Raw genomic sequence first — 121,704 nt, forward strand, 5'->3', positions numbered from 1 at the left:
CAGAGGGGGCGGGTCAGTGAATGATCGTGACTGCTGAGGGGCGGGGCAGTGAACGCGCTTTGAGGATAAAGGGGGAGGAGGGAGCCTCCATTGGGTGACTGTCCCCCCACTGAATTTTGAGGTGCTGTACTTGAATTAGATTGCTTTTTAGAAATTTAGAGTTCCCAATGCTTTTTTTCCAATTAAAGAGCAATTTAGCGTGGCCAATCCACCTGCACTGCGCATCTTTTGGGCTGTGGGGGTGAGACCCACACAGACACAGGGAGAATGTGAAAACTCCACACAGACTATAATTCAGGACGCACTTGAGACCTCAGCGCCCTGAGGCAGCAGTGCTAACCACCTTCAAAACCCAAAATCACTTCTTAATTGCTGATGTACCATCAATTGGACGCGAGGCACGATGAAGGTCCAAACTTAGGCTTTAATTAGCTAGTTGTTAGCCTAGGGAAAGGCCGACCGCCGGGAACTCTGGGTACTTTAGAACAGTACAGCACAGAACAGGCCCTTCGGCCCTCGATGCTGTGCCGAGCAATGATCACCCTAATCAAACTCACATATCCACCATATACCCGTAACCCAACAATTCCCCCTTAACCTTACTTTTTAGGACACTACGGGCAATTTAGCATGGCCAATCCACTTAACCCGCACATCTTTGGACTGTGGGAGGAAACCGGAGCACCCGGAGGAAACCCACGCACACACGGGGAGGACGTGCAGACTCCGCACAGTCAGTGACCCAGCCGGGAACCGAACCTGGGACCCTGAGGCGGGGTCTACTTGCTTCTCGACCAATTGGTGAGCAGTCACATGACTAGTCCCAGCCAATCAGATGAGAGGCACATGACCAGCCAGAGCCAATAGGAAACCAATGCTCTGCACCAATGGCAGTGCTCCCATTCATACCACCACATTCACATTCACCCCTTGTGGAGAAAGAAGGCGGGCGGGAGGGGGGTGTTGTAAGGGGAAGATAGGGGGGGGGAAGAGGACTGGTGGTATGAGTAGAGACAATCGAAAGATGGGGGCTGCCCACTGGCTCGTGGCAAAATGAACAAAACTAAATACAGTAAGATGCAAAAAAATTACAATGGAGTCCAATAAAGTCCATGGTTGCATCAGATGGACACGATGAGCCTGTCTGGTGCCCGTGGTGTTCTGGTGGACCGTCACAGTGGAGCCGGTGACGTCAGGCCGATGGTTGTCCTTGCCTCCGGGAGCGTTGGTCGTAGATGTGTCTCCGTACCCTGGGTGGAGATGCTGTAATCGGGGAAGAGGGGGTCTGTGCGCTGGGTCTTGGGGGCGCAGGGGGCGCTGGGGGGAAATTGGGGTTGGGGGGGAGGTGTTGATGTAAGGGGAGAAGGCCGCACGCCGGCGGGTGCCAGGTCCCGAAGCGAGACCGTATCCTGCCGACCGTCGGGATACTCTACGTACGCATACTGCGGGTTGGCGTGGAGTAACTGGACTCGCTCAACCAACGGGTCGGACTTGTGCACCCGCACATGCTTCCGGAGCAAGATGGGCCCGGGGGGTGGCCAGCCAGGTCGGGAGAGGGGATCATGAGGACGACTTCCTAGGGAAAACAAGAAGACGTTCATGAGGTGTTTGATTAGTGGTAGTACAGAGGAGAGACCGGATTGAATGGAGGGCGTCGGGGATGACCTCTTGCCAACGGGGGATAGGGAGATCTCTGGACCATAGGGCCAGCAGGATGGTCTTCCAGATGGTGCCATTCTCCCGCTCGACCTGACCATTATCCCAGGGTTATAACTGGTCATCCTGCTAGAGGCTATGCCCCTGCTGAGCAGGAATTGACGCAGTTCGTTACTCATAAAGGAGGACCCCCGGTCGCTGTGGATGTACGCGGGGTAACCGAACAGGGAGAAGATGGATAGGAGGGCCTTTATGATGGCTGTTGTGGTCATGTTGGGACAGGGGATGGTGAAAGGGAAGCGGGAATACTCATCAATAACACTCAAGAAATATGTGTTGCGGTTGTTGGAGGGGAGGGGACCCTTGAAGTCTATACTGAGATGTCCGAAGGGGCGGGACGCCTTGATCAGATGCGCTCGTTCGGGGCAGTAGAAGTGCGGTTTGCACTCGGCGCAGACATGGCAGTCCCTGATGACGGTCCTGACTTCCTCAATGGAGTAGGGCAGGTTGCACGTCTTGATAAAGTGGTAAAAACGGGTGACCCTTGGATGGCAGAGGTCCGTGTGGAGGGAGCGGAGGAGGTCAATCTGCGCGCTGGCGCAAGTACCGCGGGATAGGGCATCGGGAGGCTCGTTGAGCTTCCCAGGACGATACAAGATATCGTAGTTGTATGTGGACAACTCGATCCGCCACCGCAAGAGCTTGTCGTTCTTGATCTTGCCCCTCTGTGCATTGTCGAACATGAAAGCTACTGACCGTTGGTCTGTGAGGAGGGTAAACATCCTGCCGGCCAGATAGTGCCTCCAATAACGCACAGCTTCAACTATGGCCTGTGCCTCCTTTTCCACCGAGGAGTGGCGGATTTCGGAAGCGTGGAGAGTCCGGGAGAAGAAGGCCACGGGTCTGCCCGCTTGGTTCAGTGTGGCCGCCAGAGTTACGTCAGACGCGTCGCTCTTGACCTGGAATGGGAGGGACTCGTCGATAGCATGCATCGTGGCCGTTGCGATATCCGCTTTGATGCGGCTAAAGGCCTGGCTGGCCTCCATCGACAGGGGAAAGGAGGTGGACTGGATGAGGGGGCGGGCTTTGTCGGTGTAGTTGGGGACCCACTGGGCATAATAGGAGAAGAAGCCCAGGCAGCGTTTGAGGGATTTGAGGGAGTTGCGGAGAGGGAGTTCCATCAGGGGGCGCATACGTTCGGGATCGGGGCCTATCACTCCGTTACGCACTACGTAGCCAAGGATGGCTAGGCGGTCGGTGCTAAAACATGCACTTATCCTTATTGTAGGTTAAATTAAGGAGTTTTGCGGTTCGGAGGAATTTTTGAAGGTTGATGTCATGGTCCTGCTGGTCGTGGCCGCAGATGGTGACGTTATCGAGATACGGGAAGGTAGCCCGTAAACCGTGCTTGTCGACCATTCAGTCCATCTCCCGTTGGGAGACTGAGACACCAAATGTGACACCGAATGGAACCCTGAGGAAGTGGTAGAGGCGCCCATCTGCCTCAAATGCAGTGTACTTGCGGTCACTCGCGCGGATGGGGAGCTGGTGGTAGGCAGACTTAAGATCCACCATGAAAAAGACTTTGTACTTCGCGATCCTGTTAACCAGGTCGGAAATACGGGGGAGAGGATACGTGTCCAGTTGAGTAAACCTGTTGATGGTCTGACTGTAATCAATGACCATCCGGTTTTTCTCCCCATTCCGAACTACCAGCACTTGGGCTCGCCAGGGACTGTTGCTGGCCTCGATGACTCCTTCCTTAATGAGCCTCTGAACCTCGGACCCGATGAAGGTCCGGTCCTGGACACTGTATCGTCTGCTCCTAGTGGCGACAGGTTTGCAATCTGGGGTGAGATTAGCAAACAAGGAAGGGGGGTCCACTTTGAGGGATGCAAGGCTGCAGATAGTAAGGGGGGGAATAGGGCCGCCGAATTGGAAGGTCAAGCTCTGCAGGTTGCACTGGAAATCCAGGCCCAAGAGTGCCGGAGCGCATAGACGGGGGAGAATGAGGAGTTTGTAGTTTTTGAAGACCCTCCCCTGGACCGTGAGGTCCGCTATGCAGCACACGGTGATCAGGATGGAGTGCGAACCCGAGGCCAATTTGATCTTATGCTTGACTGGGTGGATGGGGAGCGCGCAGCGTCTTACCTTGTCGGGGTGGACGAAACTTTCCGTGCTCCCGGAGTCCAGTAGGCATTTTGTCTCATGTCCGTTGAGCTGGATCGTTGTCGTTGTCCTGGCGAGCGTGCATGGTCGCGACTGGTTGATCGTGATGGAAGCAAGTCATGGCAACAGTTCCAGATCATCCTCGGTGGCAGAGTAATCGCTGGCAGGGCCTTCCGTGTTGGCCCAAGATGGCGGCGCCGAGGGCCCGCACATGGAATCGGGGTCCCAAGATGGCGGCGTCCATGACCCGCACGTGGCGTCCGGGACCCAAGATGGCGGCGCCCGTGGGAACCTCGTGGCGGCTGGGGGCAGTGTCAGCGGCGTCTGCGGGCTGGTCAGGGCAGCCGGGAGCGGGGGTAGGGAGGACCGTGGGCCTGTTGAGGAGGCCGGGAGGTGGGCCGGAGGGGTCGGTGCGCGGTGCTGGGCCCTGGGAGGGCCCGGGGGGGGGGGGCGATCCGCGGTCGCTGCGCGGAAGAGCAGCGACCGACTTGGTCTGGCAGACCACAGCGTAATGGCCCTTCTTCCCGCAGCTCTTAGAGTGGGGCGGGCTGGGCAGCGCGGGTGGGGGTGTTTGGAGAGGCCTCAAAAATAGCAACGGGGCCCTGTTAGCTTGTCAGAGCGTCCCGCAGTGCAGGCCTGGGGGGGTTGGGGTCAGCGGAGGACGGAGGTGGAGCGTGCCATGAAGTCCAAGGGGTTGCCGTGCGGCCGGGGTCGTATGCGCGGGCGTTCAGGTCGGCGACCTCCAGGGAGGTCGCATGGGTCCGTGCCTCAGCTAGGCTGAGGACATTCTTCTCCAGCAATCGTTGGCGGATAGAGGAGGATTGCATGCCAGCAACATAAGCGTCTCTAATTAAAAGTTCCATGTGCTCTGTCGCAGAAACTTGGGGACAGGCGCACATTCTCCCTAGAGCCGTGAGGGCCTGGTAAAACACGTCGAGTGACTCACTAGGGAACTGTTGTCTAGTACTCAGGAGATGCCGTGCATATACTTCGTTGACCGGCCGGAGAAAGTGTCCTCTCAGAATATCCATGGCCGCATCATAATCATTTTTGTCCTCAATCATTGAGTATACCGCCGTGCCCACGCACGAGTGGAGGATGTGGAGTTTCTGCTCCTTGGTGGGCTTGCTGGCTGCAGTTGTCAGGTAACTGTTGAAACACGCCTGCCAATGTTTAAGGATTGCAGGCGCATTTGAAGCATGCGGGCTGATGCGGAGGCAGTCAGGCCTGATGCGTAGCTCCATTTCAAAATTCTAGCTGATTAAATTGATGTACCATCAATTGGACGCGAGGCATGATGAAGGTCCAAACTTAGGCTTTAATCAGCTAGTTGTTAGCCCGGTGGTCGACTACAGAGAAAGGCCGACCGCCAGGAACTCTGGGTACTTATACCTCACCTCGGAGGCGGGGTCTACTTGCCTCTCGACCAATTGGTGAGCAGTCACATGACTAGTCCCAGCCAATCAGACGAGAGGCACATGACCAGCCAGAGCCAATAGGAAACCAATGCTCTGCACCAATGGCAGTGCTCCCATTCATACCACCACAATTGCTGCAGTGCTCTTTAACTTATGACCAGAAAAGCGCCTGTACTATCATTGATAAATTGCCGCACAAAGGTGGCACAGTGGCTAGCACTGCTGCCTCACAGCTCCAGGGACCCGGGTTCAATTCCGGCCTCGGCTGACTGTCTTTGTGAGTTTGCACTTTCTCCCTGTGTCTTTCTTCCGGGCTCTCCGGTTTCCATCCACCAGACAAAGATGTGCAGGTTAAGTGGATTCGCAATGCTAAATTGTCCCTTAGTGTCCAAAAGGCTATGTGGGGCTACTGGGTTACAGGGATGGGGTGGAGGCATGGGCTTAAGTGGGGTGCTCTTTCTAAGGGCTGATGCAGACTCGGTGGGTGAATGGCCTCCTGCACTAAATTCTATGAAATCCAAGACTACTTGTTGTCAGCAATGGTGGAGATGGTAAATATTGTGATCTGCATGATTTGAGGTGGGCAAACATGAACTAGCTGATGAGCAACGGGATGGAGAAATCAGCTAACGATATGACTGCAGTGCAGGACAGAATGAACTAGAAAAAGTCCAGTGCAGGAGCAAATACTCAAATAAAGTGGGAGTGTCCAGTCCAAGTCTAGTATTAGGGGCTTTGCTGGCAACTGTCTGGAAGCATTGCGTTCTTCGTTCAGGAGAGCAGAGACTTTCTGAAGGCCGGTATTGAGAGTGATGGGGGGAGGAGGGGGGTGGGGGGGGGGGGGGGGGGTTCCATCCATCGAATATACAGTGAATTCAACATGCAAAAACAAGTGAAGATGTTGATAGTTCCACACCAGCATTGCAAAGGGCTCTGTAAAGGTATGCCAAGTATAGGTTTCAAGAGACAGTCCAGCAAAAACGAGCAAACTACACATAGAACATACAGTGCAGAAGGAGGCCATTCAGCCCATCGAGTGCACTGACCCACTTATCCCCTTCCACCCTATCCCCCTAACCCAAATAACCCCTCCTAACCTTTTTGGTCACTAAGGGCAATTTATCATGGCCAATTCACCTAACCTGCACTTAGAACATAGAACAGTACAGCACAGAACAGGCCCTTCGGCCCTCAATGTTGTGCCGAGCCATGATCACCCTACTCAAACCCACGTATCCACCCTATACCCGTAACCCAACAACCCCCCCTTAACCTTACTTTTATTAGGACACTACGGGCAATTTAGCATGGCCAATCCACCTAACCCGCACATCTTTGGACTGTGGGAGGAAACCGGAGCACCCGGAGGAAACCCACGCACACAGGGGGAGGACGTGCAGACTCCACACAGACAGTGACCCAGCCGGGAATCGAACCTGGGACCCTGGAGCTGTGAAGCATTTATGCTAACCACCATGCTACCCTGCTGCCCCAACTTCTTTGGGAGGAAACCGGAGAACCCGGAGGAAACCCACGCAGACACAGAGAAACGTGCAGACTCTGCATAGACAGTGCCCCAGCGGGGAATCGAACCTGGGACCCAGGAGCTGTGAAGCCACAGTGCTATCCACTTGTGCTACCATGCTTCCCCTATGTCCAGAACTCCAACAGAGCTGCAGAAGAAGAACTTGGCTCCATAATAAGCACAGCAGAAGCATCAACAAATTCAGTCAGGATTCAAAACGCCAAGACAAAAATACACCTCCACTGTGTCATCGTGCAAGCGACTGTGCATTCAAATCCAAATGGTGCCCAACAATTCAAATCTTGTGAAACAAATCTTCCAGTTGAAACTTTTGAATGGATTGTGCTGCCTATTATTGACTCTCAAGCCGGGCCACAACATCATTTGGTGAGTGCTGAAGTAATGGAGAACCTAGCGGAAACAAAACCATGGGAATCCCCATCCAACTTCAAATTTGAGGAATGTCAAAAGCCCAAGAGAATGGATTGTTTGTTGAGGCAGAACCAGGGACTGAAACAATACTGGAATTTCCTGTTGACTGTCTGGTTGTAGAATCTGGCTTTAACTCTCAAATGGCAACATTCTCCCATGTGGGGTGAGACCCATGTCTGCATGGGTCTCACCCCACAACCCAAAGATGTGCAGGTTAGGTGGATTAGCCATGTTAAATTGCCATTTAATTGGAAAGAAATAATTGGATACTCTAAATTTATTTTTAAAATCTCCCAAATGGCAGAATTCTCAGGCAAGCCCCCAGAAGTAAAAATTCTCCTTGCTTTTGAAACAGTGGAATCTCTGGACAAAAGCTAGCAGATGAAATCCTCTATTGGACTGCAAGGAACAGAGAACCATTTGAAAATCGGCGGTTCAACAATCTCAGTGTGAATTCAAAGCAATACAATCATCGCTGAAAGATCGAATGGCCAACAGTAAACAGACCGGATCAGGGATGGTATTTCCTGAATGGTTTCAAAAGTTCGATCCTCCAGCTCGTCTCAGGATAGCTAAACCGGCTCTAAAGCCTGGAGTAGTTAACTCCCAGCAGATGGAACTGTAGATCGACTCCTCGGAGAAATCATCATGCCTTGTCACAAAACTGGAAGGTCTTTATCAACGTGTTTTGGTAAAATGCCCCATTAAATATTTCCCTGCCGAATTCCAAATAGGAGAATTCACAGATTTGGATCACATCACGGATGGCACTGTTGCTCTGTGCACAATAGCAACTGGACCTTCTGTTGAATTAAGAATAACTGCTCCAAGTCGATATTCCAAAGCACAATTGGTTGCTGTCCCGCCCTCTCCTTCTCAGCCCTTGCACCTGGAAGAGCAGCTCCCAAACAAATCATGATGCTGGCGCCTGCTTGGCTGTTCTACCTCGCGACCGCTCACACCTTTCACTCAGGTGGCCAAACCTCAACAAGTGCATGCGCCCCTGGCTGGCTGCTGCTGCTGGCTATCTGGCTTGGCCTCGGCTCTCTCGCCCTCACTGCCCAGTCCGGTTGCCACCCAGCCCTCTTACTCTCAGCTCTGGCACTGGTTGAGTCACCCCGCTGGCTGCTGTTCCCCAAAAACCACCATGCCAGTGCTTGCCTGACCGTTACATCTCCTAACTAATCACATCTTGGCTCTCGCTTGGGTGGCTGAGCCTCGTGCCTCGACAACTATGCGGGCTGGGTGCTGGCTTTAGCTGGCCTGACCTCTGTTCTTTGTTTGGTTTGGTTTGTTTGGTTGCCTGCCTGCCCTCCTCAGCCCTGTCCTCGATGGCCTTTGGCCAGCGCTGCCTCCTCGCCTCGCTGAAGGTTTCGCAGGCTCGCACCCTGAAGTTAGGTCGATGACTTCACTTTTGCCTCAGGCTGCCCACTGGGCCGAATGTGAGAATCCTGACTGCTGTTTCACTCAATGAAAGTTCATGAACCTCACACTATTTCACAGAGGTAGACTTACAAAGAAAAACAGTGCTGCAGTGCGGGGTCCTGGCCAATGGGAGGGCCCCATACTGAGAAGTGATCGTGGTGTGGGAGCACTGCATTTGCTGATAGGCTCAAGAACCTATCAGCGGAATCTTGATTGGTGGACTCCACTTTAGTGTGGGAAAATTGTTTGCCAGACACTAAGAGGTGGTGGGGACTTAGAGCGGTTCTGACGGATCTTCTAACTACACTGCCCTGACCTACACACTTAGTCGCCTCCTCAAAGAATTCAATCAAGTTTGTTAGACAGAATATCCCCCTGACAAAGCCATGCTGACTATTCTTGATTATTCCTTGACTCTCCAAGTGGAGATTAATTCTGTGCCTCAGAACTTTTTCCAATAATTTCCTTACCACTGATGTTAGGCTCACTGGTTTGTAATTACCTGTTTCCTTAATTCCCTTCTTGAATTATAGTACCACATTGTCTGTCCTCCAGTCCGCTGGCTCCTCTCCCGTGGTCAAAGACGATTTGAAAATTAGCGTCAAGCGCCTCTTGCCTCGCACAGCAGCTTAGAATACATCTCATCTGGGCCTGGGAATTTACCCAATTTTAAGCCTGCTAAAACCGCAAACCCCTTCTCTCTGCTGATCTGTTTAATTATGTCACAGTCACCCTTTCTGGTTTCTATACCTACACCGTCCTTCTCCATAGTAAACACAGGTGCAAAATACTCATTTAATACTTCACCCAGGTCTTTCGGCTCCACACACACATTTGCCACTTTGGTCCCTGATGGGCCTCACATTTTCCTTGGTTACCCTCTTGCCCTTTAAATAATTATAAAACACCTTGGGATGTTCCTTTATTTTGCCAGCCAGTGTTTTGTCATGACCCCTCTTTGCTACCCTAATTTATTTTTTATGTACTCCTTGGCATCCACTGTTTTGTGCCCCCTTATTCTGCTATAAGCCTCCCTTTTTTTCCTTATCCAAAGCTGTACATCGCTTGACATCCAGGATTCAGTGGACTTGTTGGTCCCAGTCTTTACCTTTACAGGAATATGTTGCCATTGTACTTTCTCTATTTCCTTTTTGAATGGGTCCCTCTGCTCTGATGTGGATCTTCCTACAAGTAGCTGCTCCCAGTGCATGTTGGCCAGATCCTGTATTATCCTATTAAATTCAGCCTTCCCCTAATTCAGAAACCTTATTTCCAGTCCATCTTTGTCCTTTGCCATAACTCTTAAATCTTACCGAATTATGATCACTATCACCGAAATGCTCCCCCACTGAACCTCTACCTCTTGCCCAGCTTCATTCCCTAAAATTAGGTCAAGTATTGCCCCCTCTCTTGTACGATTTTCTACATAATGGCCCAAAAACCTCTCCTGATGCACTTTGAGAATTCTGCCCCCTCTAAGCCTCTCACACTTTGCCTATTCCAATTAATATTGGGGGAACTGAAATCCTTACTGTTATTACCCTATTATTTTTACAATTTTCTGAGATTTGTCTGCATATCTGCTCTTCTATCTCTCCCTGACTGATTGGGGGCCAATAGTATGGGCCCTCCCAGCAATGTGATTGCACCCTTTTCGTTTATAAGTTCCATCCATATGGGCTCAATCGAGGAGCCTACTAAGATATTTGTAGTAATTTGAGTCCTTGATCAATATTGCAATACCGCAAGGTACTGCATAGAGCCCACATGACGGGGACAAGGATGAGTCGGTTTTTCGGGGGTGAAGACAGGTGTATTAGATGTTCGGGAAGCCCTGCGAATCATGCACATATGTTTTGGGCATGTCCGGCACTGGAGGAGTTCTGGAAGGGGGTGGCAGGGACGGTGTCGAGAGTGGTGGGGTCCAGGGTCAAGCCAGGATGGGGACTTGCGATCTTCGGGGTTGGGGTGGAACCGGGGGTACAGGAGGCGAGGGAGGCTGGAATATTAGCCTTTGCGTCCTTGGTGGCTCGGAGGAGGATCCTGATTCAGTGGAGGGACGAAAGGCCTCCGAGTGTTAACACCTGGTTAAACGACATGGCAAACTTCATCCAATTGGAAAGGATCAAATTCGCCCTGAGAGGGTCGGTGCAGGGGTTTTCCAGGCGATGGCAACCCTTCCTAGACCTCTTGGATCAGAGATAGAAACTGAGGCCATGACAGCAGCAACCCGGGAGGGGAGGGGAGGGCGGGAGGGGGGGAGGGGGGACAACGACGAAGGAAGTACGGTAGCGGCGGTGGCACGGGCAAGGCCTGCCCGAGGACGCTGCTAGAAATGATAAGTTGGTCTGACTGTCGGTTCGCCGGCGGGGGGGGGGGGGGGGGGGGGACGCGCGGGTAGGGGGGGGATTTTTTTTTTTTTTTTTTTTTTCTTTTTCTTGTTAAGTAGGGGGGTTTGACTTTGTTTTGTTATAATTTAAATGTAAATGTAGGGGGGGTTAAAATGTTTGTATTTTGAAAAATTCAATAAAAATTATTTAAAAAAAAAAAAAAAATATTGCAATACCGCCTCCTCTTTTACACTGCCCCCCCCCCCCCCCCCCCCCCCCCCCCCCCCCCCCCCGAAGATTTTAGGATTCTCTACCCCGGAATATTGAGAAGCCAGTCCTGTCCATCCCTCAACCATGTCTCTGTGATAGCAATAATATCATACTCTGAGTTAATCAACGCCCTCAATTCATCAGCCTTAAAATAAATGCCATCAAGCCTTGCCATATTCCATTGTGCCTTAACATATCTAGCTTTGCACTGCCCTCCAGACTGACTTTTTCTTCTGTATTTAGCTGTGCATCACCCCCACTGTACCTCCATGCTGTGACCCATGCCCTGCCAAATTAGTTTAAACCCCTCAACAGCAGTAGCAAACCTCTCTGCCAGGATGTTGGTCCCATTTGGTTCGGGTGCAAACCGTCTGACTTGAACAGGTCCCACCTTCCCCAGAAATGGATCCAGTGATCCAGGAAACCTTCCTGCCTGCACCATCTTGTCAGCCATGCACATTCATCTGCTCTATCCTCCTATTTCTATACTCACTTGCATGTGGTACTGGTAGTAATTCAGGACCTTTGAGGTCCTGCTTTTCAATCTGCTATCTAGCTAGCTCCCTAAGTTCTTGCTGGAGGACCCTCATTCTACCTATGTGTCAGTACCAGTGTGAACCATGACTTTTGACTGTTCACCGTCTTCCTTCAGAATGTCCTGTAGCTCAATCTGCATTGCATGAAGTCTTCTTTCACATGGTTTCAAGTTTGGGCTGAGCAGAGCACTGTCAGTAGGAATTATGGTTTGGAATGCCTGCGCAAGAGTTGTTGTGCTCACAAAAAATAATTGGGTACTTTAAATTTTAAAACATAAATCAATTTTCAATATTACTAAAGTAACCCCAACACAAACCATCCCAACCCAGGTTACACTAAGACCATACCCCCCAGATCCCACCCCAGATAAAGAAAACCCGAATAGACTGACCCCCCCCCCCCCCCCCCCCCCCCCCCCCCCCCGACAACAGCTGACGGTAACCAGCTCCCTTGAAAGGTTGGCACATTGAGTAAAACCCGACCAATAACCCCCTTCATTGCATTTTATAAAAAAAATTGTTTTAAGGGGCAATTTAGAGTGGCCAATTCACCTAACCTGCGCATCATTTTTGGATTGTGAGGGTGAAACCGACACAGACATGGAGAAAATGTGCAAACTCCACACGGACAGTGACCCGGGGCTGGGATTGAACCTGGGGCCTCGGCACTGTGAGGCAGCGTTCCAACCACTGTGTCACCGTGCTACCCCCCTCCCCCACTTCATCACATACTTGATCTTCTCAGGGCACAAATTTTCCATTAGGTCCCCCCGTCTGAAGTCTTGGGTGGGTCCGGAGACCTTCTCCCAAGCAAGACTCACCTCCGGGCCATTAGTGAGGCGAAGGCCAAGACATCTGCCTTTGCCATTGCCTGCAGCACCGGCGAGTCCAACACTCCAAAAAGTGGCCACAGAAATGGCCACCAACAGTCACAACTCCAGCTTAACACCCAGAATCCCTGGCATTGTTTCAAAAATGGAGACCCAAAAATTAATAAGCTTGGGGAAGGACTAGAACATGTACGTGTGGTTCACCGGCCCCCTAGAGCACCGCTCACATCTGTCCTCCACCCCCGAGAAGAACTCACTCATACGCACCCTGGTCGGGTACACCCTGTGCACCACCTTGATTTACTACCCTCTGAGAAAATAAATTCCTCTTCATCTCTGTCTTAAATGGGCGACCTAATATTCTGAGATTATGTCCCTGGCCCTAGACTCTCCCACAAGAGGAAGGAACCTCTCAGTATCTACTCTGTCAAGCCCCCTGAATCCTGGATGTTTCAATAAGATCGCCTCTCATTCTTCTAAACTCCAATGAATACATGGTAACGTACTCAACCTCTCCTCATAAGAAAATTCAACCTAGTGACCCTTCTCTGCACTGCTTGCAATGCTAGTATATCTTTCCTTAGATAAGGGGACCAACAGTATTCCAGATGTGGTCTAACTAATGCCTTATATAGCAAGATTTTCCTATTTTTATCCTATTCTGTTTGAAATAAAGGCCTATATTCCATTTGCCTTCCCAATTACCTTCTGAACTTGCCAGCTTTTCGTTACCCCTTTGTTCTGCAGTTTTCTGCAGTCTTTCTCCATTTAAGTAATATTCAGCTCCTTTATATTTCCTACCAAAGTGCATAATTTCACATTTTCCGACATTATCTTCCATCTGCCAAGTTTCTGCACACTCACCTAACCTGTCTATATCCCTCTGTAAACTCTTTGTCTACAATGAAACCAATGAAAAGTGCAGGAGGGCCTGCCTGGAGGTGTGAACCTAGTGAAGCTGGAGTGCATGACTACTTGCATAAAAAAACAGCAAAAGCAGCACGCAATGTACAGAGCTAAGCGATCCCATAACCAACAGATCAGATTTAAGCACTGCAGTCCTGCCACATCCAGATGTGAATGGCAGTGGATTGTTAAACAACCAACAGGAGGAGGCAGTACCATAAATATCCACATCCTCAATGATTGGGAAGCCTGGCACATCAGATGAGACTGTTGGCAACAATCCTCAGCCAGAAGTGCAGAGTGAATGATCCACCTTGGTCTCCTAAGATTCCATAACGTCACAGTTTTTTTTAGAACATAGAGTGCAGAAGGAGGTCATTTGGCCCATGGTGTCTGCACTGACCCACTTAAGCCCCCACCTCTACCCTATCCCCGTTACCGAATAACCCCTCCTAACCTTTTTTGTCACTAAGGGCAATTTATCATGGCCAATCCTCCTAACCTGCATGTTTTTGGACTGTGGGAGGAAACCGGAGCACCCGGAGGAAACCCACGCAGACACTGGGAGAACGTGCAGACTGCACATAGACAGTGACCCAGCAGGGAATCGAACCTGGGACCCTGGCGCTGTGAAGCCACAGTTCTAATCACTTGTGCTACCGTGCTGCCCTGTTCAGCCAAGTTGATTCCATGTGAAATCAAGAAACAGCTGAAGGTACTGGATGCAGCAAAGGCTATGGACTCTGACAATTTTCCAGCAATAGCATTGAAGACTTGTGCTCCAGAACTAGCTTCAACCTACAAGCCTAGCATTTACCTGGCAATGTAGAAAACTGCCGAGGTGTGCCCTGTCCACAAGCAGGACAAATATAACCTGGTCAATTACTGCTCTATCAGTCTACGCTCGATGATCAGCAGTACGATGGATAGTCAACAGTGCTATCAAGCAGCACTTATTCAGTAACCTGCTTACTGACACTCAGTTTGGGTTCTGCCAGGTCCACTCAGCTCCTGGCCTCATTACAGCCTTAGTCTAAAAATGGACAAAAGAACTGAACTTGAGGTGAGGTGCCCTTGACATCAAGGCATATGGCATCAAGGAACCCAGGCAAAACTGGAGTCAATGGGAATCGGGGAAAATTGATGAACAGGCTTTGGGGAATCAGGTGAGTTACTCTTGTAGCCAAATTATTTATATGGTCAGCTCAGTTTCTGGTCAATGGTAACCTTCGGGATCATTGAATGCCAAGGGACGAAATGGATGACATGAATTACAAGTTTAGTCCATGTGGAGTTTGCACATTCTGCCCATGTCTGCGTGGGTTTACCCCCTTACAACCCAAAGGCCCCAAGATGTCCAGGGTAGGTGGATTGGACAGGTTAAATTGCCCCTTAATTGGAAAAAAAATTAATTGGGCACTCTAAATTTATGAAAAAAAAATGACAAGTTCAGTGAGTTTAAGGTGAGTTACTCTGCTTGCAGTTGAAATATTATTGAGCGTGAGCATTCCCCTTGGCGCGCGCGCGCGCTCTTCTGCCACAAGAAGCTCCTGATCAGCTGAGCTGTACGAACTGTGTGATGTCATCGCGGACCAATCAGAAAAGCAGAGTGGGCCCCCGTCACGTGACGGCCGCCAGCCCCTCCTCCTCCCCAGCAGGCGCGCGTTTTGTTGACGCGATGGCGTCACAGCCCGGTTACTCGGGGTGACGTCAGTTCCAAAACACCAAGGTCGGCGCTCGCCATTTGTCCGTCCCCCGAGCCGGGGCGGCGGCCAATCAGCGGAGCCGGCGGGCGCGAGGTGCGGTGTGACGTCGGAAATATCCCAGCAAACTTTGTCTGATGTTGTCTTTGCCGTCGCCATTAGAGTCGAACGGAGGAGCCTGAGGAAAGAAAGAGGGAGCGAGAAAGAGAGAGAGGGAAAATGTCATAAAATAAAGGAGGCGGTTTTGGGGGGGTGGGTGGGGGGGAGGGAGGAAGGAGGAGAGAAAGAGGGGAGGAGGCGGGGGAGGGAGAGAGAGGGGTGGAAGCTGGAGGTCGCCAGTCGGACGGGGTGAGGTGCGGCAGGAGGGAGGGAGGGATTGTGCGAGCGGGGGATTTTTTAATTAGACCCGGCCACCATGTAAGGGAAAGAGCGGCAGGGAGGGGGGGGGTGGGTGGGGGGTTAGTGGGGTCAAACCAGAGAAGCGAGATCGCCTGGAGCGGCGGAGCGGGGGAAGAAGGTCTGTTTGTTGTCTGCTGCCCCTCTGACACTAACGTAAACATAAGGTAAAGGATGGGGCGGCGGAGTGGAGGTGCAGCCCCAGTGCAGCTCAATGTGAGGCCGGTGCCCGAGATCTGGAATTGGGTAACTGCTGGTCATCAGTAAACGAGAAAGAGGCGAGCAAAAACCCTGCAGCTCAAACCGCGCTCCTGAATTATCCTGCGCGACGTGACAGAGAAACCTGATCGCAGCCCGGCTGGGATCTGTTCAGGTTCGCTTCTTTTTCAAAGCTTCAGTTGGTGTCTTTCTTTTAAAAAAAGAAGAAAAAATGCACATTGGTTCCTCGGAATAACTGCTTTGGGGAGAGGCGGGGGTAAGAGATGAAACTCTGTGACCCGCTGTTGGGTTCAATCTAAACAAAGCCTTTAGGTGTAGATAGGTGTCAGAAGCAGAGTTCTCAAAAGTTTGTCGCTAGCAGTCATGTCGATGCCTAGTCAGGGGGAAAGAAGTTCTGGGTTTGCTACTTTGTTGTTTGCACGGCTGTAATTCTGGTTCTTATTTTGCCGATCGTGGAATTTTTTTTTTTCGGAAGATGAAACGTGACGCTATTGTAGCAGACTCTGGATAATCATTCAAACTTATAGTGGCTTTAAAAGCAAAATACAGATGTTGCGGTACAAAAATAAACCTACCGAGCTTGGCATGGCTTTCCCTTCTCTGGAGTTCTGTTTCCAATTGCGTTTGATCCAGATCTAATGCCACGTTTGTGGTGATTTGCTTACCTCGAATGAACAATTCGAGTGTTTGCAAACAGACCAGCGCTGTTGTACGAGCAAACAATCGCCGCTCATTCCGCCATTCCTGTTACCGAGACCTTTATTTTTACGATGGCTGAATAGAAGGGATAGTAAAACTGTTGTATGATTTTTGTCGCAATTGATGAATCTTCTGCATTGTCACCAACATTCTACTTTAAGATCAGGTCTGCAAATGTTTATGAATTGCGTCTTTTTCGAGTTCTGGTTATTGCTGACTGCTTCAGTTGTAGCCTAATGGACGATGTTTGTCCAGAACTGCTAGGTTGTTAAAATAAATTTATGGTGTGTCTTTTGACACATTTGTTGAACCGTAATCCCTACCACCCTCTCCAAATCCAGAGTTGCAATTCAGTTTATCAAAATTAGCTGAAATCCAGAGTTGCAGTCGACTTTTAATTCTGATCTGTTTAATCCAAATGGCCTCATTTTGACACTCATTTCTCACTTTGCTTGTTGATTCAATATTTTAAAAGCAAAGTGCAATTCAGATCTCGGCTGATACAGTTTAATGGTAAATTAAACATTGTGTTCACTTCTTTTAGTAATCTTGATGTGATGGTGCCGAGGTAGTTAGCATTGCTCCCTCATAATGCCTAGAGACCCAGGTTTAATTCCAGCCTTGGGTGACTGGAGGTTGCATGTTCTCCTCGTATCGGCATAGGTTTCCTCCCACAGTCCAAAGATATGTAGCTTAGGTGGTTTGGCCATGCTAATGACCCTTAGTTTCCAAAGTTGAGTAGATTAGGTGGGGTTACTGGGGTGGGGTAGTGGGCCTAGGTAGGATGCTTTTTTGAAAGTTAGGCAGATTTGATGGGATGAATGGATTCTGGACCAAAGGGTTGCGTAGCTAGAAGATGTAATTTTATTCTTGGGTGAAGATTGTAGCTGTGTCCTCGCTTCCACTCTCATTAGACGTTTTGCAGTAAATAATATGTATTCAACTTGGTAATGATGTCAGTCGGTTGGTTCTGCTTTTTTAGAGCTCCGTTTGGATATCGGTGTGAAGCTTGTATTCCTCTCATAACATTAATTATTGAACCCTCTGCAGGTTGTGTAATAAACAAGGCGATGTAATATTTGCAAGCGATTAAGAATTTCAAAACTAGTATAAATGTTTGCATCGAATAGGGTAGTGCTGTTTTCAACTTTCCAATTAGGTCAAAACTCTTTTGTTTCAGATTTGTATGTAGTCTCCTATGGTTCCATGTAAAAGGGCTAATTTCATAATGGATTGTGTATGTAGCGTTTCTGTGTACAGTGACGGCTGGATTAAAAGTTCCTTTATGGGATTGAGCTATCTGGCCAAGCAGGCCCCAAGTTCAATTTTAACCTTTTGTTGAGTGAGCTGAATAGTGATGCTACAATTGTCTTCCATTGCTCTAGATCAGGGAATTATAAATGAACGGTTAGAATCCTGTTGATCAGTATTGTGACTTTTGTTGGAAATTACATGTGTGTGAATGAGGATGCAATTGACTTTTTGTATCTGCCCTTGCATGTTCCAAAATAACTATTCAACCTTTCTAATTGCTGTCATTCTCCCACTGTAGTCTTCTCTATTTCTCTCTGTGTTTATTTTCTTCAATGTAAATAAAGCATTCTAAAGTTTCCTGAAAATTAGGCATCTTACAAAATATAAGTCAAGATGTTGTAATACTATTGTCTAATGTATATGGAAGTTTTGTGTATGAGTTTTGATCATCATGAAACTTGAGACATTTTAAAAACAGACTACATGTAACAACTTGAATATAGTATTTCAAAACAGACTGGTTATTGAGTGAAACAATATTTCCCAGCATTAATTTGCTAACAATGTCAAAGATCAATGTGAAATGTTCAAACGCATTTTTGATCTGTTTGAGGTTTGTTTACAATTAAATTTCTTACTTTGTCCTGTAAAAAAAGACAAGGAATCAAACACACAGCAACAATTATCCTTTACCAACAATTATCCTTTACCAAAGAGAGTTTTTATATGCTTACAACCGGTGGCGGTGTAATTTTGGAGTCTGATTGGTTCAAAAGAAAAGTTACTGCATAATATTTTAACATGTGGCTTGAAATATGAAAATATGTATCAAAGAAAAAAATGTCAGTCAGATTTTAGTTTTATTTCTGCTCTCAAATACGAGTGCTATTTTTGTGTACTTGTTGTGGGTCAGTTTTCCACTGGTAATGCTGAATCTCTCAAATGATGCAGTAGTAATCAACTCAAAGTTGAACCTGCAAATTTATGTTCCTTACACTGCTTGCTAATTTTTTGAAGAATCTGTATATTAAATTTTTATTTTACTTGGATCAAAATGTATTCTCAAGCAGAAATCAGTTTTTAGGATATTTGGATGGTAATTTTTAGTTTTGCAATTATTTTGGGATTCAGAGTTTTTCTTCTAGGCTGAGGGTGCTAAGTTATCTACACTGGATATGTTTACCGTGGTTTCCGAATACTGCAAAGCGGAGCATCATTAATGCTGAGCAATTAGAGGAAAGTTGATCTTTAGGAATATTGTAAAAATGACAACAGTAATAGTGCTTGAAAAATAGTCAAATGTTGAAAATACACTGGGAGCACCCTATAAATTGATGCGCTGTAACATGGAAGTAGCTTGGCATAATACTTGTCCTTCAGGGCAGCATGGTAGCATAGTGGTTAGCACAGTTGCTTCACAACTCCAGGGACCCGGGTTCGATTCCCGGCTTGGGTCACTGTCTGTGCGGAGTCTGCACATTCTCCCCGTGTCTGTGTGGGTTTCCTCCGGGTGCTCCTGTTTCCTCCCACAGTCCAAAGATGTGCTAGTTAGGTGGATTGGCCATGCTAAATTGCCCTTGATATCCAAAAACCTTAAGTGGGGTTACTTGGTTACGGGGATAAGGTGGATGGATGTGTGGGCTTGATAGGGTGCCCTTTCCAAGGGCCGATGCAGACTTAATGGGCCGAATGGCCTCCTGCTGCACTGTAAATTCTATGATTCTTGGACCCTCAGATTTTTATTTCAGTGGGATTTGTCTAGTGTGGTACTAATTCATTATTAAATTTTGAAGACTTAGAATCTGGTCTTTATAGCAGCCTCAAAATATGAAACCCATGGGCCGTGTAGTAGGGTCCCAAATGTACAAAAGTAACAATGTTTCCTGAAATGGAAATGGAAATTTTCCAATTCCAAAGGAGATGTACAGCTGTAAAACTAGGCCACTTGTCTGATTTGTTGAATGATCTGCCTTGCAGTTTTGTTTCTACAATATGGAGCGCAGTTGACTTCCACCACTTTCTTGAATTATCGGTCTTTAGATTCACAATAAATGGAGAATGCCTGAGACACTTGTGCTTGGAATACAGGTATACTATATTGCAGCTAAGTTCTGAACTGAATTCCATTTACAGGCCTTTTGAAGGTCATAACTTATTACTTCAGCCATGTACTGCGAAGAAATGGAAGTAGGGCTGTTATTAACTTCCAAAATCGAATTGGATGATTATTCCAAAAGGGAAACACTTTGCACGGCTATAGGGAAAAGAGTAGGGAGGGGGAATAATTGGATGGCTCTTTCAAAGAGCTGGCACAGCCAGAATTGGCTGAATGGCCTCCTATGTTTGTATTATTTGATTATTTGTTTAGTTTTTGGCCCGAACGAAGAAGCAGTCCATAAATGAACACAACAGTTGATTCTGCTGTTAAAGTTAATCTCAGACTGATGGTCGTTGTTGGACATTCTTGGTCCTTCATTTTAATGGAAATTTTCAAGTGCTTTAAAAAAATATTGTTCATTCTCAGGATGTGGGCGTCAATGGAAATACTGCCATCTTCCCATCCCTAGTTGTCTTGAGAACATAGAACATAGAACATAGAACAGTACAGCACAGAACAGGCCCTTCGGCCCTCGATGTTGTGCCGAGCAATGATCACCCTACTTAAACCCACGTAACCCGTATACCCGTAACCAAACAATCCCCCCATTAACCTTACACTATGGGCAATTTAGCATGGCCAATCCACCTAACCCGCACATCTTTGGACTGAGGGTTGAGCCACCTTCTTGAACCGAGTGATGCTCTAGGCTATTTTAGCGGGCAATTAATAGTTGGTATGGAACTGGAGTCACGTGTAGACCAGACCAGGTAAGGAAGGCAGGTTTCCTTCCCCCAAAGAACATGGTTAACCAAATGGGTTTTTAATGGCAAGTCAATAGCTTAATGGTCACTTTTTGTTTTGCTGATGCCAGATTTTGAAAACTGATTTCAAATTCTCCAAACTGGCATGGTAATATAATGTAAGCTACATAACCAGTTATTTAATTATAGGATTTACGTAAATGGTAAAAAAAAAAGGATAAGCCACACCTCAGCTGAACACCAGTATCTATGAGCATATAGACTTGTCTAACAGCTTTTTGTATGCAAGGGAAGCTTATTTTAAACAATTTAATGGGGGAGTAAGAATAGATGTCCTGCCTAATTCTGAATAAATGGATTTTAGAATGGGTTCTGGGTTTCTTTTTTCCGAAGAAATGTTGAAGAATGGAACATGCTGGGTGTGATGGGACTTAACTTGTGCCAGAGTGCACGTTGAGTCTTGAAGTGTGTAGCAGTGAATATCTAGAACAACATAGTGGAGAGTATCACTTTTCTTGAGAGAACTTCACAAATAAGCACATTTACATTTCCCGGTAACCAAATTACGAGTTTGATATGCTGTGGTCACATTGATTGGCTTGATACCAATTAAGTTAATATTTTGGGATGAAAATTGAATGTATAGTTGCTTTGGTGCAGTTGCACAGAATTATACCGATGGCATTGTCCTAATCCATGTAATAATAGCAAAATAAAATCCCTTTCTTAACACCAGTTAGCTTCATCCTATTCCGTGTTTTTTCCGCACTACTGTATTGTAAGTAGATTTAACCCCTTGCACCTTTTGTGATATTGATTATTGCCAAGTCTTAGTTTTTAAATTTGTAAGTAATTTGTGGTTGGAAATATCAAAAGCCCTCTAGGTTTGAATGGTGCATCCAGAAGGTGTAAGTTTAATCCACCACATTTTAATTGAGCTACTTACGGCTGAAATGTTATAAATGGTGTACCTAGGGGCCGCACGGTGGCGCAGTGGTAGCATTGCAGTCTCACGGCGCCGAGGTTCCAGGTTCGATCCCGGTTTTGGGTCACCGTCCGTGTGGAGTTTGCACATTCTCCCCGTGTTTGTGTGGGTTTCGCCCGCACAACCCAAAGATGTGGATCAAAATTGTGGATTGAACATGCTAAATTGCCCCTTAATTGGAAAAACTTAATTGGATACTCTAAATTTATTTTAAAAATAAGTAAATGGTGTACCTGAAGAGAATTTTTTAAGCTAGCTCCACTATATTATAGACTTGGGTGAACTGAATTTGGTAGTTTTTGATCCATTTGAAAAAATTATTAATTAATGAATTGACTTGTTTCGATGTGGTGGGAACTGGACCTCAGTAGCATCCAGTATTCCCTGAGTAAATACAAGCGCCCTCTATTAAAATGCATTTCTCATTAGACCATTATATTAAATAATATAGTAATTTCTTATGCTTACATTCAGTATGTTCTGCAGCTAAAATGGCGGGATTTCGTGGACTTCACATTTTTTGATTTTTATTTTGCAGACTCCAGTCCAACATTGAAAACTGGTGCTGGGTGTGAGCAACGATGACTGAATATGGAATAAAGTGGGCCTGTGAATACTGCACATATGAGAACTGGCCCTCTGCAATCAAATGCACCATGTGTCGTGCACCAAGACCTAATGGCACTATAATTACTGAAGATCCAATCAGGGGAAGCTCAAGTGATTTGAATCAAGACTGGGATACCACAAGTATAGAGGGTGGCAGCAGCCCTCTGATTTGTCCAGACTCTAGTGCGAGACCAAGGATTAAATCATCCTACAATTCAGAAAGTGCAGGCAAGTGGTCATGCCACATGTGTACTTACCTGAATTGGCCAAGAGCAATAAGATGCACTCAGTGTTTGTCCCAACGTCGGACTAGAAGTCCTACGGAGTCCCCCCAGTCATCTGGTTGTATTTCAAGACCAGTTCAGGCTTCTCAGGACCCATGTGAAGAATATAATGACAGAAACAGACTGAACACAAAAGCATTGCATTGGACATGCACAGCTTGCACATATGAGAACTGTCCCAAGTCTCCAAAGTGTGTAGTTTGTGACTATCCTAAACCTAATAATTTGGAAGCAATTGAATTTGCAGAGCCAGAAGAAGCTTCATCATTGATAAATGAGCAGGACAGGGCTCGATGGAGGAGCAGTAGCAGTGGTGGCAATAGCCATAGGAGATCTCCTCCCATACCTAAACGTGAATCTGCAATGAAAATGGACTTTCAGAGAATTGAACTGGCACCTGGGGCTGTAGGCAGTAAAGAAGAGCTGGAAGTTGACTTCAAAAGACTCAAACAAATAAAGAACAGAATGAAAAGATCAGATTGGCTCTTTCTCAACGCTTGCATTGGTAGGCCTTTAAATAGTTTGTTTAAAATCTTGTCTAATTTTGTCAAACATGCACTATTTTCTATTCAGGGTATGTGCAGAATTCTTTGACATAAAATTGGGGGGAAATGAGATTGTAAAGATATTGCTTTTTAAGATCTGCTAGAAGTGTCAGTACTTAGATTATAAAATCTCTGGATATTATTGCTTATTGTGTGCTTGATTTCTGCTATCCAGTATGTCCTTTTGTATTCTGTAGCTTGTTAATGCAGCAGACTATTTACAGTTGGAACATCTTTAGCACCCATATTCCAAACAAGTGAGGGGGAAAAAAAAGTGTGAACCAGGCTGAATAAAAAGTTCAAATGGAAGTAAAAAAAGCAATAAGTGCATCAAAGAGAGCATATGGGAAGGGGCAGGCAGCCAAAATAGAAAGGAATCCAAAAGTTGTGCATAGGCATATAAATAGTAAAATGGTGGTAAAAGGAGCACAGCCACTTGTGGATCAAAATATAGTTTGGGTATGGAGAGAGAGGTCACTGGAGGAGGTAGTTGAGAGACTGGATGGTTAAATATTGATTGAGGCAGTAGTGGATAGACTGCCTCTACTTAAAAGTTGACAAGTCACCAGGACGAGACTGATCCATCAGTGGATGGACGCAAGGCTGGCAGTTGCGGAGGAATTGGCCATAATTTTTCAATTGTCCTTCAATACAGGGTGGTTCCAAAGGCCTGAAGAATTGTCCATATTACAGCATTGGTCAAAAAAGGGTTTGGGCATAAACCCATCATCTACAGGCCTACCAATTTAACCTCATATTTAAAAAAAATAAATATAGAGTAGCCAATTATTTCTCTTTTCCAATTAAGGGGCAATTTAGAGTGGCCAATCCACCTAACCAGCACATCTTTGGGTTGTGGGGGGGAAACCCATGCAGGATGTGCAAACTCCACAGGGACAGTGACGTAGGACTGGGATTCGAACCCGGGTCCTCAGCGCCACAGTCCCAGTGCTAACCACTGTGCCACATGCCGCCCTCTTGTGTTGAGAGAGGTTATGAAATTATAGCTTTGTCCCAAATGTGGATTAATTAAAGAAAGGCAGCATGGATTTGCTGAGGACCAATTGTGTTCATAACTAATACATTTTTTTTACATGCGTTGTTGAGGCTACTTCTGCTTTATGTGGTACATGTGGACGTTCAAGCCTATTGACACTTCACCAAAAATAAAGCCTATGGAATAAAAGGGACAGTGGCAGTATAGACTTGATTCAGTGACAGAAAACAGAGTGGTGATGAATGGTTGTTTTCAGATGGGAGGAATGTAAAAAGTGGGGTTCTCCAGGGGTCGGTATTAGGAACGCTGCTTTTCTTAATGTTTACATTTCTTAATGTAAACTTTGGTTTGGGTGTGCAGCACACCGTTTCAAAATTTGCAAATAGCACAAAACTTAGAAGTACTATGAACTGTGAGGAGGATAATGACGAACTTAAGAGGACACAGGCTGGTGGAATGACCAGACTTATAGCACATAAAATTTAATGGAAAGAGGAATGCATTTTGGTAGGAAGAGTGAGGAGAGGTGATCTAAAATAAAGATTGGCAATCAAAACAGGGTGCAGGGGCAGAGAGAGGGGTATCTGTGCACATTGTTGATTTTTTCATTACAAGTAGAAGTATAAAGTACAAAAGCAAGGACCTTGTGGTGAATCTTTATAGAACACTGGATGGGCCTCAATTGGATTACTGTGCCCATTTCTGTGTTTTCAGCTTTTTATGGTTCATCTCAGTTTTCAGTGATCTACAGCATGAAGTCTTGTACTAAGAATAATTCAATTTTCTTTATCCCAATTAAATATTATTTGGCGGCAGTGAAGGCTGGCTCTGTAGAAAATCTGGAAATTGTGTTTCTTGGTTGTGTTGGCAAAAGGAATTGCTATTTGCAAGAATAGTCCAGGAATCTAATGGAGATGGCCTAATATGTAGAATCACCTTGGCTAGCCTTTTTAATTTATTTGAAAATAGTCTTTAGCATAACTGGCTGAAGTCCTGTCTACCTCTGCCCATGTAAGAAGGTGCAACTAAAATTATTTAGCTACTTAACACATGCTGATTCTTTGATTGTGGTCTGAAAGAGCATTACATGCATCTGCAGGTTAACAGTCGCTGTAAATATCTATTTCTTTATAAAAGCTTGATACCAAGAAGTAAGAATTTTAAATCTTGATCAAACTTTTTAGTGTCTCGATCAAAATATTTGATTAATTTGTACTTCGCTATTGGAAGAAACTCTGAGCAAGACTAAACCTTTCTACTGATTTATGTAGTCTCGATTTTATGTTTATCTGTGCTCCCTGTGATGCTCTGAGCTTCTTGTTTTTATGCTATATATTTTTCATAAGTTTAGTATTGCTTATCATTCCCTCAATTGTGCTGTTCTGAACTCAAATATGCCCTCAACCTGCTAATGTAGGTGAATGTATTACATTTTGGGGTTGAACAGAGAGCACTTGTCACCTGACACGGGTTACTGAGTATTTCATATGCTGCCATGTGATCTAAACAATTTTGGTGGATGGGAGAATTGTGGAGGCGAAAGTAAATTCTTTCTCACCTAATGAGAGGATCTACCCTTGAACTCGTGTTGCTGGAAAATTGTGTTTGTGATGTAGAAGTGTGGTTGAAAGTACCTGTCTTGGGAATCTTTGCTGAACTGTGGTCCAGACTTCTATCTAAAACCTTGAAGTAAAAATTTTAATGAAGGTACCAAACACACAAATCTAATGGACAAATGTGTCACTAGGTATTTTTAATAATTTGCTACCTAATCTAATTTTAGATATCATAAATTTCAGCTATGGTGAAAAATTGACAGATTTGATTATTTCAACAAATGTGATGAAATATTAACAGTTACATGTTATACATGTTTGTAAACAGAATTTTGAGTCACAAACAGTAGTATTATGCATATAGAATCATAGAATCCCTACAGTGCAAAAGGAGGCCATTCGGCCCATCGAGTGTGCACCGACCCTCTGACAGAGTACTTTACCCAAGCTCATTTCCTCGCCCTATTCGAATAATATTTGGATTACGCTGAGCTGATTACTATTTTCACAACCCATTAAAATTATACAAATTGGACGCAGCAGAAAAGCTTTAAGCATATTTAAGTGTTTAATGGTATTGAATGGGTGGCATGGTGGCACACTGGTTAGCACTGCTGCCTCACAGCTCCAAGGACCCGAGTTCAATACCGACATTGGGTGGAGTTTGCATTTTTTCCTCGTGTCCGCATGGGTTTCCTCCCGCAGTCCAAAGCTGTGCAGGTTAGGTGGATTGGTTGTGCTAAATTGTCCCGTGGTGTCCAAAAAGGTTAGGTGGAGTTACTGGGTTACGATAATAGGGTGGAGGTGTTAGCTTAAATAGGGCTGGTGCAGATTCAGTGGACTGAATGGCCTCCTTCTGCACTATGATTCTATGATAACCCTGTACCCTAACCTACACGTCTTTTTGGATGCAAATTTAGTATAGCCAATCCACCTAACCTGCACATCTTTGGACTGGGAGAGGAAACTCATGCAGGAGTGGGGAGAGTGCAAACTCCACACACCATACCGCTGTTATACTTGTTGTTCAGAATCATTAGTTCCACGATGACATTAATTTTATGGGTTGAATAGGTCCCATTCAAGGTGCAACTGCACCGTGGTTAGCACTGCTGCCTCACAGCACCAGGGCCTGGGTTCAATTCTGGTCTTGGGCGACTGTCTGCGTGTAGTTAGTTCTTTCTCCCGATGTCTGCGTGGGTTTTCTCCGGGTGCTCCTGTTTTCTCCCAGTCTAAAGATGTGCTGGTTAGGTGGATTGGCCATGCTAAATTGCCTCTGAGAGTTCAAAAATGTGCAGGTTAGGGTGGGGTTACGGGGATAGGGTGGAGGAGTGGGCCTGGGTGGGGTGCTTTTTCAGAGGGTCAGTGCAGGCATGATGGGCCAAATCGCCTTCTGCACTGCAGGAAGTTTATGGATTCATTGATGTTCTTGAGAGACGTGACCAGGTCACCTCTACCTTGGTGTGACCAGGTCACCTCTACCTTGGTCTGACCTACACATTTATGTTGCACACAACAGAATTGGTGTCTAGTGCCCTCCGTAAAATATCAGTAAATGATCCCACCTCTATATAGATCTCAGATCTATTGCGATTAACATTCTCCCCTAATGCCACTCTCCTATTATTGAGTTGGGTGGGAAGGCACTCACCTGGTTCCACTTTTATTTCTGATTGCAGCCAGCATATCACTTGGGACGGCTTCTCTTCCCACTTTCGCGCCATTACCTCTGGTGTCCCCTCGGGTTCTGTCCTTGATCTCCTGTTTCTCATCCATATGCCGTTCGTGATATCGTCTTAAAAGCACTGCATCAGTTTCCATATGTACGCGGGTGGCAGCTCGCCAACATCTTTCCCGGTTTCTCCACCGTTGCTACATTAGATTGCTTTCCAATATCTAGCACTGAGCGAGCAGCAATTACCTCTAGTCGAATATAGGGGTGACTGAAACCCTTGTCTTCATATCCTACTTCAAGCTCCATGCCCTGGCTCCAGACTCCATCCCTCTCCCAGGCGACTATCTGAGACTACACCAGACTGTTCTCGCCCTCAGTGTAATATTTAACTGATTTAACCACATCACTAAGACTGCCTGTTTCCACCTCTAATTGCCCAACTTCACTGCTGCCTCAGCTCATCTGCTAAAATACTCATTCATGTCTTTATTACATGTTTACTTGGCTATTCAAAATCGCTCCTGACTTGACTACCATATTTTACCCTCTGTAAACTAGAGCAGCAGCGTTTTAAATTATTTTGTGTCCATGTGTGTACCAAGTCCTATTTGCCTATGACCCTTCTACTTGCTGACCTACATTTGCTCTTGGTCAAATAACACCTCGACTGTTCAAATTCTATCCTTGTTTTCAGATTGCTGACTCCCTCTCTCTCTCTAATATTCTTCAGCCCCTTATTGAAGCTTCTGCATTTCTAACACTGATCTCCTGTACATTCCTGCTATTAATTGCACCTTCATTGGTGGCCATATCCTTGGCCGTCAGGTCCTTAAGGTCTGAAAGGGGCTGTTTAGCACCGGGCTAAATCGCTGGCTTTGAAAGCAGGCCAGCAGCACGGTTCAATTCCCGTAACAGCCTCCCCGAACAGGCGCCGGAATGTGGCGACTAGGGGCTTTTCACAGTAACTTCATTTGAAGCCTACTTGTGACAAGTGATTTTTTTTTCAAACTCTGACCTGTATCTCTGCTATTTACGTCCTATCTCTTTGAGCAAGCTTTTGGTTATCAGCCCTCCTATCACCTTCTGTAACTGTATCCAATTGTACTTTATAATGCTCTTACGAGCTTTGGGACTTGTATCATGTTAAAGGTGCTCCATAAATGAATGTTTTTGTAAAATAAATTGCTGCAGGGGCTGGTTTAGCTCGCAAGGCTAAATCGCTGGCTTTTAAAGCAGACCAAGCAGCACGGTTCGATTCCCGTACCAGCCTCCCCGGACAGGCGCCGGAATGTGGCGACTAGGGGCTTTTCACAGTAACTTCATTGAAGCCTACTCGTGACAATAAGCGATTTTCATTTATTCATTTTCATTTACTTAAGACTGCCTGCATGCTACCTCGGTCTGCCTAGTGATGGACAGTGAATGTCTCTTTTTTAAATTTAGAGTTCTCAATTCATTTTTTCCAATTAAGGGGCAATTTAGTGTGGCCAATCCACCTACCCAGCACATCTTTGGGTTGTGGGGGTGAAACCCACGCAAACACGGGGAGAATGTGCAAACTTCACATGAACAATGACCCTGGGACAGGATTAAACCTGAGATCTTGGTGCCGTGAGGCAGCAATGTTAACTACCGTGCTGCCCCAGTGAATGTCTCTTTACCAGTGATACCCACATCCAGAAAAACAAAACCCTTCATGACCACCCTCCAAGCCATACACCACCCTGACTTGAAACTATATCGCTGTTCCTTCACTGTATCAAAAACCTGGAACTTCCTTCCCTCCAGCACTGTGGGTGTATCTGTACCAGGTTTAAGAAGGTAGCTCACCACCTCTTTCTCCAGGCCATTTTTATATTTTCATAGCACAGCATAATTAAGGTTTGTGGATGGACAGTGCATAACAGGCACAACATTTTTAAATAGCGGAAAGTGATACATTGGGGCATTCTAGATGGCTCAACTGGTTACACCAACAACACTTCAGCAATGCATACTATGCCTGGAAGAATAGTACCTGTACTACAATTGGCTACTGTTGAATTAAAAAAGGGGAAATCTTAACTAGGGCTGTACCTCTGATTATTTTCAAGCCGCCCACTCATTCCTTTGCATGCGGTTTGGATGCCAAAGACGGTACTGTGATCAGATGCCACTGCCTTGTGGTTGAGTAGACTGCCAATACTTGCTCAGTGCATTAGTGTACAAGAAATAACTATTTGGGTAAGTTGGCCCTTGGTGCCTGACCTGCATGAGAACGGATTCAATGCTTTCAGCAAAGGGGGACAAATATAAGTTTGGATAGGATAGAGATCATTTCCACTGTTTTCTGCAGTGAGAGGTATTGCCTGCTACTTCCATTACTTATAAGTCTTGAAAAACTTATCTCTTCTGCACCCTCCTTAATGTTTCTTGCTCAAGGTCAGTTATCCAAAACTGCATCAATATACAGTATTTCAAATATGGCTCATCAAGGAGTTGTTCTAGGTTAAAATTATTTAAGTTTCTTGTAATTTGATGTTCTCGAGATGCATCACAGTATTAAATAATGACAGCCTCACATTATTTGCATACATTGAGTGACTTAAATAATTGCACCCAAATTTACTTCACTTTCACCTTCGACAAAAGACTGATTTGTCTTCTGTGTTGATATACATTACATTGCGTGAAAAGTTACATTTCCCACATTAAAAATGAAATCTTTTTGTGTACATTCTCAAATTTCCTTTGCTATCTATCTGAGAGCGTTTAACATTGTACATGCAGAACGTCATATGTAGAATCTGTTCAATTTATATAAAATATATAGATGAGAATGCTGGGGGGATAATAAGTAAGTTTGTGGATAACACAAAGATTGGCAGGTAGTTAATAGTGCAAAAGAAGGTCTTGGGTTGCAGGAAGATATAGATGGTTTGGTCAGATGGGCAGTTCAGTGATAAATGGAGTTAACCCTGAAAAGTGTGGGGTGATGCACTTTGGAAGGAGTAACAAGGAAAGGGAATACTCAGTGAATGGCAGGGCAGGAAGCTCAGAGGAACAGAGGGATCTTGGGGTCCTTGTCTACCAATCCCTGAAGGACAGGCTAATAGGGTAGTTCAGAGGCCATATGGGACATTTACATTATCTATCAGTCATGGCATAGATTATAAGAGCAGGGAGGCTGTGTTGGAGCTGTACAAAACTTTGGTTAAACCACAGTTGCAGTACTGTGTGCATTTCTGGTCACCTCACCACTGGAAGGGTGTGATTGCACTGGAGAGGGTGCAGAGGAGATTTGCCAGGCGGTTGCCTGGCATGGAGCATTTGAGCTATGAAGAGAGGTTAAGCAGGCTTAGGTTGTTTTCTTTAGAGCAGAGAAGGCTGAGGGGAGACTTGATTGAGGTGTACAAGATTGAAGGGTACAGGCATGGTGGATAGGTAGTAGCTTTTCCCCTTAGTTGAAGGATCAACAATCAAGGAACGTAATTTTAAGGGGAGGAACAGGTGGTTTAGAGGGAATTTGAGGAAAATTCACCCAGAGAATGATGGGAAACTGGAATGCGCTACCTGGGAGAGTAATCGAGGCGGGAAACCTCAGTCGTTAAGAAGCACATGAATGAGCTCTTGAAATATTATTCAAGGCTATGGGCCAAATGCTGGAAAGTGGGATTAGTGCGGATTTATGTAGTTTTATTGGTGCAGGCTCAATGGGCTGAAGGGCTCCTCTGAACTGTATTTTTAAAAGTAATCTTTGGCACGTGATACAAAAATTAATTGCCTCCAAAGTTTACATTCCATTTGATATTGACATATTTAAGCTAGATGGCTTGGGGGGGGGAGATTGGTGCAAACAAGCATTTATAAATTGTACCCTTGGGATCACAATGTAATAAAATAATAATTTATGATTGGACATAGTGGCAGCCATTCTAATTCAATTGCTCACACAATATGGAGAGTAATGCTTCTGTTGGTTCTGCTTGCCTTCAGAAAGACTTTAAATCAGTTTGTGTGTTGTTGTAGTGAACGTGTTACGTGTCAATGATGCTTTTTGTGTCATGAAGTGTTGAAAATGTTAAGAGCATTTTCTTTTAGCCTAAATATGTTTGACCACTTTCAAATTTAAAATCTTGGATAAGAACTAGGTTTTATCTTTTGAATGAGTTCCTGTGACATTGCTTCATGGATATTTATGTCTTAACAATATTTTTTGGGCAGTACTTGGATCTAGGAGTACTGGTAATTTGCCTGGCAATATTAAAATTGAAAGGAAAGTGCTTTTCAATTATTTTGGAGTGGTGGTTGCTGGAATTGGGCTGTAATGCATGGAAGCATGGTTTTAGTAGAAATGAGGAGGGCAGAGTTGAATGGGGCCTAAAGATCTTGACCAGTATATTTCCGTTCATTAGCATCTTCCCCATATCTATCCACAACCCAACCTTTGTGCCTGGGACCCTACCATCACAGCTTTTCTTGTAGTCTATAGTTTTATATTCTTGCTATACAAGATAAGAATTAACTTTTTGCTCAAAATGAATGGACAGAAGATTACAGATCAGGGCTGTACAGTTTGTGCTTCTGGGCCAAAATTGAAAGATTTTTGGCTTCATAGATTGCAGGAAGAAATGTTTTTGAATAACTGCAATGTTTCTAAGGCTTACTTGTTTTTAAGAGGAAACTATTGCTTCACCTTTCCTCTCTTCCCTACCCCAGTTCTGTTTTGTAACCATTCCTGTTTTAGTTTGGCACTCCCAAGTTTCAGCTGTAACTATTTTTTAAACTTCCTCCTGAAGGTTTAATTTTGTCCTACATGTCCAAATTGGGTGATATAAAGATATTGTTAAATTGATAGGCCCAGAAACCTGAGGATATTACTGGACTGGAACAATATTTTACTGAATCTATTTTTTGAACTTTTAAAAAGGTTAGTTTAATCGGTGGCAATAGTTGCATATATGCTCTCCTTTCACTACTTTTGTTCTCTGCAAAATTTGTGTCTAACCCCCCAAAAAGCTCAGTAAAATATGCAGGGCGGCATGGCGACACAGTGGTTGGCACTGCTGCCTCGCAGCACCAGGGACCCATGTTCGATTCCGACCCTGAGTGACTGTGTGGAGTTTGCACGTTCTCCCTGTGTCTGCATGGGCTTCCTTTGGGTGCTCCGGTTTCCTACCACAGTCCAAAGATGTGCAGGTTAGCTGGATTGGCAATGCTAAATTGCCCCTTAGTGCCCAAGGATGGGCACGTTAGGTGGGGATGGCACAGGGGAGTGGGCCTAGGTTCTGTTTTAGAGGGTCGGGGCAGATTGGTGGACCAAATGAGCTCCTGCACTGTAGGGATCCTAGTATATAGATTAGGTAAATTCCATAACATTGGAACAAATAACAAAAATAAATTCAGCAGTCTTGTGCAATAATTTGCTGCAATTCAATACCGCTATTTATCATCATGCCTTTGTAATAGAAGGAAAAAGACTACAGGCCATTGCTGTTGTGCATCTGAGATTGAACACCTGACCTGGAGTAATAAAGTTGTGGTAAAAGGGCAATGCACATATTTTCTGTTTCCTGAAGAACTACCAGCAATTCTGGTAAATCTGTAGAGATTCAGGTGGCAATCTGGAAATTGCCACCTGAACAAAATGTGCAGCTTTTATTAATTTGCTGAAGATAAGCTGTTCAGCTGGGAAGGATAACCTGAGTATAACCCTCTAAACTATTTTGAGGGAACTGATGTCTAACTTTTTGAACAGCACTAAACATAGATGCAATGTCACTGATTTTTCTAAACAAACTTATTTTACTACAGTAATACTGTAGGACAAAATGTTCTGAACCTGCTGTCTCAAATGTTTGGAAATTTTCTATTCAGGTTCCGAGAGTATGAGAAGCGTTCTTATGATCAAGGGGCTGCAAATTTAGTGCAATGAAAAGAGAAAATGATGGAAATACTCCACATATCAGGCAACGTCTATGGCTATGCATTGCAATAGAGTTACGTTTTAGGGCAACAACCTCTCACTAACACTGATGAGATGCTATTCTTCCACTGATGAGATTCCATTGACCTTTCGAGTTAGATTGCAGTAGCCTCAGGACAAAGATCAACATCGGAGGATTGGATTGGATTTGTTTATTGTCATGTGTACCGAAGTATAATGAAAAGTATTTTTCTGCGAGCAGCTCAACAGATCATTAAGTACATGGGAAGAAAAGGGAATAAAAGAAAATACATAATAGAGCAACACAAGGTATACAATGTAACGACATAAGCACCGGCATCGGATGAAGCATACAGGGTGTAGTGTTAATGTGGTTAGTCCATAGGAGGGTCATTTAGGAGTCTGGTAACAGCGGGGAAGAAGCTGTTTTTGTGTCAGTTTGTGCGTGCTCTCGGACTCCTGTATCTCCTGCCCGATGGAAGAAGTTGGAAGAGTGAGTAAACCGGGTGGGAGGGGTCTTTGATTATGCTGCCCGCTTTCCCCAGGCAGCAGGAGGTGTAGATGGAGTCAATGGATGTGAGGCAGATTTGTGTGATGGACTGGGTTGTGTTCACGCCTTTCTGAAGTTTCTTGCGGTCTTGGGCCGAGCAGTTGAGATGCTTTCTATGGTACATCTGTAAAAGTTGGTAAGTGTTAATGTGGACATGCCAAATTTCCTTAGTTTCCTGAGGAAGTATTGGCGCTGTTGTGCTTTCTTGGTGGAATAAAAATGGTTGGCCACCAGTAGCTTGGGCTCATGTTTGCGGATTGAGCAGAGATGTTCTGCGGAGGAGCTTACGGGAAGACGGTGGTCCAGTGCAGTGTTTTCCAAACTTTTTGCCCAGGACCCTTTTTTACCAACCGCTGACCTTTGCGACCCGTGCTAGCTGACCTTCACGACCCACCATTTTCCCTTGTCTTTAATGTGACAGGTGAACCTACTTGGTCCTCATGATCTCACTCCAATCGGATTCACAGGAGGGCAATGCGCATACCAGGTGCAGAGTTCAACGGTTCCTTTGTGATGTCTTCATCTTGAGGGTGGAAAATCCAACCTGACACACCTAAGTCATTATGAAAGGCAACAAGAACAAATGCTTGTTTTACTCAGCAGCAGATACTCCTCAGAGATGCTTCAGAATGCTGACAGACTCATTGACTTGTGTGTTTTTAATCTTAACACAGGTGAGGCGCAGAAGTTCAGTTTCTTCATTTGGAGTCAGCTGCAAGCTAATAATTGACTCTGGGGTCTGGATTTTTCACTCACCTCTTCTCTCAAAATCTGAAACTTCTCTGGAAAGTAGCGACAAAAACTGTTGATCAGTACATCCAGATATTACTGGATAGGGCTTGCCAGTCTATTATGAAAGAGAAAATGCCGGAAAATCTCAGCAGGTCTGGCAGCATATATAGGGAGCTAACGTTTCGAGTCCAATGACTCTTTGTCACTTATTTCTTTATTTCTTGTCAGTCTATTAACAGTTCCCTTCCTAACATTGTTTTCTTTGACGCGTCGTAGCAGTGTGGGGAGCATGTAGTAGTTTTCGTTTTCCACTCCCACTTGCCGACCTTCCAATGACCGTTGGAAAGCATTGATTTCTTCAGTGCTGAAAGCAATCATCATCATCCTTCTCTTGCAATTTGAGGTTCAGTTCATTTACAATTGAAAGGATATCGCATGGTAAGACAAAGTTAGCATCCAAGTTTAATCAGCAAATGAATCAGCCAGAGGGGGCAATTTCTCAAGGAGGAAAGTGTGGATTTGATACCTCAGTTTGTAAACTCTGACTAGAACCCAACCCCTTGAAAACCAACATTTTTCTGTGTGAAACAATAGATGTGTGTGCTCGGCCCCCATATCAGAACACAAAAGTCTCAAAAGTCTGGTTTTGAGTACGCAGCGTTTAATGAAATTCACAACTTTCACAATTCCTTTCAACACCAAGATCGGATGGAATTCCTTTTGATGCAGATGCCTTGCGGTGAATAAAACAATAATTCCAAACATTGTCCTGACCAACTGCCTCCTTAATCCTTATTCTCACTTTGCACTGTTCTTCCCAGTCATGGTAGGTGTCCAATCGCTTGTGATTCCTCTGCAATGAACTTAGTCGAACCTGCACTTTCCAACCATGGAACTATTCAATGCTTCATAAATCTCTGCACCAGTCGTGTGGGTTGGTAATGTCAGGCAGCACAGCAAATCCTCAACAAATTAATTGTGCCAAACATACCTAATGTAAACTACCACGGTTTCACAATCTGAAACGTCTGTACTTTTATCCAGTTGTATTGCGAACTCCTACGCTGATTAAAAAAAATATATATAATTTTGAGTATACAATAATTTTTTTTCTAATTACAGGGCAATTTAGGGTCGCCAATCCACCTAACCTGCATGTCTTTGGGTTGTGGGGATAAAACTCACGCAGACACGGGGAGAATGTGTCCTGTGCTGATTTTAATCAAGAAATAAGCTGGGCGTCTAAATTGTCAGCAGTATCACAAATTCGACAAGTTTTCACTAACTGGGATGCATTTCACATATTCAGCTAACCTCTCATTCAGGACCTATTGCTGCAGGGAGAATTAATCTCTCTGCTCCTATGTGGGGCATTTTCTCTTTAGCTATACTAAGCTACCATGTAAGAGGCGAACTGCTGAGGATTTAAGTTGATTTTAGTTCTCGCTGCATCCTATCAAAAAAACAGGAGGTTTGTTCTTGAACGTGCTATGCTTAGTCTTCAAATGCCTTTGAAGTTTTGGAAGTTTTAAACTTTCATTTCCCAGTACTTCCCTGGATAAAATGCACATGGGCTTCGCATCCTGATTTGCATTGGCACAATTAATAAAGCCATACCTTTAAAAAAAAAAAAAAATCATCTTTATATGCTTTGTTCCTGATTTCAGCTTCTTAATGGGCAGTTCACCAGAGGCCCTGGAGCTCACACCAGCACTGCTTTGTCCTGCTGCGGATTCTCCTGAGTCGCACTCTCCAGCAGATTTAGTTGAGATCCTGGCCTGTTTGTGTCTCTGGCCCGCTCATCTTTATTATGAAACGATCCATTTTAAATTTGTCAGTCCTGTTACTTGCTTGCTGCTAACAAAATGGAGAAGTCTTTCTTCAGCTCAAAGATGTGACCTTCTCTCTGCCACTGGCCATTGAAGACTCCATTGATTTTGTGAAAAAAAAAGGTTCCGCTCCTGGTTCAGCAAACTGGCATCAAGAGGAGGTGGTCTGTCCCACAGGGCTCCAGGCCTGCACACTGTTAAGGAGGCACACATGCATGGGAGGGTCGGCATTCTGAAAGCTGGCTGCAGCCATTGAGCACTACCCATGATCAGGAATGGTGTTATGCATGGCCCCGCCCATGACCCTGGGTTTGTAAATGACTGGCCTCGAGGTATTGTCACTGGACTCCTAATCCAAGGACCTAGGTACGAATCCCACCATGGCAGATGGTGAAATTTGAATTCAATAAAAATCAGGAATTAAAAGTCCATTGATCATGAAACCATTGTTGTCATAAAAACCCATCTGGTTCACTAATGGGAAGATAATCTGCCGTCCTTACCTGGTCTGACCTACGTGTGCCTCCAGTTCCACAGCAATGTGGTTGACTCTTAAACACTATCTGAAATGGCCTGGAAAGCCACTTGACTAGGGAGCAATTAGTGATGGCTAATAAATGCTGCCCCAGCCAGTGACGTCCACATCCCATAAATAAATAAATGTGAAACAAGCCTGCAAATATAGCATCTGAATTAAACCAATGCTTCTAAATTGCTAGTTCACCTGGAAGGTGTATTTGGGGCTTTAAACAGTGAGGAGAGAGGAAGTAAAAGATTAGGTATTCCATACGATAGAATTTTTCAACAAGATGAAAAATGAAATGAAAATCGCTTATTGTCATGAGTAGGCTTCAAATGAAGTTACTGTGAAAAGCCCCTAGTCGCCACATTCCGGCGCCTGTTCGGGGAGGCTGTTATGGGAATCAAACCGTGCTGCTGGCCTGTTTGGTCTGCTTTCAAAGCCAGCGATTTAGCTGTGTGCTAAACAGCCCCTGGAGAGTGAAGTAGTTGGTTCTGGGGGCTAGTTTAGCTCAGTAGGCTAGACAGCTGGTTTGTGATGCAGAACAAGGCTAGCAGCACGGGTTTAATTCCTGTACCAGCTGAGAATTCTGAATTTTCCCTCTGTGTACCGAACAGGTACCGGAATGTGGCGACTAGGGGCTTTTCACAGTAACTTCATTGCAGTGTTAATGTAAGCCTACTTGTGACAATAAAAATTATGAGACTAGGGTCCTGAATCTTAAAGGAAACTACGATGATATAGGGGGTGAGTTGGCTATAATCGATTGGGGAATGTTACTTAAAGGGATTGCAGTGGCTGGGCATTGGCAAACATTCAAGAGCGCAGGGGAGAACTGCAACAACTGTTTCTTCCTGTCTGGTAGAAAGGTAAAACTGGAAAGATAGCCAATCCATGGCTTAGAAGGGAAATTGGAGATAGTATTCGATCCAAGGAAGAAGCATGGAAATTAGCCGAGAAAAACAACAGGTCTGAGGATTGGAAGCAGTTTAGAATTCATCAGAGTGACCAAGGGATTGATTAAGAAGGGGAAAATAGAGTACGAGAGTAAGCTTGCAGGGAACATATAAACTGACTGTAAAAATTCTATAGGTACGTGAAGAGAAAAATATTGGTGAAGACTAATGTAGGTCCCTTGCAGTCAGAGGCGGGGATAGCTGAGCAACTAAATACATACTTTGGTTCTGTCTTCACATATGAGACCAGAAATCAGATAAACAGAAATTTTGGGGAACACGGTTTGTTAAGAGGGAGGAACTGAAGGAGATCAATATTAGTAGAGGAATGATATTGGGGGAGATTGAAGGATGATAAATCCCCAGGGCCTGATGCCTGAGTATTTAAGGAAGTGGCTCTGGAAATAGTAGATGTGTTGGTGGTCATCTTCCAGGATTATATAGACTCTGGAACATTTCCTGCAGATTGAAGGGTAGCTAATGTAACTCCCTTGTTTAAAAAGGGAGGTGAAGATAAAACGGGGAATTACACGCCAGTAAGCCTGACGTCGGTAGTAGGGAAAATTCTACAATCCATTATCAAAGATTTTATAGCTGAGCACTTAGAAAACAGTGCAGGATCAGTCAGATTCAGTATGGGTTTATGAAGGGGAAATCATGCTTGACAAATCTACTGGAATTCTTCAAGGATATAACTAGTAGAGTTGATGAGAGGGAGCCAGTGGATGTGGTTTATTTATACTTTCAGAAGTCAAAAAAGTCCTGTGAATCCCACCACCTGGAGGTTCCCCTCCAAGTCACTCACCACCCTCACTTGGAAATATATTGCCCGTTCCTTCACTGTCGCTGGGTCAATATCCTGGAACTCCCTCCCGAATAGCACAGTAGGTATGCCTGCACATCAAGGACTGCAGCGGTTCAAAAAGGCAACTTGCCACCTTCTGAAGGGCAACTAGGGATGGGCAATAAATGTTGGCCTAACCAGCTTCACCCACATCCTGTAAATGAATAAAAAAAGAAGTCTTTGACAAAGTCACGCATAAGAGATTCGGGGGGGGGGGGATATATGTTTGTTGGGGCATCCAGCTAGAAATGGTGGAGGATGGTCTGTTGAATATGGAGGCTGGTGGGGTGGAATGTGAGGACAGCAATCCTATTGCCCCTCCGGGGAGGTGAGAGCCGAAGCATAGGAAATGGGTGGGATACATTTGAGGGCCCTATCAACCCAAGGTGGTATGAGCGGAGGGAGAATCCTCAGTTGAGGACAAAGGAGAATCTCAGAAGTGCTGGTATGGAAAATTGTAAAATCCGAACAGAAATGACGGAGGCGAGGAACTGGGAGAATGGGATGCAGTCCTTACAGGAAACCATGTGAGATGACGTGCAGTCAAGATAGCTGTGTACGTCAAAAGGGCTTTCAATAAATGTTGTTTGTTTCCATTTCTGGGTATAAATCGGCTGAGAAATCAAGGAAGCAAGGGGAAGAATCTGAGCTCAGCCATGTGAAGATGAGAGGAGGGTGGAAATTGGAAACCAAGTTAATAGTTTCTAGTTCAGGGCAACGGCAGAAAATAGCACCAATTTAAACACATCAATTTACTGGGAAAAGGAATATTCTACACAAGCCCACAAAAAGGTAGGCATGACGAGGACCCATAGCAAAAGCGTTTACTTGGAGAAAATGACATGAGTTAAAGGAGAAGATGTTCATTTTGAGTACCAATTCAGCCAAGTGGAGAGGAGTGGTGGTGGATGGAGACTGGGTTTCCATTTTAAGGAAGCAGTGGAGAGCCCCAAAACTATCCTGATGGGGACTAGATGTGGAGAAAGATTGGAACCCATGTTAAAGAGGAAATAGTTATGGGCAGGAAATTAGAAACTGTTAGTAATAGAGGGTATTAGACAGTTCATGGATGCTGATAGGGAGGGACACGACAATGGCGAAATATATTGAAATAGGAAGAAATCAGTTCAGTGGGTACAGACAGGCTGAGATAATGGGTCTACTGGGGCATCCCTGTTCGTTGATCTTGAAAGGATCTTGAAAAAGAGCTAGAAGCAAACTGTTCAGAGTTTGAGGGGCTGATATTGAAAGTTGTGGAGGAAAGCTCTCCAGAAGAGATGAGGTCAGTGGTAGCCCTGGAGGCTATGACTTGCTGTTTGCTGGTTGGGGGCATGTTCCAGGGGAAGGTAGGAAGGAAGTGTCAGAGTTGGTGTTTGGTCTCTCTGGTAGAGGTTTGTTCAGCAGAGAATAGTAGCAACACCCCTGTGAGCAGTTTTGATACCACAGGTGGACCTGAGAGAATGAATGCAGCAAGTTCAGAGGGAAACAGGTTTGAGTCAAATGAGGGGAGCTGAGAAAGTAAGACAGCCATTGTCATGCCAGTAGTTTGACCCGGGTCTTTTTGCACCTTGAATACTACTTGTAAGAAACTTGTAACAAATAACATATCCTTCCTAGATGGATTTTATTATTGATCAGTGGATATCCACTTGGTAACTAAACCATGGGAAATTCATGCTCTCTAGTTTGTATGGTAGTTAGCATTCGAGCATAAAATTAGGTCAGAAAAGGCCATTCAGTCCTTCAAGTCTACTGATTCCATAGTCCATGTCTATCAGTACTGGACTCAGATTCGAAGTTGTGAAGTTTCTGAAACAAGGAATTGAGCCAGAAATTGGCAATATGTTTTTCCGAAGAGAAAGGTGGTCCCATTGTAATTGCAAACCTTTGATCAATTAATAGGCACTGCTAGCATTTGGAATTCTGGAATACTAGATTTTATATCTTGAGTATTAACTCGCTATTGGAACTATGATTTTTATTGAAGTAAAATCCAGTGAACCTATAACAGGCTATATTTAACACCAGTAAGCCCAATTGATAAGTAGGCAATACTACTATAAAGTTACACAATGAAATATTTTGGCAATAAAATCTATTATTTGAAGATTCATTATCTTGCCATGTAGGGAACATCCTATTCCTTTCTGACAGCTATATTGATTTGTAACAGGTTTCACTGAGTCATTCTGTTTACTACAATGAAATATAGACTCAATGATGAGCACTTCTGAGGAGTGTAACTGCTGACAAACGTTCTCTGATGATGCCAGGTTTAAAGTTAATTTGTTAGGTTTCTAGGGCAATAATTATTAAGCCAGCTACCATATTTTGTTACTCTGCAGGTCAAGCATTCCCAGTAATGTACAATTTGTTTTCATTTCAATTGACTACAGCTGATGGGAGCAATAGATTTAAGCTGTGCCCTCAAAGAAACATTTCAAATGAACAAAATTGAGGTTTTTTATAAAAAAGTGATAGCTGGATTTCAGTGTGTGTGTGTGTGTGTCGTCTTGGTTGTGTTTGTCCATTCTCTCTTTTCAGAATGTTCTGTTTGCAACAATCTTTTCATTAACATTAATGCAGCATGTGATTTGCGTGACTGCACAAAGGAACTCTTCAGTCTGGATGCATCCATAATGAGTTGAATAAATTTGTATAGAATCTATTGTTTGTGGCATTCTGTGGAGCACTGTGTGTCTCTATGAACAATCTTATAACCATAGTATTTCTGATGATACAAAATACTCAAGTCATGACCGAGTGCCTGTTTTAATTCTAAAAAGCTGTCCCATACACTTGGGTTGGGTAAGATAAGTTGGCAAGTACACTTTGTTTTGTTCGCTTCACTCTTTGATAGTGCATTCTTCGATGGTTGCTCCTTTACTCGGAAGCAATAATCTTGTGTCAGTGAAACTGATGTTCTATGTTCAGCATTATACATAGAAGATTCAAAATTACATTCTGTTAACAGAATGCTCTTTTATAATTTCTTCTAAGGAAAGTGTAACATTTTTCCAAGGTTGTTTTAGGCAGTACATGGAGCAGAATACATTGAAGGTCATGTGATTTTACACTTACTGGGAACTATGTACTTTAGAATTAGGATAATTTAATGAGTACAAGCTTACTGAAGCTCGAGGATAAATAAGGTCACTGCCCTTGGTTACCAGTAGGAGGGAGCTGTCAGCTTCTGATTGTCTTTGGGTTTGTTGGAATTGTAGGATGCCAAGTGACTTTCTTTTAATAAAAATAGAAATATTTTTATTATAAAGCAGATAACCAGATAACCAATGCGTTTTTTAAAAAAAGCGTTGCAAGGAGGACGTATGCTCCAAGCCCTCCATCGATGCTGTTTTTAACCAAGCGGAAGATGTTAAACTGGACTAAAGAGGATGAGATAATGTTCCTGTGTGTCAGTTTTCACTGACTTGTGCAGAAGATGTGCATATGATGAGCAGTGAAGATATAGTTGATCATGAAGTAAGCAATTCAAGAACTCTGAAGTTGTGTTTAAGCTATTTTAGCTAAAATCAGAGTGGTAGAAAAAAGTTTCATGACAACAGTTCTTTGGCGATCGTACATATGCAGTAACAGAATTCTATGAAGAATGGTCTGGGTTTTATATTTAATGTATTCAGGTTCAGTGTTAATTTTATTTAAGCTATTAGTGCACTAAATAATTTATTTTTCTTGCAGTTGAAAGCAGGAATGTGTTCCAGGATTACAAGCAGATAATGTTTGGGTAGGGCCCCATGAATGTTGGCATGCCATGGCAAACATAGATGGTCAACATACTTGAGTTCTTAGACCTGAACAGAGTGGAACCTATTTCTTTGCATGGTAATGTGCGAGTGATATTAAGGAAAATTTAAGTTAACTTGACAACCAATAGGTAATATTTGAAAGGAAACAAAGGTGTGTGGGTGCGACCTGAGTGGGTGCGACTGTGTGGAGTGTGGTAAATAAGGTGGGTGGGCTGCAGGTACAGGTTGCAACAAGGAATGATGATATTGTGGTGATAATGGAGACCTGGCTCAGAAAAGAGCAGGACTAGGAATGAAACATCCCAGGATTCAAGGTTTTTAGGCAAAGAAAGAGGGGGGGCTTTTTCTTGGAACGAAGAAACAATGGGTGTATTCCAGAGACTACCAACCATTGGGAAAGATGAACGGAACAAATTTGCAAGGAAATAGCAGACAGATGCAAAAACTATAGATTATTCTATGGGCAACTTCAATTATCCTAATGTAGACCAGGTAGCAATAGTGTAAAGGTCAGAGAGATGCAAGAATTTGAGAGTATGTTCAGGATAATCTATATTGGTATGTTTCTTGTCCAATGATGGTGGTATTGTTGTGTTTAGCCCTGCTGAATGAGATTGATCAAGTGTCAGTAGGGGAATATTTAGTGGGCAGTGATCATGATATCAGAAGGTTTAAATTGGCCAAGGAAAAGAACAAGGATCAATTTGGAGTGAGAATTGTGGAGGGAAACCTAGTGGGGTGTTGTACCTGTAAAACCTCAGATACTTTCGACCAGTTTACTTAAAGGTTTTACCCATGTGTCCTTATTTGCGAGGTGAACAAAGGACAAAACAGGCTCATGGTTTAACACAATTATATTCACAATTCTCTTACTCAACAAAATATGACTCAGCCCCAGAGCTGAGCTTTGGGTTTTACCCGCAATTAGTGAAGGAGGCTTGCAGGCTACGATCACTCGATATGGAAGTCTTCTCTGGGTTCAAAACCCAGGGTCCTTTCTTCTTGTGATGGTTGTACTTGGGGGACTTCCAGATTATTGCTGAAGATCTGTCCGATGTTCCTTTCTTTATACTGATATGGTAGGATTGAGTCATAGGTTTACGCCCACAACTGGCCATTGTCCTATCCAGACCCCAACTTGTTAATGGGAAAGACAGGACACTCCACGATGATTCGATCAAGATCCATTGTCCTCTGAAACACCCTCGTCTGACCAGCCATCAGCTCATTATGGAGTCTGATGGCTTTTTTTCTATTCTTTGTCCTGTTGCAAAGTTGATCACCTGTGTCTGGATGTTTGTTACATTTCATAGCATGGTCTTGTTCGTTGGAGTGTGTAATCACAAAGTCAGTTTGGCGGTAACATATTATGTATTGACTTGAATGCTCTTGCATTCTAGTATCGATTCCAGCCAGGGTCTTGTGAGACTGTTCCTGCTCCTGGCCTATGTGTATCTTCTCAGCTTGTTTTCAGTACAGTAAGAAGTCTTACAACACCAGGTTAAAGTCCAACAGATTTGTTTGGAATCATTAGCTTCAGAACGCAGCTCCTTCAACAGCTGATGAAGGAGCTATGCTCCGAAAGCTAATGATTCCAAACAAACCTATTGGACTTTAACCTGGTGTTGTAAGACTTCTTGCTGTGCACACCCCAGCCCAATGCCGGCATCTCCACATCATGTTTTCTGTACCACAGGGGTGAGAGAAGACCTGCCCCAGCTAATCCAAGGTTGGCAAGCAAGACTGTAACTGAACATCTGCCTTTTAAGAGGAGATAATTGTGTACAGTCAGGGTGCATTCCCACAAGGGGAAGAGGGGGGAAAACAAATTTAAGGCCTGCTAGATGATGAAGAGATAGAGACTACGAAGAAGCAGAAAATGTGTCTTTGGAGAAGGGTAAGAAGGAATTTGATAGAAGTGTTCAAAATCAATGCTCCAACCTTCCTCCCATTCCTTCCCAATCTTTCCTGAATACTTTGTATCCTTGAATATGAAGTATCTAGACCACCCCTCCTTTTAGCCAGGTCTTCATTATTGCCGCAATATTGTGGTTCAATATGACTATCCTGCAGCTCACCCACCTTATTTAGCACACTCCACACAGTCTCACATGTGCATTGTAACAGATGTCAGGTGAATACTATTATTAAGAACTAGGCTCAATATAGAAAGTTGCAAGGAGAAAAGAAAGAGAAGCAAAGAGAGTAAGAGAGGAGGTTTGCAGCTAACATAAAAAGGAATCACAAAGTCTTCTATAGGCATATAAATTATAACAGAGTTGTAAAAGGAGTAAAGCCAATTAACAACTTAAAAATGAATTTATATTTGTCAGTAGCAAGTAGTTTTTAAGTAATTTGATTTGAGTTTTTTTGAGGATGCGGTTTTTGTGGACTTCCAAAAGTCATTTTATAACATATCACATAACCAGGCTGTCAGCAAGAGAATTAAAAGGATCTGTAGTAGCATGGATACAAAATTGACTGTGACAAGGAACAGAAGTGTGAACAGTTTTATATTGGACTGGAGGAAGGTATATAGTGAAATTTCCGAGGTTCACATTGCTGCTTTTCTTGTTGGATATTAATTCTTAAAACATTTATTTCAATTCAGGGGCAACCTAGCATGGTCAATCCCCTACACAGCTTTTTGGGGTGTGTGTGAGACCCACGCAGATGCGGGGAGAATGTGCAAACTCTATACTGACAGTGACCGGGGCCAGAATCGAACCTGGGTCCTCGGCATCATGAGGCAGCAGTGCTAACCTCTCTGCCACCGTGCCACCCTTTCTTGAAATATATTAATAACCTAGACTTAGACGTACAGGACATACTTTCAAAATTTGCAGATGACACAAAACGTACAAGTATCTTGAACCACGGGGGTAATGTTAATCTTCAAAAGGACATAGCTGGTGAAATGGATAGAGAAGGGCAGATGAAATTTAATGCAGAGCAGTGTGAAGTGATTTGTTTTGGTAGGAAGAAGAAGGAGATATAAAATAAATCTGCGTCTTAATATTGGATTTCGCTCTACATGTATGCAGAGTTTGAAGATTATCAGTTTTAAAGTAAAGTTTTCATCTGCGTGGTTCCAGCATGGTTTGCAGACTACTAATGAGTCAAGTGGATGTCATAAGGACTAGAACTCCACCTGAAGAATTAGCAAAATACACCATTTAACATATTTGGTAGATGGTCAGGATATCCTGCAGTATCAGCATGTAATTATCATAGAGTTCACTAAATCTTGCAGAATATGACTTATAAGGTGGGATGCACATGAGACAGTACAGAAGTGGACTAGGAAAGAATTGCATAATTGTTGCCCCTGTGCATTCATAGAATGGGACTTGTACAGAAGGAGGTCATTCAGGCTGTCATGGCTGTACCACCTAAGAGTAAATCACGTATTTCCATACTACCACCGTTCCCCCATAGCTGAAGTAGATGTCTTGTCCTGTCCACTGAAAATATCAAATGGTATTTTTTTGCTAATTGCTCTGGTGGTTTCTGGGCCTCATTATATTCCCTTGACTCCTTGGTAGTATGCAACCCATGTAGATAAAAAAAAATACTATAAAACTGATTTGTTCCTTCAATCTAGGATTTAAAGTTTCTTTATTTGATCTCTTGTCATCATTGTGTTTAATTGAAATAATCCAATTATTCTCTTTAACTAGTTAAAATAATGTCCTTTAACAAAGTTGGCAGTGAATTGCAGTGGTGATCCTTTTGTTTATCTTTTACCTTGTTACCTCTAGTACAGAAAAGTAGATGTCGTTGTGGCAACTCTATGTTAGAAATACCCGTACTAAATGCACTTCACCCTGTTTGAAGATACTGGGCTCCAGGAAATTTGGAAAAACAGTAAATCCATAACTAACAAGTGAAAATTAATTCTTCCAGTGGTAAACTTTTTATGTAAATTCAGGTATAAGCTACTAATTTTTAGTGGGCAGGAGAACTTGCAGCAAGAGTTGCAGTTGTATTGAGAGGCCACACAAATAAATATGATCAAACCAATGTATTAAAAATTTGAAACGCTATTGTGACAACTTTGCCAAAGATATAAGCTGCAAATGGCACTGTAAGCATAAAGTTGCATGAATAGCATTGCATGAAAGTGGAGAATATTTATATTTTGGTAAATGACTAAATAAGATCTGGGCCCAGCTGCTGCTGAACTTTGTTTCATTAACGATTGTGCTGTTATACTTTTGATGTAGCAAAGGGCAAGTCTACAATCTCTTAAATTGGAGTTCCACATTACCCTACAGACTTGATGGGGCGAATGGCGTCCTTCTGCACTGTAGGAATTCTATGGTTCTGTATACTTTTCATTGTGCTGAGTATGAAAGCTAGAAATGTAATTGTTGAGAGCAACTTTATGACACGCTATGCTAGAACTTGCATTAGGTTAATTGGTCCCATAAACACCTCTCACCTGCAGCACTGATAAATATTGTACATGCGTCATGGCATATTCCCCATTAAAGAAAAGTGTGTGTGCATGTAAAACTTTACATATTGGTTACGGAAGTAGCTGGAACAAGAACTGATATCTGATGCACTTAATACATCGACCACATGGAATGTCCTCAACAGGAATGGGAATTAGAAACTGGCCATGGCAGTCATTTGGGATTTTAAAAAAAAACGTTTGTATGGAGGACTAGTTCAGATGAAGCTTTAAAAAAATTGTAAGATGAGTTTTGCTTTGCCAAAGGTTGTTTTTTTTTGTCAGAAATTCTTTCTCTCGGAAATCACATGATAACTGCTTATGGTGCAACTAAAGTTCACGTGCCAATCTACCAAGTTCACTTGAGATGTTTTATACAGGACATTCAGTGGATTTGAAGTTGTTTGAATTGATTCCTGTGTATGAATTCTTTCAAGTGCAGATATTTGTGTATATATTATCCCGTACCAATTTTATGGAGTAAAGTTTTTTTTTCTCTTGGTACAGTTTTCTTTTGGAAAATAGTCCTTTTGGGTAATAATGAATATGTGGTGCCCTACAACATTCAAAATGATGGAATTAATGTATCAGAACCATTTGCAACAAAAGGTCAAACTGGAGACGAGGCAAAATAATAAAAAATTCTGAAAATGGTTAAGTTGTAATGAGCAGAATGAGTTTTCAAGAAAGGGTATTGGAGTGGCTCTACTTCCAGTGCTACCTGGGGAAATACAGAAGGCGGACTCATGGATATCAGCAACCAGTGTGTCACTCTGGCTAAAATATGGTTCAAATGGAGCAAAGACAATTAACTCTGGAGGCTCACTGAAAACTTTCAGGTTCATAAAATAAATGGCAAATTAATGGGATAGGTGAACCAGCTTAATGTGAACAGAGGAATTAATAAATCTTTTGTTAGAACAGGACGTAATGCTAAAGGGCTAGCTCATTTGAACACTCGGGTGCTAATTGACCTAAGTGTTTCCAGTATTTTCCATTTTTGTCTCTTAAAGATAAGTATATTTATTGGAAGTTTTACATTTTAACAAGTAATGCAACAAACCCACAGGGATGGTACAGCTCAGCCAAGAAAATAAATGTCTTGACATGCATGCATACAGAGGGGGACAGGGGAACAGCTGGCTCAATACAATTATTAGACTCGACTAGGTGCCTCTATACACACCAGAATAGAACAAGGGAGAGAAGGATAAGATTATGAAAACATGGTAAAATGGTGCACACCTTCCCACGCGGTGTGGATAAATTCTTCATACCATGTTCAGGTGCACACCAACACACATCCCTAAACTCCAGCAGCACCATAGGCATCAGTGACACGTCGTAACCACCTCCCCTCTGATACCAGACCGGTCAGTACCCCTGCAGGAACCAATCACTGGTCCTTTAACCTACCATAACAAAAAAAGGAAAAATTCAAAGAAAACACTCAAGAACCCATTTCTAAAAGGATGTTATACATCTACCTCACGATGCAACAGAACACCAACCTCGGGCACAGAATAGAAGGATCATAATTTCACATGATTATACATAGAAGACCAGTAGCTATAGACGCGGATTATGGTCAGTCACATCAGTGCCCCCCAACAACCTAATTGAAACAGGATTTTTTTTAAAAAGGGAGAACTACGAGGAGCAGAAAGTCACAGAATAAAAGAGGGCCAGAACCCAGCCAAGTGTCGTATTCCACTGGCGACTGCCCACCACCTACTAATGAAGAAGAGAAGAAAGCGCTCGTTCAGACAGGGGGATGTCCCAACAATAAGGGGGACAGCAGGATATAGTTCAGGACTCAGCTAACCCTAAGCCCTTGTGCGCAATGGAGTCCATTAACCAAGGGTATTCAAGCACATCAAAAGAAAAAGCCAGCCTCTCAGGATGTCCCTAATATATACTTTCAAGAAGGAACCAAGCGTAAGGGGGTAACAGGATACCAACCACAGCACCGGATCGTGCCTAGTCCAGCACATTGACACCCAGCACACACCAAGACCTACCACTCAGTCAGCCCTGCAGCTCACCGACCAACCCTGCTAACAGTGGAAAAATCACACTAGCCTCAACTGGGCAGACCCCACCACTGAAGAGAAGAATAGTCAAGATTGCAATAATTGCGTGTCTTGGGAGGGGACTGAAACCATGTCTTTATATCGGTACACTTCACACAGATTAAGAGAAAAATACCCCCCCCCCCAAAAAAAAGGAGGAATGCCTGATCTAGTCCAGGGATGTTGGCCACCGACCGTCTGCCATTGTAGAGACGATACTAGGGGACAAGGCAGCAGTGCGTCAATAGACAAAAACATGCTCCCCCCCCACCCCTCCCAAACGGAAGACCCGACCACAATGAGGAGACGTCTCATGAAACCACTAGGAGGCCACCTAACTCCATCGTCAAGTCTACCCTACCCAGGGCTCCAGAAAGTATAGGCACAGCATACAAACTCACTTCAACAATTGGAACAAGGATTAACCAACCCCACCCCGATGTGTGTTCCTATTCATTTCCCCCTACTGTATAAAAAGAAAAAGCCAGCCCCAGGGAAGAATCGGAAGCAACCCAGTCCTCCAGGATACATGATCTGCCCAGGGCTTTGAAGGAGATGAGCATGGATTCTCAACATTCTAAGTAATAGAACAAAGCAAAATAAAAATTGGATACAATTAGCTCTAACTGGGGACTATCCTCAATCCTATTGAGGACTTAGCTAACCCTATCATCCATCTTTACAGCTAACCCTACCACCCATCTCCACACCAGCCCCCGCAGTGGCTTCACTCATCAGCATTATAAACGAGAGGGGGAGGGATTCTCCGGTCCACCAGGCTTTAAGCATAAAGTAGAGTTGAAAGGTATTATGGTCAGTATTTCCCAGTGGATCTTTTAATATGACACTACTCATTAATCCTGCTTCATTGCACAATTCAAAATCTAAGTTCGCTCCACTACATTCTGCTCCAAGAAACTGTCATAAATAAATATATAAACTCATTCTAGACTATTCTAACCAAGTCTATATGAAGATTAAAGTTCCCCATAATTATTATATTGCTCTTGTTCCAGGCTCCAATAATTATTTGTTTAATGCTCTGTCTAGTGGTATAACTACAGTTAGAGTGAGTTTCCTCCAGGTGCTCTGGTTTTCTCCTACAGTCCAAGGATGTGCAAGTATTATGGGCCAGGGTTTAGACAACCCCAAAGTGTATCATGGAGTTCACCTGACTCTCAATTTTTAATAGATTGTGCTATGGGGAGCACACGGCCCCCTCTACAGGTGTGGCACAGCGGAAATGGAAAAGTAATTTTTAAAGCAAAACAATGTTTATTCTATGAACTCAAGTTAACCTTTTTGAAACATACAGTGCACAGCTTAGCAGCATCAATTCAAATACAACCCCCAAAGAATACAACACTAAGTAATCCTTAATAACTTCCCAAACAATATCCAGAAGACAAAAGAAACACATCAGGTTTACATTCACTACTGAAAGCATTTATAATTCCGAATTCACCAAATGATCAAGAGATAGTCTTTTCATGGCAGAGAAATCACCAGGTGCTTTGTCTGACTTCAGCTCCAACGCTCAAAACTAAAACACGCCCTGCAGCAAACAGCCTAAACCAAAAATAAAAAGCTGACAGACAGCCCAGCTTCATGCACACTCTGACATCACTGATAAACACCCATTTCTTAAAGGTACATTTCTTAAACACTCATCTCTTAAAGGTACTCCCACATGACACAGGTTAGGTGGATTGACCGTTCTAAATTGCCCTTAATTAGGTGGGGGTTACTGGGTTACAGGGATTGGATGGAGGTGTGGGCTTCAGTAGGGTGCTCTTTCCAAGGGCCGATGCAGACTCGATGGGCCGAATGGCAGCCTTCTGCACTGTAGATTATGATCTTCAGAGGCCAGATCCTTTCTCAGTAATATCCGTATGTTTGTCATCCTCCATCTCAAGGGCTACCCCACCACCATTGCAATTATCTCTCTTGAAATATTGTGTACCCCAATGGAGTATGATTGTCTTTCTATGTTAAAGTTGCAACTTTTTTTTCATCCCATTTGTCTGTTATCAAATATATTAGAAAACTATCACAGCTGAAACTATATTACAGATTTTGCTTGGATATTAGGTAATCAAAGCTTCACCATACCCATCCACGCCCTTTAATATTAGTAAATCTGTATATGCCCTGAGATTTCTTCTAATTTTGTGACGGTTAAAGCTGCAAACTTTTTCACTCGGTTTTATTTTTATTTCTCTCCTTCTAGAGCATTATTGTAACTCTCTCAGATTTTCTGTCTAATATCCCCCCTTGTGCTGTATCTTCTCATGAGGATTTCATATTTGAAAATTATCTTTTTAACTTTTAAAACAATTTTATTTAATGCAAAAAAAAAATTGAAGTTCCATGAAAGCAAGTACTAAGAAATTGCTGACTAAGTTTCTAGTCCTCACAGTATTCGCTCATGTCGTAAGTTTTAAGCCCTCTGATTATATGTAAACTGTTGTTCTGCATAGCAGCATTGAAGTGGGTAACTTGAATCAAGCATGCTTTTGTGTCCTGCAGGAGTAGTAGAAGGGGATCTGACTGCAGTAGAAGCTTACAAGTCATCTGGAAGTGACATTGCTCGGCAACTTGTATCAGATGAAGTGCGCCTGTTGAATCGTCCTTCAGCTTTTGATGTAGGTTACACCCTTGTACACCTTGCTATCCGTTTTCAGAGACAGGACATGTTGGCAATTTTGTTGACAGAGGTGAGTTAGCCTAATAGTTCTATTATTTTTTTTTCTTTTATTTCTGTTTAGGAAAGCTACGGGTTGATGTCAAATGAGTCCTTGCAGTTTGAGATTAAGCCTAATATAGTAAGTACAAAAGAGATTTTTGTAATTCAAAAATAGCGAGGGTACTAGTCAAAAGCCAAAGTGGCAGTCTACTTTTTAAAAAAAACTTGTTTTTATTCAAAATTTTACAGAATTTTTACAAAACCACTACTAAAAGAGGGCAACAAAAAAACAGGAATTAACAACTTAACAAAACAAGGTGGGATAACTATACCCGCCCCTGCTGACCTCACTTAACGTTCCACGAGAAAGTCAAGGAACGGCTGCCACCGCCTGGAGAACCCTAGCAAGGACCCTCTCAAGGCAAACTTTATCCTCTCCAAACCTAGAAACCCAGCCATGTCACTGACTCAAGTCTCCACACTTGGGGGTTTCGCATCCCTCCACATTAACAAGATCCGTCTCCGGGCTACCAAGGAGGCAAAGGCCAGGACCCCGGCCTCTTTCGGCTCCTGCACTCCCAAATCTTCTGACACCCCAAATATCGCTATCCCCAGACTCGGCTTTACCTGAGTGTCCAAGACCTTGGACATAGCCTTTGCAAAGCCTCGCCAGAATTCTTTAAGTGCCGGGCATGCCCAAAACATATGGACATGGTTTGCTGGGCTCCCTGAACACATCACACATCTGTCCTCCACCCCGAAGAACTTGCTCATTCTTGCCGCTGTCATGTGTACCACCTTAAACTGAATCAAGCTAAGCCTGGCACAAGATGAGGAATTGACCCTGCCAGGGCGTCCGCCCACAGGTCCTCACCCAGCTCCTCCTCCCACTTTCCCTTCAGCTCCTCCGCCGAGGCCTCCTCCGCCTCCTGCAGCTCCTGGTATATGTCTGATACCTTTCCGTCTCCTACCCACATGCCCGAGACCACCCTGTCCTGTATCCTGCGGGCAGGTAGCAGTGGAAAGTCCACCACCTACTTCTTCAAGAAAGCACGGACTTGCAGGTACCTAAAGGTAATCCCTGGGGGCAACCTGAATTTCGCCTCCAGCGCCCTCAGGCTAGCAAAAGTCCCATCTATAAACAAGTCCCCCATCCTTTTGATACGCGCTTTGTGCCAGCTTAGAAACCCTCTGTCCATTCTACCCGGGACGAACCTGTGGTTGTTTTGTCCCGGGGTCCAGACTGAGGCCCCTACCTCCCCCCTGTGCCTTCTCCACCTACCCCAGATCCTCAGTGCCACCATCGTCACCGGGCTCATGGTGTACCGTGCCGGCGGGAGCGGTGCCGTTATCAGTGCCCCCAAGCTAGTATCCCTGCAAGACGCCGCTTCCATGCCACCCCCTCCCCCTCTACTACCCATTTCTGAATCATGGATATGTTCGCTGCCCAATAATAGCTGCAGACGTTCGGCAGCGCCAGCCAGCCCCCCTCCCCCCCCGACTGCGCTCTAAGAACAGTCTTTTAACTCGCGGGGTCTTGTTTGCCCACACAAATCCCGTGATAATCCTGTTCACCCACTTGAAGAAGGACTTGGGGATGAGGATAGGAAGGCACTTGAAGACGAACAAGAACCTGGGGAGGACTGTCATCTTCACGGACTGCATACTGCTCACCAGGGAAAGCGGTAGCATGTCCCACCTCTTAAAGTCTCCCTCCATCTGATCCGCAAGCCACGTTAGGTTGAGCTTGTGCAGGGCATCCCAACTCTTAGCCACCTGTATGCCCAAGTAGCGAAAGCTCCTCTCTACCATCTTGAGCAGGAGCTCTTCCAGTCTTTTTTCCTGGCCCCTCGCATGGATCACAAAAAGCTCGCTTTTCCCGACATTCAACTTATACCCCGAGAAATCCCTGAAATCTTTTAGGATCTGCACGACCTCCCCCATCCCCTCCACCGGATCTGAAATATACAGGAGCAGGTCATCCGCGTACAGTGAAACACGATGTTCCTCCCCTCCCTGAACCAACCCCCTCCAGTTTCTAGACATCTCAACGCCATTGACAACGGCTCGATTGCCAGGGCAAACAGCAGGGGGGGACAGGGGGCACCCCTGCCTCGTTCCTTGATGCAGCCTAAAGTACTCCGACCGCAGCCAGTTCGTGGACACACATGTTACGGGGGCCTGATACAGTCATTTGACCCACCCTATGAATTCCTCGCCAAATCCAAATCTGCCTAACACGTCCCACAGGTACTCCACTCCGTAGATTGTAGACTTTTCCCGCATCCATTGCAGCCACCACTTCTGCATCCCCTCCTTCCGAAGGCATCATGATCAAGTTCAAGAGCCTCCGCACATTCGTGTTCAGCTGCCTGCCCTTAAACCCCGTCTGGTCTTCATTAATCACCCCCGGGACACAGTCTTCAATTCTAGTGGCCAGTTTGGTGTCTACATTAGGGAGCGATATCGGCCTGTAGGAGCCCCATTGCAACGGGTCCTTATCTCGCTTAAGGATGAGCGAGATCAAGGCCTGCGACATCATCGTTGAAGGTTTTCAGCAATAACGGGCTCAACAGCTCTGAGAATTTCCTATAGAATTCTACAGGATACCCATCTGGTCCTGGGGCCTTGCCCGACTGCATACCCTCCAAACTTTTAAAGGTGGAAGTCTACTTAGCATGCAGCGCTACAATTAAAATATATAGAATATATGGTGGTGTAGTGGTAATGTACTGGGCTGGTGATCCAGGCTAAACTCCTGGGTTCATATCCCAACACAACAGCTGGTGGAATGTAAATTAATTAAATCAAACTGATTTCCGTTACAGTGCCATGAAACTCAATTGGTGTTCCTCAAACAAAAAATCTGGTTCACTAATGTCCTTTAGGAAAGAAAATTTGCCGCACTTACATGGCCTAGTCTACAGAATCATAGAATTTACAGTGCAGAAGGAGGCCATTCGTCCCATCGAGTCACCACTGGCCCTTGGAAAGAGCACCCTACTCAAGCCCACGCCTCCAACCCATAACCCAGTAACCCTACTTAAGCTTTTTGGACACTAAGGGCAATTTATATGGCCAATCCACCTAACCCGTACATCTTTACACTGTGTGGGAGGAAACCGGAGCACCCGGAGGAAACCCATGCAGACACGGTGAAAACGTGCAGACTCCACACAGACAGTGACCCAAGCCGGGAATTGAACCTGGGACCCTGGAGTTGTGAAGCAATTGTACTAACCACTGTGCTACCGTGCTGCCCACTACATGAGACTTCAGACCCCCAGCAGTGTGGTTGACTCTTAACCAGCCTCTGAAAGGCCAAGTGAGCAACTCCTTTGTACAAAACGGCTACAAAAAGGAAAATCATCAGTGAACAATGTTCGGCACTATTTGTAATACCTCAGTTACTGAAGCAGTCCATGTCCAAATGCAGCAACACTTGAGCAACATTCGGGCAATGATCAGTCTAACGCCAGCATCTCAACGTTATAGGAGATGGTCATTGCCTGGTACTTATGTGGTGCGATTGAAACTTTGCCACTTCTCAGCCCAAGCCTGGATATTGTCCAGATTGGACATGCACTGCTTCTTAATCTGAGGAGTCATGAATGGTGCCAAAAATTGTGCAGTCATCCGCAAACACTTCTGAGCTTATGATGAAAGGGAAGTTGGGTCATCAGTTGAAGATGGTTGGGCTTAGGACACTACCCTGAGGAACTCCTGCAGTGATGTCCTGGAGCTGAGCTGACCTCCAAACCACCACAACCATCTTCCTATGTGCCAGGAATGACGCCAACCAGCGGAGTGTTTCCTCCCTGATTCCCATTGATTCCAGTTTAGTTAGGGCTCCTTGATGCCATACTCGATCAGATGTTACCTTGATGTCAAGGGCAGTTACTTTCACCTCACCTCTAGCATTCAGCTCTTTTGTCCATGTTTGAACCAAGGCTGTAATGAGGTCAGGAGCTGAGTGACCTTGCCGGAACCCAAACTGAGTGTCTGTGAGCAGGTTATTGCTGAATAAGTGCTGCTTGACTCCTTCCATCACTTTGCTGATGTGGAGAGTAGACTGATAGGGAAGTAGTTGACTGGGTTAGATTTATCCTGCTTCCTCTGTACAGGACATACCTGGGCAATTTCCCAGATTGCCGGGTAGATGCCAGTGTTGTAACTGTACTGGAACAGCTTGTTTTTTTTAGAGGTGCGGCAAGTTCTGGAGCACAGTTCTTCAGTAACATTGCCGGAATATTGTCAGGGCCCATAGCCTTTACAGTATCCAGTGCCTTCAGCCATTTCTTGATATCACGTGGAGTAAATAGTGTTGGCTGGAGACTGACATCTGTGATACTGAGGACCTCTGGAGGAGACAGATGGATCACCCACTCAGCACTTCTGGCTGAAAATTGTTGTGACTGCCTTAGCCTTATCTTTTGCACATATGTGCTGGGACCTCCATCATTGAGGATGGGGATATTTGTGGAGCCTCCTCCCCCAGTGAGTTGTTTAATTGTCCACCACCATTCATGGCTGGATGCGACAGGACTGCAGAGCATTAATCTGATGTGTTCGTTGTGGAATTGCTTAGCTGTGTCTATTACTTGCTGCTTATGCTGTTTTGCAACAAGTAGTCCTGTGTTGTAGCTTCACCAGGTTGACACCTCATTTATCAGTATGCCTGAGGCTCTGGGCATGCTCTCCTACACTCTTCTTTGAACCAGGGTTGATCCCCTGGCTTGATGGTAATGGTAAAGTGGGGATATGCCGGGCCATGAGGTTGCAAATTGTGGTAGAATACAATTCTGCTGCTGATTGCCCACAGCGCCTCATGGATGCCCAGTTTGAGTTTCTAGATCTGTTCGAAGTCTATACCGTTTAGCACGGTGGTAGTGCCACACAACACGATTCTTCAATGTGAAGACGGGGCTTTGTCTCCACAAGGACTGTGTGGTGGTCACTTCTACTGATACTGTCATGGACAGATGTACTTGCAGCAGGCAGATTGACGAGGATGACGTTAAGTATATTTTTCCCTCTTGTAGTGAGGGAACCAACAAGATATACTGCAGTAATTCCACAAAGCCACCTCCTGCAGCACCTTCCAACCGCTACCACCTAGAAGGACGAGGGCAAAATATACATGGGAACACCACCACCTGCAGGTTCCCTTCCAAGCCAAATGACATCCTGATTTGGAACTGTAATTGCTGTTCCTTTATTGTCGCTGGGTTAAAAGCCAGGAACTCACTCCCTTCAGGACTTTTGGTCTACCTTCACCAAATAGACAGCAACCGTTTTCAGAGGACAGCTCACAACCTTCTTCTCAAGGGGATAGGTAACCAATTTGGCCTTGCCAGCGACGTTCACATCTGATGGGACAGAATATTTTTTTTTTAAAGTGCCTCAGCACAGGAATCTTGAGTGCAGTGATTAATTAGGTCAGAATTGTATTAGCTGAACGAAGCATATTTCCATCCGTCTTCCACCAAAAGAAAATTATTCCACTGAATTTTATTTTCATTGTTCCTCATCTATACCCCTGGAATGTTTTCGTGCTAAGATAATGCAGTTTTCTCTCTTGAGCATTGAAAGTAATTCACAAAATAAGCACGCCCAGCAATAAAAATGGAATGTTTTTACCTCCCAAGAAAACCGTTAAATTTGTCTTCAGTAATATTGCCAGGAATATTGTCAGGTCCCATAGCCGTTGCAGTATCCAGTGCCTTCAGCCATTTCTTGATATCACATTGAGTGAATTGTGTTGGCTGAAGACTGACATCTGTGATACTGAGGACCTCTGGAGGAGACCGAGATGGATCATCCACTCGGCACTTCTGGCTGAAGATTGTTGCGAATGCCTCGGCCTTACCTGTTGCACTAGATTTGTAGCTCAAATGAGAACAAGGAAATGTTATTGGAAATTCTTGAATGTGTATATCATCGTTACATTCAGCTTCAATTCTTAGAATTCTTTTGTGAATATATAGTACCTTTATTTTGCCTCTTTCACTGTAGGTGTCTCAACAAGCTGCCAAGTGTATACCTGCAATGGTATGCCCAGAACTTACTGAACAGATACGTCGTGAGATAGGTGCATCCCTCCATCAACGCAAGGGAGACTTTGCCTGTTACTTCCTCACTGATCTGGTGACATTCACATTACCCGCAGGTACCTTGATTGTAATATGATGTGGATTTTGATGTAATAATAAAAAGAGCAAATTCGAATTGGAGAGTGGATATTCAGTGCGTAAGATATTTATTTATTTGATCAAAGAATTGAGTTTAGATAAGAGGTAAAATACAATATATTTATCATGAACAATGCCATATCGATTGTTAATGTGGGCAGGAGAATGTATTCCAAATACGTGAGACAGCTATCTGGCCAACTGTTTGTCTTGTCAGTTGTTGATACAGCAAGGAGGAAACTTTAACAGCGATTTTCTTTTTAATTTTAAATCTAGTATGTTCAGCAGCAATATGTACCTTTTTCATGTAAAGAACGTTGCAAGAAGCATAATCGGACACAAATTGGTCCAAGCTGTGGGAGAGATAAGTGTTGGATTTTGAAGAGGGACTTTTGGAGGACATGGGGAATTTAGAAGGGTTTATTCACTCCAGCTGGTGACATCACTACAAGGAATAATAAATTGCTTAACTTGCAGAACAGCATAAATCCATTACATTGAGAGCATTTCTATCGTGCTGTCAGCATCTGCAACAACCCTCCTTGTAGCAATAGCTGTGGTACTGGCGCATTTATATAATGTAGTGATCCAAGCAAAAAAAAAAGTCTTTTGAATAAAACATTAAACCTAGGCCCCATTTACCCTCTTGGGTGGGTGTCAAAGATGCCATGGCACTACTTTGATGAACATCTGGCTAGATCCCCCCAGTGTCCTGCGCATATTTATCCAACATCAGGGAACAGATTGAGGTAATTATCTAATTACTGCACATTGTGGTAATTATCATAATGGTATTTGTGGGACCTTGCTGTACACAAAATGGCTGCCATATTTACTGTTTTACTGCAATGCCTGCAATTTATATCTGGTCTTGAGACTGTGCCAGATTTTGAATGTTGCTAGATTTTAAGTTGAATGGTTTGGGTTGTGGCCAATTTGGGTCAGGTGCGACCAAGGGTCATTTGGATCATGGGACAGAGTAGTGTGCAAAGCAGCAAAACTGATAACTGGTCTGGACCACGTGGCACCAATGCGATGTCTAGTTGAATTTCCAGATAAGTTTTATAAAAGAATTACTCGCATTAAAATTGATGCATGGAACATAATAAAAGTGTCTTGTTTTTGAACAGCTCTGGTTTTTAGACAGCTGGATTTGAGACACTGTGCCTGTTCTTTACGTGCTTGGGACACTCTTCAGCCATGAAAAGCACGATATAAAACTGCACGTCTTTCAATTAATGTCAGTAACAGATTGTTAATTTACTTATGGTTTGCATGATGTTGCTGGTTTGATTTTTGTTGTTATGTTTGCTTCCATAGACACACCGCCCTCAAACCAGACATTATTGTCGATAGCCCTTGGAAATGTTTCTGTAATCAGTGCTCTTAAATATGCTAACATCTGGGGACTTGTGAAAAATTAAGGGAGCTTTCCCACAGACTAGTCAAGCAACAGCTTGACAGTCGTACTCTTGAAATCATACCTTTCATCCACTGTCCATCATCCTCGCCTGTGGTGGCAATACAGTAATATGTTATTGAGAGGGAGCGATTCTGGGACTCCTCAACAAGGTCTCTATGAAGTTTTATGGCATCAGGTCAGACATAGATGAAGAAATCTGCTGATCAGTACCTACCATGCTCTCTCAGATGATGATTCAGTATTCTTTCATGTTTAACACTACTGGAAGAAGCATAAAGGCACAATGTATTCTGGGTAGGGAGGCATCAGTTTCCAGAATGGCCCAGTAGCACCACTATTAGCCAGGTTGATTGAATCCTGAAGGATGTAGAATTCTGTTTGTGGAACATGGCGACAAAACCAACATAAGAAAAATATCTTTGACCTCGAGCTGTAGAAATTTGAAGTGAATAGGAATTGTGTTTTGTGTATGCAGTAATCACCATCCCAGGCAATCACCTCCACAGTAGCGAAATTCCCTCTGAGCCCCCTGCTGAAGGGGCAGTCTTTAATGAAGTCATTGATTGGGGTGCTCCACAGCTGCAGTCCAGGTTCCCATGTGCTAATTCGCTGCACAAAGGTCTTGGCCAGTGAGGAAAGGGTTGGCCAATGTTGGTGTGGCAGATTGAAGCCAAGTGGGCGTGCTTTGGGATCTGTGATGAGGAAGTGGTTTTAAATGGTGGTGTGCGGGTTCCATTCTTGCTGCCATAGGGTCTTTGCTGTTATTCTTTGGCATGGTTCTCTGAGTGTTGGTCACTTAACAGTGGCTGAGACAGTGCTGAAAGATCGATTAATTCAAGGAGTGATGATATAAGAAATGGGGCTTGGTTATTTTACAAACAAACAATGTTTAAACTTTTAAACTTCTACCGTAACAATAACCGATTACATGCAGTTTCTTAACCATAATGCACTAGTTCCCATTGAACAACACTGACAGAACATGCAGCTCTCATGCCACATTCACAGGCAGACAAAGGCAATACTTTCATTTATGAAGCAATTTTCCTTCTGGTAGGGACATTTGTTCTGAACCCTTTTTCCAAAGCCTGCCTCAGTGGTAACTTTCATGACCTTCTAGGTCACGTTCCAAAGCCTTCTCTTTGTATCTGTTCCATACAGCATTCCTTCTTTAGGAAGCTCTGCCCAGCCCTCAAACAAAGGGTCTTTGCTGGGGTTCCATACTAACCGATCATCGTTATTTTGGCTGTTTAATTGCCCACTCTCGTTGATGCAAAAGAACAGAGCATGCTATTAATATGCAGGTAACCTCCCATTGACGGACAAAAAGGCCAATGTGCTAATATCTGGTCAGACAGGATGGCCCCGAAGAACAATTGATCTGAGGCATCCTGTGCATTCCCACTGACGGGTTTAAGTCTGACTGGCACAATGTAACTTGGGCAAGTGTGCGCGTATCCCTTTAACTTTGTGCTAGCAGATTCTTTTCCCCTCAGTCTGTCTAACCCCTAAATTGCCTGCTTCAATGGGGTCTCATTTCTGAACCCAACTTCCTAAAATCTCCCTCGCGTGATGTTAGCCAGATGTGATGGGAAGCGAGCAGCGGGTAGATTGGTAAGGTCCTAGTGTAGCAGCAGGCTTGGGTTGATGTAAATCTTCTCCATTTGAAATTGAAAGGATGACTCTCCAATGGATGGTGTTGTGCCTAACACGAAGATGGTTGTTGTTGCAGGATAACAACAACCATCTTCACCATGTTGAAGACAGTGGTTCAAGAAAGATTTTACCAGCACCTTCTCAGACTTTGCCAGTGATACCTGGGCAGCTTCAGCTCAGTTGGATTGACAACTGATTTGAGAGCGAGACCAGCAGCCTGGGTTCAATCCTGTACTGGCTGAGGTTCATGAAGGCTTCGCCTTCTCAATCGTTCCTCTTGTCTGAGGTGTGGTGATTCTCAGGTTAAATCACCACCAGTCAGCTCTCCCCTCAAAAGGGAAAGCAGCCCATGGTCATCTGGAACTATGGCAGCTTTACTTATACAGTCTGTGAATGGAAAAAAAATCTGCACATTAATGACCTTTCAAGTTCTAATCTTGTAAAGTTTATTTCGTTTCTCCATTCCTTCACCACTGAATTCTGCCTATAACAAGCTGCTTTACAGTTCAAATTATTCTGAAATTTATACTTGTAGCCAATTTTTAAAGAAGTAGCCAGTCACCAAATGGAAATTAGGATCTGGTCACTTTAATGAAAACGGAGGTTTTGCCATCGGGACTCCTATCTTGTAAAGTTTCAATTGCTTTGCTTTCCTTGTGCTCAGTGCAAGAGCAGATGTATTTCTTGGAGATACTGGCTTTGAAGATTTATTGATGTTTTCACAAAGGATGTGGAATTGGTTTTATGACATTCACCCAGAATTTATTCTGCTGACCTAAGATACATAGAAACGGTGTTAGATATTCTGATAAACTTAAATGAACCCTCACCGAATTCTTGTATGTTTTCCATATTTCCACACATTTTTGTTCTTTAATCTTGTTTTGGCTTGTTAGAAAAGTACAACTGTTTTGGATTGAGAAAGGGCCTCGTAGCCTTTCTTTAAATAGGTGGCAAAATTAATGGTATCATACGGCAGTGGTTAAGTAAAATTATGTTTGAGGTTTGAATTTAGAGCTGTTTGCACAGGTAGATTGACGTTTTCACAGTGGCCTTAAAGTTACTTGTCACCTTCATGTTTGCACAGATTTCCTTAAGTTGACTGCTTTCTCTACAAGTGGTTTCAAAATTCAACTAGTACAGTGGTTAGCACGGGTGCTTTACAAAGGCAGGGTCCCAGGTTCGATTCCTGGCTTGGGTCACTGTCTGTGTGTTCTCCCCATGCCTGTATGGGTTTCCTCCGGGTACTCCAGTTTTCTCCCACATGTCCCGAAAGATGTGCTGTTGGGTGAATTGGACGTTCTGAATTCTCCCTCTGTGTGTACCTGAACAAGCGCCGGAATGTAGCGACTAGGGGATTTTCACAGTAACTTGATTGCAGTGTTAATGAAAGCCTACTTGTGACAATAAAGATGACTAATATTAGTCACAGTCAACTAATAAGCAAAACAGCAATCTTTGAGAGTCTCAATACTGTTTGGGTAAGGGTAAAATTAAAGATGTTTCACCCTCCCCAGGAACATAGTTGAAATTCACTTCCAAGATGTGCATTCTAGCAGTATTTAGAACATAGAACATACAGTGCGGAAGGAGGCCATTCGGCCCATTGAATCTGCACCGACCCCCCCCAAGCCCTCACTTCCACCCTATCCCCGTAACCCAATAACCCCTCCTAACCTTTTTGGTCACTAAGGGCAATTTATCATGGCCAATTCACCTAACCTGCACATCTTTGGACTGTGGGAGGAAACCGGAGAACCCGGAGGAAACCCACGCAGACATGGGGAGAACGTGCAGACTCCGCACAGACAGTGCCCCAGCGGGGAATCGAACCTGGGACCCTGGTGCTATCCACTTGTGCTACCGTGCTGCCCCACGTGTCCGTTTGACCATTTAGCCCAGCTGCAAAAACGTAAACTTAAATTTGTGTTCTACACAAGCTAGGTCTGTGCTGTTGAATGAATAAAGAAATAAATGCACAAACTTGACACATGGGTATTATCCATTTCCCTGCAATGAAATGTTATACTATGCACATAACGATAGAGATTGGTCAATGTACTACTCAGAAAATAGTGTAGTACTGAAATTTATAGGTACTCTTCAGTACAGATATGTACAATACAAAATAAATACTGTACATCAAATAGATTGCTTTTTAGCTGAGAGATCATTTAGCCTATTGTCAGTGCAATTTCTTGAACATTATCCATTTAATACCCGAAATTACTGTTGGAGTAACTTAGAAAGAAATTTCCCATCTGCAGCCATGTTCTCGGGCTGATTTTTGAAACTTGGGAAAAATGTGTGTCCCGAATTTACATATGATTTATTTTCTTTCCTCCAACTCATCCTTTTCAGTGCAACACTGAGATTGGACCCTTTAATTGGAAAAAAATGTTGAGAATCCAAGAATTAAGCTTTTATACTATAATAGAACATTATGTACAGCATTCCAGTAATTTTTGCTGAACCCAAATGAGAGAGAGAGAGAGAGAGGTCCTGCAGATAAAAACCAAGAACAAACATTTTAACATTTAAAATACTCTTATTTATTATGATAGTTGATGTGGCTGATGTATTAGTGCTTAATCTGTTTGATTGAATTTACAAAGATTAGCATTCACACTGTCACAACTTGGGTCAACAGATTGACCCATCTATTGTTGAAGCCAAACTAATTCTCACTTACAGCCTGGGTTACTAAGAGACAACCAGCTCTATTTATTAAAGACAAATCATGTCTGACGAACCTGGTTGAGTTGTAACAGGGTGACAGACGTGTAGATATTCTGTAATGTACCATATATCAGACTTGTTCTGAACAGAGTACGTGGTATTAAAGGGATGGTGGCAACTTGGATACATAATTGGCCAGCAGGCAGTGAATAGTGTTGAACAGATGTTTTTCTGATCAGATAAGTATACAATGGGGACCCCCTGACATATTGGGACCCTTGCATTTCTTTTTAAAAAAAATAATTTTTATTGAAATTTTTGAAAAATGTATAACAAAACAATAATAATAATAAACACCCCCCGGACCCGTAACAACGCCTATAACGAGCCCCCCCCAGACCCGATGAACAACAAAATAAATAAAAAATAAATTAAATTAACATAAACAATACCCCCCCCCACCCCGACGCCTAAAGAACCCTTGTACCGACCCCCTCAGGGTGATTTGACCATCTCCAGCTTAATGAATCCCGCCATGTCATTGATCCAGGTCTCCACGCTTGGGGGGGGGGGGTCTCGCATCTTTCCATTGCAACAAGATCCTCTGCCGGGCTACTAGGGACGCAAAGGCCAAAACACCGGCCTCTTTCGCCTCCTGCACTCCCGGCTCCACCCCAGCCCCAAGTATCGCGAGTCCCCAGCCTGGCTTGACCCTGGACCCTACCACCATCGACACCATCCTCGCCACCCCCTGCCAGAATTCCCCCAGTGCCGGGCATGACCAAAACATATGGGCATGGTTCGCTGGGCTCCCCGAACACCTAATGCACCTGTCCTCGCCCCCAAAAAACCTGCTCATCCTCGTCCCGGACATATGAGCCCTGTGCAGTACCTTGAACTGGTTGAGGCTAAGCCTCGCACATGAAGAGGAGGAGTTCACCCTCTCCAAGGCGTTCGCCCATGTCCCCTCCTCAATCTGCTCCCCAGCTCCACTTCCCACTTAGCCTTCAGCTCCTCTACCGACGTCTCCTCCACCTCCTGCATCACCTGGTAGATGTCAGACACCTTCCCATCCCCGACCCACACCCCCGAAAGCACCCTATCCCTTACTCCCCGCGGGGGCAGCAAAGGGAACCCCTCCACCTGCCGCCTAGCAAACGCCTTGACCTGAAGGTACCTGAACATATTCCCCGGGGGGAGCTCAAACTTCTCCACCAGCTCACCCAGGCTCGCAAACCTCCCGTCAATGAACAGGTCTCCCAACTTCCTTATGCCCGTCCTGTGCCACCCCAGGAACCCGCCATCAATGCTCCCTGGGACAAACCGGTGGTTCCCCCACAGCGAGGCCCCCACTGAGCCCCTCACTTCCCCCATGTGTCGCCTCCACTGCCCCCAAATCTTGATGGTAGCCGCCACCACCGGGATCGTGGTGTACCTCGTTGGAGGGAGCGGCAACGGCGCCGTTACCAGTGCCTTCAGGCTCGTGCCTCCACAGGACGCCATCTCCATCCGTTTCCATGCTGCCCCCTCCCCATCCATTACCCACTTGCGTACCATCGAGACATTAGCCGCCCAATAGTACCCAGAGAGGTTGGCAGCGCCAGCTCCCCTCCATCCCTGCCCCGCTCCAAAAAGACCCTCCTCACCCTCGGTGTCCCATGCGCCCAAACAAATCCCGTGATGCTGCTGTTCACCCTCCTAAAAAAGGTCCTCTGAATAAGGGTGGGGAGGCACTGGAACAAAAACAAAAACCTCGGGAGCACCGTCATTTTAACGGACTGAACTCTACCCGCCAGCGACAGCGGCAGCATGGCCCACCTTTTGAACTCCTCCTCCATCTGCTCCACCAACCGAGTAAAATTAAGCTTATGCAAAGTCCCCCAACTCCTAGCCACCTGAACCCCAAGGTACCTAAAACTCCTCACTGCCCTTTTTAGTGGGAGCCTACCAATCCCCTCCTGATCACCCGGGTGTACAACAAACAGCTCGCTCTTGCCCAGGTTCAACTTGTAGCCCGAGAAACTCCCAAACTCAGCAAGAATCTCCATCACCTCCGGCATTCCCCCCACCGGGTCTGCTACATACAGCAACAAGTCATCTGCATAAAGTGACACTCTGTGCTCCTCCCCACCCCGCACCAAGGGACCCTTGCATTTCTTGTATATAAATTATCTGGACAGAGATATATGAGTAATAAAAATTTGAAATTTGCGGAGGATAGTGTTCAGAAGGACACCAGCACGAACATGGTATATGCAGGCAAGTGTGAAATATGCACTTTGGGAGGCATGATGTGGAGGGGCTGTATAATCTTGTGGTGCTTTTTTTTTAGGAGTTCAAAAGCAGAGGAACCTGGGGACCGTGTATTTGCAAACTGTTGAAGATGGCAGACAGTTAAAACATTTCTGATGTTGGCTTTGTAAATGGGGGCATTAAATACAAAAACATGTTAGATTGAACCTTTGTAAATCACTGGATAGGTCTCACAGCATTGTGAGAGATGTTTTTTTCCAGAGGGTTGTTGTGATCTGGCGGCGCAGAGGAGAGAACCAGCAAAGGAGTGAATGTATAGTCAACCTAAAAAATGGGTGCAGATCAATAAATTCAAATTACAAGACAAAGAAAGGTTTTCCATTGTTCAGTCACCATACAGAAATCCAACGTTGAGCATTTTTTCCGAGGTCAGTGCAGGTTTGGCAAATAATCCCACACTGAACTCTATAGTTTTGCTCTTCAATTTATTCTTGTAATCTGTACTTGTCATAAGTAAAAGAATGGACTGGTAATGAGGCAAACTTCTTACTCCAGCAAATGCACTATATGACAAATGATTGTGTATTGGCAGTAAACATGAATTACCAGAAATGTTGGCATGGCATGTGAGTAGTGGAATGATTGGTAGAAGTTTATGCTTCATTGGCTTTTTATAGCATGTAGCTGTCCACAGGTTGTTTGTGGTGCAACCTTGGGTAATCCATTGGCCATGGTGCAGATGTACTTGTGTCATTGGATTGATAATCTAGAGCTTTGGACTAATGACCTGGAGATGAGTTCAAATTCCGCTACCAGCTCGGGAATTTAAATTCAGTTAAATACATATGGAAGAAAATACTAGGATGAGTAAGAGTGACCATGTAGTTACCAGATGACATACATACCCAACAGAAATCACAAACCTTTTGGGGAAGAATGTCTGCTGTCCTTACCTGGTCTGGCTTAGATGTGACTCCAGACACACCGATGTGGTTCACTCTTAGCTTCACTGCCCTATGAAATGCCCTAGCAAACCACTATGTTATATTCAAGAAGGTGTCTCATTATCAACTTCTCATGGGCAATTAGCGATGAGTAATAAATGTTGGCCTTGCCAAAGGCATCAATATCCCCATAATGAATAAAACATCCAGGATATGCTTATGAATCCATGCCAAATTGTTGTGATGAGGACCTCTTTCAGTAACTGTCAGAGTTTTAAATGACTTGAGTGTTAGCAGGAACTGGATCAAAGCTACTAGGTGTGAGACCACAACCCAAAAGTGCCCCAAATATGGTACTAATTTGGCAATCTCATTCAAAAGTCCAAAGGATAGCTGGTGTGAGAAGGGAGGAAATGGGACTCTTGATTTTATTCTGCAAAAGAGCGGTACTGCACCTTAATCTTGGATAGACACTAGATGAAAAGAAGCTAAAAACCTTCTCTGTTCCACTGCATGCCACTCTATATTGTGTAAAGAAAAAATGAAGATGAAGCATAGGGGAGAACTTGAAAAACATTTTCTTTGCGTTCCAAATGGAGGAGTGAAGGGTGTAATATTGTTGGATGTTTTGCTTTTTGTCTCCAGCAATCTTGGATATCTGTTCCTGGAGACGTGCTATTGCGTAGCATAGAGAGTGAAGTATTTTTTGACTTTGGTGTAAAACAAGTTTTGAATTTCATGTGCCAGGCACTTTTTTAAAAAACCTTTCAAATAAATGAGAAGTATTGGTCATTTTAATGATAGCAATGGGTTGTAACTTTATAGCAGTGCTAAATTAAGTACAATGTGCCAGATTAAATGAGCATATTAATGCAATGTCAGTAAGAGTCACATCTTCTCATTGTGAGCAACAAATTAGAATTTTGATGTAATGATATTAATGCTCATTACATCAAAATTCTAATTTGTTGCTCACAATGAGAAGATGTGACTCTTACTGACATTGCATCTCTTTAAATTCCTACATGAAGCTATTTATATCACTTTGGATGTTAGTGCAAATAGTAATGAGTGCCATTGTTCCCACCACGAGCACATTTAACTTGCCATTTAGCAGGGCAAGACGTGTATCAAAGTAGCACCATCATGGGACAATATTGGGCTTATTATCTTATTCCATTTAGGCATAATCTCTCAACATTTTAGCCTCTAGATAAACAACCGAAGAACAGTAGTTGACATTGTGTTTGCTACCTCCAGTCTCCGTTATAATGCTGACTTTATCTGGGGCCGGTCAAGCTCAGTTGGCTAGGCAGCTGGTTCGTGATGCAGAGCAGGGCATCAGTGGGTTCAATTCCCGTATTACCGACTGAGGCTATTCATCAAGGCCCACCTTCTCAACCTTGCCCCTTGGGTTAAATCACCACCAATCAGCTCTCCCCCTCAAAGGGAAATGCAGTCTAAGGTCATCTGGGACTATGGCGACTTTACCTTGTACTGCTTTTGCTGATTATAGCGGAGCTAATGTGCAAATGGAGCATTTATTTTTATATTTCTTTATGAAGCAATAGATGTTCCATTAAGGCATTAAATCATCTTAAAAAAAAGCTAGCCAATAAGTTTAAAAAAAAAAAAAAATTCCAATTGGAGGGTAATTTATTATAATCTTTATTGTCACAAGTAAGCTTACATTAACACTGCAATGAATTTACTGTGAAAAGCCCATAGTCGCCACATTCCAGCTCCTGTTCGGGTACACAGAGGGATAATTCAGAATGTCCAATTCACCCAACAGCATATCTTTCGGGACACGTGGGAGAAAACCCAAGCAGTCACAGGGGGAATGTGCAGACTCCACACAGACAATGACCCAAGCCGAGAATCGAACGTGGGACCCTCGAGCTGTGAAGCAACAGTGCTAACCACTGTACCGCCCTGCCAACATGTTTGAATATAACTTTTCTAGCAAAAGCTGTTTTTTTTTTTAATAAATTGAGTGTACCCAAGTCATTTTTTCCAATTAAGAGAATATTTAGTGTGGCCAATCCACCTACCCTGCACAACTTTGGGTTGTGGGGTGCGAAACCCACGCAAGCATGGGGAGAATGTGCAAACTCCACACGGACAGAGACCCAGAGCTGGGATCGAACTTGGCACCTCGGCGCTGTGCTGCCCTGCAAAAGCTGTGTTTAAACTAGTTGCTGAAATCATAAACGCAAGTCCTGAAACTGGGCATGCATTACCAATAGTGAAATGTTGTGCTACTTTTGAAAAATGTTTGACAAAAAGTCCCCCCCCCCCCCCCCCCCCCCCCCGTTTACAGACGTTCATATGCAGAGGTGATCATTAACCAGAGCTTTTGATGAAATGCTTGGGAAAATTGGTGTTTGTTCTCAATTCCATTTTACTTGGATGTTTCAATATAGTAAGTAGTGACCAAAAAATAATTTTTGGCATATTTGATTGCCATCTCTGGATGTATTGGATTAGGCCACTGAAGACAACAATAACACTTATTTTTTAAAGCATCTTTATAATGTAGGATAATATCCTAAGGCATATCACAAGCTGCAATAAGACTAAAAATTGACAAATTCTTGAACCAAATAAGGAGATATTGGGTGACTAAACTCTTGTCAAAGGAGTAAGGTTTTTAAAATGGTTTATTGGAGAGCGTGTGTTTCGATGAGAAATCCAAGTTTTGGGCATGGCTGACTGAAGGATCAGTTGCCAATGTGTTGGAAGTGTTGGTGCACAGTTGGAGGAACTCCGGGGGGGGGGGGGGGGGGGTGGGGGGGGGGGTCTTGCATCGTCTTAGTGTTGCAGGAGTGTAAAAATAGAGGTCAAGGCAATGAATGCGAGGACAATTAAAAATTTTGAGACATTGATCTGGAAATCAGTGCAAGAGATTGAACACTCGGTGGTGGGCAGTGGGCTAGGTGTCTGCTAAGGTGATCTGAATGAGCTCCAGTATACTGACGTTGGAAGATGGGCAGTCAACACACTGCAGCAGTTGAACCTGGAGGCAACAAAACCATGGCAGAAGGTTTCAGCAGAAGATTAGCTTAAATAAAAGACATGTTTAAAAAATATTTAAGTAAATTGTGCCATTTAAATGTGGAGGTGTTTGGTTTTCCTTGAAACCAGTATTTCAGTGTAATATACGTGTGAAATGTGTGTACAGGCCAAACAATAGATGGCCATAGTTTCTGTGGGTAAATTATGAAAGGTTGCCAGGAACCTGGAAAGGAGGTGCTATGTAACTTAAACCAAGGAAAACCGGAATTAAATAAATGTATAAATAATCAGTAGTTAATTAGAGCTCTACTTTAAAATGAATAAGTAGAAATACCAACATAAAGGGATCTGAACTATATGTAAAATTTGATAATGTATAATTAAAATGTAGAGAAAGGATACTAAAAATTAATAAACAAGACTAATAAACAAGATAATAAACAAGACAGGGGCTGTTTAGCTCACAGGGCTAATCGCTGGCTTTGAAAGCAGACCAAAGCAAGCCAGCAGCACGGTTCGATTCCCGTAACAGCCTCCCCGAACAGGCGCCGGAATGTGGCGACTAGGGGCTTTTCACAGTAACTTCATTTGAAGCCTACTCGTGACAATAAGCGATTTTCATTTCATGTTACAAATTCATCAGAAATTGAGCTAGATCCATCTACCAAGTATGATTAAATCTTGTAATTCTAGAATTTAATCACAAACAAAGAAATAAGAACTAGAACTCAATGCAATCTTTGTTCAGATGATATGTGGAAGCTTCTGAACAGTGGTTCTGACCCTGATGGCCACGCTGGCAGGAAACGTCTCTGGTTTGGAGTCTTTGGATGGAATTTTCCCTGCCCCTTGTGGGACTGCCTGGAAAAATTGTGGGAAGTTATGTTGGCAGGACTCCCTGATGCATTTCTGAAATATTCCAGTCATAGTTAGTGAAGTGGGACACCTGTCTGTTTGTTGTATGGAGGTAGCAGGCAAATTAAATAGGTAAGCCCCAGTTAACGGCGATTTTGTGGCACCACTAGCATTTTGCCACCAATGGAGTGGCCCCCTGCTGCCTATGGAGGTGGAGGATCTGTGCTCCAAAAGGGGGCCGCAGATAGGAAAAACATCCCTTGTGGTCACCATGCTCCAGTTGGAGGGATTTTTTCCCCCCCTTCTCTGGAGGGGCCTACTGCCTCCCTCTAAAATCTTTAATTGTTTTTATACCTTCAAGAGTGTATCCTTCCTTAATACAGTAGTCCCCCTTTATAACGCGGGTGTTGGGGTCCAAGACAGCCACCCGCGTTGTATCCGAGCCGCGGATATCCATGATGGGGGTTTTAAATTTATTTTAAAATCTATGCTAGCGCTTCCCATTGTGAGTCTACGGGGGGGCGGGGGGAGAGGTCAGACCCCCGTAGACTCACAATGGGAAGCGCTAGCATAGATTTTTAAATAAATTTAAAACCCCCATCGTGGATCCAATTAAAATTTCAGCGGCCGGCTCACTTTGATACGGAGAAGGAAGCTGCTCTCTCACTGAAACAATCAGCCGGCCGCTGAAATTGACACTGCCCACTGCTCTCTCCCTCCAATCCAACTTTTAAGTTTTAATGTTTCTGATTGGAGGGAGAGAGCAGCCGGCAGTGTCAATTTCTTTTTTTTTCCTCCGGCTTGCCCCCTCTCCCCCCACATCCTCCAACTAGACCCCTCTCCCCCCACACCCTCCGACTTGCCCCCTCTCCCCCCCCCCAACACCCTCCGGCTCGCCCCCTCTCCCCCCACACCCTCCGGCTCGCCCCCTCTCCCCCCACACCCTCCGGCTCGCCCCCTCTCCCCCCACATCCTCCGGTTCGCCCCCTCCCCACACCCTCCGGCTCGCTCCCTCTCCCCCCACATCCTCCAACTAGACCCCTCTCCCCCCCACACCCTCCGGCTCGCCCCCTCTCCCCCCACATCCTCCAACTAGACCCCTCTCCCCCCCACACCCTCCGGTTCGCCCCCTCTCCCCCCACATCCTCCAACTAGACCCCTCTCCCCCCACACCCTCCGGCTCGCCCCTTCTCCCCCCACATCCTCCAACTAGACCCCTCTCCCCCCCACACCCTCCGGTTCGCCCCCTCTCCCACCACATCCTCCAACTAGACCCCTCTCCCCCCCCACACCCTCCGGTTCGCCCCCTTTCCCCCCACATCCTCCAACTAGACCCCTTTCCCCCCACATCCTCCAACTAGACCCCTCTCCCCCCACACCCTCCGGCTCGCCCCCTCTCCCCCCACATCCTCCAACTAGACCCCTCTCCCCCCCACATCCTCCGGTTCGCCCCCTCTCCCCCTCACATCCTCCAACTAGACCCCTCCCCCCCTCTCCTCCCCGTCCCCCAACACCCGCAGGGCCCTCCTCTCTCCCCCAACACCCGCAGGGCCCTCCTCTCTCCCCCAACACCCGCAGGTCCACCCTCTCTCCCCCAACACCCGCAGGGGGGTCTCCCCCACACCCACAGGGGGGTCTCCCCCACACCCGCCCCCCTCCTCTCCCCCCCCAACACCCGCTCCCCCCTCGGCAGTGTCAATTTCAGCGGCCGGCTGATTGTTTCAGTGAGAGCAGCTTCCCTCTCCAGATCAAAGTGAGCCGGCCGCTGAAATTGACACTGCCCACTGCTCTCTCCCTCCAATCCAACTTTTAAGTTTTAATGTTTCTGATTGGAGGGAGAGAGCAGCCGGCAGTGTCAATTTCAGCGGCCGGCTCACTTTGATCCAGAGAGGGAAGCTGCTCTCACTGAAACAATCAGCCGGCCGCTGAAATTGACACAACTGACAGTTGGGGTCCATAAGCCCCCCCGCGGTATATCACGAACCACGGTATTGCGGAGCGCGGTATAACGGGGGACTACTGTAGAATGGCAAGCAGGTAGACAGCTAATTAACAGGCCGCCTGCTGTAAAATTGTTTAACTCATGTGGTCACTGTTGGGTTCCTGAAACTAGCAGGGAAATCCTGCCCTTGAGGTGGTGTGTGATTTAGAAACACTGGCCCAAAAGGGAAGAGTTGAGATTTCTGTGTGGTATTCTCACGCACTGCCACAGAAAGCACAGGTGCTCGATCTCATTGAACCCCAAAAAAGAGACACCCAGCGGAGTGCGGGTCATACAGACTTATCTCGCTCCTGAAAACTGACGCTGAAGTTCTGACAAAAGCTCTAGTGAGGTGATTGTGGGGTTCCTTGCCAGAATCGGTCGTGGAAGATTAGACTGGGTTTGTCAAGGGCAGACAGCTGAGGCGAACATCGGGTACCTGCTGAATGTTATTATGACTGCATCCAGGGAGGGGACACCAGAAGTGACTGTCTCCCTGGATGCTGTGAAGGCCTTTGAGTGGAGGTGTTTGAGCAGTTTGGGTTTGTGCCAGGGTTCACCTCGTAGGTGAAACTTCTGTACAGCGATCCCATGGCGAGCGTACGGATGAACACCCCCGGCTCTGAATATTTTCGGCTGCACGGAGGCACAAGGCAGGGATGCCCATTGTCCACACTGCTGTTTGCACTGGCAATTGAGCCACTGGCCATCGCTCAGCAAATGGGTGGATGGGCATTCGGAGAGGAGGCAGGGGCACAGATTTAACTCTATGCAGACGACCTGCTCCAAGTATTGAAGCACCTGACCTGCAAGGGCAAGGTAACGGAACTCCTGAGGGGGTTTGAAGCCTTCTTTGGTTACATACCTTAACCGGAGCAAGAACAGAATATTCCCTGTAACCCCTGAGAGGGAGGAACAGAGCTTTGAGATGATACTGTTCAAACTGGCCTAAAGCACGTTTAATTACCTGGGGATCCTTATGGCTCATGACTGGACGCGGCTCCATAAGTGGAACCTATCAAACATGATGAAGGAGGTAAAGAGGGACCTGCGGTGATGGGACTTGCTACCACCCTCCCTGGCGGAAAGAGCTCAGGCGATAAAAATGAAGGTGCTGCCAAGGTTCCTCTTTCTATTCGGATCACTCTCGATCTTCATCCTGAAATCCTTCATCTCCAGGGTTGATAAACTGATAATGGCCATTGTCTGGGCGAGAAAGAGCCCTGTGATACTAAAACCATTCTACAAAGAGGACGACACGTGGGAGGCTTGGCTCTGCCGAACCTCCTATTTTACCATTGGGCAGCAAACATCAAGAGGGTGCCTGGGGTGTATGGGAGAGCCAGAGGCAGAATGAGTGCAGATGGAGGAGGCCTCGTGTACGGGGACGTCCCTTAGGCCGCTGGCCACCGTCTCGCAAGACCGACTGTCTTGGGGGAGGTATATATACGGGCGACTGTTCGAAGAGATAAGGGCCCCACTGGACGAGATGCGGGAAAAATGGGCATGGAGATTAGAAGTGGGGTGTTAGGATCTTGAATCAAAGCTCTGCATAGCGTCAACTCCTCCTCCTGCGCAGGACAGAGCCTAACATAGCTAAAGGTGCACCTAAATAGGAAATGCATGATGGGTTCTTCCCAGAGGTGGAGGATAAGTGCGAGCTGTGTCAGTGGGGTCACGCCAACAGTACCTCCATGTTCTGGTCCTGCCCCAAACTCATTGTGTTCTGAACCGCTTTCAAGGCCAGAGTGGTGGTGGTAAAGATTGAGCCATGTCCTGCAGTGGCAGTATTTGGGGTATCGGAGCATTCAGAGCTCTTTACAGGGAGAAGTGCCGAGGCCCTGGCCTTTGCCTTCCTGGTTGCTTGGTGGAGATTTCTGCCCCAGACTGGCTCCCAAGATAGTGGAGTTCCTAAAATTAGAAAAAATAAAATTTGCAATGAGGGAATCAGATGAAGGATTTCACCATCCGTTGAAACAATTCACCAGCCTCTTTGAAGAGAGGGAGGGAGCACCCACACCACAGAGAAAAGGGAAATCGGCCCTGTGCACTGAGGGGCGCAGGTGCCTGCCGAATAAAATGCAGACTATGTAATTCAGGAAGTGTGTAGAAGAAGTAAAAGGGATCAGAAAATTAAGCCATCCGTTTATACTTCTAGATTTACCTTTTTAAATTTTGTTTTTCCATTGTTCTCCATATATGCTCAATAACACTAATGTAAATTTTGACTTCGTAACTAGAAGAGATGAAAATTATTTCTTATCTAGGGCAGAACGATATGAAGCAAAGACTCGCCTTTAATAAATGAAAAACTCCAATAAAAAACATTTTTAAAAAATGAAAGCACAGGTGCTGTAAAAAGGAATGTATGATTCAGTGAACAGGGTAGGGGAACTGAGGAGAGATTGAATAACAGATCCCATAGACACTGCTGTCCCAGCAGATATAATGTGCTTGGTACTTTGAGGATAAGGAGTAGAACTGGGAGAGACGGCTACAATGCTCACCTAGGTACTAGGACCAGGAGTCTTTCGTATAGCTACCTGGATTCCTACCTGAATAGAAGGCCTGTGTGCTTCATGTTGGCATGGAGACGGTCTTTGAAAGGATCAGGGTTTCAAAGATATTCCTGAAAATACTCAACAAGTTTAATCTGCTAGGACCTGGGCGAGGGAGTGCTGTTATAGGCAGCAAGACACGGTGGTTAATCATGCAAGAATGCGGGTGGGAACTCGCGCTTAGTTTGACAGACCAAATTCTTGAGAAGCTAAAAGGACGCTGGAAGATTTGATTAGCTTTTGGAAGAGGTAGAAGTCTGCAGGAAAACCCACATTGTGAAAGAAGAGTTGAAAGTTTCCAGGCTGGGAAAGGAAAAGATTGGAAGTAATCCCTCAGAGGAGCGAAGAATAGTTTTGGACTAAATCTAGGAGAATTAAATGTCTACTTGAAGGACAGTGTCAAGTATACCTCTCGAGTGTATTTTTTCTGGTTGTGCTAAAATTAAAAAGGGGAAAATTCTGTTCTGTCCTTTGAAGTATGTGTTTAGCCAATGATACTTTTAGTCTGCTGTAAAAGTCATAAGTGTGAATTATTGTCATGTTATCCTTTCAGCTATAACTGGAAGTTCGAATTTTTTCTACAAGTTATCGGTCTCTACAGGGGTCGTAACAATAGTGGAAACCTGTGGTACTGAGCGAGAAATAAAGAACAGAAAAGGAAGACGAAAGATAGTAAGAGCTGCAAAAAGAAACTTGAGGGACATTGAGATTAACGTAATTTTTTGAATAAAGTAGTTGTGTAATATGGATCCTGTAAGAGTTTATGCGGGTAATTCAAATGAAAGTAAGGAAATGGAAGACTAGCTGAATAAATACTTATCCACTTTCACAGTAGAGGAAGAGGTTAAGATACCTAACATTCCAGGGAAACTGATGAATCAAGCACTAGAACTCACCAAAGGTAACGTAAGCAAGAAAACAGTATTGGAAACAAAGACACTAAATCCTCTCAAATCCCTAGAATCCATCCCAAAGCTTCAAAGGAAGTAGGTGAGGAAATTGCAAATGCTTTAGCTATAATTTTCCACAGTTCCATCAGGAATTTATCCTTTTTAGATTGATTATTTTAGAAAGGACATAACCATGTAATTATAGACTTGTTAGTTCAATATTGTTGCAGGGTGTTACTCTATTCTATAATTAGAAAACCTCAGCATTTGAATAAATTTAAGCTGGTCAGGGTGAGCTGACATGGATTTGCAAAGGGTACGCCGTGTCTGATCAGCCTGATTGAATTTTATGAGGGAGTAACTAAAGTAGTAAACTTAGGAATGAGTACATATGTATGTAGTTTTATATGAGGGAGACTTTTGATTAGGTTCCATATGAGATTATTGGCTAGAAGTAAAACTCGTGAATTGACAGCAAACTACTAATCTGGTTAGGTGATTAGTTAGAAGATTGGCAGAGTGGGTATCATAGATATGTATGCTAATTGGAAGTTAGTGACTACTGGTGTCCCACAATAATCTGGGCTGTGAACTCAACTATTCCGTATTAACGGCTTCTATGACAATAGGGAACCATTTATCAAATATTACTAATGCAGATATTGGTAGTACAGCAAGTAGTGCAGACAGCAACATAAAATTACAAATAAAGTGATAAATAAAGTGAGTGGGTGAAATTGTATGGCAGATGTGTTTCAATGTTGGTAAGTGAGGTCAATCATTTTGGACCAGAAAAAATAGGTTAAGTATTTTAATTGTGTAAACTTAGAAACCGTGGCGATCTAAGATTGTGACTCCCCACACACCGAGATCACTGAAATGTAATAGGTATTAAAGATAATCCAGCTTTTGGAATGATCACCTTTTTAACAAAGGGGTTTAAAATGTAAAAGGAAAGTTTTCCTACAGCTATATAAGCATGGTGAGAACACACCTGGAGTATACTGGGTACAGATCTGGGCAGTGCACCTTCGAAAGGAAGGAGTGCAGTGCAGATTCACCACAATGTCACCAGAGCTCCAAGGCTTAGATTGAGGAGAGATGGCAAACCTAGGTTTGTATTCCTGGAACATAGAAGGTTCTGGGTGATTTGATTGAAGTTTTAAGAATTTTGAAAGGAATTGATGGGGTGAAGAGAAACTTTTTCTGCTGGTTGGGAGCCCAGGACAAAGGACATAACTTTAAAATCAAAGACAGACTATTCAGGAAAGAAGTTAAGTAAGAAACACTTCCTATTGTTCTTTCACAAAAAAGCAGTAATTGCTAGCTGAATTCATTTTAAATCTTGAGATTTGATTGTTTTAATAAGACTCAAGGGATAGAATGCCCCATTCCAGTTCCAATACTTGTATGCTTATTTTCCTCAGGAAGTTGATGCAGTAGAGAAGATAGTATTAAATGAATCTACTGGTACATTTAATGTTCTTGTTGGTGTGCCCTTCCATTAGGAGCAAAGCTCTTCAGTGACATCTCTTCTGATATCTGGTTTGTTTCACAAATGACCTTCCTGTGAACCATGCTATAGCCCAGCAATGTGAAGTAGAAGAACATTTGGCTGAATTTATAATTTTGTTAAAACAGTTCAGTGCTTTCACCAGCTAGTATGGGAATTGTAAGTTCAACATATTTATATTTGGGAAAAAAGGATTTAACCAGTTCAATTAGGAAATTGATGATCCATCAAGGTTTCTCTTGGATCATACATTGGGTTTCTGACTGAAACATTTGCTGTTCCCCAGAAGTGCCAGTTATTGACTAAACATTTGAGTACCAGTTGCAAGCTCCAACTGGTTAATGGGAATTGAAATTATTAGCAGGGTTTTCAATTTCTAAAATATAGCTATTTGTAACTCAAAACCATAGGTTACATCTGAAGCATTGTATCTACCTTTTTGTTTCCAGGTTCAATATCCAAGGAGAAACTGTATATTTTGTCTCGGGTCATTACATAAATTATCATACACTTTAAGCTTTTAAAAAATAAATTTGAAGTACCTAATTCTTTTCTTTCCAATTAAGGGGTAATTTAACGTGACCAGTCCACCTACCCTACACATCTTTGCGTTGTTGGGGTGAGACCCACGCAGACACGGGGAGAATATGCAAACTCCACACGGACAGGGACCCGGGGCCAGGATCGAACCTGGGTCCTTTGCGCCATGAGGCAGCAGTGCTAACCACTGCACCACCACCGTGCTGCTTTCCATTTTAAGCTTTTAATAAACATTTTCTGTATCATACTTTACACAGTGCATTTTGAAATAAGCTAACAGAAGCTTGTGTAAATAAATTGGTAAAGATTAGGCCCTCATCAATGCAGTTTAACACTTGTCTAAAATCTGTAATTTTATTATTCAATTTGTTGTTGGTTAGATTAATGACCTTGAATGTATGAATCCTGCGATAAAGCATTATGGAAAGCCAAACTGTCAGGTTGCAACATTGGCCTGGCGAGGTCACATTTGTTTGCATCTTTGCTATACAATTGGATCATTGGATCATTCAAAAATGACTTGTGAATCCTGTCTGAAAATTGAGCTGCTGGTTTAAAGTTTAGTTACATATGAACATACAAATTTGCAACAAGAGTCAGCCACTCGGCCCCTCGAGCCTGCTCCGCCACTCAAAAAGGTCATGGTGGATTTGATTGGAAAGTCAACACATGTTCCTACCTACCCCCTTGTTGATAAAGAATCTTTTTTTATTTATATATACTTTTTTAAAAATTCGAATATTTTATACATAACATTAAAACAATCCCCCACCCCCCAAATTAGCAACTAACCATGACAAGCTCTTTGAAATACATAATAAAAGGCTGCTATCTTCTGTAGAACCCCTCAATTGCTCCCTTCACTGTGTACTTGACTTTCTTGAGGTATAGGAACTCCAGATCTCCCAGCCATACTGAGGCACTGAAGTGGAGAAGCTGACCTCCGTCCCATCAGCACTCTCCTCTGAGCAATCAGCGAGGCAATGGCCAGGACATCGACACCCACACCCGCCTGCAGCTCCAGCATTCTGGCACCCCAAATATGGCCACAAAGGGACAGGGATCCAATTTTAAGAATCGCCGACATGGTATTAAACAAGGAGACCCAGAACAGCGCGAGCTTAGAACACGACCAGAACATGTGCACATGGTTGACCAGACCCCTTCCACAACCCTCGCACTTCTCCTTCATTTCTGCAAAGAACTTACTCAATCTGGCCTAGTCAGATCAGCCCTATACACTAAGTTGTATTAAGCCAATCCTCACACTAGGATGTGGAGTTCACCTTCCCCAGGGTCTCACTCCACATCCCATCCTTCAACACCAGCTCCAACTCCTTCTCCTCCCACTTGGCCTTGACCCCCTCCACTGATATTGCGTCTTCGGGCATAATCCTTCCATACATACCCAAGGTATCTGACCTTGCGAACAAAAGAGCTTGGCGGTGCCTCAGGGAATGTTACAAAGATCAGTTTCGCAAAGTTGCGAACTTGCAGTTATCTGAGTCAGACCGAGAAAGCCCGAATTTCTCCAACAACTCCTCCAAACCTGCAAAATGTTTCTCTGAATAACAGAACCCCCACCCCATTCTTCCAACTCCATCTCTTCCCATCCCTCTGAATGTGGCACCCAACCTCGCACATTCAAGCATGTGATATGCGCGGATCGGAGTCAGCTTCGGTACTGCCCCAATTTAAAATGTTGCCAAAATTGTCACCATATCTTCAGGGTGGAGACAACCATCGGATTTGACAAATATTTCACAGGAGAGAACGGGAGCGAGGCTGTCACTAGTGCCCTCAATCCAGACCCCTTACATGATTTTGATTCCATCCATATCCAAGTTGGTTCTGGATCCCCACACCACTCCAGCACCTTCTCCACATTTTCCACCCAGTGATAATATATCAGACTCTGCAATGCCAAGCTCTCTGACTGTCAGTCGCTCTGAAGGACTGTCTTTCAAATCGTGTCATTTTGCCTGCCCAAATAAAGGTCAAAACCAGTTTCTCGACTCCCCCAAAAAAGGACTCTGTGTGTCAACCGTATAGTTGAACAGGAACAGAAAATCTTGGTAAAATATTCATCTTGATTGACTGAATCCTGCCGCCAAGGACAGAGGGAGACTATCGACCCTGACCCTTCTCAACAAATCGTATAGTTAAACTTAAGGAACCGGGCCCAATCCCAGCCACCGGAACCCCAAGATATCTGAAATGAGAACCCGCTAAGCAGAGCGGTAACACCCCAGATTGACTCATTGAGGAAAAAGGTCTATCTAGCTTTGTCTTAAAAATATGTAGGCTCTGCTTCCAGTGCCTTTTGAGGAAGAGAGTTCCAGAGACTTGCAACCTTCTGCAACAAAAAAAAAATCTCTTCAGCTATCTTAAATGAACAACCATTTATTTTTAAACAGTGAGTTTTAGGTTCATCTCCACCCTGTCAATACCCCTCAGGATCTTAAAGGCTTCAATCAACTTACTCTTCTGAACTCTAGTGGATACAAATCTAACTTCTCCAACCTTTCCTTGTAAGACATCCTGCCTATTCCTAGTAGTAGTTTACTGAAGATAATGTAAAGTCACTGTAGTCCCAGATGACCATTGGTTGCTTTCCCCTTTTGAGGGGGAGAGCTGACTGGTGGTTTAACCTGAGGATCACCACACCTCAGGCGAGAGCTATATGTAACTGTGTCTGGAAAACAGTGTTTGGGCCTCAACTGCTTCCTGTGGTAGTGGATTCCACAGGCCAACCACTACTTTGTAGGTGAAAACATTTCTCCCCGTTTCAGTCCTAAATGGTCTCTCCGTATCCTCGTCTAGACTTCTCGGGATTTTGAACGCCTCTATCAAATATCCTCTCGACCTTCTTGAAGGAGAACAAACCCAGTTTTTGCTATCTATTCATGTAACTGAAGTGCCTCAGCCGTGGTACCCTTTTAGGCAGGGTTCTCAAACTGTGGGTAAGGTCATGAACTCCACTACACTCATGGCACCATAGAGCAAAGACTGTTGGAAATCTCCTGGGATCAGTTCCGAGGTCCCATTAAACATGTGTCCAATTATTTTTATCCCGGCTTGCAGTTTGCTGGGAGGGGTGTGACAGCGGGCTTTGCACAGGCAACCTTATTGTCTGTCTTGAGCATGCCTGATTTCCTCCCCCCCCCACACTGGCTCTGAATCTAGCCTGTTTGAAAACTTGATCATTGTTGTAGAATCATGCTCTCAGGCAAAGAGGGGTTCTTGAACCCTGCTCATTCCCAGCCTTATTCATTGTGGCTGCTGAAATCATAATTTTCAAATCGTTAGGGATATTTAATGTTTCCCATATCACTTGCTCTTGATTAATTTAAGCTGCCATGTTTTCCAGAGATTTAAATGATTACTTTCCTTTTTGCTAGCTTGGGCCACTTCAAAAGAATCAGTTTACAGAATCTGCGTTTCATTAGGCCCAGTGAGTAAGATGACATTTTGACATTTTCACAAAATAGTTTCAAATTTGAAAACTGATTTTCAGATGTTTAATTTTAACCTTAATTAAATATTGAAGATTGTTATCCTGCTCTTTGTTTATTTTTGACACTGACCCCACTTCCTTCATCCCAACAACTCTTGCAATCACCCCCCTCAAAGATTTTCACTCTGGATCACACTGAGGAAGCACTGCTTTAAAGTCTTCAGATCCTACCTAAAGTTGTGGTGCCCAGACAAAATACTCCAGGTGAAGCCAAACCAGAGTTTCATAATGTACCAGGATCATTAATTCCTCATGTTAGTGTAGTGCTCGGATAACAAAACTTCCCAAATTTTTCCCTTGAAGTCACCAGTATTCAGATAATGGATCCTTTTGTATAGGATTTTACAGTTATTCTCTCTCGCATGTTCTATCCGTAACAAAATGTTGATTTTTCTAATGATGGTTCAGTAGATGAAGTCACATAAAAGTTGTAGCATTGAATCAAACACATGACAAATTGTGGCAGACCTGTACTGGTCCTCATGTCAGTGGGCAAGGAAAGTGGAATGTCTATTTGGTGACCCTAGTTGAAACATCATGAACATTGATATCTGAGAAGTGATAAAGCCCTACTGAGCATTGCAAAAGACCTGTTAACGCTCAACATGAAGGATAGCTACTCCTTATTTCTGAAAGCAAATCTCAATATGTCATTCAGAAAGAGAGGTTACAATTAGGGGCCATAACTTCTGATGGTGTGACAGTGCGGGAGGAGTGTGGGGTTGGAGGGTTGGGCCTGTTTGGATTGTTGAGCTGGGCAGTTTGGGGCAGGTCAGTACATAGTGACACAGAAGCTAGAAGTGGTTTTAATTCCTCCAACCTTTTCTGGGTAATTATTGATGCAAATCGCTTTTTTGGATGCCTCCCAATGCAGGGTAATTGCCTGTCAGCAGTTCGAACTTCCGGGCAATTGCCATGCAATCTGGGGGTGGAGCTCGGAAGTACGCCCCTAGATAAATAATTCCATTGATTATGTTGAATAGTTGATAATGTAGCAGGTGCTGGTTTAAAACTAATCTATATTAACTTGCTAAAACAATTTGCATAGTGCTTTTCATGACTACTGGACATCTCAAAGTGCTTTACAGCTGATGAAGTACTTTTGAAGTGTAGTCACTGTTGTATTATAGGAAATGCAGCAGCCAATTTGCCCACAGTAGGCTCCCACAAACAGCATTGTGATACAGATTAATAGATGTATATTGGTCAGAGCACCAGGATACCCGTTCCCACATCTAGAACGAGGAGTCGACGATGTGGTTATTTTGGACCGAGATGCAAAACATGTTTGCCGAGGGTCATGAATCCTTGAACTTCTCTACCCTAGAGGGCTGTGGGCACTTGGGCACTAAAGGGTTCAAGCGGTGCAGGGACAGGACTGAAAATGGAGTTGGAAGATTGTCCATTATGTTATTGAATGAAGCAGGCTGAAGTGGCATATAATCAATTCCTCCTATTCTGTTTTGTGTTAATTTCATTCTAGCAATTGCAAGAAGATATCTATTTTGAGTATTTGATGTGGCCTAATGATCATTATATATCTGAATATCAATTTATTTTCAAATGTGTAGTGAACTTTGGGGGCCGGGGGGGATGGGTTGGTGTACAAGTGAATTCCATGGTTAGGTTGTATGATGCAATCTGGCTTGTTGTCTCTTGCAGATGTTGAGGACCTGCCACCATCAGTGCAGGAAAAATTGTTTGATGAGGTGCTTGATCGGGATGTACAGAAAGGTAAGCAATTTATTGAGCATTTTCAATTCTAATTGAATGATAATACTTCTGATATTAGATTTTGTTATGAATGTAAGGAGTATCCATTTTTACAGTTAAGTTCTAGAATTGACTCAGAGCAGTATTATTAAAGCTCAACATTTGCTACAAATAAGCCATCTAGGATGAGAGATCAGGTGATGGGTTAATATACTGTTCTTTTATCTCTGCCATCAGGGTTCAAATAAAGGGCAGGCAGATGAATTGAAGCTGCCTATGTGACTTGTAGGATTCTTACATAAAATTAATCAGCAAAGTCCCAAATTACAGTGCAAAACTACCTCTACTTTGGCACAAAATCAGTGATGTCCTGACTGTTGATATGACAATGATAAATGGAAAGATTTTGTGGATGCAGCAGGGAAACATGGTGCTGTGTGATTGGACAGAAGGAATAACTTTATTGTATGTAATTTGTGTCAACTCTGCCTTTTGAAGTGGAGCTGCTGGATTAAAAATGTTTTCCTTTTCCCTAGCTAAACGGCCGTATCTCGTTGAGCTAAATTATTTGCAAAATTAGGACCGGAGAAAAAGTGAACTTTTGTTTCTTTTCCCCCTTTTTGTGATATTCTGGGAGTTTTCCACATCGAGCATGAAACTGAAGGGAATAGGAAAATGTATTTGTTTTTAGTTCTGTTTTGTACCTGCCAATAATTGAGGTTGGGTTGCAAAAAAAGATATGGTTGCTATTCCCTTCAGGTTAAAAGGTAAAGGTTCCAGTTCTTTTTTTCCAATGAAGGGGCAATTTAGTGTGGCCAATTCACCTAGCCTGCACATCTTTGGGTTGTGGGGGTGACACCCACGGCGACTCAGGGAGAATGTGCAAAACTCCACACGGGAAGTGACTAATCATTGCACCGCCATGTTCCCCAACGAATAAAGTTTTTAAAAGAAGGGACCTGTTACAGTTAGAACTATGTCATTTGGGAGGTCAACTAGGCCTAGTAAAATGAATGGACCGTTACATGGTACCTAAAAGTTTATTGAAATGTATCTGAGCTGTAATAAATGGGCAGTTATAGTGACTCATGGGTCTCAACCCTGCAGCTGGAGTGTTATTGACAGTGAGTGCATCTTTGCTGATGGGCTCAAGGACCTTGTTTTTTTTTGAATTAATCAGGAAGCATTTCCTTTCATGGACATGGTAGTGCAAAGCTCTTCGAGCAAACTCACCGTAATCTTCCAACCTCTGTGTTCACACCTATAAAGCTCTGTGGAGTAGGTTCCTAATCAGATAGATATGTGGGGAGATTTGTTTTTTGGTGGGGGGGGGGGGGGGGGGGGGGGGGGGGGGCGCTTAATAACATTAGTTGAATTACCTGCTCCTGTTCCATAAGATGTGTAAAAGCAATTCATTGTTTCCTTTACTGAGCTCACAATAGATAATCGGGTGACTTCCACATGCTGCAGTATAATTTCCTGTATGATTGGAAACAGATTCTAGAACTTTAAAGGTGTGAGCCCACAGTCTCAGAAGATTGATTATCAGCATATTGTTTTACCTAATCAAAGCCATATTTACAGTATAAAGATCTGCAGATGTTTGATAAGCACTGGAGATACTTTCTCAGGTAAATTAACTTAATTTTAGAACTGCCTATCTTGTGAAACCAGCTTTACAATAACGTTAATTTGAAGATTAATAACTTAAACAAGGCTATTGTCATTCTTAACTCTGCTTTTGTAGAATTAGAGGAAGAATCTCCCATTATAAACTGGTCCTTGGAGCTAGGAAGCCGCCTGGACAGCCGACTATATGCTCTCTGGAACCGCACAGCAGGTGACTGTCTGCTTGACTCGGTGCTACAAGCAACATGGGGTATTTATGACAAAGATTCGGTTCTGCGGAAAGCTCTTCACGACAGCTTGCACGACTGCTCACATTGGTAGGAATTTTTACTATGGTTTCCTTTTCTCCAGAGAAACTGCAAACTCATTTAATCTGCAAAAGTAACAAATTTATACTGCATAACTGTAACCTAATCACAAAACAAATGCCAGTTCCAAAGCTAGGTTTTTCAGTCAAATTTTGTTCTGCACCATTTCACGTGTGTGTGTGTGTGTGTGTGTGTGTAAAACTATTTCTAGTTGTTTGGCCTTTGTCTAAATAAGAATACTATTTGTGGCTGCGAATGGAGGAAGGAAACTGAGAGGGTAGTGTTATGACCCAGTGCGATTGCTTTGTTTTTCTTGTAGTGCCCTATTGTGAATTGAACATGACCGTATTTCTTATTTTATTTATTCTTTCATGGGATGCGGGCATTGCTGAAGACCAACCATTGTTGCCCATTCCTTATTGCCCTTGAACTGACTGGCTTGCTGCAACATTTCTAAGACTGTTAGAAGCGGTGACATAGTGGTATCGTCACCGGACCAGTAACCCAGAACTCGGGTTCAAATCTGACTGTGACAGATGATGGAATTTGAATTCAATAAAAATCTAGAATTAATGATCACCATGAAACCATTGTCATAAACCCCCATCTGGTTCACTGATGCCCTTTATGGAAGTCAATCTGCTGTCCTTATCCGGTCTTGCCTACATGTGACTCCAGATCCACAGCAATGTGGCTCGACTCTCAACAACCCTCTGAAATGGCTACTCAGTTGTATCAAACTACTACAAAACCAACAAAATGTATTAAAACCAGACCGACCACCCAACATCGAGCCAGGCACCAGAAACAACGATGGCAGACCCAGCCCCATCGTCCCGCCTTGCTAACCTGGGGAGAACTGTGTCTCAGACGAGTCAAGCAAGAACCTGACATAATCATACTCATGAAATCATACATTACAGATAATGTTCCAGGCATCACCATCCTCCCTGGTTATGTGCTGTCCCACTGTCAGGACAGACTCAACAGAGGTAGCACAGTGGTACAGTTGGGAGTCAGTTTCCCTGGGCATCCTCAATATACTGTAGACGCCATGAAGTCTCATGGCACCAGGTCAAACGTGGGCAAGGAAACTGCTTGCTGATTACCACGTATCATCCCCACCGTCAGCTGATAATCAGCACTCCTCCATGTTGAACACCACTTGGAGAAAGCAAGAGCACAAAATGTATCCTATCACCAGGAGTGATTCACTAGCATGACTACTGACTGAGCTGGCTGGGTCTTAGAAGGAATACCTGCCAGACTCGGTCTGCGGCAAATGGTGATGGAGCCAAGAGGAGGGAAAAACATACTTGACCTCATCCTCGCCTGCATGCTGCAGATGCATCTGTCCATGACAGTATCGGCATATATTACTTAATATTTTTGCCATCAATGCCTCTATTCAAGCATTATTAATTAATTGGCTTTTGAAAATTTGAATGCCATATCCAGATAAAAGTAGGCAATATTTATCAATTATTACTTAAATTTTGTTTAGATTTAAATCCATTGCCCAGATTAATTCATGTTTTTCACCCCTTCTTATAGACTTTAGGAAAGGAGGAAGCGGTGGTGTAGTGGTATTATCACCAGATGAGTAATCCAGAAATCGGGTTCAAATCCCACTGTGGCAGATAGTGGGATTTGAATTCAATAAAAATCTGCAATTAATGATGACCATGAAACTATTGTCGATTGTCACAAAACCCACCTGGTTCACTAATGTCGATTACGGAAGGAAATCTGTCCTTACCTGGTCTGGCCTACACGTAGGAGTGATGGCCGTCCCGTCTTCACATTGAGGATGCTCTCTATTGTGTTGTGTGGCACTACCACTGTGCTATCTGGGATAGACTTCGAACAGACCTAGCAACTCCAGTCTGGACATCCATGAGGCACTATGGGTCATGAGCAGCAGAGTTGTTTAGCACAGTGGGCTAAGATAGCTGGCTTGTAATGCCGAACAAGACCAGCAGCATGGGTTCAATTCCTGTACCAGTCTCCCCGAACAGGCGCCAGAATGTGGCGACTAGGGGCTTTTCACAGTAACTTCATTGAAGCCTACTTGTGACAATAAGTGATTGTTATTATTATTATTATTAACCGCAATCTGTACCCTCATGGCATATCCCTCACTCTCCCATTTCTGCAAGCCAGGGGATCAACCTGGTTCAATGAAGAGTGCAAGAGGGCATGCAGTGAGCAACACCAACCATATCTAAAATTGAGTTGTCAATTTGGAGAAGCTACAACACAGGACTACTTGTGTGCCAAGCTGCATAAGCAGCAAATAATAGACCGAACTAAGTGAATACACAACCAACAGGTCAATTCTAAACTCTGCAGCCCTGCCACACACATTCATGAATAGCTGTGTGGTTTTGGCAGTTAAACAACTCGGTTATATCCTCATCCTCACTGATGGTAGAGCCCAGCATATCAATGCAAAAAATAAGGCTGAAGCATTTGCAGCAATCTTCAGCCAGAAGTGCAGAGTGGATGATCCATTTTGGCCTCCTCTGGAGGCCCCCCAGCATCACAGATGCCAGTCTTCAGCCAATGCGATTCATTTCACGTGATAGCAGGAAGATGACTAGCAACATTCTGACAATAGTACTGAAGACTCGTGCTCCAAAATCTGCTGCACCCTTAGCCAAGCAGGACAAGTCCAACCAATTATCACCCCATCAGTCTACTCTCGATCACCCATAAAGTGATGAAAAGGGTCTTCAACAGTGCTTTCAGGTGGCACTTGCTTTGCAATAACCTGTTCACAGATGCTCCGTTTGGGTTCTGCCAGGGTCACTCAGCATTACAGCTTTGGTTCAAATATGGGCAAAATAATTGAATTCCAGAGGTGACGTGCGAGTAACTTCCCTTGACAGCAGCATTTGACAGAGTGTCCTAGCAAAACGTTGGTGAGTGGGAATCCGGGGGTGGTGAACCTCTGCTGGTTGGAGTCCTACCTGGGGGAAAAAATAGGAGATTGCTGTGTTTGCTGGAGGTCAGTCATCTTAGTTCCAGGACATCACTGCAGCCGTTCCTCAGGGTAATGACCTGGACCAACCAGCTGCTTCATCAATGACCTTCCACCCACCATAAGATCACATGTGAGGATGTTTGTTGATGTTTGCTTAATGTTCAGCGCCATTCGTGACTTCAGATACCTCAAGCAGTCTGTGTTCAAAAGCAGCAAGACCTGGGCAATATCCAGGTTTGGGCTGGCAAGTGGCAAGTAACACATGCCTGGCAATGACAATCTCTAACGAGAGATAATCTAATCATCACCCCAAGACATTCAATGCCATTACCATCATTGAATCTCGCACTGTCAGTGTCCTGGGTTACCAGTGACCGGAAACTGAATTGAACGAACTATTTGCACACTGTGGCGACAAGAGCACGTCCGAGGCTGGGAATACTGCAGTGAGTAACTTTCTTCCTGATTTTCCAAAATCTGTTCACCATCTACAAGGCACAAGTCAGGAGTCTGTTGAAAAATACTCTCCATTTGCCAGTAGGAGTGCAGCTCCAACAACACTCGAGAGGCTTAACACCATCCAGAACAAAGCAGCCCACCTGATTGCTACCCCTTCCACAGACATTAATTCCCTCCACCATTGATGGAACATCTACAGCAGGGGTGGGCAAACTTTTCCGTGCAAGGGCCACATTCAGAAATTCACAATTTTAAAGGGCCGCATAGTATATTAAGTAAAATAATTACTTCACCCGGTTATGATTCTGGGCGCCTCATATAGAACATAGAACAGCAGGGTAGCATGGTGGTTAGCATAAATGCTTCACGGCTCCAGGGTCTCAGGTTCGATTCCCGGCTGGATCACTGTCTGTGTGGAGTCTGCACGTCCTCCCCCTGTGTGCGTGGGTTTCCTCCGGGTGCTCCGGTTTCCTCCCACAGTTCAAAGATGTGCGGGTTAGGTGGATTGGCCATGCTAAAAAAAATTTAAAATTAAAAAAAAAAAATTTTTTTTTATTTTTTAAATGACTTGGTGGGCCGCATGCGGCCCGCGGGCTGTAGTTTGCCCACCCCTGATCTACAGGATGCACTGAAGGAGCTCAGCTAGCCTTTTTGGGATTCCTAATCCTTGAAAATTGCCACCTAAAAGGACAAGGGCAGCAGACACATGGGAACACCACCAATAGGAAGTTCCCCTCCCATGTCACTCACCACCCTGACTTAAGGCTGGGTCACAATCCTGGAACTCCCTCCTAACGGCACTTACCTCCTTCTAAAGGGCAATTCGGGATGGCCAATAAATGCTGGTCTAGCCAGAGAGATACAAAAGGGTCCAGAGGGGCAATTATTTCACACACAGGGTGGTGAGTGTCTGGAATGAGCTGCCAGAGGCAGTAGTAGAGGGGAGTACAATTTTGTATTTTAAAAAAAACATTTAGATATATGGGAAAGCTGGGTATAGAGGGTTATGGCCTAAATGCGGGCAATTAGGACTAGCTTAATGGTAAAAGCTGGGCAGCATGGACCGGTTGGGCCGAAGGTCCATTTTTCATACTGGAAACCTCTGATGCCCACATCCTGTAATTGGGTTAGATAGATAGATAGAGAAATACAGCACAGAACAGGCCCTTCGGCCCACGATGTTGCGCCGAACTTTTGTCCTAGGTTAATCATAGAATTTTGGACAATTTGTCATGGCCAATCCACCCAACCTGCACATCTTTGGACTGTGGGAGGAAACCGGAGTACCCGGAGGAAACCCACGCAGTCACGGGGAGGATGTGCAGACTCCACACAGACAGTGACCCAAGTCGAAATCGAACTTGGGACCCTGGAGCTGTGAAGCAATTGTGCTATCCACAATGCTACCGTGCTGCCCTTAAGAAGTTAACCTACACTCCCTTATTCTACCCTAATCCAAGTACCTATCCAATAGCCGTTTGAAGGTCCATAAATTTTCCGACTCAACTACTACCACAGGCAGTGCATTCCATGCCCCCACTACTCTCTGGGTAAAGAACCTACCTCTGACATCCCCTCTATATCTTCCACCATTTATCTTAAATTTATGTCCCCTTGTAATGGTGTGTTCCACCCGGGGAAAAAGTCTCTGACTATCTACTCTATCTATTCCCCTGATCATCTTATAAACCTCTATCAAGTCGCCCCTCATCCTTCTCCGTTCCAATGAGAAAAGGCCCAGCACCCTCAATCTTTCCTCGTATGACCTACTCTCCATTCCAGGCAACATCCTGGTAAATCTCCTCTGCACCTTTTCCAAAGCTTCCACATCCTTCCTAAAAAGGGTTATGTTAGTTCCAGACTTTACCCCGTTTATTCATGGAACTCCAACTTTTTTTTAAATAAACAATTTTAATGAGGTATTTTTCAGCATTGTAAACAGTAGAAATACAGAACAAGAAAACAAAAGGACTGTACAGTAAACAAAGTACATAGTGCAATTGCCACTTCCGGGCGAATCCTAACAACGCCCCTCTCATGGCGAACTTGATTTTCTCTAAGCCCAGGAAACTAGCCATGTCTGACAGCCAGGCTTCCGACTTCGGGGGCTTTGAGTCCCTCCAAGCTAGAAGTATCCGTCTCTGGGCTACCAGGGAAGCAAAGGCCAAGACGTCGGCCTCTTTCGCCCCCTGGACTTCCGGGGCCATTGAAACCCCAAACATCGCCACCTCTGGACTCATTTGCCTACCCTTGTGTTCAATACTCTAGACATGACGTCCTCGAACCCCTGCCAGACACGGCCAAAATATGTGGACATGGTCTGCCGGTCCTCTCAGACACTTTACACACCTGTCCTCTACACCGAAGAATCTGCTCATCCGGGACCCTGTCATGTGGGCCCGGTGGACGACCTTAAATTGAATCAGGTCAAGCCTGGCACATGTTGCAGTCCCTTTAACCCTGCTCAGCACGTCCGCCCACAGGCCTTCCTCAATCTTCCCTCCCAGCTCCTCCTCCCATTTATGCCTCAGCTCCTTGGTCTGCGTCTCCTCCGCCCCCATGAGCTGTTTGTAAATATCCGAGACACTTCCCTCCTCCACCATCCTCTCGACACTACCCTATCGTGGATCCCCCTTGGTGGCAAGAGTGGAAAATATGGCATCTGCCATCAGGCAAAAGGTCCTGCACCTGAATATACTGGAATTCATTCCCCCTCGTCAACTTGGCCTCCAGCGCCCTCGAGCTAGGTAAGCTCCCTTCCAAAAACAAATCTCCCATCTGCTCAATCCCCGCCCTCCGCCATACCCAGAACCCCCCCCGTCCAACTTCCCCGGGGCAAACCGATGGTTGTCGCAAATCGGGGACCAGACCGTTGCTCCCGTGTGCCTCCTCCACTGTCCCCAGATCCGAATGGCCGTGGCCACTACAGGACTGGTGGAGAAGCGCGCCGGCGGGAACGGCAGAGGCGCCGTCACCAACGCCCCCAGACTGGTACCCCTACATGAGGCTGCCTCCACCCGCTCCCAAGTCGATCCCCCCCCCCCCCAACTTCCTTATCATGGCTATGTTAGCTGCCCAATAATAGTTGCTGAAATTCGGCAGTGCAAGCCCACCTTCCCCCTGGTTCCGCTGGAGCATCACCCTCTTCACTCGCGGGGACTTGCCCGCCTATACAAAGCCCACAATGATCTTGCTTACCCTCTTAAATAAGAAACGTGGAATGAAAATGGGGAAACACTGGAACATGAATAAGAACCTCGGGAGGACCGTCATTTTAACTGTCTGTACTCTCCCAGCTAACGGCAGTGGGAGCGCATCCCACCTCCGAAACTCCCCTCGCATTTGATCTGCCAGCCGGGACAGGTCCAGTTTGTGCAGTCGACCCCAATCCCACGCTACTTGTATTCCCAGGTACCTGAAATTGTCCCCAACTAACTGGAACGGCAGCTCCCTCAGCCGGTTCCCTTGGCCCCTCTCCTGAACTACAGACATTTCATTTTTGTCATATTCAATTTGTATCCTGAAAAGCGGCCGAATTCCCCCCATGATTCCGTCCATCCCCGCCATTGGGTCTGAAACGTACAAGGTCATCTGCATACAATTAAACTCTATGCTCCAAAACCCCACCCCCCCCCTCTCCTCCAGCCCTCTGAAGCCCTCAGAGCAATTGCCAGCAGCTCTATAGCTAGTGCAAACAGCAGTGGGGAGAGGGGGTACCCCTGTCTCGTCCCGCGGTGCAGTCTAAAATAGTCGTCCTGTTTGTCCTCACACCCGTCTCTGGAGCCTGATACAGCAGCCTGACCCAGTCGATGAAACCCACCCCCAAATTCAAACCGTTCCAGCACCTCCCATAAGTACTTGCACTCTACCCGGTCAACTGCCTTCTCTGCGTCCATTGCCACCACTACCTTCACTTCCTTACCCTCTGGGGGCATCATGATCACATTGAGCAGTCTTCTTATATTCGCCACCAGTTGCCTACCTTTTAATGAACCCTGTTTGATCCTCCATAATAACACTCGGCACACAATCCTCCATCCTAGTGGCCAAAAGCTTTGCCAGCAGTTTAGCATCCACCTTAAGAAGGGCGATCGGCCTATAAGACCCACACGACTCTGGGTCCTAGTCCCATTTTAAAATCAAGGAGATGGTAGCCTGCAACATCGTCTGGGGCAGCATCCCTCTGTCCCTTGCCTCATTAAAAACCTTGACCAGCAGCGGCCCTAATATCCCGGAGAACTTTTATAAAATTCTACCGGGTACCCATCCGGCCCCGGGGCTTTACCTGACTGCATGGCCTTTAAGCCTTCAAATATCTCCACAGCTCCGATCGGGGCGGCCAACCCTTCTACTAGCTCCCTACCCATTTTTGGGAATGTCAGGCCATCTAAGAAGCGTCTCATCCCCTCCAGCCCCGCGGGGGGCTCCGAGCTATAGAGTCTGCTATAAAAGCCCTTGAAAGCCCTGTTCACACCCGCCACATCCTCTACCAAGTGTCCGCCTCCATACATCACTTTACCTATTGCCCTAGCCGCCTCCCTCTTTCTGAGCTGCTGAGCCAGCATCCTGCTGGCTTTCTCCCCATGTTCATATACTGCACCCCTCGCTTTTCTGAGCTGCTCCACTGCCTTACCCGTGGACACCACCCCAAACTCCGCCTGTGGCCTCCTCCGTTCCCTCAAGAGCTCCGCACTCTGGGTCCCCGCATACCTCCTGTCAATCTGCAGTATCTCCGCTAACAGTCGGTCAGTCTCTGCCTTGTCCGTCTTGTCTCTGTGAGCCCGGATTGAAATCAGCTCTCCTCTCACCGCTGCCTTGAGCGCCTCCCACACCACCACTGCTGAGACTTCCCCCGTATCGTTGACCTTCAGGTAGTTTTGTATACACTTCCTCACCCTCTCTCACTCCCCTTCGTCCGCCAGCAGTCCCACATCTTCCAGTGGGTGCTGGAAGCTCTCTTCACTCGCCTGTAGCTCGACCCAATGCGAGGCATGGTCGGAAATGGTGATTGCCGAATACTGCGTGTCCACCACCTCTGTCAGTAGATCCCTACTCAGTATTAAAAAAATCGATCCTGGAGTAGACCCTACGGACATGCGAGAAAAAGGAGAACTCCTACCCTGTCGGCCTTCCAAACCTCCACGGGTCGACCCCCCCCCCCCCTCCCATCTGCTCCATGAACTCCCTCAGCTCTTTTCCCATTGCTGACACTCTGCCTGTTTTTGAGCGTGACCGGTCCAGGCCTGGATCAATAACTATTGAAGTCCCCTCCCATAACCAGCTTGTGGGAATCCAGGTCGGGTATCTTCCCCAGCACCCTCTTTATGAAATCCGCATCATCCCAGTTTGGCGCATATATGTTGACCAAGACCACCTTCCTCCCTTCCAGCTTACTGCTAACCATAATGTAGCGACCTCCCCCATCCGAAACAATACTCCCCACCACAAACAGTATCCGCTTGTTCACCAGAATCGTGACCCGCCCCCGGTCTTAGTATCTAGCCCAGAGTGGAATACCTGACTAACCCAGCTCTTCCTCAACCTAATCAGGTGCGTCTCCTGCAGCATTACCACGTCCACCTTTAGAGCCCTAAGATGCGTGAACACCTTTGCCTTCTTCACCGGCCATTTAGCCCTCTAAAGTTCCACATGACCAGCCTAGTTGGGGGGCACCGCGCCTCCTCCCCCCTTGCCGGTCAGCCATCCCCTTTCCTGTGCCTGCCCCCAGCCCCTGCCCTGCATCTCTGTGGCCCCGCCTCCTGGCAGCACCCATCCCTGACCTCTTCTCCACTTCTAAAATCAACTCCAACCCTCGTCAGCCGAACAACACCCCCCCCCCCCCCCCTCCCTTAGCAACAACACTCTGTAACCTAACCCCATCCCTAATTGATTGTATACACACACACCCCCACTGTGCTCTTGCAGTCTAGCTCACCCAGCTAGCCTGGTGGCCCACAGCTCCAGCGCCAGCATGTCTCCCACCTATTGTTGCCTACCTGCCCTCTCCCGCCCATTGAAACCATCGCCCTCATCAACCCAGCCCTGAAAACCGCCGGAACGCCAACTTTTGCACTATTTCATTATTTTTAAAAAAATAATTTTTATTCAAGATTTTCAACAACAGATTTTCTCCCCACGGTTAAAGTAAACAAGGTGTAAATTTACACAGAAACAGAAAAAGAAATCCCCCCCCGATACAAAGTAATAAATTAATAACGAACAACAATACAAGGAAGAAAAACATAACAAGCACACCGTCGCAAAAACAAACCCCGTTAACAAGCCGCGAACCCAAACCCCCCCCCCCCCCCCCCCCCCCAGGTTGCTGCAGAGATTGACCACCCTCTAATCTTTCGGCAGGAAGTTGAGAAAAGGTTGCCATCTCCGGAAGAACCCTTGTACCGAACCCCTCAGGGCAAACTTTACCCTTTCCAGCTTCATTAACCCGGCCATGTTGTTAATCCAGGCCTCCGAGCTCGGAGGCTTCGCGTCCCTCTACTGTAAAAGAATCCTGCGCCGGGCTACTAGAGACGCAAAGGCCAGGATGCCGGCCTCTTTCGCCACCTGCACTCCCGGCTCCGATGCTACCCCAAAGATCGCGAGCCCCCAGCCTGGCTCCACCCTGGAACCGACCACCTTGGACAGAGTCCCCGCCACCTCCTTCCAAAACCCCTCCAACGCCAGACATGTCCAAAACATATGGGGGTGGATCGCCAGGACTCCCGCACCTGTCCTCCTCTTTCCCCCCCCCCCCCAACAAAAGAACCGGCTCATCCTGGCCCCTGTCATGTGCGCCCTATGCAGCACCTTCAGCTGAATTAAGCTGAGCCGTGCGCAAGAAGAGGACGAGTTCACCCTTTCCAGGGCATCCGCCCACGTCACATCTTCAATCTCTTCCCCAGCTGCTCCTCCCACTTTGCTTTTAGCTCCTCCACCGAGGCCTCCTCCTCTTCCTGCATCAACTGATAAATCGCCGAGACCCTCCCCATACCGACCCACGTCCCCGAGAGCACCCTGTCCTGCACCCCCCTAGGCGGCAGCAGTGGAAACTCCGCCACCTGCCGCTTAACAAACGGCCTGATCTGCATATACCTGAAAGTATTCCCAGGGGGGAGGCCCCACTTCCCTTCCAACTCCTCTAAAGTCGCAAACTTCCCATCAAGGAAAAGGTCCCCCATCCATCTGATGCCTGCACTGTGCCAACTCCCAAACCCACCATCCATTCTCCCCGGTGCAAACCGGCGATTGCTCCGTATCGGGGCCACACTGAGGCCTTCACTTCCCCCCCTGTGCCGCCTCCACTGCCCCCAAAGTTTGAGGGACGCCACCACTACCGGACTCGTGGAATATCTTGCCGGTGGGTGTGGGGGAGTGTAAGTGGGGCCGTCACCAAAGTCTCCAAACTCGTATCTACACAGGACGCCACCTCCAACCTCGTCCATGCGGCACCCTCCCCCTCCATCACCCACCTGTGAATCATTGCCACATTCGCAGCCCAGTAATACCCACACAGGTTGGGCAACGCCAAACCGCCTGCCCCCCTTCTTCGCTCCAGGAATACCCTCCTTACTCTCGGGGCCTTCCACGCCCACACAAACCCCAGAATACTCTTGTTCACCCTTTTGAAAAAAGCCTTCGGAAACAATATGGGGAGGCACTGGAAAAGAAACAAAAACCTTGGGAGCACCGCCATCTTAACCGACTGGACCCTGCCTGCCAAAGAAAGTGGCAGCGCGTCCCAGCTCCATCTGTTCCACCAGCCTCGAAAAGTTAAGCCTGTGCAGGGCTCCCCAGCTCCTAGCTATCTGGACCCCAAGATATCTAAAACTCCTCTCCGCCCTCTTCAACGGAAGCTCCCCTATCTCCCTCTCCTGGTCCCCCAGGTGCAACACAAACAACTCACTTTTCCTCACATTGAGCTTGTAGCCCGAAAAGTCCCCAAGTATCAACACCTCTGGCATCCCCCCAGCCGGATCCGCGACGTACAACAGTTAATCATCTGCGTACAACGACAACCGGTGCTCCTCTTCCACCCCCTGCACAATCCCCCTCCAGTTCTTCGAATCCCTCAGTGCCACGGCCAAGGGCTCATTTGCTAACGCGAAGAGCAGGGGAGACGAGGGGCACCCCTGCCTCGTCCCCGGGAAAGCCGGAAGTCCTCCGACCTCCTCCCGTTCGTCACCACACTCGCCACCGGGGAGCTGTACAGCAACCTCACCCAGCTGATGAATCCCTCACCAAACCCAAACCTCCTCAGCACTTCCCACAGGTAACTCCACTCCACCCTGTCAAACGCTTTCTCCGCATCCATCGATGCTACTATTTCCGCCTCCCCAGCCACCGGCGCCATCATCATAACATTAAGAAGCCGCCGTACGTTGACATTCAGCTGTCTCCCCTTCACAAACCCCGTTTGGTCCTCATGGATAACGATCGGGACCACATCTTCCACCCTTCTGGACAGTACCTTTGCCAACAACTTTGCGTCCACGTTAAGGAGTGAGATCAGTCTATAGGACCCACACTGGAGGGGGTCCTTGTCCCACTTCAGGATCAAAGAGATGATTGCCCTGGACATTGTCGGGGGCAGAGCCCCCCCCCCCCCCCCCCCCCCCCCCCCCCCCCCCCCCCCCCCCCCCCCCCCCCCCCCCCCTCGCCTCGTTCAGGGTCCACACAAGCAGCGGGCCCAGCAGATTTGAAAACTTCTTGTAAAATTCCACCGGGAACCTGTCAGGTCCCCGCGCTTTTGTCATCCTCTACTCTTGGGAACTTCAGCCTATCCAGAAAGCGGCCCATTCCGCCCGCCTCCCTAGGAGGCACCGCCCGGTACAGCCCCTCGTAAAAGGATCTGAACACCCCATTGATGTCCCTGCCACCCTGCACCAAGTTCCCTCCTGTATCTGTGATTCCCCCTATCTCTCGCTGCCTCCCGCTTCCGGAGTTGGTGGGCCAGCAGCCGACTTGCCTTCTCCCCATACTCGTATACCGCCCCCTGCGCCCTCCTCCACTGCGCCTCCGCCTTCCGGGTGGTCAGTATATCAAACTCCGCTTGGAGACTGCGCCGCTTCCTCAAAAGCCCCTCCTCCGGGACATCTGCATACCTCCTATCCACCCTTACCATTTCCTCCACCAGCCTCTCCCTCTCGATCCTCTCCCCCCTCTCCCTGTACCCCCGAATGGATATAAGCTCCCCTCTAACTACTGCCTTCAGCGCTTCCCAAACCACCCCAACTTGCACCTCCCCGTTGTCATTGGCTTCCAAATACCCCTACGGACCCAGCCACACACTTCCTCCTCTGCCAGAAGCCCCACATCTAACCTCTACAGCGGGCGCTGATCCTTCCCCTCCCCCAGCTCCAGACTACTGTTTCATTTTAACAATATACCTGAATTCAACCTTCCCATCACTTGTTTAGATACTTCTCTTGCAAATTTTTCTCCCCCTCATTGAAAAAGGGCAAGGTGCTTTTTTATCTCGCAGGAATTTTCTTTTCACTCGGGTACCCTTTCGTGATTTCCTTTTTTGTGTTGCACTGTTTTGGGTTCAAGATGAAAATATCATAGATACAAGATTAAAGGTAAGAAATTTCGAGCAGGGACAGGAACAACTGCGGAGAATTATGTGACTGGAATTCACTTCCAGTGGTGGCTGAGGTAGAATCTGTTATTCAAGATTAGACTTGGATGAAGGAATGTGGGAATAGGTTGGATAAATATGATTGGAACTATTTGTTCATATGAAGGTAAAATGCCAACACAGACTGATCCAGATGGCCTTTATCAGCCTTGTAAATTGTTTGTATGTACTTCTATGGTAGAATACTAATAGTGCTTCACCATCCCAATTTTTAATTTTTAACCTAGCGTTTGGAAGTTGAGAATTTTTCATCTCATCACTTATAGTCTTCCTAGTATCTTTTAATGACATGCTTTCAAATTGTGGCCTTGCATACAGTAGAATGGGGTGAAAACCAAGGGATGGGAAGTTTCAAAGGACATTGGGTTCCCAAGTAATGACCTGCAACTGATACACGCTGGATACTTGGAGCGTTATGAATTCAGTTGGTGTAAACTACCTCAACCAGTAAATGCTTCAAATTTATGTATTGGATTCACTGTTCAAACCATGATTAAAAAATGAAAAGATCCCAATTGATTTGATTCAATGTTTATTATTATTACTATTATTATTATTAGTTCTTTTGCCTTTGAGCCAGAATGTTGTGGGTTGAATCCACCTCCAGAATCTGAGCATGTTGTCCTTTATACCGGAGAGCGTGCTGCATTGTTGGAAGATCTGTCATTTGGATGAGAATTTAAACTGGTGCCCCGCATGCCTATTCTGATTGGTGGTAAAAATCATATAACATTTTTCTGTTTCTTTGTGCTGTGGCTAACATTCCTTCCTGAACCATTTGCACCAAAACTTATTAACTTCATCTTAATTATGTTTGTGGGATATTGTGTGCAAACTGATACAGATACTGAAATAGTCAGTGTTCCATCTGCAGCAAGACTGGGTAGCATTCATGTTTGGGCCGATGAGTGGCAAATAATATTTGTGCTGCACAAATGCTAGATAATGGCCATATCTAACAAGAGAGAATCCAACCATCGCCCATGATATTCATTAAAAATAAAGTTGCCATTGTCCCAGGTGACCATAGCTGACTGGTGGTGATTTAACGTGAGGATCCCCACACCTCAGGCGAGGGGAAAGGTTGAGAAGGGAGGGTCTTCACAATAACTGCAGCTGAAACGGGAATTGAACCCGTGCTTTGGCCTTGCTTCGCATCGCAAACTAGCTGTCCAGGCAACTGAGCTAAACCAACTCTCATACCATTTCTGAGTTTCCCACCATCAACATCCTTTGGGTTACCATTCAAAGAAACTGAACTGGACCTGTCATAAATACTCTGACAACTGGGCAGAAACTTAAATGCTTCTCAGTTAATATGCGAACAGTCTGCACAACACACGCTTGTTACTGAATTTTAAGAAACTACAGAGAGTTGTGAACACCGCCCAGTCCATCACACAAACCCGTCTCCCATTCATTGACTCTGTCTACACCTCCCGCTGCCTTGGGAAAGTGGGCAGCATAATCAAAGACCCCTCCCACCCATGTACGGAATGATCAGTTTGAGCTGCACGCAGAACAATACTTTTCGCTGTACCTCGGTACACATGACAATAAACAAATCCTATACAATACCTGGTCTGAGGTTTGGAATTCTGTGACTAGTAACTCACCACCTGTCCCCTGAAAGTTTGTCCACCGCCTTCAAGGCACAAATCCGAAGTGTGAACAAACACTCCACTTATCTGGATGAGTACTACTCCCAACAACTCTAAAGAAGCGTAACACCATCCAGTACAATGTAGTTTGCTTGATCAGCACCCCATCCACCACCTTAAACGTTTGCTCCCTCCACCATCGATGCACAGTGGCAGCAGTGCTACCATATGTAAGATGCACTGCAGCAATTCACCAAGCCGTCTTTGACAGCACCATCCAGAACTGCAACCTCAACCACCTAGACCAACGGCATTACGTGCAAGTTCCCTTCCAATTCACAGGCCATTCTGATTTTGTATATCACTGTTCCTTCATTTCAAAGAATCAAAATCCCTAAACTCCCTTCTTATCGGCATTGTATGTGTGCCTGCACTGGATGGACTACAGTTCATAGACATTTTATTAATGGGTGTACTTTTGACTGTTAATGCACATTTTAAGTTCACTGAAAAGGCACTATTGCATGCTTGAAACAAAATAAATTGTTAATATTTTGCCATGAAAGAGCTTTGTGTTGGTAGTGTAAAATAAAAGAAATGTGTTTACTAATTGCAAATTTCTAGTGTTAAATTCGGTTGGAAGAATGTTAAATCCACTTTCCCTTCCCTCTTGTCAGGTTTTATACACGCTGGAAAGAATGGGAATCTTGGTACTCTCAGAGTTTTGGGTTACATTTCTCACTGAGAGAGGAGCAATGGCAAGAGGACTGGGCATTCATTCTGTCCCTTGCAAGTCAGGTAAATGATCACTTTTCTACTGTCTTCTATGAAGATTATTTTTTGGACATAATTTTTATTGAAATTTTATCTATTTTTGTACAAAGTTTACAAAAACAAACAATAACACACAATTATAGAAATAATCTCCCCCCCACAACAAGATAAACTTAAACCCCCCTAACAGCTAGTAGTAACTAACTCTTTAAAATACATTATAAATGACTGACATCAACAGTAAAACCTGCCCACCGACCCTCTCACGGTGAACTTGATCATCTTGAGGTGTAAAAATTCCATCAGGTCACCCAGCCACGCCGAGGTGCTTGGTGGTGTAGTCGACCCCCAGCTGAAGAGGATCCACCTCCTTGCCACAAGCGAAGCAAAGGCCGAAAACTCTACGCCTGCTCCCATCAGGAGTTCCAGCACATCCAAAACCCCAAACATCGGCACCAGTGACCACGGCTCCAACCCAGTGTTCAGAATTGCCAACATGGTGTCAGATAAAGACCTCCTGAAGCCCACCAGCTTTGACCATGATCAGAACACGTGCGCCTGGTGTACCAGCCCCCTTGAACAACGATCGCATCCTCCACCCCATCGAAAAACCGGCTCATTCTAGCTTTCGTGAGGTGTGCTCAAAACACTACTTTCAGCTGAATGAGACTCAGCTTCTCACAGGACGAGGTCGCGTTCACCCTCCTCCGTGCCGCGTTCCAAATCTCCTCCTCCAAAATTGGCCCTAGCTCTTCTACCCACTTTGCCATTACTCCCTCGACTGAGCCCATCTCTTCCCCCTCTATCCGCTGTTATATGCCTCCAACTCTAAGGAGAACAAAATCTGCTCGAGCCAGGTAGCAGGCTGCTTGACCGGGAAGGCTGGGCTTTTTAACCTCGCTATGCACCTGGAGGTACCTGAACCTATCAGCGCCCGTAAGCCCATATTTCTTAATCAGCTCCCCCAGGCTAGCAAACAGACCTTCTAAAAATAAATCTCCCACTATTCACCAACCCCCTCCTTCAACTCCCTAAACCTCACATCTGGCCTAACAGGTTCGAATAACTAGTTTTCACAGATGGGAGCTAGCCTTGAGGCAGCCTTCAAATTGAAATGTTGATGGAACTGCCTCCAAATTTTCATGTGTCACTGGGTCAGTTGAGTGTTTCTTTGGCACCAACAGAAGCGGAGCCGTTACTAACACTCCCAGACTTGCCCCCCTCACAGACTCTGCTTCCGCCTGAACCACAGCTCCTCAGTCCCCACACCACTCCACCTTTTCAGCATTAGCCACCCAATAGTAATATTGAAAGTTTGGTAAGGCCAAGCTCCCTGCTTGCGTCACCCATTGCAGCACCATCCGCCTGATCCTTGCGCCCTTACCTGCCCAAAGAATCCCAGTCACAAGCCGGTCAATCTCTCTGAAAAACGCCTTGGGCAGGAACCCCGGGAGATACTGGAAAAGAAACAAAAATCTTGGCAAAATATTCATCTTAACCAATTGTACTCGGCCTTTCGGGGATGGGTAGAGACTGTCCTATCTTTGCGGGGCTGTCTTGATCTTCCCCACCAGATATGTATAGTTCAACCTCTGGAGTTTCCCCAGTTCTTTGCTATCTGGACCCCTGGATACTGGAAATTACTTCCTGCTAACTGGAACGGTAACCCCATAGCCTCCCTCCCCCCTCTGCCCCGGTGTCCCAACCACAAAGTGTTCACTCTTTCCAATATTTAGCTTATAGCCAGCAAAGGTTTCTCAAAGACCTTTCAGGTAGATTTATTTTTGGTTGTGTAATTTTGCACTGAAATTGCAATCTAATTATTTTGAATGGATACTGAATAAAGTAGCGCTCTATGCATCCAACTTAAAATGAGATCTTTTCGAGCTGCATGTTTAATTGTTTTTGTTTTAACAAATAAAGCTGAAACCATCATCTCCTTAATCCTGTCCAGTTAATTATCAAGGGAATGCTTTTGCAATCTGACTGGAATCTAGGAATTCACATTAATAATTGATTTTATGCATGAGTCTTTCTGAATAGAATAGTTTAAAAAAAAATAAATAATAATTTTAGAGTATCCAATTATTTTTTTTTCCAATTAAGGGACAATTTTGCATGGCCAGTCCACCTAACCTGCACATCTTTGGGTTGTGGGGGTGAAACCCATGCAGACACGGGGAGAATGTGCAAATTCCACACAGACAGTGACCCGGGGCTGGGATTCGAACCCGGCTCCTCAGCACCGTAGTCCCAGTGCTAACCACTACACCACTGTGCTGCCCACTGAATAGAATGGTTATTATAAAACAGAAGAACTTGCAATATTAAAATAGACATGGAATTATAACTAACTTTTGCCGCAAGTAGATAAGTTGGGTATTGATGCATTTGTTTTGGTCATGATTTTGGGGTTGTTCCACCCCCATCATAAAAGCATGATTTTATGAAGAAGACGGCCATTTTGTTTTTAAAAAAGCAGCATGGAATATGGCAAATTTATCTTCACATGCTGGACCCCAGGGGTCTGGTGACCTTTTATGTTTTCTTTACAAGCACTGGATCTAATTCATGCCCGGGCATGTCTCAGGAAAGACTCTTAAAATGCAAACTACCCTTCCAGGTGCTGATGACTATTCCTCGACCATTTCTATTAACGTGACTTAGAATAACAAGACTGATAGACCTGCTGGTCTCCTGGAGATGCAAATGCAAATCAAGATATTGGAGGCTATTCATAACTGAAATGTTGATGAGGATTTTAAACATTACCTAAAATGTGTGGCAATTACTTAGCTCATCAAACCATTTGAGTTGATGATGGGAACACCTATATTGTGATCACATGACTGAAACTAGCCTGTGGTAAAAAAACACCCTACTAATTTGTCGGGGCAGGAAGACTAGAGTACAAAGTTTACAGACGGAAGACATCTCAACCAGAAAAAGATCCCTGCTGATCAATTCACTCACTGGCAGAGAAGCGGATCAGTTCTTTCGCTGTGGATTACATCTTCACTACAGGAGCTTAACTTCAACTGGTAACGCCAGATACCTGCCTTGGCATGGAGTATGCCACTGTGCATTCATTGCTAGAAACTTTCAATATCCATTGTCCAGTTCAGGAAGAGCGGATCCTCAGGCCTGCAACATGCCCAGTTGCCATCTCGAGAACTGACTGGAACATTGATTTTCGGAATCTATTGGAAATTTAAGTGCATGTTACATCTTTTGTAATCATCTTTTCATTTATTTGTGTCTGTGGCTTGTGTGAATAAATGAGTGCTGTTGTGTTTACAATTATGGGTGTTAAGAAAATAACCTTTTATTTTGTAATTTAAACTAATGAAGGCCTGTCTTGTGTCTTTTTCTTAAAAAATTGCAGGACTTGAGGGTTTAAAATATTTCTTCTCTAAGAGGTGGGACTAGGGGGAAATTATATCTCGACTCTCCCTTGACCATAACAATCTCATTTGGATGGATGTATTTCTGAATTGAGAACAAGAGACACGATTGTAATTTAAAAGCCGTGAACCTAATTATAGGATAATTTGTGCAAATTATATTAGTCAAAACTATATTTTTCTTTAAAAATACGGAAGAACACTATTATTGGGACACTTGAATTTTTTTTGAAGAAGGTCATAAGGTCACCAAGGACTGGGAACAAGCCTGCCTTTATTCAATAAATCATCTGACTAGCATGCTACTTGAGTGGGACTGAGCTATGTGCTTGCAATGCAATCACTTCAATTATCATAGAATCAACAGTGCAGAAAGAGGCCATTTGACTCACCGAGTCTGCACCAGCCCTTGGAAAGAGCATCCTACTTAAGCCCACACCTCCACACTATCCCCGTAATCCAACCTATCATTTTGAACACTCGGGCAATTTAGCATAGCCAATCCACCTAACCGGCACATCTTGGACTGTGGGAGGAAACCGGAGCACCCGAGGAAACCCATGCAGACATGGGGAGGAAGTGCAAACTGCACAGTCACCTGAGGCCAGAATTGAACCCGGGTCCCTGGAGCGGTGAGGCAGCAGTGCTAACCACTGTGCCGCCCACATCCGTATCAATCATGGTTCTCTCTCTCTCTTCCCCCCACTCTCTTCGACTTCCCAGAATCCTCTGCTCGAAGGAAAACAACCCAGTCTATCCAATCTCTCTTCATTACTGTAACTCTCCAACCCAGGTAACATCCTGTTAAGCCTCTTCTGCACCCTTTCCAGTGCTATCGCATCCCTCCTGTGGATGTGATAGCACTGGAAAGGGTGCAGAGGAGGTTTAACAGGATGTTGCCTATGTTGGAGAGTTACAGCAATGAAGAGATTCTATGGATTCCAGAACTGCACACAATACTCTAGCTGTGGCCAAACCAAAGTTTTATACAATTCCTGCTGTTAAACTCTATGCCTTGACTAATAAACGCAAGTATATCATATGTCTTCGTCAGATGATTTATTGAATAAAGGCAGGCTTGTTTCCACTATATCCACCTGCCCTGCTACCTTAAAGGACCAATGTACATGTACACATTCAAACTCACACTCCTGACTTGAGCCTTGTAGCAGATGGACAGGCTTTGAAGAATCAGCAGGTGAGTTACTCACCATAGAATTCCCATCCGTTCACCTGCTTTTGTAGCCACAGTATTTATATGGCTAATCCAGTTCAGTTTCTAGTGAATGGTAACCCCAAGGTGGATTCAGCAACGCTGATGCCATTGAATGTCATGGGGAGATGGTTGGATTCGCTTTTGTTGGAGATGGCCCCTTTTCTGCCCCAGCAATGTCCAGGTCTTACTGTTGGGCAGACTGCTTCAGCGTCTGAGAAACTGTGAATGGTGCCAAACATTGTGCTATGAATAATTATCTGAACGGGACTTTATTGGTGGGTTGGCGGGGGGGAAAGAGAGCTCCAGTGACAATAACCTGGACTGAGATTGACTTCCAACAACCCCAACCAACTTTCTGTCAAGGGGCGTTGCTCTAAACTCACCTTTTGAGTTCAGATCTTTGTCCACATTTGGACGAGTTAAAATTAGGTCAGAAGCTGAGTGGTCCTGGTGGAGCCCAAACTGAGCATTAGTAAGTTATTGCTAGTAAGTGCCAGTTGATAGCATTGTCGATGACCCCATCCAACACTTTTCTGATGATCGAGCGAAGACTGACGGTGCTAACTGGGTTGGATTTGTCCTGCTTTTTGCGGATAGGACATACCCAGGCAATTTCTCACATTGCCAGGTAGATGCCAGTACTATAGGAACAATTTGGTTAAGGATGCAACTAGTTCTGGAGCATAATCCTACAGTACTATTGCCGGAATATTGTAAGGGCCTTTGCTGTATCCATTCTATTCAGTCACTTTTTGATATCATATGGAGTAATTCAAATTGGCTGAAGACTGGCATCTGTGATGCTGGAGGCCTCTGGAGTAGGCCGAGATGCATCATTCACTCAGCACTTCTGCCTGCTGACTGTTGCAAATGCTTCAGCTGTATCCTTTAACTGGTGTGTTAAGTTGCCCCATCATTGAGAATGAAGATATTTGTGGAGCCTTCTCCTCCAGGTAGCTAATTGTTCGCCACCATTCAAGGCTAGATGTGGCTGGGCTGCAGAGTTTAGATCTGATTTGGTGATTGTGGGATGGTTTAACCCTGTTTATGTTGCATGCTTTTTTCACTCAGGCATGCAAGTATTTCTATGTTGTAGCTTCACCAGGTTGACATCTCATTTTTAGGTATGACTGATGCTGCTCCTGGCATGGCCTCCTGCACTCTTCGTTGATCCTCCAGTTTGATGCTGACAGTAGTGTGGGGTTTTGTCAAGCCACACGGGTTGTTTAAAATAATCAGCTGCGGCTGATGACCCACAACGCCTTTTGGATACCCCATTTTGAGATGCTGGATCTATTCAAAATCTATCCCTTTTACCGCTGTGGAGGGTATCCTCAACGTGGAGATGCAATTTCATCTCCACAAAGTCAGCAAGAAATATTCTTGTCCAAGTTTGATCTGATGCCATAGACTTCATGGGGTCTAGAGATGTGGAGAATTCCCAACTATATACCCACTGTTATCCTGGCAGCAGGACAGTGATGGTGGTGTGACATGATACGGTGAGCATGACTATGTTGGGCTGTTTTTTAATTGATGGAGAAAAAGGGGCAAAGGCTAATTACATACTGGAAATGACACACGCAGGCAAGCTTTAGGTTTTGGACCCGTTGTTATTGAAATCAGCGACTTGGGGAATAAGCTGAGAGGGACGGCTGTCCTAATGCGTCCTCTACCTGCCTTGCCTGAAATTTGTGTGTGGTTATCAGTCTGTAGCCAAATAATCCTCATGACTACAACTTGACTGAATTGGGAAACCCGAAAGGCCGAGGTGAGAAGAATTTACCCAGCTCTAAATTCTCCACCAAAAAGTTCCATTGGTGAAAACTTCCAGATATTTACTGGGACCAGCGACCCATTTTCACACAAGGGAGCTCCAAATCGACAGAATCAAAACCCTGAGAAGTTTATCCATTATTTTATGAAGCCTGTCTTCTGCACATCCTTTCTTTGTGAGTGTGTGCTATGGGTATTAAAAAAAAAGTGATAGGTAGTTATATTTCCATAGTACAATTGTATGTGCACCAGTTCTTGCAACTTGTTTTCACAAAGGAAGTTTTATAATGAATCTGAGTTTATTGAACGAAGCCTGTTAAAAAAAATTTTATTCTGGGTCTAACAGCAATGTGGGTAAATAATTTTAGTGGGTGAATTAAACTTTGAAGCTAATGACGCGATCTGTGGAAGAGTGGGGCTAGATAAACTGTGAGTCTCTCGTCCTATTTGTTACAAATTGCTTTCAGAAACTGCCTAGAACACTGGATGATGTTTCATAGCATCCTGTATGTAAGGAATGGCAGTGTAATGGATAGCAGAGGATTGCAGTTCATCCAAGGACATCATGAAAAATGTACCAATTCTGAACAACTCTCCAAACAATGGAGCAGTGTTTCAAATACTTTAGTTGGCATTTTTGCTGTGAGTGCTATCTTAACATTTTTCAAATTGCTCTTTAATGACATGATTATGACAGTAGTTTTGAATAACTGCAGCCAGATAAAAATCACACTAATCAGTTATATCAATATTTGTTTAAAATATATGTTCAAATATTTCCATTTGGAAATAGACTTTCAATGGAGATGAAAATTCAGTTAAATCATCTTCACGCTTATGTGAATAGATTGAGAATTTCAGGTTTGAGTAGAAATAATTGTTTGTAAAAATATTGGCAGTTTCTTTTCCAGTTATTCAGTGGATTGTTTTGATGTTTAGTTTTCTGTGCTTTCCCATAACTTTGCTTTTTTTTTTGAAAACTTCCTGAAAACAGTGGCAATTCCTTGTTATTTAAGTTGAATGTGGCATGAAATGGTCCACTTCTACTCGACTTTCACACTATGCTGATGGACTTTTTAAAACAATTATTTTGCTTTTTGTTGCCTGATAAATGTGTTTATAATTTGGGCTATCGGCTTTGGGCACTTGGATTTATGCCTAGTTTTATTTATCTGAGACATTGAAAACTACAACCACAGCATTAGGCATGTAATTAATGACGAAGTATGAAATATCACAAACTGAGGTATAGTTTGTACTACAAACCACTGCCTTTATTTCACTTTCTGTTACATTCTGAGGTTTAAGTTGATCATTGAGGTAGTTGGAGCACGTTATGTTCTTGGGCCAGACCTCCGACATGTTTGTAGGATCTAGTTCAGAATCAATAATATTTAGCTTAAAGTCGTCAAAGTTTGAGATTTAACATATTTGTTCAGTGAAGAAAGCCACCGATTCCACAGTTTTGAACAAACAAAACTAAGCTTTACAGGCTCAGAAGATAAAACAATTTATAATATCTATCTTGCACTCTAACATGCAGAGTCAATATGAGGTACATGTGACTTAACAAGCAAACTGGTGGAACACACCACGCTGCACAGTAAACAATGGATGCACCCAAAACAGATTCCACCCAGATATCAGTAACGCTAAGTCAATCGATCCCACTGAAACTTCGTCTTTCTCACCAGAGTTTCCAATCTTCACTTTCGAGGATCTTTCCATGGAATTTGCTCCAATTCAGATGGCTTCAATGATAGCCCGCCGTGCAGGGTTTCAATCTCATCCGCTGAGATTCTCTTCCCCTAGATTTCTACGTTTACTCTTCAGCATCATAAGCACAATTTCAGCTCTTTAGCCATGGCAAGCAGAACACTGCTCCAAAGGGGGCATCTTTGTCTTTTTGTTAAAGTTTTGCTTTCTTTATTGGGGCTGAGGTGGTGGTGGTTGTGGGGATGGGTGCGTGGACTGGGGATCGGATGGGTATAGTTTGCATCATGTTCAGGTTTGCTGTATTGTTATTTAATAATTTTTAATAAAACATTAAAAAAAATATAAACAATATCAAAAAAACTACCTCTGCAGTGCTAGTCTTCATTAAATTTAATGCTGGCTTGTTAATGGAGCTAAGCCTTAAACAAAGAAGAATTCTTTGGTGATTTAATCATGGCGTATCAGGGTAGTTTTAGTATTAATGGGTCAGTTAATACTTGAACAGTATTTCAGTCTTCTCACTAATCTAATTCTATATTTTAACTTTGCGAGCATTAACCCTGTCGGTCTTTTTTGTGGGACATGGTAAACACCTCCTTTATTTCAAGCTTTCAACTTGTATCATGACCTAAATAAGGACCCTTTTATGGTTCTGTTGTTTCTTTCCTTTTGCTGTATAAGCATTGAGAATATTGTACACTTGTCACCTGTTCTAATGGGAGAATGATTAATTAGCCAAATCCTTATGCTCACTTTTTATTTTTGTGTTGAGTACTTTTTTTTGGTTGTAATGTAATAGAATCATAGAATATTACAGCTGTTTAGGCCATGAAATCAGTACTGTAATCTGCGCGTACAAGATAACTCTGTTTTTCCAGGTTGACTTGTTTGCCACGTCTACACTCTGCCTGTTGTGTTATTAATCTGTCCATTATTTTGTCCTGAGTGGCTATTCAGAGCTATAGCTTCTTCTTCTCTAATCTGATCATTCCTGTCGTACCTCATACCCCAAACCTCATACCCCTTGTTCCCCATGGAAGCTTGTGGTGTAATGGTAATGTTACTGGACGAACAATCCAGAGGCTCAGGCTAATGCTTTCACAATTTGGGTTTAAACTCGTATGGCAGCTGGTGGACATTAAGTTCAATTAATAAATTCTGGAATTAAAAAGGCAGTATCCGTAATGGTGACCATGAAACTACCATCGATGGCAGCCATTGTAGGCCAGCAAGAATGGGTTAAAATGGCAATGGAACATGGGGCGAGTTAAGATGAAGGCACTGGAATTTTGGATGAAAGTATAGAGGGTAGAGTGAGAGAGAAGCCAACAATGCATTGGATTAATGATGTCTAGAGATAATTAAGGTATAAATGAGAGTTTTAGCAAAGTTGGAAAGGTGGAAATAGGCTGTCTTAGTGATGGACGATGATGTTGGAAGCTCACCTCGGGATCAGGTTTGACACCAAGACGGTGAACAGACAGACTACTAGGAGAGGGACAGTGTTGGCTAAGGAATAGAATTAGAAAAGGTAACTGTAAACAACGGTTACAATCTTTTCAACATTTAATTTGAGGAAATTTCCATTAATTCCTAGATATTGGATAAACTGTCTGATAATTTTGCAATAATGGAGGACAAGAGAAATGATGGTGAGATAGAACTGGGTATTGTCTGCCTACTTGTGAAAAGTAATACTGTGCCTTTTGGGCGATATCGCCGAGAGATGTCACATAAATGGGAGGGGAACCAAGGATAGTTCCTTGAGAAACACCAGAGTAAAGGTGCAGGAGCAGGAAGAAAATCCATTGCAAGTGATTCTCTGGTTGCAAGTAGATAGGTAAGAATTTAACCAGGTGAGAATTCCCACTCAAATGGGAGGAGGATGGTGTAGTTAACTGTTTCAAAGGCTGTAGGCAGGTTGAGAAACGTGAGGGAAAATTTACTGAAAACGAAAAGCAAAGGTTGAATTAAGAGAGGAAAAAAGAAGCAAAAGCCAATTCAAAAATGAATTTGAAATTTTTCATTTAAAAAATCTCAATACATGAAGGATGTGATTCACACTTGCAGTAGTTAATTTTCAGTGATTGTGAGGTTGCTTAGCAGTCATTAACAACAATCATGTCATTAGAAGGTGCTTGAACGTGAAATAGAAAAACATAACTTGTGATGGGTTTAGTCCTTATCTATTGTCCAAGTACAGAAATTTGATGCCATTCAGTGGTGCAGCAGATGTTTGCAAACTAACACTGTCTCAAGTTATTGTAGCATTTGCATTTAAAAATGGTGGATGTCATTAGCTTTGCTGTTACTTTGGCAGCAAATGATGTGACAATAAAAGTCATGCTGCATTTACGCCAAAGATTATGGAAGGTATGGTGAAGAATAATTTGCAATTCCAAAGATGAATTAAGAATTTATTCTTATGCAATATAATGGAAACCTTGATGTGACTACCAAGTAATGATGAGTTAATTTATTATTTTGCTAAGTGACCCACCTCAAAATAAATTTTTGGCTACTTTCTACAGTGTTAACTTGGAGGGGCAGCTTTGTTTTCATTTTGTTTATTCACATCAGGTGTCTTACATAGAACATACAGTGCAGAAGGAGGCCATTCGGCCCATCAAGTCTGCACCGTCCCACTTAAGCTCTCACTTTCACCCTATCCCCATAAACCAACAACCCCATCTAACCTTTTTGGTCACTAAGGGCAATTTATCATGGCCAATCCACCTAACCTGCACGTCTTTGGACTGTGGGAGGAAACCGGAGCACCCGGAGGAAACCCACGCATACACAGAGAGAACGTGCAGACTCCGCGCAGACAGTGACCCAGCGGGGAATCGAACCTGGGACCCAGCCGCCTTGAAGCCATCCGCTTGTGCTACCGTGCTGCCCCAACCTTGAATGACATCCCCAGTTGATGCATGGTACTCACTAAAGACTTATAGGAATTCAATATGAATTGCCGTCTATAACTTGCGATGAATCGTTTGGAATGATTCTGATGTTTTTTCAAGTGGCTGAATGGCATCTTAAACCACAAGTAAAAAGTTACGGTTGACTTGTACTAGAGGCATCCATTGAGTACAGGTTGCTCATGACCGTTGAGATTGGATAGGATCCAAGCCGCTGCCGTCTGATTTCCAAAACAAGCCTGTTAATTTTGTGATCTGTCTGCTGCCCCAAGTGTCCATTCAATACTTACTGCAGTGTTATTTTAAATGACTGAAATGCTGTCTGGCCTGTTGCCATGTGTTGCTGTCAATGGAAGGTTTTCAGTTCAAAACAGGTGTTGCTGACAGCTTGGACATTTCATGCAATTGAATCATGATGACGTGGTCACTAAGGATTAGATGTATGACATAACCACTACAAAAATAATCCTCACTAGATGATCAAGAAGTAATGTTTGCTGATGGTGTAAATTTCTATTTAGTGTATGTTTGTTGCGAGAGTGATAATGCTGCTTCCTGCTCTAGATAGAGGAACTGCCAAGCAAGAAAAATGTTATTTTTAAAACTCGAGCACCTGCAGAGAAATGTGGATATTATATCTGCACAGGGTTGTGATTGTAACTGGATTATCGTAATGTTTCACCACACTCAGTTATTTCAGTGCTCAAATCTATATTTTGATCTAAAATGAATAGGTGGGAAACTAACTTTTGATTTGAAGGTTTAACATAAATTGTATCATGTTGACTCATTTCAGCCTGGAGCCAGTCTAGAGCAGACTCACATCTTTGTTCTAGCTCACATTCTTCGCCGACCAATTATAGTCTACGGAGTGAAGTACTACAAGAGTTTTCGTGGTGAGACTCTAGGATACACACGATTTCAAGGTAAGAAATTTTAAAATGTCAAAGTCAACTTGTACAGACCTATTCTGAGAACAGCTCGAAGCATGTCAGAATGTTTTTTAAGTAGAGCATCTTTGATTATGTGCTTCAGTCTCTAGAGTGGGGCTTGAATTCAAACACCTTCTGACTCAAATTAGCTTTCTACCATTGAGAGACTGATGTTGAAGTGTTGCTGGATGATCTTGAGACTGTAAAAGTAGTGGAGTGGGTCACGACTCAATTTCTCATTCCTGCAGGAAGGGGCATGAGGTCCTGCAGCAGGAGTTCAGGGAGCTAGGCAGAAAGTTAAAAGACAGGACTTCTGGGGTTGTAATCTCGGGATTACTCCCTGTGCCACGTACCAGTGAGGCTAGAAATAGAAAGATAGAGCAGCTAAACACGTGGCTAAACAGCTGGTGTAGGAGGGAGGGTTTCTGTTATCTGGACCACTGGGAGCTCTTCCGGGGCAGGTGTGACCTGTATAAGAAGGACGGGTTGTATCTAAACTGGAGAGGCATAAATATCCTGGCCGCGAGGTTTGCTAGTATGGCAGGGGGGTGGGTACCGGAGCAATAGGTCAGAAGGTGAAAGCATTGAGGGAGAACTAGGGAATGGGGCCAGTATGGCTCTGAGGAAGAGCAGACAGGGAGATGGGTCTGGTGGCCTGAAGTGCATATGTTTTAATGCAAGAAGTATTGTTAGAGCTTGGATTAGTACTTGGAACTATGATGTTGTTGCCATTACAGAGACCTGGTTGAGGGAAGGACAGGATTGGCAGCTAAACGCTCCAGGATTTAGATGTTTCAGGCGGGATAGAGGGGGAGATAAAAGGGGTGGAGGAGTTGCGCTACTGGTTAGGGAGAATATACCGCTGTACTACGTGAGGACACCTCAGAGGGCAGCGAGGCTATATGGGTAGAGATCAGGAATAAGAAGGGTGCAGTCACAATGTTGGGGTTTTACTGTAGGCCTCCCAACAGCCAGCAGGAGATAGAGGAGCAGATAGGTAGACAGATTTTGGAAACGAGTAAAAACAATAGGGTTGTTGTGATGGGAGACTTCAACTTCCCCAATATTGACTGGGACTCACTTAGTGCTCAGGGCTCAGAGGGGCAGAGTTTGTAAGGAGCATCCAGGAGGGCTTCTTTAAACAATATGTAGACAGTCCAACTAGGGAAGGGGCTGTACTGGATCTGGTATTGGGGAATGAGCCCGGCCAGGTGTTAGAAGTTTCAGTAGTGGAACATTTTGGGAACAGTGACCACAATTCAGTAAGTTTTAAAGTGCTGGACAAGGATAAGAGTTGTCCTAGGGTGAATGTGTTAAATTGGGGGAAGGCTAATTATAACAATATTAGGCGGGAACTGAAGAACCTAGATTGGGGGAGGATGTTTGAGGGTAAATCATCTGACATGTGGGAGGCTTTCAAATGTCAGTTGAAAGGAATTCAGGACCGGCATGTTCCTGTGCTGAAGAAGGATAAATACGGCAAATTTCTGGAACCTTGGATGACGAGAGATATTGTAGGCCTCGTCAATAGGAAAAAGGAGGCATTTGTCAGGGCTAGAAGGCTGGGAACAGACAAAGCCTGTGTGGAATATAAGGAAAGTAGGAAGGAACTTAAGCAAGGAGTTAGGAGGGCCAGAAGGGGTCACGAAAAGTCATTGGCAAATAGGGTTAAGGAAAATCCCACAGCTTTGTACACATACATAAAAAGCAAGAGGGTAGCCAGGGAAAGGGTTGGCCCACTGAAGGATAGGCAAGGGAATCTATGTGTGGAGCCAGAGGAAATGGGCGAGGTACTAAATGAATACTTTGCATCAGTATTCATCAAAGAGAAGGAATTAGTGGATGTTGAGTCTGGAGAAGGGTGTGTAGATAGCCTGGGTCACATTGAGAACTAAAAAGACGAGGTGTTGGGCACCTTGAAAAATATTAAGGTAGATAAGTCCCCAGAGCCGGATGGGATCTACCCCAGAATACTGAAGGAGGCTAGAGAGGAAATTGCTGAGGCCTTGACAGAAATCTTTGGATCTTCACTGCCTTCAGGTGATGTCCCAGAAGACTGGAGAATAGCGAATGTTGTTCCTTTGTCTAAGAAGGGTAGCAAGGAATCCAGGAACTACAGGCCACTGAATCTTACATCAGTGGTAGGGAAATTACTGGAGAGAATTCTTTGAGACAGGATCTACTCCCATTTGGAAGCAAATGGACGTATTAGTGAGAGGCAGCATGATTTTGTGAAGGGGAGGTTGTGTCTCGCTAACTTGATAGAATTTTTCGAGGAGGTCACAAAGATGATTGATGTAGGTAGGGCAGTGGATGTTGAAGTGGATGGACTTCAGTAAGGCCTTTGACAAGGTCCCTCATGGCAGACTGGTACAAAAGGTGAAGTCACACGGGATCTGCGGTGAGCTGGCAAGATGGATACAGAACTGGTCAGGTCATAGAAGGCAGAGAGTAGCAATGGAAGGGTGCTTTTCTAATTGGAGGCTGTGACTCGTGATGTTCCGCAGGGATCAGTGCTGGAACCGTTGCTGTTCGTAGTCTATATAAATGATTTGGAGGAAAATGTAATTGGTCTGATTAGTACGTTTGCAGACGACACAAAGGTTGGTGGAATTGCGGATAGCGATGAGGACTGTCAGAGGATACAGCAGGATTTACATTGTTTAGAGACTTGGGCGGAGAGATGGCAGATGGGGTTAAATCCGGACAAATGTGAGGTAATGCATTTTGGAAGGTCTAATGCAGGTAGGGAATATACAGTGAATGGTAGAACCCTCAAGAGTATTAAAAGTCAGATATCTAGGTGTACAGGTCCACAGGTCACTGGAAGGGGCAACACAGGTGGAGAAGGTAGTCAATAAGGCATACGGCATGTTTGCCTTCATTGGTCGGGGCATTGAGTATAAGAATTGGCAAGTCATGTTGCAGCTGTATAGAACCTTAGTTAGGCCACACTTGGAGTATAGTGTTCAATTCTAGTCGCCACACTATCAGAAGGATGTGGAAGCTTTAGAGAGGGTGCAGAAGAGATTTACCGGGATGTTGCCTGGTATGGAGGGCATTAGCTATGAGAAGAGGTTGAATAAACTCAGTTTGTTCTCACTGGAACGACGGAGGTTGAGGGGCGACCTTATAGAGGTTACAAAATGATGAGGGGCAAAGACAGAGTGGATAATCAGAGGCTTTTCCCCAGGGTAGAGGAGTCAATTGAAATGAATGAAAATGAAAATCGCTTATTGTCACGAGTAGGCTTCAATGAAGTTACTGTGAAAAGCCCCTAGTCGCCACATTCCGGCGCCTGTCCGGGGAGGCTGGTACGGGAATCGAACCGTGCTGCTGGCCTACTTGGTCTGCTTTAAAAGCCAGCAATTTAGCCTGGTGAGCTAAACCAGCCCCAGTTATTAGGAGGCGCAGGTTTAAGGTGCGAGGGGCAAGGTTTAGAGATATACGAGACAAGTTATTTTACACAGAGGGTAGTGGGTGCCTGGATCTCGCTGCTGGAGAAGGTGGTGGGAGCAGGGACGATAGTGACATTTAAGGGGCATCTGGACAAATACGTGAATAGGATGGGAATAGAGGGATACGGACCCAGAAAGTGTAGAAGATTTTAGTTTAGACGGGCAGCATGGTCTGCACGGGCTTGGAAGGCCGAAGGGCCTGTTCCTGTGCTGTACTTTTCTTTGTTCTTTGATCTTTGTTCTTGCTTACCCAAGTGTAGTTTCTGGAAAATTTGCATTGCTTGGGAGGAAATCCTGCTCACCAGCTCCTCGTGCATTCTCAGACAGAGCATGCATAGGTGTTCAAAGGAATGGTTTTTAGCTGTGCAATGGTGGTAGCTGTGCGTGGAAATTAGGTTTTTAAGTAGATGGGATTAACTGAAACTTGTGGATTACTAACTGTCTCTTAAATGTCTCAATTGGTAAGAAATATTTGTTTGAAGAATAAGCTGGCAAAATGTTGGTTTATGTGGAACAGTGATTTAAGATTAGCTAATCTTCTAGTATATATAGAATCACAATTGTGGCAATATTTTAAAAATTGCCCTGTACAACTGATCAGTCTGAATCCTCGGATTGTCTGTTGTTAGTTGGATTCTTGGATTGCCTATTGTTAGTTGGATTCAGAAAAGGATAAAGGGAGAATTGGGTGCAGTTTAACAGTTTTGTTGCAAGACCGTAGGTCTATGCAGCTTTCTTCTAAAGTAAAACCAATCCATCCCCATCACTGGCAAAATCATTGTTGCCAACAATTGGGAGAGCCCTGAAAAAGCTCCAAATTTAGGGTAGCATTAAATAGTGAGGATGACTGTACTGGCTTTTCGACCAAGCTCTTGCTCAGATTTTGCCTCGGCTCTCTTTTAAGATTTGAGCAGTTTTGGCAGCACCTCAGCACATAATTTTCCGTTATTCACACCCCCTCACTAATTTGCAAAAGTAGACAACTCCCAATTCCATAGTAATTTCCAAAGAATGTAGTAGAGGTAAAAAAGAAACAGAATTATACCAAGTTGACGATTAATTAAATGTTTGTAATACTGGATGATCTGACTTTGTAATACAAAAGGACAGTAGGATTAGACTGTACTGTAATCAATTGTATATTTAGGTTGTCCAGTTTAGTGGGCAGAAAGATGTACTTGTATCTCAACTGTTTACAATGTACATCAATGATTTGGATGAAGGGATCGAATGTATGGTAGCTAAATTTGCAGATGAAACCAAGATATAGAACATAGAACAGTACAGCACAGACAGGCCCTTCGGCCCTCGATGTTGTGCTGAGCAATGATCACCCTACTCAAACCCACGTATCCACCCTATACCCGTAAACCCAACAAATCCTGAGTGATCTTGACAGGGTAGATACCGCAAGGATGTTTCCAATTATGGGGGAGACTAAATGTTGGGGACACTGTTAAGACTGATGAGAATATATTTGAGGGTCGTTAGTATGTGGAATTATCTTCCCCAGAGGCAGAGTGTTTATTGAAGGCAGTGTTAGACAGATTTGTGATGAACAATAGAGCTGGGGGTTATTGGGGGGGGGGGAAGAGAGGGTTGCAGACAGGAAAATGGAGTTGAGTGAACAACCAGATCAACCATGATCATATTGAATGGTGAAGCAGGCTTGAAAATCTGAATGGCTTCCTCATATATTCCCTTCCAATGTCCCCTGCAATTTTTGCACATCACTTAGATAATTGCTTTGTTTAATGCTTAATTCATGTGCAAATCAATACATGTTACCCTTACTACACACACAACAAATGCACACGTGTTCTTCTATTAATCAAAAGTTTTGAAATGGGTGGTTGGTCGTTTGGATGCTATTAATCTTTTCATCAATTCTGTAGAACAAAGATTTCAAGCAAGTTGTTTGTACAAGCCAGAGCAGAAAATTTGACGAACATGTAGTTTAGTCCCTGAGAACAGATAAGTAGGAAAGATTCACAAAATGACGGCTGAAATTTTGGCTTATTTAGCCTGATTGTAATCATCTTGTTTTTTTTGCATCCTTTCCTTCCAGCACCGCCCTGCCTGTTAAGAATTTGACTTTGCGTCGAGAGAATTTTTTCAGCTCTGTAAGAGCACTTTGAAAAGATGTGTGGGGGTCTGTTTGGAAATTGCAAATGCTAATTATTATTTGCAAATGATTTCCAAATGTGTATAGTGTGAGGAAGGCAATGATGCACATTGTGATGTACCCTAAAATTCTTCAGATGAGCAAAGGTTTTAATGGCTGTATAAATGCATGGTTATAATGAAGAATAGAAAATGTTATCCAGTGGTCAAAAACAGCAGTATGAATGAATACTTTTATAAACCAGTTAGTCCTATATTATGAAGGAGTTTATTCGATTACGGTTGATGTTTGTCTGCTAATATGACTCTCCTCCTCCACAGGGGTGTACTTGCCTTTGCTATGGGAGCAGAGTTTCTGTTGGAAAAGCCCTATAGCTCTGGGGTATACAAGGGGCCATTTTTCTGCACTGGTCGCTATGGAAAATGTTGGCTATGACAATCGAGGTGCTGGCGCCAACCTAAATACAGATGATGATGTCAACATTACCTTCTTGCCACTGGTGGACAGTGAGAGGAAGCTACTGCACATACACTTCCTTTCGGCTCATGAGGTACATAATAATAATCATAATCTTTATTAGTGTCACAAGTAGGTTTAAATTAACAATTCAATTAAGTTACTGTGAAAATCCCCTAGCTACACTCCGATTCCTATTCGGGTACACTGAGGGAGAATTCAGAATGTCCAATTCATCTAACAAGCACTTCTTTTGGGATTTGTGGGAGGACCGTGGAACGCCCGGAGGAAACCCAGCAGACACTGGGAGAACATGCAGACTCCGTACAGACAGTAATCAAGCAGGAAATCTAACTCTGGTCCCTGGCACTGTGAAGCAACAGTGCTAACCACTGCTACCGTGCTGCCCACGTGGGTTTGGTGGTTGTTTTAATACTCCATTATGTCATACATTCCATTTTTCTTTCAATTTGTGTTAACTCGGGTCACTAGTTTTAAAATGCTTTAGGTAATCCTGAAATTTAACTTCAATTTATTCAATTCCTCATGTGTTGTGTTCTTTTTGAGTTGAGTTGTTGTAAATATAACTATTTATGGGATTCAGTTGGTGAACAATAGACGATTTGTTTTTTTTAATGGGCAATCTTGAACAATCATAAAGTGAATGTGATTTTTAAACTGAGTTATATTGACAATGTAGGCACAGTGCATTTGAGATGCATAAATTCTGATGCTCGAGAAACAACCAACTAATCGATATTCATTCTGGAACAACTTTACTGAAATTTTCTTTTTCACAGATTGGTAACGAGGACCAGCAGGAGAAGCTACTAAGAGAATGGCTTGACTGTTGTGTCACAGAGGGTGGAGTTCTCGTTGCACAGCAAAGGAGCTCCCGTCGGCGCAACCATCCATTGGTTACACAAATGGTGGAGAAATGGTTAGATCGTTATCGGCAGATACGACCATGCACTTCTCTTTCAGATGGTGAGGAAGATGAGGAGGAGGATGATGAATGATGCTAGGTATCTGATGGACTCATGGGCATTACTTTGCTAAGAAGCCTGCAGATTGGACTCTTCTGGCTTGTCGTGCATCATGGAAAGTTTGGATACCAAATAGAAGTCACGTTTGAGGTCTGATCTTTGGCAACAAAAAAGGCTGATGTGTTTTGCCAAGTTGGAATCAGAACTGGCGTGGTGGACAACAATAAACTATGAATACTAAATTTACTTTAATGTTAAGAGAAAAAGCTTTCCCCCCCCCAAAAAAAATTGTACATCCTTAGCTATAAATGTACTGCATGTGGTTGTGTAAGAACTTGTGTAACAGGGAAAGAACTATACCAGCATCTAAAAATAATTGAATTTCTATTGGTTTCCTAGCAAGGGCACTTAAAATCTCCTGTTTTAAATTCCGGTTTGTTCCTTTTAGATTTATTTTATTATAGCCATTTACAGTCTTTGTCAATGTTTTCAAGATACTTGTGCATGTGTTCTTTTGAGAGAGAATTTTATGCCAAATTATGTTGCTGAGGGACAGGTTGCAGTTTGTACACTGGGTTTTGAAGAAAAAGGGGCATCATGGATGGCAAAAAAAAACCATAATGAGAACAAGTGCATGGGTATTCTCTAAAACACATTGGGACTGAATACTATAATGAAGTAAAATCTAAGGAACAAAATAGAGAGGTTGGGTTGTGTTTGGAAAGTGTTCACCAAAGTATTGTCTTTGTTTCTGATTTAAAAAAAGAGGAACCTGTTACTCTATAGAGTATGGAGTCGGCATATTATTTGAGTTTGCAGAGGTCATACATGCTCTCTCTTAACTAATGTTCACTACTACAAATCTAGTTTAGACCCTGAACTCTGGCAGTAATTCTATTCTGATAAGCCTATTTATTTAAAGTGACCTGGAGACATGAGGTATTTTTTTCCCCCATAAAATTAAGTTGAGAACCAATTGTGTGGATTTTGTTGATTGTTTACTCAATCCCGAAGAAGAATTTCATGTTGCACAAATACATACTCTTGCTGTGAAAATGTTGCTGAATGTGCTGTTGACTTTTTTTTGTCTATGCAAATGCTGTGCACCACTGCTAAGCCAAAGGTTTCCACTTAACAAGGTTATTATATTGCAGTTGCATGTGTCTCACTGAAATTTTATAATTCTATTCAGTACACTTTTGAACTTTACAAGAAATACTTTCTCTTGGTAACATTCTAGGCATCTTATGCAAATTGAGTTTTCTATGTAATACCTGATGTTCAGTACTTGTCACGTCAGCAGCTAGACAAATTAAACTACATTGATGTGAAATATTTAGATGAGTTATTTTATGAAGGAAATTACAATTTTCCATTTCAGATGGTAAATTTGGAAATGTAAGCAAAGCATGCTTTAGGTACAAAGTAATTCCAAAGTTGAGAGTGTGATTTTTTTTAGAGAAATGTTTTATGAAAATTATTCAAGACACCACCTTGGATTTGAGTTTAAATTCCTTGTATGGCTTTAAGGTATTGGTGCATAATGAATATCCGTTGAGTTTAGATACACCATGCATTTGTTCTCAGGCATGCATTTGACCTCCCTGTTTGACTGTTATGCATTAATATTTGCTCACATGGAGACCTGTGACAAGCCAATATCTTCACGTGAGGCATCCATTAAAAGTTTTAAGTGCAAGATTAATGAGGATAACTGGATTGCAAATGCAATATTAGGGAAATGCCCTTTAAAGGTATTATTTTACAATTTAAGTACTTTCATTTTTTAAATTTGAAATATAATGTGCATTGGGAAATCACTGATTATTAAAAATAAATTCATCTGGACCAGTTTGGGCCACAAGTGGAATATTTACATTGATATTCCATACACGTGGTAAGGGAGTATGTGCATTTTCAGTATCTGTCCTGCGGTGAAAGGGAGGCGCTACAGAAGGCCTTTAGAA

At 44.5% G+C, this 121,704-nt stretch overlaps 1 protein-coding gene across 5 annotated transcripts; it reads left to right on the forward strand.

The window, feature by feature from the left end:
• Positions 1-15,659: 15,659 nt before the first annotated feature.
• LOC119979707 (ubiquitin thioesterase ZRANB1) lies at positions 15,660-121,074 on the forward strand. Of its 5 annotated transcripts, none has more exons than XM_038822267.1 (11): positions 15,660-15,969; positions 22,154-23,013; positions 51,466-51,581; positions 51,705-51,761; positions 57,638-57,791; positions 83,303-83,374; positions 85,101-85,299; positions 100,651-100,771; positions 112,577-112,706; positions 118,616-118,845; positions 119,552-121,074. In XM_038822267.1, the coding sequence occupies exons 2-11, from the start codon at positions 22,197-22,199 to the stop codon at positions 119,768-119,770; spliced, it is 2,115 nt and encodes a 704-aa protein (XP_038678195.1). In that variant the 5' UTR covers positions 15,660-15,969; positions 22,154-22,196; the 3' UTR covers positions 119,771-121,074. The 5 variants fall into 5 exon arrangements, with proteins under 5 accessions (XP_038678195.1, XP_038678192.1, XP_038678193.1 ...); XM_038822264.1 differs by lacking the exon at positions 51,705-51,761 and adding an exon at positions 19,746-19,856 and having other exon boundaries at positions 51,466-51,653; positions 119,552-119,770; XM_038822265.1 differs by lacking the exon at positions 51,705-51,761 and having other exon boundaries at positions 15,660-16,071; positions 51,466-51,653; positions 119,552-119,770.
• Positions 121,075-121,704: the final 630 nt, after the last annotated feature.

The sequence above is a fragment of the Scyliorhinus canicula genome, chromosome 16 (genome assembly GCF_902713615.1).
Source record: "Scyliorhinus canicula chromosome 16, sScyCan1.1, whole genome shotgun sequence".
NCBI classification, from domain to species: Eukaryota; Metazoa; Chordata; class Chondrichthyes; order Carcharhiniformes; family Scyliorhinidae; genus Scyliorhinus; species Scyliorhinus canicula.

Bases quoted from the DNA above. Each gene is read 5' to 3' on its own strand.
- LOC119979707 (XM_038822265.1), top strand. From the start codon at position 22,197: ATGACTGAATATGGAATAAAGTGGGCCTGTGAATACTGCACATATGAG. The intron at 51,654-57,637 runs GTGAGTTAGCCT...CTTTCACTGTAG, and splicing joins TGGCAATTTTGTTGACAGAG to GTGTCTCAACAAGCTGCCAA. The intron at 83,375-85,100 runs GTAAGCAATTTA...CTGCTTTTGTAG, and splicing joins TGATCGGGATGTACAGAAAG to AATTAGAGGAAGAATCTCCC.